General features: G+C 43.6%; 2 protein-coding genes and 1 pseudogene across 2 annotated transcripts; 1 reads left to right on the top strand and 2 right to left on the bottom strand.

Annotated features, from left to right (window-relative positions):
• Nucleotides 1-30,608: 30,608 nt before the first annotated feature.
• Nucleotides 30,609-35,385, bottom strand: LOC141109865 (DNA-directed RNA polymerase III subunit RPC5 pseudogene; annotated as a pseudogene).
• An 8,289-nt stretch (nucleotides 35,386-43,674) lies between these two features.
• On the top strand, nucleotides 43,675-72,845 carry GRWD1 (glutamate rich WD repeat containing 1). Its single transcript, XM_073602757.1, has 7 exons — nucleotides 43,675-43,955; nucleotides 46,556-46,673; nucleotides 50,538-50,694; nucleotides 52,056-52,269; nucleotides 58,363-58,505; nucleotides 67,476-67,673; nucleotides 70,648-72,845. The coding sequence occupies exons 1-7, from the start codon at nucleotides 43,721-43,723 to the stop codon at nucleotides 70,963-70,965; spliced, it is 1,383 nt and encodes a 460-aa protein (XP_073458858.1). The 5' UTR covers nucleotides 43,675-43,720; the 3' UTR covers nucleotides 70,966-72,845.
• An 11,458-nt stretch (nucleotides 72,846-84,303) lies between these two features.
• On the bottom strand, nucleotides 84,304-109,826 carry TSEN34 (tRNA splicing endonuclease subunit 34). Its single transcript, XM_073602758.1, has 6 exons — nucleotides 109,691-109,826; nucleotides 104,521-104,859; nucleotides 97,886-98,151; nucleotides 95,424-95,625; nucleotides 93,455-93,736; nucleotides 84,304-84,757 (listed from the first exon to the last, which is right to left on the bottom strand). The coding sequence occupies exons 2-6, from the start codon at nucleotides 104,570-104,572 to the stop codon at nucleotides 84,570-84,572; spliced, it is 990 nt and encodes a 329-aa protein (XP_073458859.1). The 5' UTR covers nucleotides 104,573-104,859; nucleotides 109,691-109,826; the 3' UTR covers nucleotides 84,304-84,569.
• Between the last annotated feature and the right edge of the window lie 34,353 nt (nucleotides 109,827-144,179).

Here is a 144,179-nt window from a genome sequence, read left to right on the forward strand (position 1 = left end):
CAGGAAATAACCAGAGACTGCGAATGCGACTACAGGAAATGACGAGACTGCGAATGAGACTACAGGAAATGACCAGACTGCGAGTGCGACTACAGGAGATGATAAGGTAGCCAGTTTTAAAATTTAAACTTTCAGCAATGCACAGCTATACAGGGGTGTAAACAACATTTCCAGGAATGGTTTTGCAAAAAAAAAGGGGTCTACAGGCCAGGTATATACAGTAGGCAGAAGGACCTACCTGACCAGTCGGGCTCACCTCCTGCTCTCAGAGGTCCGGGGGCGGAGCTTTCATCGGTAGGGGGCGGAGTTTTCATTGGTAGGGGCGGAGCTTTCGTCGGTAGGGGCGGGGATTTTTGTGGTCCAGAGCGGAGCTCTCAGAAGTGCAGGAGAGACGCTCTATACAGACTACATGAGGAGGGGCAGGGCAGGGTCAGAGTGTCAGTGGAGCTCCCTGCCCCGCCCCTCCCTGCTGACAGAGCCTCTCTCAGCCTAAGCCGAGGTCTGCTTGGGGAGCGGGCTGGCCGCGGCGCTAGGAGCTGTAAAAATCCGGGAGGATGGGGTTTTCGGGCGGTGCGGCGGGCGGCTTTTTTCCGCTGCTGACTGAGCCGCTCATGGGGCCCCTCCTGACGTCAGGCCCTCGGTCGGCGACCGAGTGACCGAATGGTCAGTCCGCCCCTGGGTGTGATCCTTTTGTCTTATAGTTGTGACACCTTACTTTTTAAAGCGGAGTTCCACCCAGAAATGGAACTTCCACTTATCAGATTCTTCCCCCCCTCTGGTGTCACATTTGACACCTTTCAGGGGGGGGAGCAGATACCTGTCTAATCCAGGTATTTGTTCCCACTTCCGACTAAAGATCTACGCTATGTCCGGCTGTGAAGCTGTGAAGCTGCAAGGCTTTACTTCCTGATTCCCTTACTGAAGATGCTGGCGCCTCCACCCGGAGCCGAGGGACGGGTCGGCTTCAGGTGGGGACATAACAGGCACCCTGGACAGGTAAGTGTCCTTATTGTAAAAGTCAGCAGCTGCAGTATTTGTTGCTGCTGAATTTTTTTTTTTTTTTTCAGGCAGAACCTTAAGTAATGTGTGCTAACGTATCCCATGTTTTATAAGTACCAGTGGCAGATATGCATAGGTCAAAAATATGTACTTTTGTTCCAGGTTTTTTGTACTGAAAGTTTATGTGATGAAAAATTTAGCTGACTCACCTAAAATGACCATGAGAATTTTTAGTTGCCAGAAGACAACTTACCACTCTCAATGAGCAAATCTATGGCTGGAAGATGTGCCATCCCCCCATCAATGCCTTCTCGAATCCACTCCAGTCTCACTGACTTGCACGGCTAAATTTTAGTTACTGTGGTAGGTACGTTCTATAGTTGGAACAAAGCCTTGTTTACTAAAAGTTGAAAGGTATTAAACAGTTGTCAAGGTCATTAAAGATATAAAAAAGCTAAAATTTTGAACTACCAACGGTTATGTAATAATCAGGATGATAGATGGTTACACATAGGGATAAGGACAAAGTTGAATATTTATAGACATGTTATTTATGGCAAAGGTGACATTTGTTACTGTAATTATTGTTACTAGTTTTGTGATAAATGTAATAAATACCTAATTATTGTTTCATAAATTCTAATGGGCTCTGAGCGTCATCGTTATTTATTAATCAATAAATCCAAAGGAGTTTTCTATACCTCTCCAAATAACTAAAAATTGGAATGTTAAATGTTCTTGCTGCATCCTTGTGCAGAGCTGGAAAAAATAAAGCTGATGTCATGGGTCCGGCAATCAGATGGAGGTCCTAGCAGTCAGTAATCTGCATTTCAGATGCCTTTGGAAGTTTTGAAAAGACTTTAGGCGCATTGTCCAAAAGCTGACTTTATCACACAATGTATTGTACACTAGCTTTCTTATACTGTATCTAAACCCAAGAAATAAAATGCCTTACTAAGATATTATTTTAAAAAATCTTTATTTTGTTATGGGGTCTATTTTTTAAAAAATTGCTGGACAAATGTCACAAGTACTTGCCCAGCTATAACTAGTTTTTCCAGCATTTTGTCTCATATGCCTATTTCCTATGATCATTAGCAGCAGCTAGAGGCCATAATGCAGTATTTTTCTGATTGAGGCTTTTTGAAAAATACAGCTATACTAGCTAACCCTAGATGGAGCTAATGATCATAGGAAATAATCATATTAGACTAAATACAGGGAAATTGAATGTTTGTGACATTTGTCCAACAATTTTCTTTTTTAAAATAGACTCCTATATTGCAATGATTTTTATAAGGTGCATCCTTTTAAAATTCATTCCATTTGCTTTTCTAGTGTATTGCTGAGAATGGGAGTTAAATGTGTGGTGTGTCAAACCCACGCTACACTTTACTTATCGAATGTGCAAAAAAAAACATAATATGTGCAGTATAAAATAATATTATAACGATGTTTTGTTGCCTGTTAGCAGTAATGTGTGTTCCCACACCCTGCATCTATACAATTAAAACCCAAATTTCACACTGCTGTGCCTACCTACTACCTCTACAAACATAATTGTGCTGATTAGCACAGTGTGTACTCCAAATGTGATAAACACCCTATACGTAATACAAATCAAAAACATATAATACAATACTACTACAATATTCATCAATCCATTGAAATATAAATAAAGTTCTTTGTGTCTAAATAAAGTATTTCTTCTTATCTTCTACCTCTGGTGATCCAATAAGATTATATACACTGTAAATTCCACCACCATTTACTTATGCGCTCACCTTATGTAGTTGACCTGCCCAATGTCAGGTCCAATAACACCTTTCCCACTTAGGGGTTGCTGTATCTTCCACTTGGTTATAATCTCACTTCAATTTTCTCCTCCAATTTCCATTTTAGATACTATGCAACACATCCAGTTTAAATAAGTGCATGACCCCTTAGGCTCGGTTCACACTGGAACTGGCTGCCGATTGCACAGGAACGCTGTGTGTCCCCATTCTCAGTTTATGGATGAATCAGGGCAGAATCTTTGCCTGAATTTGGCCCTGAAACGGAGCTAAAGACGTACAACGTTTCTGTGCAGTGCGCTCCGCAGCCGCCTTGGAGATATGTGAACCGGCTCCATAGAGAGCCAGTCACATTCGCCTGCTTTGCGAATTGGATGCTGGGAAACCTTCATCCAATTCGCATAGGTATGAACCCGGCCTTAAAAGATCATGATTCCGTCCTGTAGAGGACTCATAAAGCAAAAGGGATCCCCATAGTGCAGCAAGCTTCTTAAACCAATTAATTTAAAATATAATGCCCTTACATCACCCATGGAGCCAGGTGACTGACAGCCGAAACAGGAAGTGATGCTGGAGCCACGGCCCCACTGTTTTTATACATTATTTATGTATATACAGTCCTATACCCAGAGGAAGGAAAAAACCTTTATGAAGCATGGTCCAATTTTCTCCAGCGACAGGAAAAAAAATTAATTCCTGATCCTCCAGAAGGCAATCAGATATTCCCTGGATCAACAATCTCTAATGCTATTACCTATAAATGTTAATATCCAGTTATTTTTTTGCATTCAGGTGGGGTTTGTGCATGGTATGGTTGGAGTTTGTGCAACAGGCAACTCCAGAACACAATCCTTGAGATGGTCTTGCCACTTCCTACTCAAAGATCAGGGGAACCAAAGCAACCAAAGTCCCTAGAACACCTGATGGTGCTCCTTGCATGTTGGGCCTCTGTAGTGGCTATGCTGCAAAAAAGTCTTACACATGTGGTATCGCCATACTCAGGAGGAGTAGCAGAATGTGTTTTGGGTGTAGTTGCAAGTATGCATATGCCATTTGAGAGGAATAACCTGCTAATATGACAATTTTTTAAAAAGAAAAAATCTTAATTTTTAAAAGAATTGTGGGAGAAAATTACAACTTCAAAGAACTCACCATGCCTCTTACTAAATACTGTACCTTGGAATAGGGATGAGCCGAACACCCCCCGGTTCGGTTCGCACCAGAACCCGCGAACGGACCGAAAGTTCGCACGAACGTTAGAACCCCATTGACGTCTATGGGACTCGAACGTTCGAAATCAAAAGTGCTCATTTTAAAGGCTAATTTGCATGGTATTGTCCTAAAAAGGGTTTGGGGACCCGGGTCCTACCCCAGGGGACATGTATCAATGCAAAAAAAACTTTTAAAAACGGCCGTTTTTTCGGGAGCAGTGATTTTAATGATGCTTAAAGTAAAAAAAAAAAAGTGAAATATTCCTTTAAATATCGTACCTGGGGGGTGTCTATAGTATGCCTGTAAAGTGACGCGTGTTTCCCATGTTTAGAACAGTCCCTGCACCAAATGTCATTTTTAAAGGAAAAAATCTCATTTAAAACTGCTTGCGGGTTTAATGTCATGTCGGGTCATGGCAATATGGATGAAAATCAGTGAGACAAACGGCATGGGTACCCCCCAGTCCATTACCAGTCCCTTTGGGTCTTGTATGGATATTAAGGGGAACCCCGCACCCAAATTAAAATAAGGAAAGGTGTGGGGCCACCAGGCCCTATATACTCTGAACAGCAGTATACAGGCGGTGCAAACAAGACAGGGACTGTAGGTTTGTTGTTAAGTAGAATCTGTTTGTAATTTTGAACATTTTTAACGTGTTTAGCTCCAGCCAAAAAATCTTTTCTAAGCTTTTTGGAAAACATAGGGAAGGGTTATCACCCCTGTGACATTTGTTTTGCTGTCTTTCCTCCTCTTCAGAAGATTTCACCTCACTTTTTTGTCCCAATGAAAAATGTTTTTTGAAAATTTGGGTTTTTTTGTGGAACAAGGATTGGAAAGCATCAGTGGAAAGGAGAACTTGTTTTCCCATATTAACTCTTACAGGAGAGAATTTCCCTTCCTAGGGGTAGATTTCATCTCACTTCCTGTTGTCTCCTTCCGTTTGCAAGTAGGAGTCGTTTGTAAGTTAGATGTTTGAAAGTAGGGTCCTGCCCTATATACTCAGCAGAAATTTGGGCCTTAGGTGTTGCTGTGGCCACAACACTGTAAGCCCTCACAGGGCCCTGCTGTGAAATATTAGATCAAGAATTGTAATTACATGCCCCTGTTGAACAGCAGCTGAAAAATTAGGCCTTAGGCACTGGTGCTGGTGCCACAACACTGCAACCCCTCACAGACACTCTAGTTGGAACGCAGGAACGAGCCCTGCTGCAAAGTATTGCATCAAAAATTGTAATTACACGCCCCTGTTAGACAGGGGCAGAAAAATTGGGCCCTAGGCACTGGTGCTGGTGCCACAACACTGCAACCCCTCACAGACACTCTAGTTGGAATGCAGGAACGAGCCCTGCTGCAAAGTATTACATCAAAAATTGTAATTACACGCCCCTGTTAAACAGGGGCTGAAAAATTGTGCCTTAGGCACTGGTGGTGGCGCCCAGAACCAAAAATGTTCTTACAAGCTATCAGCGTGATGATTGAGGAGGAAGAGGATAATTACTCAGGGATAGTCACTCAGCATCAGCATAGGCAGTCTTTGAAGGGATCTGAGATTTCAAAAAAAATTATTCGGTTACATCAGCATCAGGTGCTTGGTAGCTGGTGGTGATCCAAGACTCATTCATTTTTATGAAGGTCAGCCGATCGACCGAGTCGGTGGACAGACGCACCCTGTGATCGGTTACCACGCCTCCAGCAGCACTGAATGTGCGTTCCGAAAGAACGCTGGATGCAGGACAGGCCAGTAGCTCAATTGCATACTGTGCAAGCTCTGGCCAGTGATCCATCCTCAAGACCCAGTAACCCAGAGGATTTTCGGTGGGAAAGGTGTCCAAGTCTGATCTTGCCCCTAGGTATTCCTGCACCATGTAAAACAGACGCTGGCGATGGTTGCTGGAACCGATCATACCTTGGGGCTGCGGACCAAAAAATTGTCTGAACGCATCGGTCAGACGGCCACCTTCTCCACCGCTCCTTCTTTGACTGACCGAAGCCTCAGCAACACGTTGTCCAGAAACAGGAGTTTGTAACCTCCCAGTCTCTGGGAACGCGTTGCACAGACCTTTCTGCAAGGCCTCCCGAAGATGTTTCATCCTCTGCTCCCTCTGCGATGGCAAGATAAGGTCCGCAACCTTACCCTTGTAACGTGGATCAAGGAGGGTTGCCAGCCAGTATTGGTCCTTCTCCTTGATACCACGAATACGAGGATCCTTACGCAGGCTTTGCAGGATCAGGGAGGCCATGCAGCGTAGGTTTGCTGAGGCATTCGGTCCGGAGTCCTCTGGGTCACTAAGAACGACATGGTCCGCAGCCACCTCCTCCCAGCCACGTACAAGTCCATGTGTTTCTTGGGACTGATCCCTTAAAGACTGCTGCTGATGCTGAGTGCCAGGCTCCACCTCCATACTGACACAATCTTCCTCCTCCTCCTCTTCCTCCTCGTCCTCTTCCTGTGTGATCGGCGGGCACGCAGGAACACTGTCTGGATAAAGGGGGCCTTGAGAGCTAAGGAAGTCCTCCTCTTCCTGCCTCTGTTCTGCCTCAAGTGCCCTGTCCATTATTCCACGCAGCGTGTGCTCCAACAGGTGGACAAGGGGGACAGTGTCACTGATGCATGCACTGTCACTGCTCACCATCCTCGTGGCCTCCTCGAATGGTGACAGGACAGTGCATGCATCCCTGATCATGGCCCACTGGCGTGGGGAAAAAAAACCAAGCTCCCCTGACCCTGTCCTGGTGCCATAGTCGCACAGGTACTCATTGATGGCCCTCTGCTGCGTGTGCAGCCGCTGCAGCATGGCCAACGTTGAGTTCCACCTGGTGGGCATGTCACAGATTAGGCGGTTCTTGGGCAGGTTAAACTCCTTTTGGAGGTCCGTCAGCCGAGCACTGGCATTATATGACCGGCGGAAATGCACACAGACTTTCCTGGCCTGCCTCAGGACATCCTGTAAGCCCGGGTACCTGCCCAAGAACCGCTGCACCACCAAGTTAAGGACGTGAGCCAAACAGGGCACATGGGTCATTTGTCCCTGTCGGAGGGCAGAGAGGAGGTTGGTGCCATTGTCGCAAACCACCATTCCTGCCTTAAGTTGGCGTGGCGTCAACCACCTCTGAACCTGCCCCTGCAGAGCTGACAGAACCTCTGCCCCAGTGTGGCTCCTGTCCCCCAAGCACACCAGCTCAAGCACCGCATGGCATCTTTTGGCCTGCGTACTTGCGTAGCCCCTTGAACGCCTACGGAGCACCGCTGGTTCCGAGGAAGAGGCCATGGAGGAAGAAGAAGAGGAGGGGGTGGAGGAGAGAGGTGTGTCACAATCAGCATTTTGGAGGCGTGGTGGCGGAACAACCTCCAACACTACTGCACCTTGTCCTGCATCCTTCCCAGCTGCCAGCAGAGTCACCCAATGCGCCGTGAAACTTAGGTAACGTCCCTGTCCATGCCTGCTGGACCATGAGTCAGCGGTAATATGCACCTTACCGCTGACCGCCCTGTCCAGCGAGGCATGGACATTGCCTTCCACATGCCGGTAGAGAGCCGGAATCGCCTTCCGTGAGAAAAAGTGGCGTTTGGGTACCTGCCACTGAGGAACCGCACATTCCACAAACTCACGGAAGGGGGCAGAGTCTACCAACTGAAAAGGCAGCAGTTGAAGTGCTAGCAATTTTGCCAAGCTAGCATTCAACCGCTGGGCATGTGGATGGCTGGGAGCAAACTTCTTTCGGCGGTGCAGCAGCTGGGGCAGGGAAATTTGCCTGGTACAATCTGACGTCGGTGTACCAAAAGCAGATTGCCCACAAGTACTTGGCTGTGACACACCTAATTCTACACCTTCATTCCTCTCACTGTAGGTCTCAGAGAGGACTGAAGGTCTAGTGGGGTTGGAAATCTCAGCTGATGAGGAGCAAGGAGAGATCCTCTTTGTTCTTTGGTGTGGGTCTTTTAGATACGCTTGCCAACGAACTGCATGGCAGGTCAACATATGTCTGGTCAAGCATGTGGTACCCAAGCGGGAGATATTTTGGCCACGCGAGATACGCTTGAGACATATGTTGCAAATAGCAGCGGTGCGATCTGATGCACTCGTCTCAAAAAAGGCCCACACCAAAGAACTTTTTGAATAACGCGCAGAGACTGCAGCGCCCTGCACATGTGGAGCTTTGGGGTGTGATGCAGTCAATGTGCTGCCCTTAGGCTGGCCCCTGGAGGGCATCCTGCCTCGTTGGTGATGTGCTGCCGCCTCCTCCTCCTCCTCCTCCTCCTCCTCCTCCTCCTCCTCCTCCTCCTCCTCTCTCCTATCAGGCACCCACGTTGAGTCAGTGACCTCATCATCCCCTCCCTCCTCATCACTGGAGCAAACCTGGCAGTATGCTGCAGCAGGGGGAGCATGACTGCCAGATTGCTGTCCTTCTTGGGCACCCCCTCTGTCCGCGCTCATGTTACTGCCTTCATCGAGCTCAGTATCGTCATCAGAGCCTTCCAAACGCTGGGCATCCTCCTGGAGCATGTACCCAACACTGTGGTCAAACAGTTCGAGGGAATCCTCATGAGGACATGGTGGAGCTAGGGAAGGAGTCACTGATGACATTGAGCTGAGGGAAGAGGCCGCTGCTTTGCCAGACAAAGCACCCTGGGCATGGGTGAGAGAGGATGAGGAGGATGAGGACGGCTTGGTCATCCACTCGACCAAGTCTTCCGCATGTTGCGGCTCAACATGGCCAGCTGCCGAAAAAAAGGCCAAGCGTGTCCCATGGCCACGTGCTGATGAGGATGCACCGTCTCCACGACCAGCACTAGACACAGAGCCTGCTTGCCCTCTCTTATTGGCTTGTGACTGTCTGCCTCTCCTTCTTGGCCTTCCAGACATACTAATGGCCTGTAGCTGCACTAAGCTGGGATAGAACACCTGTAATTTTCTTCAAGTAGCTTTATATACTGTAACCAGACAAGCCTGCCTGTCAGTAGGAAGATAACAGGAACGGATCTAGCTGAACACTGTGAGCAGGACGCACTGTACTAAATGTAAATAGTCTAGCTGCCTGACCGTGGTACTAATAGGATCAAATAGAACACCTGTAATTTTCTTCAGGTAGCTTTATATACTGTAACCAGACAAGCCTGCCTGTCAGTAGGAAGATAACAGGAACGGATCTAGCTGTACACTGTGAGCAGGACGCACTGTACTAAATGTAAATAGTCTAGCTGCCTGACCGTGGTACTAATAGGATCAAATAGAACACCTGTAATTTTCTTCAGGTAGCTTTATATACTGTAACCAGACAAGCCTGCCTGTCAGTAGGAAGATAACAGGAACGGATCTAGCTGAACACTGTGAGCAGGACACACTGTACTAAATGTAAATAGTCTAGCTGCCTGACCGTGGTACTAATAGGATCAAATAGAACACCTGTAATTTTCTTCAGGTAGCTTTATATACTGTAACCAGACAAGCCTGCCGGTCAGTAGGAATTTAACAGGAACGGATCTAGCTGAACACTGTGAGCAGGACACACTGTACTAAATGTAAATAGTCTAGCTGCCTGACCGTGGTACTAATAGGATCAAATAGAACACCTGTAATTTTCTTCAGGTAGCTTTATATACTGTAACCAGACAAGCCTGCCTGTCAGTAGGAAGATAACAGGAACGGATCTAGCTGAACACTGTGAGCAGGACACACTGTACTAAATGTAAATAGTCTAGCTGCCTGACCGTGGTACTAATAGGATCAAATAGAACACCTGTAATTTTCTTCAGGTAGCTTTATATACTGTAACCAGACAAGCCTGCCGGTCAGTAGGAATTTAACAGGAACGGATCTAGCTGAACACTGTGAGCAGGACACACTGTACTAAATGTAAATAGTCTAGCTGCCTGACCGTGGTACTAATAGGATCAAATAGAACACCTGTAATTTTCTTCAGGTAGCTTTATATACTGTAACCAGACAAGCCTGCCGGTCAGTAGGAATTTAACAGGAACGGATCTAGCTGAACACTGTGAGCAGGACGCACTGCACTAAATGTAAATAGCAGGAACGGATCTAGCTGAACACTGTGAGCAGGACGCACTGCACTAAATGTAAATAGTCTAGAAGATAACAGGAACGGATCTAGCTGAACACTGTGAGCAGGACGCACTGCATTAAATGTAAATAGTCTAGATAGAAGATAACAGGAACGGATCTAGCTAAACTGAATACAGTGTATATATATATATGCAACACCTGGGATGCATATATATACACAATACACTGTAAGTGCAGCTAACTGACTGACTGTTCTGCCTAATCTATCTAACTCAAATCAAATGACACTGTCTCTCTCTCTCTCTATCTCTCAGCACACCGGAACACACACTACACAGGGCCGCCGTGCAGGCGGCCTTATATAGTGTGGGGTGTGTACTAAATGCCCTGAGCCGTAATTGGCCAAAGCCACCCTGGCTTTGGCCAATTACAGCTCTCTCTACTGACAGCGCTGTGATTGGCCAAGCATGCGGGTCATAGTGCATGCTTGGCCAATCATCAGCCAGCAATGCACTGCGATGCCGCAGTGAATTATGGGCCGTGACGCGCCACACGAATTTAGCGCGAACGGCCCATAACGTTCGCAATTCGGCGAACGATCGAACAGCCGATGTTCGAGTCGAACATGGGTTCGACTCGAACACGAAGCTCATCCCTACCTTGGAATATCAATTTTCCAAAAAGGGGTCATTTAGGGAAATGTAGCAGTATAAATTTTGGTCAAAATGTATGAAGAAAATTACTAATTTGCAAAATTTTATAACAGAAACGAAGAAAAATTAATTTTTTTACAAAATGTTCAGTGTTTTTTTATTTATAGTGCAAAAAATAAAAAATCCGGAGGCGATTAAATACCACCAAAAGAAAGCTCTATTTGTGTGAAAAAAAGGACAAAAACTTCATATGGCTACAGTGTTGCATGACTGAGTAATTGTCATTCAAAGTGTGAGAGCGCTGAAAGCTAAAAATTGGCCTGGTTAGGAAGGGGGTATAGGCAAGCGGTTAACAAGTCTTTACAGGCAATGTTGACATGAATCCAGACCTCTCTGGTTTCTAGGATTCTGATGGCTGTGTTGGTTGGTTTTGGCCCCAAAACATATCAAACGTCTGCAAAAAAGAATGCCGTTCTCTCCTGTCAGTAACATGAGTTCATGGTTTACAAGGATGACACTCACTTCATCTAGAAATGGATGATCAAAAAGCACTTGAGATTCTAAATTCCCTACTTGAGGAAAGTGAAGGTCCCTCAGAAATGAAAAATCCTAGTAGGAGAGTTGCTGATTTAAGAATACCCTTTAAAAAGATGCCACCCCTATCTAAGAACAGGTGGCTGAATCTTTTCCTGGAAATGGTTCAATCAGATCTGGACAGTATAGACTGGAGGAAGAAGTGTCCTGACAATTTAACATATGAGGTAAAAGGCAGGCCCTTAGAGAGCTCAGGGAAGCAAAAAATATTATCATTAAAGAACCGATAAAGGAGGCAATGTAGTCTTAATGAATAAACATCTTTATGAAAAAGAGGCTAAGCGCCTATTGAATGACCCCTCAACATATAAGAAACTAGATGTTATGATACAATCAGAGTTCACTAAAGAAGTGATAACTGCTTGTCGACATATCCCAGAACTAATAGCAAAAAAACACCTGGTGCCAACAGCATGGTACAAGGAACCCCTTAGGGTCTTTAATAGACAAGCCAAAGCAAAGAGTATAAAGAGTAAAAATTGTTTTATTTATTAAACATTGATAAACGTATGCATGTAAAACTAGAATTTTGGTGCAGTATTTACAGACATGTCACAAGTATTCAAAAACAAGATCTATCTCTCCCCTTTGGGAGGCACAGTGCCTTGATACATAGGGATAAATGTCCAAAAATGTAATTCCTTGCACTAGATCATATCGGTCCTACCCTACGTGGAGGTGACTATAACAAACTATTACTGCAGATTGAACTAAGATGGATATTTCTCCTCAAGGCCACCACAGCCCCAGGTCTTAATGAGGCCTTCAACTTTAGGCCCTACCTTCCAGGGTTTGAATCTGGAATTTGTGAGCTGGACCTCTAGTTGAAAGACATTGCTAAAAGATTTTACCTATATAGTCTTCTATAGAAATACATCTGAGATTATTGTCCTTTTTGGTTCATTCTATTCTCTCTTATCTGCTATATTAGCAATTTGCACTTTGATATGGATTTGATTTTTGGATATTTGTCTGGTCTCTATGTGCATTCTCTGTCCATTTGTAATATTAAACTCTTTATTTCCTTGTACTAAGCCATGAATGGTCATATATCCCATTTTCCTTTTTTTTTCTGTAATTCCCTTTTATCTCTATTATGTCATATGTCTGCCATGTATGTGTTTGCATTCCACAGTATTGCATGTTCCCCCTTTTCGCTCACATCTCACTCATGACCCAGTGAACTGTCTCTCTCTCTCGACCAATGCACATTCGACATGTTTCCTCTAATACAGTTACAGCAAACCACAAACGCATGGCCACATGCTATATGGTATGTTTGCCTAACTTAGTGTTTCATACATGTATTTCAAAATTGTCTAATTACTACTACTATTTTATTCACTTAGTGCTGCTGGCCCATTATTAGATGGAGCTATGATGTTACACTAGTTAGAGTCCTTGTAGCCAAGCAGATCTCGTGCCCCTTCACTTCTCTGGTGTCCTAATGTATCTTGGAGAGAGATGTCCCTGCCTTTCATGTGTAATTTGATTAGTTCATCTCTTTCAGACATGCTTTGTCTGAAATGTTTACAATGTAAGTTATCCATCTTCTAACTGACAATACCTGTCATGCTAACTATTTGCACAGTAATAATGAAGTTGTAATAATACTTATGTTTGTTACTTTATACTAATTTTGTATACTCTCTTTGTAGAGACTCTATACCCATATGAATTTATAACAAAACCTCTGAAGAAGGACTTTCAATCTGTAAAATGTAAGGTGTTATATGCTGTATTGACTGCCACTAGTCCACTCTGCTATAGGACAGTGACTAGTTCATACAACTGTATTATTCTGGGTACTGGTATTTTGTTCTTATGTCCAATGTACATGTTTTACATGCATACTTTTATCAATGGCCTGTCCATTAAAGAAAAATTGACAATATTAAAAAATCTATGAATCCTCACCACTCAAAAAAGGTTATATTTAAGCAATGACCAATTCGTCATACAGACGGGATACCTCCTCCAATACCAGCAGCCAGCAGTTATCTGTATAGTCTTAGAAAGTTTGGACAAAGGGATGTCACCGGTGGGGGGGGGGGGGGGGGGGTAAATAAGAGGCGGGTCAACCACGGTATAATTGAGCAAAAATATATAAGGCTTTATTAATTAAACACATAATATCAAAAACAAGTTCAACGAGAGTGGCACAATGACCACTTCAGGTGAACCACGTTCCTCCAATGTACCAGTTAATAGATAAAAAGTCACTGTAGAAAATTGACAATATTGTCATTAAAAGACACTAAACTCAGAGAGCCCCCCCAGAGACTCCAATCCTGGAATCCGGTCTCCGGGGAGGGATTAAAAAGTGGTGCTATTATTTGAAATTGTCCTGCATGAAACGTCCAGACGAAGTGAATGAAATGCATCGACGTAGGTGACGCTAGCTCACCCCCGCACTCCACTATGGCTCCCAATCCAGGGATGTAAGGTGTACCCTTACTTTTTGACATCTAGGGACTCAGCGGTGATCTACTTCCGCAATCCCCACTTCGGCTCAGTGGGGATTGCGGAAGTAGATCACTGCTGAGTCCCTAGATGTCAAAAAGTAAGGGTACACCTTACATCCCTGGATTGGGAGCCATAGTTGAGTGCGGGGGTGAGCTAGCGTTTTCGGCTCAGTGGTGATTATCTTACCATTTCAGCTCAGTGGGATTTACCTTTTAATGCAATGGTAAAAATGGTACAGGTCAGTAAACATAGTCAAAAGATAAGCGAAGGATCAGAAGCCAAATTTGATTCAACTTGTTTTTTTTTGTTTTGCTTTTTTTTTTAAAAAAAACATTTTTATAGACTCATATTTTGAATTCAAATTGTTTTGAAGTCAATAGAGAACCATTTTTATGGCCACTTTTGGCCTTTTGGAGGACTTATAGACAACCTGTCACCCAAAAGGAAAGGGGAAAACATTGAAGTGGGGTGAGAATCCTTTTCAAAGTCTTTGAGGACAACATGGAAAATACACAAATGTTTGGGTTTGGGGGATGTCCTAAAGTTGTATGGGGGGTTACAAAACCACTACCATTTTTAGGGACAACATCAGTGTCATTCCTCTAGAAAGAGCATGGACTAAGATAACTGCTGGAAGGGGATTTTTCTCTTACCTTCCTCCTATAGCAGCTAGAGAGGAGCAAGAAGCACGGACAGCCCTCTTGGTACTGGTGGCCGCAGGAAGTGAAAGCTAACTGCCCTTCTTCCAGTCTCCCTCTATCATGTGTGTAGCAAAGTCCCGGACCTCTTTAGGCTTAGTAGTTACCTCCAGAGTTAGAGAGCTGAAATCTTTCACTGAAGAGTGGGTTACAAGGCATGGTGGGTGTAATGCAAGATGAACTGGTGGGTGCAAGACACTTGTTTCTTAAACAGAACTGTGGGAGAGTGGGATATGGCCAGGACACCCTTAGGTAGGTGCAATGTTAATTGGCAGACTCCAAGACTTCTAGCTATACGGGTGAAGGCCTCCAGCCGGACACCACTTCTGTATAGGTAGGACCGCTGTCTCCTACAGCACCAATCTTGTAGCTGTTACTAACGGTAAAAGGTATGCAACTATCTGCAACATTAACAGTTCTCTTTACCCCACACTCACTCACTGTGGGTCTTCAGTCAACGAGCTCCCAGTCTCTCTCACTAGACTTCAGATCCACTAGCCACTGGATCCCCTGAGCTCTTTCACTGTAGCACTCTGTATCTTCCACAAGCGTCACCCCTGCCTTAATGCTGGGTCCCTGGCTTGGCACTCACAGATACTCTTTAAGCTTCACCCCTGCTGAAACGTTAGGTCCCAGGCTTGGCACTCCACAAGGGTCACCTCTCCTGTCCTGTTACATTGACTGAGGCACCCCATTCATTCCTAATCTGTCCTTGCAATGCCCTTGTCTTATCTAATATCACCAGATACCCGCCCACCTAGAGACAGAAGAGAGACGTGCAGCAATTCCAGAATTGAGGCGAAATCAATTGACCTCCTTACAATTGGCCAAGGCAACTATCACTTGGCAAGTAAATTTAATAGCAACCCTGCCTAAACATCAGGGTGCTACATGTGATATGTCCATAACCAAATATAGGAAAAAAGAGAAGCTGCCTCTATTCCCAGGTGGGCACAGGTACTGAGAAGAAGGTCTGAAATGTAAATGCAGAGGGCAGGGGAGCATCTCAGCCCCAGAGTCTCTTTCTCCACTCAAAAGCAGGGACCGACCGAGATTCAAACCATGTATGGGCATGCGGATTGTACCCAAGTTGATTGAACGATCAACTTGGGTACAACCAGCATGTCAGATTTTTCATGGAGTTATTGCCAGCGACTATAGCCACTAGCAATAACCACTGTGTGTTCTCCTGGTTGGGACAGCTCCCCACACCCCTCTGCCAGGAGAACACAATAATTCTCTGAGAGGGATTCCCCCATCAACACTGACTTTGTTGATGGGAAAATCGAGAGATTTTCTTTCTTGCGACCTGTGCTTGCAGGAAAGAAATTCACACCATTTATAACCGGCTTAACATTACACAAACCGAGGTATTTTTTTCTCTCACCGACACTGACACATTTTGTCCTGCCACTAACACTAGCCATGTTTTTTTTTTTGCCACTATCAGCCCAGAGTGTTACAGCACACTAAGGTTGATGTCACATGGGTGACTTTGCCACCAGCAATCCTGCCACTGACAATTTGTCCCATTGACTAGTGTCAGGATGGCTAAGAGGCTGGCTTATTGCCCCTATAGAATTACTCTGAGGCAGTGGTTTGTCGCTTCTATCGCTATTAATCGAGATTGAGCAGCATTTGGTACATTGATGGAGCGACAAATCACTGCCTCAAAGCAGTTCCATAGGGACAAACAGCCAGCTTCTTAGCCATCCTGACTAGGGATGAGCTTCGCGTTCGAGTCGAACCCATGTTCGACTCGAACATCGGCTGTTCGATTGTTCACCGGATTGCGAACGTTATGGGCCGTTTGCGCCAAATTTGTGTGGCGTGTCACGGCCCATAATTCACTGCGGCATCGCAGTGCATTGCTGGCTGATGATTGGCCAAGCATGCACTATGACCTGCATGCTTGGCCAATCACAGCGCCGTCAGTAGAGAGAGCTGTGGCTTTGGCCAATTATGGCTCAGGGGGTTTAGAACACGCCCCACACTATATAAGGCTGCCTGCACGGCGGCCCTGTGTAGTGTGTTCCAGCGTGCTTAGATAGACAGAGAGACAGTGTCATTTCATTTGAGTTAGCTAGATTAGGCAGGACAGTCAGTGAGTTAGCTGCACTTACAGTGTATTGTGTATATATATGCATCCCAGGTGTTGTGTATATATATATATATATATATATATATACACTGTATTCAGTTTAGCTAGATCCGTTCCTGTTATCTTCCTACTGACAGGCAGGCTTGTCTTGTTACAGTATTTACAGCTACCTGAAGAAAATTGCTGGTGTTCAGCTAAAACTACAAGTTAGTGTAGTGCGACCTCTGCACAGTGTTCAGCTAAAACTACAAGTTAGTGTAGTGCGACCTCTGCACAGTGTTCAGCTAAAGCTACAAGTTAGTGTAGTGCGTCCTCCTCACAGTGTTCAGCTAAAACTACAAGTTAGTGTAGTACAAACTCTGCACAGTGTTCAGCTAAAGCTACAAGTTAGTGTAGTGCGTCCTCCTCACAGTGTTCAGCTAAAACTACAATTTAGTGTAGTGCGATCTCTGCACAGTGTTCAGCTAAAGCTACAAGTTAGTGTAGTGCGTCCTCCTCACAGTGTTCAGCTAAAGTTACAAGTTGGTGTAGTGTGTCCTCCTCACACTGTTCAGCTAAAACTACAAGTTAGTGTAGTGCGACCTCTGCACAGTGTTCAGCTAAAGCTACAAGTTAGTGTAGTGCGTCCTCCTCACAGTGTTCAGCTAAAACTACAAGTTAGTGTAGTGCGACCTCTGCACAGTGTTCAGCTAAAACTACAAGTTAGTGTAGTGTGACCTCTGCACAGTGTTCAGCTAAAGCTACAAGTTAGTGTAGTGCGTCCTCCTCACAGTGTTCAGCTAAAACAACAAGTTAGTGTAGTGCGACCTCTGCACAGTGTTCAGCTAAAGCTACAAGTTTGTGTAGTGCGTCCTCCTCACAGTGTTCAGCTAAAGCTACAAGTTGGTGTAGTGTGTCCTCCTCACACTGTTCAGCTAAAACTACAAGTTAGTGTAGTGCGACCTCTGCACAGTATTCAGCTAAAGCTACAAGTTAGTGTAGTGCGTCCTCCTCACAGTGTTCAGCTAAAACTACAAGTTAGTGTAGTGCGACCTCTGCACAGTGTTCAGCTAAAGCTACAAGTAAGTGTAGTGCGTCCTCCTCACAGTGTTCAGCTAAACTACAAGTTAGTGTAGTGCGACCTCTGCACAGTGTTCAGCTAAAGCTACAAGTTAGTGTAGTGTGTCCTCCTCACAGTGTTCAGCTAAAGCTACAAGTTAGTGTAGTGCGTCCTCCTCACAGTGTTCGGCTAAAGCTACAAGTTAGTTTAGTGTGACCTCTGCACAGTGTTCAGCTTAAGCTACAAGTTAAGGTAGTGCGTCCTCCTCACAGTGTTCAGCTAAAGCTACAAGTTAGTTTACTGTGACCTCTGCACTGTGTTCAGCTAAAGCTACAAGTTCAGCTCGAACATCGGCTGTTCGATTGTTCACCGGATTGCGAACGTTATGGGCCGTTTGCGCCAAATTTGTGTGGCGTGTCACGGCCCATAATTCACTGCGGCATCGCAGTGCATTGCTGGCTGATGATTGGCCAAGCATGCACTATGACCTGCATGCTTGGCCAATCACAGCGCCGTCAGTAGAGAGAGCTGTGGCTTTGGCCAATTATGGCTCAGGGGGTTTAGAACACGCCCCACACTATATAAGGCTGCCTGCACGGCGGCCCTGTGTAGTGTGTTCCAGCGTGCTTAGATAGACAGAGAGACAGTGTCATTTCATTTGAGTTAGCTAGATTAGGCAGGACAGTCAGTGAGTTAGCTGCACTTACAGTGTATTGTGTATATATATGCATCCCAGGTGTTGTGTATATATATATATATATATATATATATATATATATATATATATATACACTGTATTCAGTTTAGCTAGATCCGTTCCTGTTATCTTCCTACTGACAGGCAGGCTTGTCTTGTTACAGTATTTACAGCTACCTGAAGAAAATTGCTGGTGTTCAGCTAAAACTACAAGTTAGTGTAGTGCGACCTCTGCACAGTGTTCAGCTAAAACTACAAGTTAGTGTAGTGCGACCTCTGCACAGTGTTCAGCTAAAGCTACAAGTTAGTGTAGTGCGTCCTCCTCACAGTGTTCAGCTAAAACTACAAGTTAGTGTAGTACAAACTCTGCACAGTGTTCAGCTAAAGCTACAAGTTAGTGTAGTGCGTCCTCCTCACAGTGTTCAGCTAAAACTACAATTTAGTGTAGTGCGATCTCTGCACAGTGTTCAGCTAAAGCTACAAGTTAGTGTAGTGCGTCCTCCTCACAGTGTTCAGCTAAAGCTACAAGTTGGTGTAGTGTGTCCTCCTCACACTGTTCAGCTAAAACTACAAGTTAGTGTAGTGCGACCTCTGCACAGTGTTCAGCTAAAGCTACAAGTTAGTGTAGTGCGACCTCTGCACAGTGTTCAGCTAAAGCTACAAGTTAGTGTAGTGTGTCCTCCTCACAGTGTTCAGCTAAAGCTACAAGTCAGTGTAGTGCGTCCTCCTCACAGTGTTCGGCTAAAGCTACAAGTTAGTTTAGTGTGACCTCTGCACAGTGTTCAGCTTAAGCTACAAGTTAAGGTAGTGCGTCCTCCTCACAGTGTTCAGCTAAAGCTACAAGTTAGTTTACTGTGACCTCTGCACAGTGTTCAGCTAAAGCTACAAGTTCAGCTCGAACATCGGCTGTTCGATTGTTCACCGGATTGCGAACGTTATGGGCCGTTTGCGCCAAATTTGTGTGGCGTGTCACGGCCCATAATTCACTGCGGCATCGCAGTGCATTGCTGGCTGATGATTGGCCAAGCATGCACTATGACCTGCATGCTTGGCCAATCACAGCGCCGTCAGTAGAGAGAGCTGTGGCTTTGGCCAATTATGGCTCAGGGGGTTTAGAACACGCCCCACACTATATAAGGCTGCCTGCACGGCGGCCCTGTGTAGTGTGTTCCAGCGTGCTTAGATAGACAGAGAGACAGTGTCATTTCATTTGAGTTAGCTAGATTAGGCAGGACAGTCAGTGAGTTAGCTGCACTTACAGTGTATTGTGTATATATATGCATCCCAGGTGTTGTGTATATATATATATATATATATATATATATATATATATATATATATACACTGTATTCAGTTTAGCTAGATCCGTTCCTGTTATCTTCCTACTGACAGGCAGGCTTGTCTTGTTACAGTATTTACAGCTACCTGAAGAAAATTGCTGGTGTTCAGCTAAAACTACAAGTTAGTGTAGTGCGACCTCTGCACAGTGTTCAGCTAAAGCTACAAGTTAGGGTAGTGCGTCCTCCTCACAGTGTTCAGCTAAAGCTACTAGTTGGCGTAGTGCGTCCTCCTCACAGTGTTCAGCTAAAACTACAAGTTAGTGTAGTGCGACCTCTGCACAGTGTTCAGCTAAAGCTACAAGTTAGTGTAGTGCGTCATCCTCACAGTGTTCAGTTACAACTACAAGTTAGTGTAGTGTGACCTCTGCACAGTGTTCAGCTAAAGCTACATGTTAGTGTAGTGCGTCCTCTGAACAGTGTTCAGCTAAAACTACAAGTTAGTGTAGTGCGACCTCTGCACAGTGTTCAGCTAAAGCTACAAGTTAGTGTAGTGCGTCCTCCTCACAGTGTTCAGCTAAAACTACAAGTTAGTGTAGTGCGACCTCTGCACAGTGTTCAGCTAAAGCTACAAGTTAGTGTAGTACGTCATCCTCACAGTGTTCAGTTACAACTACAAGTTAGTGTAGTGTGACCTCTGCACAGTGTTCAGCTAAAGCTACATGTTAGTGTAGTGCGTCCTCTGAACAGTGTTCAGCTAAAACTACAAGTTAGTGTAGTGCGACCTCTGCACAGTGTTCAGCTAAAGCTACAAGTTAGTGTAGTGCGTCTTCCTCACAGTGTTCAGCTAAAACTACAAGTTAGTGTAGTGCGTCCTCCTCACAGTGTTCAGCTAAAACTACAAGTTAGTGTAGTGCGACCTCTGCACAGTGTTCAGCTAAAGCTACAAGTTAGGGTAGTGCGTCCTCCTCACAGTGTTCAGCTAAAGCTACAAGTTGGTGTAGTGTGACCTCTGCACAGTGTTCAGCTAAAGCTACAAGTTAGTGTAGTGCGTCCTCCTCACAGTGTTCAGCTAAAGCTACAAGTTGGTGTAGTGCGTCCTCCTCACAGTGTTCAGCTAAAACTAAAAGTTAGTGTAGTGCGACCTCTGCACAGTGTTCAGCTAAAGCTACAAGTTAGTGTAGTGCGTCATCCTCACAGTGCTCAGCTAAAACTACAAGTTAGTGTAGTGCGACCTCTGCACAGTGTTCAGCTAAAGCTACAAGTTAGTGTAGTGCGTCCTGTGAACAGTGTTCAGCTAAAGCTACAAGTTAGTGTAGTGCGACCTCTGCACAGTGTTCAGCTAAAGCTACAAGTTAGTGTAGTGCGTTCTCCTCACAGTGTTCAGCTAAAGCTACAAGTTAGTGTAGAGCATCCTCCTCAGTGTTCAGCTAAAACTACAAGTTAGTGTAGTGCAAGCTCTGCACAGTGTTCAGCTAAAGCTACCTGTAGAAGGTTGGTGGTGTTTTCCTGATCCTATCACTACCACAGGCAGTTAAATAAGCTACAAGTTAGTTTTTTGCGAGTTCTGCACAGTGTTCACCTAAAGCTACCTGTCGAAGGTTGGTGGTGTTTTCCTGATCCTATCACTACCGCAGGCAGCTAAATAAGCTACAAGTTAGTTTTTTGCAAGCTCTGCACAGTGTTCAGCTAAAGATACCTGTAGAAGGTTGGTGGTGTTCTCATACAACAGGCAGGCAGTTGATTTTGCTAGCTGTAGTATCAGTATATATATATATATATATATATATATATATATATATATATATATATCCCAGCTTAGTGCAGCTACAGGCCATTAGTATGTCTGGAAGGCCAACAAGGAGAGGCAGACAGTCACAAGAAAATAAAAGAGGGCAAGCAGGCTCTGTGTCTAGAGGCAGCAGTGCTGGTCGTGGAGACGGTGCATCCTCATCAGCACGTGGCCGTGGGACATGCTTGGCCTTTTTTTCGGCAGCTGGCCGTGTTGAGCCGCAACATGCCGAAGACTTGGTCGAGTGGATGACCAAGCCGTCCTCATCCTCCTCATCCTCGCTCACCCATGCTCAGGGTACTTTGTCTGGCAAAGCAGCTGCCAACGCGGCCTCTTCCCTCGGCTCAATGGCATCAGTGACTCCTTCCCTAGCCCCACCATGTCCTCCTGAGGAGTCCCTCGAACTGTTTGACCACAGTGTTCGGTACATGCTCCAGGAGGATGCCCAGCGTTTAGAAGGCTCTGATGATGATACTGAGCTAGATGAAGGCAGTAACGTGAGCACGGACAGAGGGGGTGCCCAAGAAGGACAGTAATCTGGCAGTCATGCTCCCCCTGTTGCAGCATACTGCCAGGTTTGCTCCAGTGATGAGGAGGGAGGGGATGATGAGGTCACAGACTCAACGTGGGTGCCTGATAGGAGAGAGGAGGAGGAGGCACATCACCAACGAGGCAGGATGCCCTCCAGGGGCCAGCCTAAGGGCAGCACACTGACTGCATCACACCCCAAAGCTCCGCATGTGCAGGGTGCTGCTGTCTCTGCATGTTATTCCAAAAGTTCTTTGGTGTGGGCCTTTTTTGAGACGAGTGCATCAGATCGCACCGCTGCTATTTGCAACATATGTCTCAAGCGTATCTCGCGTGGTCAAAACATCTCCCGCTTGGGCACCACATGCTTGACCAGACATATGTTGACCTGCCATGCAGTTGGTTGGCAAGCGTGTCTAAAAGACCCACACCAAAGAACAAAGAGGACCTCTCCTTGCTCCTCATCAGCTGAGATCTCCAACCCCACTATACCTTCAGTCCTCTCTGAGACCTGCACTGAGAAGAATGAAGGTGTAGAATTAGGTGTGTCACAGCCAAGTACTTGTGGGCAATCTGCTTTCGGTACACCGATGTCAGATTGTACCAGGCAAATTCCCCTGCCCCAGCTGCTGCACCGCCGAAAGAAGTTCGCTCGCAGCCATCCACATGCCCAGCGGTTAAATGCTAGCTTGGCAAAATTGCTAGCACTTCAACTGCTGCCTTTTCAGTTGGTAGACTCTGCCCTCTTCCGTGAGTTTGTGGAATGTGCGGTTTCTCAGTGGCAGGTACCCAAACGCCACTTTTTCTCATGGAAGGCGATTCTGGCTCTCTACAGGCATGTGGAAGGCAATGTCTTGGCCTTGCTGGACAGGGCGGTCAGCGGTAAGGTGCATATTACCGCTGACTCATGGTCCAGCAGGCATGGACAGGGATGTTACCTAAGTTTCACCGCACATTGGGTGACTCTGCTGGCAGCTGGGAAGGATGCAGGACAAGGTGCAGTAGTGTTGGAGGTTGTTCCGCCACCACGCCTCCAAAATGCCACTACTAATGATTGTTACACACCGCTCTCCTCCACCCCCTCCTCTTCTTCTTCCTCCATGGCCTCTTCCTGTGCTTTGTCCTTGGAACCAGCGGTGCTCCATAGCCATTCAAGGGGCTACACAAGTATGCAGGCCAAAAGATGCCATGCGGTGCTTGAGCTGGTGTGCTTGCGGGACAGGAGCCACACTGGGGCAGAGGTTCTGTCAGCTCTGCAGGGGCAGGTTCAGAGGTGGTTGACGCCACGCCAGCTTAAGGCAGGAATGGTGGTTTGCAACAATGGCAACAACCTCCTCTCTGCACTCCGACAGGGACAAATGACCCATGTGCCCTGTTTGGATCACGTCCTTAACTTGATGGTGCAGCGGTTCTTGGGCAGGTACCCGGGCTTACAGGATGTCCTGAGTCAGGGCAGGAAAGTCTGTGTGCATTTCCGCCGGTCATATAATGCCAGTGCTCGGCTGGCAGACCTCCAAAAGGAGTTTAACCTGCCCAAGAACCGCCTAATCTGTGACATGCCCACCAGGTGGAACTCAACGTTGGCCATGCTGCAGCGGCTGCACACGCAGCAGAGGGCCATCAATGAGTACCTGTGCGACTATGGCACCAGGACAGGGTCAGGGGAGCTTGTTTTTTTTTCCCCACGCCAGTGGGCCATGATCAGGGATGCATGCACTGTCCTGTCACCATTTGAGGAGGCCACGAGGATGGTGAGCAGTGACAGTGCATGCATCAGTGACACTGTCCCCCTTTTCCACCTGTTGGAGCACACGCTGCGTGGAATAATGGACAGGGCACTTGAGGCAGAACAGAGGCAGGAAGAGGAGGACTTCCTTAGCTCTCAAGGCCCCCTTTATCCAGACAGTGTTTCTGCGTGCCCGCCGATCACACAGGAAGAGGAGGAGGAGGAGGAGGATTATGTCAGTATGGAGGTGGAGCCTGGCACTCAGCATCAGCAGCAGTCTTTAAGGGATCAGTCCCAAGAAACACATGGACTTGTACGTGGCTGGGAGGAGGTGGCTGCGGATCATGTCGTCCTTAGTGACCCAGAGGACTCCGGACCGATTGCCTCAGCAAACCTACACTGCATGGCCTCCCTGATCCTGCAAAGCCTGCGTAAGGATCCTCGTATTTGTGGTATCAAGGAGAAGGACCAATACTGGCTGGCAACCCTCCTTGATCCACGTTACAAGGGTAAGGTTGTGGACCTTATCTTGCCATTGCAGAGGGAGCAGAGGATGAAACATCTTCGGGAGGCCTTGCAGAAAGGTCTGTGCAACGCGTTCCCAGAGACTGGGAGGTTACAAACTCCTGTTTCTGGACAACGTGTTGCTGAGGCTTCGGTTAGTCAAAGAAGGAGCGGTGGAGAAGGTGGCCGTCTGACCGATGCGTTCAGACAATTTTTTAGTCCGCAGCCCCAAGGTATGATCGGTTCCAGCAACCATCGCCAGCGTCTGTTTTACATGGTGCAGGAATACCTAGGGGCTAGATCTGACTTGGACACCTTTCCCACCGAAAATCCTCTGGGTTACTGGGTCTTGAGGATGGATCACTGGCCAGAGCTTGCACAGTATGCAATTGAGCTACTGGCCTGTCCTGCGTCCAGCGTTCTTTCGGAACGCACATTCAGTGCTGCTGGAGGCTTTGTAACCAATCACAGGGTGCATCTGTCCACCGACTCGGTCGATCGACTGACCTTCATAAAAATGAATCAGTCTTGGATCACCACCAGCTACCAAGCACCTGATGCTGATGTAACCGAATAATTTTTTTTGAAATCTCAGATCCCTTCAAAGACTGCCTATGCTGATGCTGAGTGACTATCCTGAGTAATTATCCTCTTCCTCCTCAATGATCACGCTGATAGCTTGTAAGAACATTTTTGGTTCTGGGCGCCGCCACCAGTGCCTAAGGCCCAATTTTTCAGCCCCTGTTTAACAGGGGCGTGTAATTACAATTTTTGATACAATACTTTGCAGCAGGGCTCGTTCCTGCGTTCCAGCTAGAGTATCTGTGAGGGGTTGCAGTGTTGTGGCACCCGCACCAGTGCCCAAGGCCCAATTTTTCAGCCCCTGTCTAACAGGGGTGTGTAATTACAGTTTTTGATGCAATATTTTGCAGCAGGGCTCGTTCCTGCATTCCAACTAGAGTATCTGTGAGGGGTTGCAGTGTTGTGGCACCAGCACCAGTGCCTAAGGCCCAATTTTTCAGCCCCTGTTCAACAGGGGCATGTAATTACAATTCTTGATCTAATATTTCACAGCAGGGCCCGTTTCTGCCCCCACCAAGAGCGAATGAGGACTTACAGTGTTGTGGCACCAGCACCACCACCACCACCAAAGGCCCAATTTTTCTGCCCCTGTTGGGCATGTGATTACAATTCTTGATCTAATATTTCACAGCAGGGCCCTGTGAGGGCTTACAGTGTTGTGGCCACAACAACACCTAAGGCCCAAATTTCTGCTGAGTATATAGGGCAGGCCCCTACTCTCAAACATCCAACTTACAAACGACTCCTACTTGCAAACAGAAGGAGACAACAGGAAGTGAGATGAAATCTACCCCAGGAAGGGAAATTTTCTCCTGTATGAGTTAATATGGGAAAAACATTTCTCCTTGCCACTGATGCTTTATCACCAAACCTTGTTTCACAAAAAAAAACCCAAATTTTCAAAAAACATTTGTCATTGGGACAAAAAGTGAGGTGAAATCTTCTGAAGAGGAGCACAGGCAGCAAAACAAATGTCACAGGGGTGATAACCCTTCCCTATGTTTTCCAAAAAGCTTAAAATAGATTCTACTTAACAACAAACCTACAGTCCCTATCTTGTTTGCACCGCCTGTATACTGCTGTTCAGAGTACAGAGCCTGTATACTGCTGTTTCCTTTTTTAATTTGGGTGCGGGGACCCAAAGGGCCTGGTAATGGACTGGGGGGTACCAATGCCATTTGTCTCACTGATTTTCATCCATATTACCAGGACCCGACATTACATTAAAACCGCAAGCAGTTTTAAATGACTTTTTTCCTTTAAAAATGACATTTTGTGCAGGGACTGTTCTAAGCACGGGAAACACGCGCCACTTTACAGGCAAACTATAGACACCCCCCAGGTACGATATTTAAAGGAATATTTAACTTTTTTTTTTTTTTACTTTAAGCATCATTAAAATCACTGCTCCCGAAAAAACGGTCGTTTTTAAAAGTTTTTTTTGCATTGATACATGTCCCCTGGGGCAGGACCCGGGTCCCCAAACCCTTTTTAGGACAATACCATGCAAATTAGCCTTTAAAACTTTTGATTTCGAATGTTTGAGTCCCATAGACGTCAATGGGGTTCTAACGTTCGTGCAAATTTTCAGTCCGTTCGCAGGTTCTGGTGCGAACCGAACCGGGGGGTGTTCGGCTAATCCCTAATTCTGACACTAGTAATTTTGTAGCTAGTGATCGCTATGAGCTAAGGACTCTTTCACACCAGCCTGCACACTAAGAACCTGTGCCTGCTAGTATACCCTGTGTAGGAGCAGTGCAATTCTTTGTTAAAAGGTAACTTTTTTTTTTTATTTAACTTTATCGAAGTGTCACAAAATGACCCTTCGTTCAAATCCAGGCATTTCAGTGCACTGCATAGAAATGCATACATGCTGCATTTTTACCCTGTGCACACCACTGCACATACACTATATTGTCAAAAGTATTGGGACACCTTTACATGAACTTTAATGGCATCCCAATCTTAGTCCATAGGGTTCAATTTTTAATTGGCTCACCCTTTGCAGCTATAACAGCTTCAACTCTTCTGGGAAGGCTGTATACAAGGTTTAGGAGTGTGTCTATGGGAATGTTTGACCATTTTTCCAGAAGCGCATTTGTGAGGTCAGGCACTGATGTTAGACGAGAAGGCCCCCAACCCCTGAGAAACAACCCCACACCATAATCCCCACTCCACCAAATTATTTGGAACAGTGCCCAAAGCAAAGTAGCGCACTTCCTTTCTTAGGGTGTCTGCATTCTGGATGAAGTAGTAAAGCAGACACCTTTGGACAACATTATTGTCAGTCTGGGGGGGGGGGTTTAGTGTTAGACTATCAGATTTAGATGGACTCGACTACCAAATTTGAAACTCAACTCCAGCTAACAATTATTAGGTTAATACAGCAGTTTTTTTTCAGAGGGCTGCATGCTTATTGTTGGCTCAACCTCATACTCCTCCCCCAATTCCAGGCTTCCTGACTTTTGAAAGTTCCCAGATATGTCAATTAGGGATGAGCTTAGGCCCGTTCTGATACTAGTCTGAACCCAACTGATCTCTCCTACCAGGAAGTTGTCACTACAGACCACCAGTCATAAGTGTCGGAGGCATTCACCACCCCGCAGCCACACATAAAAATGCCCCTTGTATACATCTAGTGCGGTGGGGAACACCTTTGCTGCTTATGATTGGCTGCCTGCAGTTACAGCTTCCTGTCAAGGGGGCTAAGGTGGGTTCAGACTCATATCCAAATGCAAAAAACACTCTGAGAGCTCTGAGGAAGGGGGTTGTCTCCACAAACACATTAGTTTTCCAATCGGATGGTCTATTGATGGGGACACTGCCCATAGCCGAGTATCCGTGTTATATAGGAAACAACAGTGCAACACTATAGAAATTACATTAATACTTCTTATGCCCCGTACACACGGTCGGACTTTGTTCGGACATTCTGACAACAAAATCCTAGGATTTTTTCCGACGGATGTTGGCTCAAACTTGTCTTGCATACACACGGTCACACAAAGTTGTCGGAAAATCCGATCGTTCTGAACGCGGTGACGTAAAACATGTACGTCGGGACTATAAACGGGGCAGTGGCCAATAGCTTTAATCTCTTTATTTATTCTGAGCATGCGTGGCACTTTGTCCGTCGGATTTGTGTACACACGATCGGAATTTCCGACAACGGATTTTGTTGTCGGAAAATTTTATATCCTGCTCTCAAACTTTGTGTGTCGGAAAATCCGATGGAAAATGTGTGATGGAGCCTACACACGGTCGGAATTTCCGACAACAAGGTCCTATCACACATTTTCCGTCGGAAAATCCGGCCGTGTGTACGGGGCATAACAAGTAAAAAAAATATATATATAATACAAAAAGAGCATAACCATGAATTAAAAAATGTATTAGGGTATTGTGCCAGCTGCTTTTAATTGTAATGCCCCGTACACACGGTCGGATTTTCCGACGGGAAATGTGTGATAGGACCTTGTTGTCGGAAATTCCGACAGTGTGTAGGCTCCATCACACATTTTCCATTGGATTTTCTGACACACAAAGTTTGAGAGCAGGATATAAAATTTTCCGACAACAAAATCCGTTGTCAGAAATTCCGATCGTGTGTACACAAATCCGACGGACAAAGTGCCACGCATGCTCAGAATAAAGAGATAAAAGCTATTGGCCACTGCCCCATTTATAGTCCCGACGTACGTGTTTTACATCACTGCGTTTAGAACGATCGGATTTTCCGACAACTTTGTGTGACCGTGTGTATGCAAGACAAGTTTGAGCCAACATCCGTCGGAAAAAATCCTAGGATTTTGTTGTCGGAATGTCCGAACAAAGTCCGACCGTGTGTACGGGGCATTACACTTTTTGGGCTGCTAGCATGGTTTTTCTTTGTTCACATTGGTTATCCATGTTATACGCCTGAAGTTTTTATACATTAGTGAGTATCCATTTATTTTTGGGGATTCCATAAATTGTTTGCTGGTAATGCACAAGGAGTTTGCTACCTTTTGAGTGTGTTTTTTGCAGTTGACTGAAGATTTCCCGATCTATGTACAGCTGCACCTGGGAAAGCATTGCGCAACTAAATACCTTTGGGAGTACCTTGTTTTGAGTGCTGGAATGTTTTTGAAGATTCAGTCATATCCAAAAGCACCTGTGCTCATCCCTGATGGCAATAATCGCAATGGGTTCTCTGCTTGTCTTTATCGGACAGGTCCCTGCAGGTTCCTAGTAGACTGCCATGAATAATAACACAAGTAGCTGAGCACCATAGGTGTCACCAGCCACAATTAGAGGATCACAAAATTACACTAATAAAATGAAATAATGAGTGAGAACAGGGAAAACATTTAACTTTATTCACTGACTTAACAATAACGCACACAGCAAAAGACTACAAGAACGTTAAAAAAAATATTGAGGTTAGAAGTAAAAAGAAAAAAGTCCATACGTCAATATTCCAACAGAGCTGCTTCCTTCCTTGAAACACTGGCCCCTGCAGGCCATGCAGCTAACTGTATCTTGTTTTTTTGGTAATGGTTGCATGATGGTGCTGGAGCAGTACAGCTACATCCCACTGGTTTCAACTGTGAGGATTCTAGAACTATAAGGACTGCACTGTTCTTTAAGATACCACATACTTCTGTAACTCACGCAACAGCCTTTCGGGATTTTGACCAGCTGTGGCTTTGTGAGATCCTCTCCAAAATCCTGGCTCAGCCTTGTATGGATCATATTCCTGCACTGAGAACATGCTTTGGAGAGAAGCTCCAGCATATCTTGCCTATCCTTGTTTTATTTCTCTTCACTGGTCCACAGGACAAATCCCTGAAAAAGAAGCAGTGCTCTGAGGAGGAAAAGGCACCATGGTCTGTTTACAGCAAGAGATTAAAACTGTTTCCTGAGACATTTTGTCTGAGATTTCACTAAAGTGTGTACAGGAGGAAGACTGGCTAAACGCTTAAAGCGTTTGTTACCCCACCCCCAAAAAAAAAAAAAAATTAAAAAAAAGGATCCTGCTCCTTTAAAGCATGTTATATGACACAGTGCTTGTCCTGTTTCATTTGGCTCCCTGTAACACCTAAAAAAACCTGGCTGATCCTGCCTGTTTCTCCCCACCCCTCTGTAAACTGACCACGGTGTATCATGGCTGCTGAGATCAGACACCGTGGTCAGTTTATGTGTCTTAGTCATCAGCAGCCTGCTATCTGCTTTCATTTCTGCTCCTGTGTCCTCCTCCCCCCTTCCCCCTCCCCTCTCCATCTGTGTGTGAGCTGCCCCTCCTGCTGCTCTCATAACACAAACCTGAATACACCATCGGCACTTCCGCCTATTGCAGTGTCCCCCTCTGTGAATGATTTATAAATATAAATGCTGTAAATACCTCATTTAAGAGCCCAGATTGCGATCACATGACCAGCCAGCTCTCTCATCCTCTCCTCCTCCCTTCCAGACTGACATCAGCAGAGGAATCTCAGCCTCGCCTGCTGTATCTCTTAGAGGAGGAAAAGAGAAAGATGGACAGTCATGTGATTGCAATCTCGCCGGTGAAATTAGGTATTTGCAGCATTTATTTTTATAAATCACACACAGAGGGGGATACTACAATAGGAGGCAGTGCTGATGGTTTATACAGGTTAGAGTGGCTTAACAACCACTTTAAGTTCACCCATAGTCAATACATACTGCTACTTAAACGTCGAAGCCACAAACTCGTTCACTTCTTTTGCTATTGAACCTTTATCTCCTTTAAAGACATGACCATTTACTGACTTGCGTGAATTTTCATCCAAATGGATACTAATAACCAAGCCATTGTTCAGATTGTCATATGTTAAGGTGTCCATGCTTTCCTCATCACTTAATGGTTCCTCTTTCATGAGACACAACTGCCATGTGGGAAATCTGCTGGGTTTACTGTTTTTATCTCTGCAATTCCTTCTCCAACCTGCCTTGGTTCTCCTTGGCCTTGACTCTTGCCATGTTCACCACCTGGTCCCCAGAGATATAGAGAGTATATGGAGCTGAAGATGCATTCCTCTTTTTTAGGCATCATACCTTCCATTGACAAATTGAACACTTTCCCAAGCTTGGCTTGTACTCCCTTCAACAGCATTTTCTGCTTCTGAACCACAGCTTCTTCATAAAAGGCAACATGAACTCCCAGCCCTTTTTGACTCTTGGGATAGCCATTTGATCCAGGAATTCCTTCACATCTTCTATGCAAAGCTTTGTCACAGCAGCCATCTCTTTCCTTACCCCCCATCGGTCCTGAGTGAACTCCCATATAAGATAATCTCTTCCCCGACATAGAACCTCTGCTGGAACCATACTGTGCAGGCTTGATGATTCCTTTGGATACAACACTTTTAACAATCCAATTCCCTTGGACCAACAATGCCATCTCTGTATACATTGAAGAACTGTAATGGATTCTATTTCTGCTGCCAGTAAGCCCATGAGATTTGCAAAAGGTTTCACCTTAACAACTTTCATCAGAATTTTGATCTGATCTGCAAGTGGCAGAGTCCTGACTGAGCTATAGCTAAGACATTGCTAGGTGCAACAGTCTTCTCTGTTTCTTCCTTGACACTGGGAGGCATCAGCATTGGAAGGTATTCACTAGGACAGGGGTCTCCAAACTTTCTAAACAAAGGGCCAGTTTACTGGCCTTCAAATCTTAGGGGAGGGGGGAGGGGGCGAGGGGCTGTGGCCATTGGGAGTAAAGAGTTGCAGAGGAAAAAAACAATGCCCCATTGTTGGTGTCAGTGGGAGGAATTGTGCCCCATCATTGGTGTAATTGGGAGAATTGTGCCCCATTGTTGGTGTCAGTGGGAGGAATTGTGCCCCATTGTTGGTGTAATTGGGAGACATTGTGCCCTATTGTTGGTGTCAGTGGGAGGAATTGTGCCCCATTGTTGGTGTAATTGGGAGAAATTGTGGCCCATTGTTGGTGTTAGTGGGAGAAATTGTGCTACATTGTTGGTGTCAGTTGGAGGAATGGTGCCCCATCATTGGTGTAATTGGGAGAAATTGTGCCCCATTGTTGGTGTTAGTAGGAGAAATTGTGCTACATTTTTGGTTTCAGTTGGAGGAATTGTGCCCCATCATTGGTGTAATTGGGAGAATTGTGCCCCATTGTTGGTGTCAGTGGGAGGAATTGTGCCCCATTGTTGGTGTAATTGGGAGACATTGTGCCCTATTGTTGGTGTCAGTGGGAGGAATTGTGCCCCATTGTTGGTGTAATTGGGAGAAATTGTGGCCCATTGTTGGTGTTAGTGGGAGAAATTGTGCTACATTGTTGGTGTCAGTTGGAGGAATGGTGCCCCATCATTGGTGTAATTGGGAGAATTGTGCCCCATTGTTGGTGTCAGTGGGAGGAATTGTGCCCCATTGTTGGTGTAATTGGGAGACATTGTGCCCTATTGTTGGTGTCAGTGGGAGGAATTGTGCCCCATTGTTGGTGTTAGTGGCAGAAATTGTGCTACATTGTTGGTGTCAGTTGGAGGAATGGTGCCCCACCATTGGTGTAATTGGGAGAAATTGTGCCCCATCATTGGTGTCAGTGTGTTCTTTGTTTCTTGTTTTGTGCTGTGTTGGGTTTCTGCAATCTGAGGAGGGCTGCACTGCTTTATTCTTCCAGTCTGGGTTGCTAAGTGGTTTTGATACTTGTAGTCCACATGGCAGGCACCTTCATGATTTTTGAGCACTGAAGTGTCAAGTCCTCAACACACAGCCCTGGCCAATATTTCTGGTACCTTGTTTTTGTCCTTCCTATATTGTACCTGCTCCTCTCCTCAGGTCATACCTCCCAACATTTTGAGATGGGAATGAGGGACACCTACTAGCAAATGTAAGTAGGTGTAGCAATAACTCTCGGTGGAGCTGCTGGTTTAAAGCGGGCCTGTCCTCTTATCTCTTTACACCCCTTAAATTGTTCAATCCCCTTGGCACAGCTGTAGTGCAGTGTTGTAATGATATGAGTATTGACTTTAACCCACAGTATACATTTACATTTATATTTACCTCTACCTGGGTGTCTGTAGCTCCACCTGCAGGAGAAATAACAACACTGCACACAAACTTCAATAATAACCAGAAATAACTTCTTTCTTTGAATAAGTAGTATATTTATATAAAGGGTTATTACAATGACTACACTATCACACCACGTAGTGTAATAGTATAGTAAACAGTTATAACAATTGGTAACGTACACAAATATACCTAACTGTATATATCTATACCAGGTAGCCTCCCCTGCTCTAAACGGTAAAGTCACTATACTTAGTAAATAAATGCAGAGCCCTGCAATAAAAAAGATAGTCTTGACGTCTTCGGTCTTCGCTAGCTAAGAACTTGTAATTGTAAACCACAAGGGGGTTCCTCTTGGGTGTTGCGCAGTGTAAGGTAACACACTAAGGCAGTTATAATCCGGCAGACTGACTAAGTGCTCTCATATGAAGAAGACAAACATCTAGCATCCGCTCTTGAATACTGAAGTCTATGCAGATGTACTGTTTTCCAACTTTACTTGTTCTGTGGGACTATCAGTCCCAGCAACACTCTGTAACAGTTCTAAGTGTGTGTGCAGTATTAAACAAACTTCCGGGTGTTAACCCTCTCACCACACAGGATCCAGGCAGATGGATGTCTCCATTTCAGCAGTTCTCAGCCCGTATGGAGGCACCACCACACCGTCACACTGTTGCGTTCACTAACGACCAGGAGTCCTCGGTTACCTCCCCACGGGTCTCCGGAACGATCACTTCTGCTGCTCCAGCACACTGTGATACGACGGCTGGATCCTTGCAGCTGCTTCGCTCCTTCTCAAAGTAGGCCGCAACCCTGTGGGACACACACACCCACAGAGTCCTGCAGGCAGGCCACGCATCCCAGGAACAAGAGACTGAGATGGCCGCTCCCGGTCCTTTTATAACCACCCACAGTGCAGTTCAGTTCAACACTTGTCCAGAAGCATTGTGGGTAGGTCACGGCTAAAGTTCAGAAGTAAACAATCAATCACTTCCATGTCACTTCACTTAATCATGAAACATAAAAGTATTGTACCTTTTCAATTATCCACAAGATGGCACTATAACAACTTATGTACTGCATAACACACATATGGCTAAAAACAACAGTTGTGAGCGCTACATACTCCCCCTGCTTTAAATCTTTGGTCCCCAAAGATATGTAAGACCTTGTTCCTGCTACACATCTTAGCTTCTAAACGAGTGCACAGGACCGACAGAGGAGCCTCCCACCAATTCTCAGGTGTTGGAAAGCTACTCTGTGTACCCACAACTGTTACCTTAGTATCAGGTACAGGTGTGCCGAGGGGTGAAACAGGGCTCTCATTGTCCAGATTAACTGAGGAGGAACAAGGCTCATCCACATTCCTTTTGCTGGTAACCTTTGTTGTTTCAGAACACTCGCCCAAAGTATCATAGGTTAGTCTCTTGGGTGGGCGAATGTTCCTCTTTCCCCTTTGTTCTTTTGGTGTGTCCTCTATTTCTGGATGGACACTATTTTCTTCTACTTCAGTGGGAGATAAACACTTCTCAGCTCTTTCAGACAATGGCAAAAACTCTGAAGCTTCTGGCCTAAGGGCCTCACTACCCTCTTTGGTTGTTGGTGATGAAACACTCTCTTCAGCTTTGAGTATATTATGGTTCAATAAATTTTTATTGTTTTTCAACAGATATTTAAAACATAAAAAAACAGAGAAAAAGTATAGACAATGCCAGTAGCCTGACATCAGGTCTCCTGGTATACAAATACAATTTATACAAAAGTTAGAATAGTGCAATCGAGTAGATGTGCAAAGGTCACTTTAAATAAAGCTTTATATTAAACCCGTAAACGTGTGTCTATTGACTTGTAGGAGTTATTTACCCTGGTCCTGGGTGTCCCACTGGGAACCTTCTGTACCCAAAGGCTCAGGGAGTCTGGAAAGTTAAACTAGAACAAATAATTGTCAGAAGTAGTTTCTATAACAAGATTCCATAAAATTTAACGTGTAAGGGGTGAAGAAACACCTTATGGGGGAAGGGCAATCTTGTAGGGTGGATTGCATCGAAGGGAGATCATAGGAGACATAGAAAAAGAAGTTAAGAATAAGAGAAAAGCAGGGAAGAAAAAAAAGTATAGGGTAGTTCATAGAAGGATAGGAGGGAGGGGGAGGGGGCAGAGAGACAGCGAACCTCAGTCTATAAATATGACCATAGCCCCAGGCCGTGGTCTTGCGGAAAGGCCATTTTTAGCTCTTAGGTGGAGATCATCCCCACGAGTCTCTGTTTGAGTTTGTCTGAAGTAGAGTAATGCCTCCAGACACTCCAGACAAATGAAAACTTAGCTTGTTTTCCTGGCCTGCATTTCGTTGGCCTTCATTTCTTCCCTTAGCATAATATTGTTTACCTCACTAACCCATTCTATTAGAGAAGGGGGCGTAGTGGTTTTCCAGTGCCTGGGTATGAGTTGCCTTCCCGCACTGATGAAGAACTTCAGTAGACTATTTTTTTGTGACTTGATGGTCCCGGGTAATATGGAGAGGAGGGCAATGGTGGGTGATGGCATTAGAGGTTTGTCGTATACGTCTGTATAGATCTGGAAGATTTGTGTCCAAAATGGGAGAAGCACGTCACATTCCCACCAGATATGGATGTATGTACCTTTCATTGAGTTGCATCTCCAGCATGTATCTGAATTAGACGGGAACATGACCCTGAGGGTTGTTGGAACTCGATACCACCTTGATAAGAGTTTATAATTTTTTTCCTGCGTATAGCTCGAAATGGAGGTCTTATTCGTGAAAAGAAAGGCGTTACTCCACTCTGCCTCAGTTATTTCTTTCCCAACCTCCGCTGACCATTTTGTAGTATAGTTAGGTAGGGCTCCGTGGGTGTGCTCTAGGATTAGTTTGTATATAAGTGATAAGGTGTGTCGTGGAGTCTCAGGGAGTATGCATAGTTGTTCAAACCTAGTCAGGGGCCTATCAGTTTGTTTAGAGTCGTGGATTTTTTTGCAATAAGAATTCAGGTGTCTACGAGTGAGCCATGTCACTCTGGAAGTAACGTCTATTGGGGTAGATGTGAAAGTGCCTAGGATGATGTAGCTTTAAGTATATTAGATGACCACAACCAGCTAATGTCCATCTCTCCCTCCTCACTGTCTGCAGTTGTCAAAGGCCCAGACTGGGACCTAGTTACAGGCCGTTGTGCAACTTCTAATGTAGATGATAACTCCTCCTCGGGGATTATTCTGACTGCATCAGTAAGGGGCAAAAGGTGATTCCGATGCCAAGTCTTAATTGGTCCAGCACTTCCTTCTGGTCTGATTTCAAAGACTGGAAGTCCTGAGAGCTGTTTACAAACAATGTATGGCTGTGACCGCCAGCAATTCGCCAGCTTGTGTTTCCCAGGAATGCCTAAATTCCTTAATAGGACTCAGGTGTCCTTTTATGAAAGTGCGGTAAAATACCGCTTTTCAGTTCTCAGGCATTCTCAGAGGAGATCGCTCTCCTCTGAGTGCCTGTTTATGAAAGTGTGTAGATCGCTTCTCATGTTGAGTTGAGGAGCGATCTACAAACACCGGGAACTCCTGAGAACGGCTCCTCTCACTGTAATCTCGTGTGATGTAGCGGGATTACAGTATGAGGAACCATAAAATACAAAAGTTTAACACAAATCAGCACACATTATTCCCCAACATATTAATAAAATAATAAAGATAAATTCCCCCTACACAATATACATTAACCTAATTATAAAAAAAACATTGTTTTTATCAATATTTAAAGATCATACATGTCCCTATTTAAATGTGAATGGTGTATAGTAAATGAATGTAATGCACATATGTAATGCAGCTATACACCATTCATATAAATGCAAAATACATTTATAATCATTAAAAAAATAATTTTAATAAAAGTATACAAGTATAAATATTTATTAATAAATTAAAATAAAATATATTTCATTATAGATAAACATAAAAATTGATAAACTGGTGCGATGCGAGAACACTGCGAATCCACTGCGGGTTCCCGCATCGCACCGACTCGCATGTCAGTTCACACTGCCATATGCGAATCGCTGGGGAGTGTCAATACATTGTTAAGGACACCCCCAGATCAGCTTGCATATCGCACTGCGAACTGACAGTTCGGACATGAATCGGATCGCATATGTGTGAACACACATGCGATCCGATTCTGGTCCGAACAGAAAAAAGGGTCCTGTGCGTGTTTGCACCGAATGCGGTGCGATATCAGCCATACTATCTGTACAGCTGATATCGCACCGCACAGACATCGCATGTAATGTGAATGGCAGTGTGCTGCAAATAACATGCGATGCCTGTGCGATGTCCGGCATCGCACAAGTGTGAACTGGGCCTAAAAGTTAACACCCCCAAATCAGTTCGCATATCGCAGTGCGATCTGCAAACTCGGACAGTAATCGAATCGCATGGGTGTGAACACCCATGCAATCCGATTCTGCTGTGGACCAAAAAAAGGGTCCTGTAAGAGTTTGGTCCGAGGGCAATGCAAATTTAGCAATACTATCTGTATGGCTGAAATCGCATCGCACAGAGATCGGATGTGATTTTGCACTGCAGTGCGGTGCGAATCACATCCGATCTCGGACACCGCAGCAGTGGGAACTAGCCCTAAATCATATTGCATTTGCACCAAAATGGTACAGGACCCTTTATTTGGTCCGCACTGGAATCGGATCGCATGGGTGTGAACACCCATGCGATCCGATTCCTGCACCATTACATAGTTCGCACTGCGATCTGTGAAATGATCTGGGGGTGTCATTAACTTTACATTGACACCCGCAGTGGTGCGCAGATGTCAATGTAGGTGCGATGTGAAAACCCGCACAGGAATCACGCTGGTTCACGCATCGCACAAGTGTGAACCCAGCCAGAGACGTGAACATCTAAAAAAAAAATATATATATATATATACACTATAAATTCCTATCCTGCTGGTTTTGGGGTGTGTAATGGTGGGGAAGGTGTGCTCTGACTGTTTGGTGAAAGAAAGAAGTCAAAAGACTTCTTTCTTTCTCCAGAATATCAGCCAGTTTCAGGCTTCTCACTCTGATTCTCCACTTCTGAAATGGTGAATCAGAAAGTGAGAATTCTGTCACAGATCGCCAGTGAGGTGTGGAGATCGCACCTTCATAAACTGGCCGTTTCTGTGAATTCTCACTGTGCTGAGATAATCAGCGGAGAACATGTTCTCCGCTGATTATCTCAGTTTCATAAACTGGTAAAGCGCTGAGATCAGCGGTGAGACTCGGGATCGCCGCTGATCTCAGTTTCATAAAAAGACACCTCAGTCACCAGGTTGTAGATCTTGAATCCTCACTTTGAGGTCAAAGTTTATTTTATTTCTACTCCCTCTGCTGTCTGACATAGTCTGAGCCTTCTCATAAGCAATCTTCAGACTCTTCCTCAGCCTGTTTGCATATCCTCGGTGAGAGGTCTCTGAGGTGTGATCCAGAGAAGTTCCGAAAGCCAGGTCCACTGGTAATCTAGCCTCTCGCACAAACATCAGCCAATAAGGTGATTATCCTGTGACATCACTCTTGGTGCTGTTATATGCATGCACTAGAGCGGCAATATGTTACTCCAGTTGGGCTTCTGCTCAGAGGTTAGTGTCCCCAGCATATTAAGAAGCGTTCTATTAAACCTTTCCGGCTTAGGGTCTCCTTGCGGATGATAGGGTGTAGTTTGGACTTTTGAATTCCCAATAGATCCAGCAATCTCCTGATGAGTGTACTCTCAAAGTCCCTTCCTTGATCTGAGTGGATCCTCTGTGGTAAACCGTAATGGACGAAGAACTTCTCCACTAATGTCTTTGCCACTCTGACTGCCTTCTGATCTTTCGTGGAGAAAGCTTGAGCATATCTGGTAAAATGGTCTGTGACTACCAGGATATTTCCTTGCCCACTCAAGTCAGATTCTAAGCACAGGAAATCTATGCAAACTAGATCCATGGGACCTTGGCTTGATAAATGCCCTTTGCGGCAGAGTCTTTCTCTGGATACACCTATGGCAGGAGTGACAGTAACTCTCCACTTTTTTCCTCATGTAAGGCCAGTAGAATCTATCTCTTATTAATTGAAAAGTTCTTTCTGACCCCAAATGTCCATGACAATCGTGTAAAGCGATTAACACTGTCTCTCTGTGCTTCTCTGGTAGAAACAGCTGCCACTTCTCCTCCAGGTCTTCAGAGGGGCCCCTTCGGTAGACCACCCCTTGCAACAACCGCAACCGATCCACTCTTTGTGTAACAACTGAGCTTCTTTTCGGGCACTTCTCAAAAGCAAATCAGGGTGTTTACCCTCCAGAGCTTCCAATACCAAGCTGCAGAGTGGATCTTCTTGTTGATCTTTCCTAAGATCTTTCCTTGATAACTTGGGTAAACCCTCTGCAGCAATCTGGGAGACATTACAGTAATACCTGGGTACTCCTGTGGTAGTCACTCCAATATCTTCAGCTCTGGCTCCACCTTTCTCCTGCTTAACTGCTCCTTCACAAAGGGCTCTTACCCCTTCGGGGGCAAGTTGAGTCCAATCCTCTTGGGAGCTCAGGGGACTGTGGGGTCTTCTTGACAGCGCATCCGCATCTCTGTTGCCTACTCCCGGTCGGTATTTCAGGCTGAAGGAGAATGTTGAGAGAGCAGCCAACCACCTATGGCCTGTGGCATCCAATTTTGTGGTGGTAAGTACGTATGTGAGGGGATTGTTATCTGTTTTAACTACAAATTCGGCACCATACAGATAATCTCTCAGCTTGTCTACCACAACTCACTTCAAGGCCAGAAACTCAAGTTTATGAGTTGGGTAGTTCTTCTCAGCAGGAGACAGGCTCCAGCTCACATAAGCAACAGGCCTCAAATGTCCATTATGATCCTGATAGAGTACTCCGCCCAGCCCAAGTAGCATTCTTGCTGGTATCTTCACAGGCAGGGCTGTCGTGTTCCAAACACTGACTGAGACTCTCCCTCTGCTTCTCTTAAGTGCCTTAGTAGATAACACTTTTGGGAGTACCTCCAGACCCACGTCTTCTTCCTGAGTGTCCGTCTCCAAGACAATGAAAGGCCCAGGTTGTCTCCAACTCAACTTGACAGAGGCTCTCATGCACACCACTTCACCCGGTTGTAGCAGTTCTTCACCTCGGTCCAAACACCAAACTTTCCCCACCCCTTCTGGTGGGGCCTTTTGTTCATGTACTATGTTCTTGTACACTTGGGTTAGCATGGGATGCACCTTCATGGGCGGGACACTTTCCTTCTGTACAAGCGGTGTCAGGAGTCTTCTGACCAGATCAGTATTCGTTCCGATGATAAGGGAACTTTTATGAGTCCCAGGGGGCCGAGGACACACAACCGCCAGGGTGTCGAAAGTCTCCGTCTTGCCGGCCACACTCGGGTCAAAAGGTAAGTTTGATAGGGATATATCCCTCATAAGGAAAGTTCTGGGCACATAGACCCCATATCTCCAATTCTTCCAATTTTTGCAGGGGGAGATGCTTGAGATGCTTCATGTAAAAATCTTTGTATAATAAGGTCACTTGAGCTCCGGTATCCAATAGTGCCTTAGCGTAGATTCCTTCTACCTGGATTGGGATAATCGGAGAGGGTCCCACTAAGTTGCGGGGAAATTCACCCTGAGCATTCGGCTTCTTCTGCCTACTAGAACGCATCCTGACTCCTCACTTCCATGGACGTTTACTCAACTTCATTCCTCCCTTTACTCTCAAAACTTTGGGAAGTTGGGTTTCGTTGGAGTTGACGACAGTTACAGGGTGCCCAGCTGACTCCTTCACTGGGGCCCTCGGATGTTTTCAGCTGGCTTTTGATGTTGTACTGCTGCCCTTGGACTTGGGCACACGTTCCCAAAGTGTCCAACCCCTCCACAGTTGAAACAAAGTCCAGATCGGCTCCTGAAGGTGGAGTCTGATACTCTCTTCAAGTTTTTTGTCCCTTCATTGGGCGGACTTGGGGGTCTTGTGGTCAGCAAAGCCATCATTTCCATGAACTGAGCCACCTGAGTCTTAAGAAGCTCAATCTGGGGATCATCCTCCATTACACTAACTGTTCGGACCCCAACAGTGTGCTTTGGTTCTTGAATGTTCTCCTTTTTCCTTTCTAGAATAGCCTCTTCTTCCCTTACAATCCGAATTAGATCGGGGTACTTCAATATGCCTCCATCTTGGCGAGTTCTTAACTGGAGGGAGATGGGGTCCAAAGGCTGGGCACCCCTTAAGACTTGTTTGGCTCGAATTTCATCCACCTTACAAGGATCTAATCCCTTCTTCAGTAATATCTGGTGAATAACCTTGTCCAGTTGTCTTATATATTCCGACAACTTTTCTCCAGTTTCCTGATAGGTGTGTTCTAATTGGTAAATTAGGTCAGAAACCTTTTCAGTACATCCAAACACATCTTGCAGGATATCTAAGTAGTCCTGGGCTACACAGTTATGTTTGCTGAGCTTTAAATTTCGAATGGCCTCGGAAGCAGGCCCTTTGAGACTCTCAGCAATCCGCTGTTTCTTTTTTGTTTCAGGGATGTCCCACTCATCCAGCACCTGCGTGGTCTGTTCCAACCATTCTTCAAAGGTGTCTTCTCCTTTGGGTACAGGCCGTTGACCCGAGAAAATGCCCAGTTTTCGGTACCCAGTCCCTGAATATGTTGGGTTCCCTTGTTGACATTGGGACACCAAATTTCCCAGGGCTGTGATGAGTTGTGGCTCAATTGCAGCCAGTGATGACTGTGATGGAACCTTGATCTCCACTGAACTCATCTGGGGGGAGGTGGCAGAATTCTGCCCTTCTTCCCTTGGGTGGGTCAGGTAAAATTTGGTCTTGTCAGCGAGTTCAACACTTGTACCCTTGAAATTTTCCAGAACTCCCTTCCTCCACTCCAATAATGCACAGGTGCGGAATGTCTCATGATTGGGTCTTACTGCGACCACCTTGGCTCTTTGTTCTGGGGATAGTGTTTTTACCACTCGGTTAATGTGTTTTTTCTCCCAGATATCTCCCCAGAGTTCCATGGCCATGCTTGCTTCTGAGCGGGTGCCTTTCGCCTCACACCACTGTGCCACAGTGGGGGGATCCATTCTAGGGTTCTTAAGGGGGTGCTTGATTTCAGAGTGACAGTTATCCCGGACAAGCCCCCACTTGTAGCAATAACTCTCGGTGGAGCTGCTGGTTTAAAGCGGGCCTGTCCTCTTATCTCTTTACCCCCCTTAAATTGTTCAATCCCCTTGGCACAGCTGTAGTGCAGTGTTGTAATGATATGAGTATTGACTTTAACCCACAGTATACATTTACATTTATATTTACCTCTACCTGGGTGTCTGTAGCTCCACCTGCAGGAGAAATAACAACACTGCACACAAACTTCAATAATAACCAGAAATAACTTCTTTCTTTGAATAAGTAGTATATTTATATAAAGGGTTATTACAATGACTACACTATCACACCAACGTAGTGTAATAGTATAGTAAATAGTTATAACAATTGGTAACATACACAAATATACCTAACTGTATGTATCTATACCAGGCAGCTCCCCCTGTTTTAAACGGTAAAGTCACAATACTTAGTAAATAAATGCAGAGCCCTGCAATAAAAAAGATAGTCTTGATGTCTTCGGTCTTTGCTAGCTAAGAACTTGTAATTGTAATCCACAAGGGGGTTCCTCTTGGTTGTTGCGCAGTGTAAGGTAACACACTAAGGCAGTTATAATCCGGCAGACTGACTAAGTGCTCTCATATGAAGAAGACAAGCATCTAGCATCCGCTCTTGAATACTGAAGTCTATGCAGATGTACTGTTTTCCAACTTAACTTGTTCTGTGGGACTATCAGTCCCAGCAACACTCTGTAACAGTTCTAAGTGTGTGTGCAGTATTAAACAAACTTCCGGGTGTTAACCCTCTCACCACACGGGATCCAGGCAGATGGATGTCTCCATTTCAGCAGTTCTCAGCCCGTATGGAGGCACCACCACACCGTCACACTGTTGCGTTCACTAACGACCAGGAGTCCTCGGTTACCTCTCCACGGGTCTCCGGAATGATCACTTCTGCTGCTCCAGCACACTGTGATACGACGGCAGGATCCTTGCAGCTGCTTCGCTCCTTCTCAAAGTAACCCTGTGGGACACACACACCCACAGAGTCCTGCTGGCAGGCCACTCGTCCCAGGAACAAGAGACTAAGATGGCCGCTCCCGGTCCTTTTATAACCACCCACAATGCAGTTCAGTTCAACACTTGTCCAGGAGCATTGTGGGTAGGTCACGGCTAAAGTTCCGAAGTAAACAATCAATCACTTCCATATCACTTCACTTAATCATGAAATGTAAAAGTATTGTACCTTTTCAATTATCCACAAGATGGCACTATAACAACTTATGTACTGCATAACACACATATGGCTAAAAACAACAGTTGTCAGCGCTATATAGGCATAGGACACACCCCTGTCATGCCCCCTTAAAGGAGAATTAACAAAAAAAGGTTAATTAAATCCACAAGTGCTTTTTTTTTACCATTAATATTTCTTTATATTGGCTTTTAAAACATACAAATGCAGCAATTTAGAAAATAGATGAAAGGTTTAGTACTGGGAAACACTATTTGAAAGATAAAAAGTGCATTTTATATGCAACTATATAGATCAGACCAAAATGAGGGACAAATGAGGAGGAATGAGGGAGAGAGGGACATTGCTCCAAATCAGGGACAGTTGGGAACTATGTCAGGTTCTGACCTGATTGCTCCTCTCATTCACAGCTTCCCCCCAAACCAAGAACAACCCACAGAACAGAGAGAACTATCAATCATTTTACTCTGTGTAATGCTGCGCTTAGCTCAACCTTTACAGACATTACTGAATTGACTGCGTGTTGATAAAGATTATTGACATAAAAAAAAACTCCGGCGGACGCTGCCCTTAGTTGAAGCTGCAGGAAGTGACGCTTTCCCTTTCTCATCATGTCGGGCACAGGGGAACCCACATGGAGAGATCCCGCACGGGAGGAAGATGAAGACATGGAGGGGACTGAGAGCGAGGAGGAAGAGGAGGATGAGATCATGGAGGAGAACGAGGAAGAAGAGAAAGACACGGGTCCGGAGAGGGTGTACTTACCCGGGATGAAGCCCCTGGAGGAGGGAGAGGAGCTGGTGATGGACCATGATGCCTACATTCTCTATCATCAGGCACAGACAGGTCAGACCATTCATACAATGTCACCGGGGGCTGCCAGGATTAATGCCATAATAGTGACAACATGTGACCCATACATTCAGTGTGATCTTCTGGAGTCCAGTCTCTGATCTCTACAGCTGAGCTCCAGGCATGCCTTGTATACATCGTTCTATTGGTGCACCTTGGATCAATGTAACTATACACGTCATACCTAGCTGATCACCTCTGGAAATCACTAGTAGTCACAGCTATTACATCGATCGTCACTGTGTCCTGTGTCAAGAAGCTGCACAGCAATCACAGGGGGTCGCTCACTTCGCACAGGCACCATTCACAGAACCCATTGTAATTTTCTCAATGAATACAAGGTGTTCTCTGATTGGAGAAGACAGAAAGGTGGGACAGTGACATCATGATCTCCACCTCATCGCTGCAGCAGTTGAGGAAAGTGACAGTTGATCCCAGGAGTGATGTAAAACACGTAGGGTTGGGGAGATCAGCGAACTGGCATTCGCTGGTATTCCTCCCCTCTGTGTAGTGGTAACTCCCCCCACGCCCAGTCCCAGGTCTGCAGGGAGCTTTGGGCCTAGGAAACATGACAAGGACAACAAATGTACTGCTCTGCTGCGCAGGGACTACCAAGAGGCTGCTACCAGGTCAGATTCGGGTACCCTGCACATGCAACTGTCTGAAAACCTGAACAGTGACGTCATCTGACAGAAGGGCATGACAAATATGCTTTGAATCTAGGAGCCAGCTAAAAATGTTGAGAGCCAGTTTTAACTAGCAAAACTTTATTTTAAGTGACAAATCCCTTTCTGTTACAGTATGTAGCCCTGATGTGTATCTTTATACACAAAAACAAACAGGAGGTGCCGATATATGAAGCAGCAAAAAAAAAAAAACTTTATCGCTGCTGTGGGTAAGCAGCAGAGATAAAGTTTTGGGGTTTTTTTGTTTGGTTTTTGTTTTTAGATGTTAACCGCTTCCGGACCACCCCGCCCACATGTACTGCGTACAGTAAATAATACAGTAATCAGTGCATTTTTATAGCACTGATCACTGTATTGGTGTTAGATTTGTCCACAGTGTCGCAGTCCCGCTAAAAAACGCAGATCGCCGCCATTGCCAGTAAAAAATAAATCTATCCCATTTATCCCTAGTTTGTAGACACTATAACTTTTGCGCAGACCAATATTCGTTTTGTTTTGTTTTTTTCAAAATTGTCGGCCTTTTATTTTTTTTTTATAGCGCAAAAAATAAAAAGCGCAGAGGCGATCAAATATCACCAAAAGAAAGCTCTATTTGTGGTTAAAAAAAGGACATCAATTTTATTTGGGTACAGCGTTGCGCTTCCGTGCAATTGTCAGTTAAAGCGTCGCAGTGCCGTATCTCAAAAAATGGCCTGGTTAGGAAGTGGGTAAAACCCTTCTGGAGCTGAAGTGGTTAATTGCTTCAATACCGGCCACTCTCACCTCCTTCCTGCCCAGGCCAGTTTTCAGCTGTCATCGCTGTGACACTTTGCATGACAATGATGCAGTCATGCAAGACTGTACCTATAAGAAATTTTTATAATTTTTGGGGGGGGCACTGATAGGCGGCTCACCTAGCTAACATTGTGCAGAAGCCCTGCTGATAGGATGCTGTTTTTCTTCAGGTGACCATTTTCCACCCAGCTCCCTTGATTTTTTTTTTTTTTTTTTTTTTTTTTAATTCAATCAAAGTTTGTCGAGCAGGTTCACAAACTGCTTGAATATTGTCAGAGTCAGCAGGAATTGGCTGACATTAGAGCCATAAATGGCTAGCTTTAACTGCAGGGTTGAGCAGTACTGAGCACACATCACTCCTTGGGCTATAATGGGTTGCCTGAATTTACAGGACAGTTCAGTACTTCTTAAAGTGGTAATAAAGTATAAATGTCAAACACAGCCAACAGGCAGATTTTAATAACAGAAGAAACCCTAGTGTTCTTATTTGTCATAAATGCCTCTCCTGATCTGTCAGCGGTAATGCATTCTGAGCCACATGTGCAGCTCAGACCACATTTACAGCACCCACTCTGTGTCATAGTTATGTGACTCCCATGCGCTTTCGTAGGAGTGATGTCATCGCGGCTTAGCCATTCATGCGGCTGGAGAAAGGGAACCCATGAGGTAGAACGGAAGAAGATGGAGGTGCTTGGGACCAGCTGGAGGGCTGCTACAACAGATAAGCCTGTCATAATGCGCTAATTTGTGGTGCATACTAGCATATTATGGCATAAACTACCATTTAAAAAAAAAAAAAAAAAAAGCAGTACTCAAGACCCCTTTCACACAGGGCAGCCTCTGATCCAATTAGCAGGGGATCCCCTCACAAATCCCCTGCTGATCAGAGCAGGCAGATGACAGGTCTGTGTCTTCTCAGTTTATGAAGAGCAGACACAGACAGAGCCCACTCTGATCTATGTGGGGCCGGGTGTAAATGGACTCAACTATCTCCGATTCAGTCCACCTACACGAAGGGCAACAGATCCCCTTGCATTTGTTTTAAGCACCCCAGATGGAGGTAGGTGGGTGTAAACAGACACAAGTCCATGGATCTCCCAAGTTTCTCTTCTAATATATTTTTCCTGTTTTCAGGTGCGCCATGTTTAAGTTTTGATGTCATTCTGGATACTTTAGGAGACAGTCGTTCAGACTACCCTCTGACTCTGTTTCTCTGTGCTGGAACGCAATCTGACACCGCTCAAGGCAACAGGTAATGCAATGATTTATTGCTTTTTTTATTCTTGTTTAAAACTTAGAGCCATCTATTTCAACTTTTATGCAGCTGTTTAAAGAGATAATAAATCAATTTGTTTTTAAAAATTGGGTGCTTCTCACAGGATTTACCTGCTCTTGCTATTCTTTTTCAGTTTTTCTCCTCCATGCTTGCTTCTCTGACTGTGTCCAAGCCAAGCTGGCTGACTTCAGGTATGTGCCTGCCATGACATATGAAATCTCACATGAGTTTCCACATTGTGTGCACTCCTGTTTTGAAATAGAATCTTGCATACAAGCACTCCCAGGCAGTGGAAGAGACACAGAACCAAAGCTTGGCAGCTGCTGTCAGTCACCGCTGTAGAGAAGAGGCATGGCTTCGGTTCTCTTTCTTGCTATATGCTGGGAATGGCTGCACAAATGATTGTAGTTCTTAACAGGAGCGCACATGAAGTGGAGACTCGGTTCATACTAATGCAATGTGGGATATGCAGCGAAATCCTGCGTGTTCCCAACACCGCATTGAAATCGCATGGCTACCATGTGATCTGCTGTGGGTGTTAACAACACCCCGAAACAGCTCAAAATTCAGTGCAATTGCCAGAATCGGATCACATGGGTGTTTACACATGCGAAAAAAAAGGGTCCTGTACTATTTTGGTGCAGGTCTGATGCAATTTGAGCCATACAAAATGAATGGCTCAAATCGCACCGCACAGTCATTGCATGTGATGTGCACAGAAATGCGGTATCCCACACAAGTGTGAACCCAGTCTAAAGAAACTCCACAGGTACAGGCAGGCACAGGGGCCAACCGCATAACTGAAGCCATCCCATGTGACCTGGTCACAGAAGAGTCAGCACAGAGGAGAAAATAAAAATAACAAAGAGATGAAGATAAAAATGAATAGCAAGTGCATGTAAGCCCTGCTATAAGCATAAAAGAAAAAATAGCTTTAACAACTTCAAGTCTGGACAATTGCTTAAGGATGCAATACTGTACTCAAATGAAATTTTCATCAGGTAGATAGGTAGAACTATCTTTTGGTGGTATTTATTCACCACTGGATTTTTTATATTTTTGCTATATAAATGAAAAAATACTGAAAATGTTGAATAAACACATTGTTCTTAGTTTCTTTTGTAACATTTTGCAAATCCTTTTTTTTTTTTTCTCATTAATTTAGGCCAAAATGTATCCTGCTACATTTCTCTGGTAAAAAATAACCCAAATCAGTGTATATTATTTACTTTGTGTAAAAGAGATAGAGATATATATATATATATATATATATATATATATATATATAGATAGATAGATAGATAGATAGATAGATAGATAGATAGATAGATAGATAGATAGATAGATAGATAGATAGATAGATAGAGATATATATATATATATAGATAGAGATATATATATATATAGATATAGATAGAGATAGAGATATATATATATATATAGATAGAGATAGAGATATATATATATATATAGATAGAGATAGAGATATATATATATATATATAGATAGAGATATATATATATATATAGATAGAGATATATATATATATAGATAGAGATATATATATATATATATATATATATATATATATATATATATATATATATATATATATATATATATATATATATATATCTCTATCTATCTATTTCAAAAGTATTGGGACACCTGCCTTTACATGAACTTTAATGGCGTCTTAGTCTGTAGGGTTCAATATTGAGTTGGCCCACCCTTTGCAGCTACAACTCTTCTGGGAAGACTGTCCACAAGGTTTAGGAATGTGTCTATGGGAATGTTTGACCATCCTTTCAGGAGCACATTTGTGAGGTCAGGCACTAATGTGGACGAGAAGGCCTGGCTCACAGTCTCCACTCTAATTTAATTTATCCCAAAGGTGTTCTATCGGGTTGAGGTCAGGACTCTGTGCAGGCCAGTCAAGTTCCTCCATCCCAAACTCACTCATCCATGGTTTTATTGACCTTTCTTTGTGTACTGGTCCAAATCATTTGGTGGAGGAGGAATTATGGTGTGGGGTTGGGCTTAGCCCCTTAGTTTTAGTGAAAGTAAGCTGTTTTAGCAGCAAAGGACCAACTCAGTACTGAACCCTACAGACTAAGACTGGAATGCCAATAATGTTCATGTAAAGGCAGGTGTCACAATACGTTTGGTAATATAGTGTATTCCTGATGCACTGACTGCCCATCTAATTTTTTGAGGCCCTAAAAGGCTATCTAGGGGCATAAATTATGCATGTGATAATGATCGGACACAAACTAGTGTGTTGGAGATGAGGGACACTGTAACTGTTGTGGCGGTGATTAGGGATAATATGACTGGTGTGGCAGTGATCAAGGGATACTGGGACTAGTGTGGTGGTGATTATGGACAATATGACTGGTATGGCGGTGATCAGAAACAATATGACTGGTGTGTCAGATCAAGGACACTGTAACTGGGGTGGCGGTGATGATGCACAATATGACTGGAGTGTCATCGATTAGGGACACAAAGCCCCCCCCCTCCTTTTTTTTTTTTTTTTTTTTTTTTTTTTGCACTGACTGTATTATTGTAGTGATCAGCACATAATAAGCAATCAGCAAAACTGTTCAGAGGTTTACTTTTGTTTACTGCTGTGATTGGTCACAGCTATCACATGGCACAGAGTTGCTGTAATCGACCCTGGTACCATATTTGCTGTGACCATTTACAGAGATCACACAGTAGTAAACAAGGCTTCAGTGGTAAATAGCAATCACTGTAACCGTGATTGGTCACCGCAATCACAGACCTTGCATTGTGCATTGGTGCGCAGTCATGTTGGAACAGGAAGGGGCCATCCCCAAACTGTTCCCACAAATTTGGGAGCATTAAATTGTCCAAAATGTCTTGGTATGCTGATGCCTTAAGAGTTCCCTTCACTGGAACTAGGAGGCCAACCCCTGTAAAAACAGCTCCACCCCTCCAACAAATGATTTGAACCAGTGCACAAAGCAAGGTCCATAAAGACATGGATGAGCAAGTTTGGGGTGGAGAAACGTGACTGGCCTGCACAGAGTCCTGACCTCAACCCAATAGAACACCTTTGGGATGAATCAGAGTGGAGACTACGAGCCACAGAGCCTGACCTCCAAAAAATGCGCTTCTGGAAAAATGATCAAACATTTCGATAGACGCACTCCTAAACCTTGTGGACAGCCTTCCCAGAAGAATTTAAGTTGTTATAGCTGCAAAGGGTGTGTCAACTCAATATTGAACCCTACAGACTAAGACTGGGATGCCATTAAAGTTCATGTGCGTGTAAAGGCAGGCGTACCAATACTTTTGGTAATATAGTGTATTATAGCAAGTTAAATGACTTGTGTCTTGCTGCTTTGTTGCAGTCAAATTGTTCTGTGATTTCTTGTATCTCTTGGGGAGTTTGAAGGGATGGCATTCAACAGAATTCCAGCTTCTGCAGTAGCTACTTCAAACTATTGAAAATGGTGTCGCACTGTTCTAATTCTTCATTGAATAGAACAAGCAGATTAGGGACACCATACTTACGGTGCTAGCATTACGGTTCCTAGCAACCTTGACATACTGGGATTTTGGATGTTGGCTTTAAAGTGTATATGTAGCTAAGTTATTTCTGGTTTTGTTTTAGCTAGAGAGTACTGTAAAGTTTTTATCTGCACACTATTTGTCATGGCGTGCAATGTTACCAGGATAAGATGTGATGGAGAAACCAACATTTTACAGTTGTCACCAGAAACTAACACTTCCTTCCTTTTTTTTTTTTTTTTTTTTTTTTTCTTTTTTTTTCCCACACCTGGAGTTTACAATATTATGTATTCATTTTAGGTTATTGGTAATGAAGATGCACAACCTGCATCGAACCAGCAAAGAGAAGGAGGGCTCCGATTCTGAGAGCAGTGAGAGTGAAGATGAAGATGAGGAGAAAAAACCACAACTAGAGCTTGCTATGGTTCCACATTATGGAGGCATTAACCGTGTTCGGGTAAATGTGAAAAGTCTCTTCTGTTTTTAGAAGGTGGTTTGCAGGCCAAAATGATAAAAACTGTAGAAAGGAATGGTCTCATTCCAAAAGACTTGCACCAAGGAATTCGATTTTTCTTTTTCATCTTCAAGTTGTCCTTAAAAATGCTGGAAATTGATTACATTGGGCAGCATAGTCTCTTGTCCTTTCTTTCACTTTATATACAAGGTCTGCAATTCAGTGATGTGAAAGTTGCATCTGTATAATTTTCTTCTTTGATTCAGTCTCGGTTTACACTAGTGCATATGGAATTCCTGTGCACTTCACGTGATGTCTGTGTGGTGCGATTTGAACCCATTCATTTTGTATGGCTCAAATTGCACCAAAATGGTGCAGGGCCCCTTTTTTTTTTTTTCCACCTGCATCGCACTGATGTTCACACCCACGCAGTGCGATTCTGTGATCTGTTTCAGGGTGTCGTTAATCTAACATTGACACCCGCAGCAGATTGTATGGGTTCTGTGTAAATGCTATGCAGTGCAAAGCGATGCGGGGAAATGCAGCTTATCTTATGCATTTCCTGCATCGCATTAGTGTGAACAGGGATTAGTCATTGATGCATTATTCATCTAAGCTCAGCTTGGTTTTACACAATCGCAATGGGACTTTTGCATGAACCAAAGCATTTTCTGGTATAACGGGTAAGGGATAGAACCTCTGTCAGTTTTTTTTTTTTTTTTTTGATGTCTTTGACCTCATTCTGGAATTTTCTCTACTTTCTTTCCAGGTCACAGACCGCTTAACAAATATGGTTGCACATGTATGCAATGAATGTGATTAAAATAATGATATGAAAATAAACATTCTTTCACATAACTGAATAACGTGATACTCAAGTGTTCTGTTTTTCTTAACAAAAAAAAAAGCTTAAGTGTCCAATTCCAGGCAATAAAAGTTGTGCCCCCTCTCTCACAGCTGATGCAGAATGTAATGATCATCTTGTCCAGGAAATGAGCTAACTAACCTAAAGCTACCATAAATATTAACCTTTTGCATAAAACAGCCCATTCAAGTATGGGTCCTCAGTAGATGAAAATGCATTGTGTTGCATACCTGTAAGCCATATCGCTCCCATCTGAAGCCTGTCAAAAAAACTCCCATCTTGTCCTGTTTCCAGGATGCTACAGCTGTTGGATGCTCATCCCTCAGCATTACAAGAGTGAGCTCTGTTCCTATTCATAGCTGCACATGTGAAGTCTTGCGCTCTCTCTCTGTAGCAACAATGCTAAGCTCCACCTTTGAGATTTAAAGTGGTTGAATATCTTACAAATATATTTAGGGCATACTTGATTCAGTAACTGGACAATGTACTCCTTTCACAGGTCACTACGCTGATGGACACCCCTGTAGCTGCTGTTTGGTCAGAGAAAGGTCAGGTGGAAATCTATGATCTGCAGAAGCAGTTGGCAGCCGTATCAGACCCCCAGAACTTGGCTACATTTCTGAAAGAAGAACAAGCCAAGATCAAACCGGTCTACTCGTTCTCTGGTCACATGACAGAAGGTTTCGCTATGGATTGGTCTCTAAAGACAGCAGGTAGGGACAAAAGGAAGGTGACTTCACTAAAGTGCATTACATCCAACTCCGAACATATACAGTGCCTTGAAAAAGTATTCATACCCCTTTGAATTTTCCACATTTTGTCATGTTGCATCCAAAAACATAAATGTATTTTATTTGGATTTTATGTGGTAGACCAACACAAAGTGGCACGTAATTGTGAAGTGGAAGGAAAATGATAAATAGTTTTTTTAACATTTTTTACAAATATTGAAAAGTGTGGCGTGCATTTGTATTCAGCCCCCTTTACTCTGATAACTCTAACTAAAATCTAGTGGAACCAATTGCTTTCAGAAGTCACCTAATTAGTAAATAGAGTCCACCTGTGTGTAAATTATTCTCAGTATAAATACAGCTGTTCTGTGAATCCCTCAGAGGTTTGTTAGAGAACTTTATTGAACAAACAGCATTATGAAGGCCAAGGAACACACCAGACAGGTCAGAGATAAAGATGTGGAGAAGTTTATAGCAGGGTTATGTTACAAAAAAATACCCCAAGCTTTGAACATCTCACAAAGCACTTTTCAGTCAATCATCCAAAAATGGAAAGAGTATGGTACAACTGCAAACCTACCAAGATGTGGCCGTCCACCTAAACTGACAGGCTGGGCAAGGAGAGCATTAATCAGAGAAGCAGCCAAGAGGCCCATGGTAACTCTGGAGGAGCTGAAAAGATTGATGGTTCAGGTGGGAGAATCTGTTCACAGGACAACTATTAGTTGTGCACTCCACAAATCTGGAAGAGTGGCAAGAAGAAAGCCATTGTTGAAAGCAAGCCATAAGAAGTCCCATTTTGCATGAAGCCATGTGGGGGACACAGCAAACATGTGGAAGAAGGTCCTCTGATCAGTTGAGACCAAAATGGACCTATTTGGCCTAAAAGCAAAATGCTATGTGTGGCAGAAAACTAACACTGCACATCACCCTGAACACACCATCCCCACTGTGAAACATGGTGGTGGCAGCATCATGTTGTGGGGATGCTTTTCTTCAGCAGGGACAGGGAAGCTGGTCAGAGTCAATGGGAAGATGGATGGAGCCAAATACAGGGCAATCTTAGAAGAAAACCTACAAAAGACTTGAGACTGGGGCAGAGGTTCTCCTTCCAGCAGGATGACCCCAAGAATACAGACGCTCTCCATCCAATCTGACAGAGCTTGAGCTATTTTGCAAAGAAGAATGGGCAAAAATGTAACTTTCTAGATGTGCAAAGCTGGTAGAGACATCCCCAAAAAGACTTGCAGCTGCAATTGCAGAGAAAGGTGATTCTACAAAGCATTGAGGGGGACTGAATACAAATGCATGTCACATTTTTCACATATTTATTCGTAAAAAATCTTTACAATTTATCATTTTCCTTCCACTTCACAATTATGTGCCACTTTGTGTTGGTCTATCACATAAAGTCCCAATAAAAACACATTTACACTTTTGGTTGTAACATGACAAAATGTGTCAAATTTAAGGTGGTGTGAATACTTTTTCAAGTCACTGTACAAGACTGCTGTTTATCGTGGGGTTTTTTTTGTTTTGTGTTTTACCATTAAGCCTCTTGCATATAGTGCCCGTTGTTGTTGGTCATTCATGGTCATCATTAACAAGCAGAATAGTATTTATCATATTGCTGGTTACTTTTTAAATGCATCCAGAACTAGAAAAGTGTGTCCACACCTGAATATGCTTGTTCATTCACAAATAATAATAATTTAAAGACCATGAGTGAAGGGCAGCAAATTGCGGCCAGTATGAAGTGAAGGCACCTAAAGGTAACCTCACAGACCTGTAGCAGCCTCCCAAACCTTGCCATCCTAAACCATTTTGACAGGCCAAGCTGATCAAAATGAACTTTGCCCCTCCCTAACATGTGGGGATGCTGGATGTGCTGTATAAACTGCATGTAGCTGTGGCTAAATACAGCATACCTGTGTTCCGGGTTCAAGCCAAGACTTCCTGTATCCCACCTGGAGCATATTGACAGATTGTGACATCAGCCCACCTCTCTGACTCAGCCAATCAGAGGAAACATTACAAAAACAAGAGGGGGAGGCGTAAACACCTAGTGCATTACCCCAGTAAAAAATATATTTTAACAAAAGACCTAAAACCAATAAATTGCATACTCAGAGGTAAACAGAATGTAAATAGGAGGATGCCATGAGGTACAAATACTTCAACAACCTTGCGTTGCAAGCACGCTGACACGTTTTGGGGACAGCCCCCCTTCCTCGGAGCTGCGCTGCTTTTAATTGCTAGAATACATCTATTTCTCTGAATGGCTGAGCGCCCCTCACTCTGTGTCCCGGTTATGAGACAAGAAGATGTCAACTAGAATCCAGAAAACAGTGCTGTATGTAGCCTCCGCTACATACAGTTTATACTAGAGGTGCACCGAATGGAAATTTTGGTACCGAACATGGAGGATGCGCTTGGCCGAAAACCGAAACAGTTTTGAAAAAATATTTATATTTTTATATATATAATTGTATTTGACTTTTTAACACTTATATCAATTTAAATGAATATGAATTTATTGTCGACCATTATTGGCACATTTAGCGCAAGAAAAGCTCAACAAAAATGTATCCCTTTAAATTCTATGTATGTCTGCACACTGGTCCGTTGGGCTTCCATTGTGGTGATAAAAATCCAGCTTGGTGCATTTTTGATCAGATCAAAAGCGCACAAAAAAATGCATTGAAGACACATCAAGAATGCATCATTGACATGCACCTGTGTTTACATTTTTTGATGCGGCTTTTGAGTCACACGAACTATGAAAAACACACCATAAGCACAGAATCATAGTAAAATCAGCCCAAAATTGCTGAGAATTTGAGGTGTCATTATCGGCCAAATGCAGATAACAATTTTCAGCCAAAATTTTTCGGCGGCCGAAATTTTGGTGCATCTCTAGTTTATACAGCACATCCAGCAGACTCGCATGTTAGGGAGGGACATAGTTAATTTGGACCAAGCTGGCCCAAACAAACTATGTAAAGTGTATCAAAAGCTGAAGTTCCACTTTAAAGCTGCAGCACATGCTGGTAATGCCAAAAGCTTTCCAAAGCCTTCCTGCCTCCTGTGTATTGAGGCTCAGTGCACACTGCAGTGATGTGAGCACCCTGCGAATCCAGTACGGGTTCCCGCATCGCATGTTTCCCGCCGGCAGTTCGAACTGCTGGGAGTGTCAATACAAAGTTAATGACACCCCCAGATGAGGTTGCATGTCGCAGTGCGAACTGTAAATTTTCGGACGAACCGGATTGCATGGGTGTGAACACCTATGTGATCCAATTCTGGTGCGGACCAAAAAGAGGGTCCTGCATGAGTTTGGTCCGAATGTGATGCAAATTCAGCCATACAATCTGTATGGCTGAATATGCATTGCACAGACATCGCATGTGATTTGTACAGCTGTGCGGTGCGAATCACATGCGATATCTGACATTGCAGCAGTGGGAACCGGCCCTCAGTCAACTGGTAAGGTTGCCCATCAGGCTTGGCTGCAAGAGTCTGAGCTTTGCCTACAAATACAGCTGGCATTCAGGCATGAAAGGATAGTTTGGGAGGTCGCTGCAGATTAAGGGGACACTTAAGGCCACTGCACTTTACACCAAGTAGAATGGAACATACTCCAGACTGTTGTAATCTGTATGCCATGCTCTATGCTGCATAATTTAGACTGCAAAACCTTGTACAGCATGCTATACAATGTTGTGTATGTTACAGAAGACCATTGCTCTCTCCATTATTCTTAAAGTCAGTCTTGACTTGACTATATTTGTGTGCTGTGTATATCACTCTGGACTACTGTGATCTGCATTATGTTAACTACATAACTACAGACTACAATACTGCCAAATGATATAATTCACCAAAACTCAGTACTTTGTGTTTGTTCATTCATACCACACTCACCCCAAAAAATGAATAGATATTTCTTCATGTTCAGTGAACAGGCACACATTTGCTAGTGAGAGTATTAAAACCGTGTGTAGGAACCCTCCGGTGCTGCAGATGGATACAAAAGGATCTCCTGTAGAGGAGGAGTGAATATTGCAGAGAAGAGTAGACAGTGAGGGTGGGAGTATGCCTACTGAGGATGGAAAGCTAAGCAGGTGCAAAAACTCTCCATTGCTTGTCAGGAAACAGAGGGGGCTCTTCTGTTGTTGGACTATACAGGGTATGTGCTGTTTCCATGTGGATGCTGTACTACGAGGGCCAAAATGCATATGCAGGCACCTTTTTTATTGCTATTAGTCTAGAATGTCGCATTGCAGATTGTGTATTAGCAAAAGGTTTATTTTACCTAATTTCATATCTTGTAAACAACCCACAGTCATCCAGTAAATTACCAAAAGTATTGTGATGCCTGCCTTTACAGGCACATGAACTTTAATGGCATCCCAGTCTTAGTCCGTAGGGTTCAATATTGAGTTGGCCTACCCTTTCAGCTATAACAGCTTTAAAGGGGTTGTAAAGGTAAAAATTTTTTCACCTTAATGCATTCTATGCATTAAGGTGAAAAAACTTTTGACAATACCGCCGCCCCCAGCCCCCCCGTTTTACTTACCTGACGCCTCGAATCTTCGCTGCTCGTTCTCGTCATCTCCACTGCAGCTCAGCCTGGTCGCTGATTGGCTGCAGTGGATGGATTGAAAGCAGCGCAGCCATTGGCTCGCGCTGCTGTCAATCACATCCGATGACGCGGTGCGCCGGGGGGCGGGGTCGAGTGATACAGCGAGCGGCTATAGCCGCCGGCTGTATCACGGGAGCACGCCCGCAACACTCACCACCATGCGAGGGAGCTCGCATTAAGGTGGTGAATGCTTGCGGGGAGGAGCTGAAACAGCCGCCGAGGGACCCCAGAAGACCAGGTTCAGGGCCACTCTGTGCAGAACGAGCTGCACAGTGAAGGTAAGTATAACATGTTTGTTATTTTTAAAAAAAAATAATTTTACCTTTACAACCCCTTTAACTCTTCTGGGAAGGCTGTCCACAAGGTTTAGGAGTGTGTCTATGGGAATGTTTGATCATTCTTCCAGAAGATCATTTGTGAGGTCAGCCACTGATGTGGACAAGAAGGCCTGGCTCACAGTCTCCGCTCTAATTCAACCCAAAAGTGTTCTATCGGGTTGAATTCAGGACTCTGTGCAGACCAGTCAAGTTCCTCTACCCCAAACTCGCTCATCCATGTCTTTATGGACCTTGCTTTGTGCACTGATCCAAATCATTTGGTGGAGGGGGGATTATGGTGTGGGTTGTTTTTCAGTGATTGGGTTTGGCCTTTTAGTTCCAGTGAAGGGAACTCTTAAGGCGTCAGCATACCAAGACATTTTGGACAATTTCATGCCCCCAACTTTGTGGGAACAGTTTGGGGATGGCCCCTTCCTGTTCCAACATGACTGCGCACCAGTGCACAAAGCAAGGTCCATAAAGACATGGATGAGCGAGTTTGGGGTAGAGGAACTTGACTGGGCTGCACAGAGTCCTGAATTCAACCCGATAGAACACCTTTGGGATGAATTAGAGCGGAGACTGTGAGCCAGGCCTTCTCGTCTGTGACTGACCTCACATGCGCTTCTGGAAGAATGGTCAAACAATTCCATACACACTCCTAAACCTTGTGGGTAGCCTTCCTAGAAGAGTTGAAGCGGTAATAGCTGCAAAGGGTGGGCCAACTCAATATTGAACCCTATGTACTAAGACTGGGATGCCAGTAAAGTTCGTGTGTGTAAAGGCAGGCGCCGCAATACTTTTGGTAATATAGTGTACCTCCAAGTAGCAGGAAGGGTCAGCTTTGTCTCAGTATCCTCCAGAGCCCACAATGACAGGTAGTTGACCTGGCATCTGGAAGTGTCTCCTAGTTATATTCAGAACCTGTTTACCAGGTATGATAGCATTACAGGTATATATTGGCTACATTATTGTTTTCTCTATACTTTTAGGAGGCTACAGTATATTCCATCAACTGTCCAATTTAGCTTTCTGCCCTTCCTAAGTGCTCAGCACATCTTGGTTTGGTTACCATCTATCTTTCCTTTTGATATGTCCTTTTTCTTTCTTCAGGGAGGTTGATTACTGGTGATTGTAACAAAAACATCCATTTATGGAACCCTAAAGAAGGAGGAACTTGGCTTGTTGACCAAAGACCATTTACTGGCCATACTAAATCGGTGGAAGATCTTCAGTGGTCTCCTAATGAGGACACGGTAAATAAAAACTCTATCGTCATTCAGGTTTTGCACAACTTATGAATCTCTTAAGTCACCCAGGGCTGATCACTTAGATAATTGCTATATAGTGATAACATGTGAGTGGCTGAAATTATCTGCGGGAACCTGCTTTCAATGGAGCTGCCCGCTGCAGCTAATTGCTGGCTTTATCGCAGGGACTCTTTCAGGCCAAAACGCAGGTGTGAACATGGCTTTATAGCAGAACTGCACCCACAAAACGTTTGTTTCCTGGGCCGAAGTTTGAACCCTTTTTGTTGTTATCATTCTCAGGACCATGGTGGGGAAATTCAACCTGATCCTAAACAGTAGCACTTTAAAGTTTTGTCACTGTGAGGTTGATTTACTAAAACTGGAGAGTGCAAAATCTGGTGCAGCTGTGCATGGTAACCAATCAGCTTCTGACTTCAGCTTGTTCATTTAGGCTTTGACAAAAAAACCTGGAAGCTGATTGGTTTCTGTGCACAGCTGCACTAGGTTTTGCACTCTCCAGTTTTAGTAAATCAACCCCTGTGTGTCAGGTGAAGTTTTATTGTATTTTTATACTGAATATACTAATGGGTGAAGGACATACACATGTTTAGAGTGGTCTTTTCTGAGGCTAGGTTCACACTGCTGCAGTGCGAATTTAACGCAATTTTGATCCGATCGCGTTGCAAATTTGCATTGCGAATTCTTTGTGTGTTCTTGCGATTCTACTGCAAATTTTGCAATCTATGGAGCTGAATTCGCATTGCACACGGATCAAACTCGGACAGGACCCTTTTTTTACGCAGGTTAAATTCGCAACGCATTGATGTGAACAGCACTCATGGAAAACAATGTTATTAAAATGACTTGCGAATTTGAGCGATCGCAGCGGCTCAAATTCGCAATAAAATTCGCAGCAGTGTGAACCTAGCCTGAAGCTGGAAACTGTTGTGTGCTTTGGGCATGGAGTCCGCTACAGTGCAGAGTTTGTGGTGTTGGTAATTTTAGGTTTGTGTTAGGTTTATGATGAAATTGTTAGGAATAGTGTTAAGCACTTACTTTAGTGGTTAGGATGAGATGATTTTTTTTTTTTTTGACCGGGGTTATAACCCCTTGCTCTAGGTTTTCTTTTGCTATTTGTGTCCCATTGGGGAGATTTTCCTTCACCACTTCTCCTGCAGTCAAAACAGGAAGTGTTGGGAAATCCCTCCAACCTGAGTGAATCCCTGATTATCATAAGATAACCATCTAGTGTCCCCACTGGAAGATTTACCCTTCTAATACTGTTCTGGGGACAACCTTAAATTTGGGATTTTTTTAAAGTTTTTCAATGAGATTGGTAAAAATGGAAAGTGTAAATCTCCCTAATGAGGACGCAGTTGTGTGTTCTAATACCTCTCTACTCTATCTGAAACGAAAGAAAAAGTTTTGCCTTTAGTTATGTTTCAAGTGCTAAGGGTTCATTTTAGGGAATATTACAGTAATGCCCTGTACATATGATCGGTTTTGCCCTTGGAATAAACTCTGAAGGTTTTTCTGACGGAATTCCGCTCAAGCTGTCTTGCCTACACACAATCACACCAAATTCCAACCGTCCAGAACGCGGTGATGTACAACACGTACGAGGGGATTAGAAAATGGAAATTCAATAGCCAGTAGCTAATAGCTTCTGTCTCGTACTTGCTTCAGAGCATGCGTCGTTTTTGGTCCGTTGGAACAGCATACAACATGTTCTCTATCTAAGTCCGTCTGAATTTTCGACAGAAAAAGTCCGATGGGGCATACACACGATCAGAATATACGATGAAAATCTGACTCTTTCTGTCAGAAATTCCGCTCGTGTACACGGCATAAGGGAATGTTATGTGTTAGAAAAGCACTTCAGTGCAGGGCATATGGTATTTGAGTGTAAGTGGCAGATTTTTAATTTGTTCTTATTACTGGGAATCCTGTGAACTACCAGTTCAGAAATCTGATGTTGATAGGGAAAGTATTGAGAAAGGCCAGTAGTCTTTGTGTGGGTGTTTTTTTTTTTTTTTCTTTTTAGTTTGGCTATCCATAAAAATACTTACCGCCCACTTTATTAGGTGCACCTGTTCAATTGCTTGGTGACCCAAATTGCTGATCAGCCAATCACATGGCAAAAAACTCAATGCATTTACAAATAGATGTGGTGAAGACGACTTGCTGAAGTTCTAACCGAGCATAGGTATGGGAAAGAAAGGGAATTTAAGTGACTTTGAACATGGCATGGTTGTTGGTGCAAGACGGGCTGGTCTGATTATTTCAAAAACTGCCGATCTACTGGGATTTTCATGCACAACCATCTCTAGTATTTACAGAAAATGGTACAAAAAAGAGAGAAAATATCCAGTGGACGGCAATTGTGTGGAGGAAAATGCATTGTTGATGTTAGAGGAGAATGGGCAGACTGGTTCGAGATGATACATGGGCAACAGTAACTCATAACTACTTGTTACAACCAAGGTATGCAGAAAATCATCTCTGAGCACACAACACATAGAACCTTGAAGCAGATGGGCTACAGCAGCAAAAGAACACACCGGGTACCACTCCTGTCAGCTAAGAACAGGAAACTGAGGCTAGAATTCTCACAGGCTCAACAAAATTGAACAATAGAGGATTGTAAAAACATTGCCTGGTCTGATGAGTCTCAATTTCAGGTGTGACATTCAGATGGTAGGGTCAGTATTTAGCGTATACATGAAAGCATGGATCTATCCTGCCTTGTATCAATGGTTCAGGGTGGTGGTGGTGTAATGGTGTGGGGGATATCTTCTTGGCATACTTTGGGCCCCTTAGTACAAATTGAGCATCGTTTGAACGCCACGGCCTACCTGAATATTGTTGCTGACCATGTCCATCCGTCTGAAGACACAAGGGGGTCCAACACGGTATTAGCAAGGTGTACCTAATAAAGTGGCCAGTGAGTGTATATTTAAAAATCAAAAGCTCAGTCAGGGAACTTGGTAGGAAGTATGAGTGTTGCCAACTTGTTTTTTAGTGGATGCGGGCTCCAGGGCTGCAAGCATCTTTGTTTTTCTACTAGTCACTGATCTACAATAAGTAGGTAGTCTGCAAAGTATAGGAATGCTTGAAATGTCCACACTTGTTTTTGGTCAGCAGTTTACCAAGTAGTGCAAGAAAGAGAGAAGTACTAAACCATAGGAACTTGTTCCTTCAAATCCAACATTTCCCAACTGCTAGGACCCAGTGAAGATTAGACCTGATGATAAATACTTCACAGCAGCATGCTTTCCATGTTTTATAAATAAAATAAACTCAGCGCAAAAAATTCAATATTTAAAAATACAAGCAGCTGAACACTGAAGGTAAACATAAAAAACCTCAAAGTACATAGGATAAATAAAGCAGTGCAGCGCTATACCCAGAAGTTCAAATCTTACTAATAAAAGTCCAAAATCCAAAAGTTGATTAGAGAAAAGGTCTCCTCTGTAGTGGTCTAAGTGCTCATGACAGTCCATGCAGTGCTATACATCCGAGATTCCACCACCAGCTAGCCAAACCGCTCAGAAGTTCTCAGTTTAACCATTTAAAGACTAAATCTTTTTTGACACTTGTTGCTTACAAGTAAAAATTCAGTATTTTCTGCTAGAAAATCACTTGGAACCCCCAAACATTATATATATATTTTTTTTAGCAGAGACCCTAGGGAAACGCAATTTTTTTAAAATAAAATTAAAAAAAAAAAAATAAGCAGTAAAGTTAGCCCATTTTTTTTCATCCAAAAGTTTTGGTTACCTGTTTTTGTGTATTTAATATTTAAGATATAGTTATTTTTTTTAAATCTAAATTCTACATACAAGTGAACTGATTGGAGGTTTGTTTTGTTCAATAAATGTTTAAATGTAAAAAATTTTCTGTATCACTTATTACTTAAGGTTGCTTTCACACTGGAGCGGGCAGGCGTTGACGGTAAAACGCTGTTAGTTTTAGCGGCGCTTTACCGTCATTTTAGCGGCGCTATTCGGCTGCTAGCGGGGCGCTTATAACCCAGCTAGTGGCTGAGGAAGGGGTTAAATGCGCCCCTGAAGTGCTGCTGCCGAAACGCTTTGCAGTCGCTTCGGCAGCGGTGCGCATTCATTTCAATGGGCAGGAGTGGTGGAGGAGCGGTATACACCGCTCCAAAGACATCCTGCCAGCGCATCGCCTCAGTGTGAAAGCACTCAGGATATCACACTGATACTGTAGGGAAGCCGTTTTACAGGCACTTTACAGGCGCTATTTTTAGCCCAAAAGCGCCTAAAAAAACGCCCCAGTGTGAAAGGGGTCTAACTGTTAGATTTTATGAGATGAAGGGGGAAAAAAAAAAGAAAAAAAAAAAAAATCGGCCTAATATATCGGCCCAAAAAAATCGGCATCACATATCGGCCATCGGCCACCGCGATTTCTAAATATCGGCATCGGCCAGAGAAAAACCCATATCGGTCGACCTCTACTTCTTAGCCACACAGTGTGCACTATGTACTCTTATTTTTATTGCATGTGAACATGATCATCAATTACTGAGTGCTGCCTTTATATCGTGTGACCATCTGCCCATGCAAGTCTCCATCTTTATCCACTGAGAGTGGTAAATGCGGTTTTGACCCGTCTGTTAGCTCAGGGGTCCATATGCTGAGGTGAGCGGTTTGGCTAGCTGGTGGTGGAATCTCGGATGTATAGCACTGCATGGACTGTCATGAGCACTTAGACCACTACAGAGGAGACCTTTTCTCCAATCAACTTTTGGATTTAAATTTAAAGGGACTTTTATTAGTAAGATTTGAACTTCTGGGTATAGCGCTGCACTGCTTTATTTATCCTATGCTTTCCATGTTACCTTTTACGGCAGAACTGTGAGCCTTTGGTGTAGCTGCTCCTGGCACAAGATAAGGGAAGTATTACACAGGGGTTGGTTTACTGTTTGGATAGCTAGGTGGTGCAGTCAAGTTTTATGGGTGCTTCAACTGTTAGCGTTTAGGGGGTCTCATTTCGAGTTAAGCATTAATGCTTATTAAATCAAGTTAGGTTAAGTGATAAGGTGAGGATTAATTGTTGAGAGAGGGCTAAGCATTATGAACTCATTTTCAGGTTAGGTTAAAGCAGAGTTCTACCTCTAACTTGTTTTCTTCCACCTCCGATCACCCCCCCCCCCCCCCCCTAGATGGCACCTTTTGGGGGGGGGGCGGGTACTGGGTTTTGACAGGTACCTGCTCCCACCACTGGGTGACCTTCTCCCTCCCCCTGGCCATGCGCAGTCAGGAGCGGGCTGTGAAGTCGGAAGGCTTCACTGCCGGTTTCTTTTGCAAAAAAAGGCGGTGGCAGCACCCGAGAGCCGATTGAAAAAGGAGGACACCGCTGGATTCCAGGACAGGTAAGGGTGAGAACACCCATGCAATTAGATTCTAGTGTGGGGAAAAACAAGTCCCTGCACTATTTTTTCTGTTCAAATCTGGCTGAACTCGCATTGCTCAGAGATCGCATGTGATTTGCACCTGCGATGCGGGTGTGAATCACATGTGATCTCTGAGATCTCGCTAGTGTGAACCCAGGCTAAGGGTTCAAAATGAGGAGGATTAAGTGTTAAGTTTAGTGTTTAAGATGCTTTAGAAGCTAAGGGGAGCAATTGGGATTTGATGTTTTTCACTGATCCTGTAAATGTTGAGCTTGGCCCAGCCTCTTTTCTAAAAACTCCTTATTAGAACTTTAAAGGGATGCAGTCACCAGTTTATAGAATTGCATGTAAAAGCACAGATAAATCAAGCATTTTATATGCTTACTTGCTGTGTTTTCCCTTTTCATAAATTAATTATTAATTTGGTTGCAATGTGCCTTTTGAACATGCTAGAATATGACTACTCAAGAAAGCGGTAACTCTTTAGCATAGCTAACTACTTGCCCTCTTCTCTTCTAGGAGTGTAGAATTACTCTCTGCCCCTCTTTTCACCTCCCTATACAAAAATGTCCTAGCTGTTGAGGGAGGAGCAAAGGGAAATTCTGTAGAGCAGTGTTTCTCAACTCTTCTCCATCAAGGCGCCCCAACAGGTCATGTTTTCAGGGTTTCCATTATTTTGCACAGGTGATTTGATCAGTTTCACTGTCTTAGTAATTACCACAGCTGATTCATCTGAGGGAAATCCTGAAAACATGACCTGTTGGGGCGCCTTGAGGACTGGAGTTAAGAAACACTGCTGTAGAGTCTCAATTGAATGATGGCTGTGAGTCTACTGGGGCTGCTGACAGCACATCCAAGATGGCGGCACCCAGTAGAAATCTGGGGGCATTTAAATGTCCACACAAAGGAGGCTTTTGCAGGTACAGTGAATATAAAAGTCCACACACCCCTGCAACCCTGTTAAAATGTCAGGTTTATGTGATGTAAAAAAAATTAGACAAAGATAATTTCAGAACTTTTTCCACCTTTTTAATGTGACCTATAAACTGTACAACTCAGTTGAAAAACAAACTGAAATCCTTTTTTTTTTTTTTTTTTTTTTTTTTTTGGGGGGGCGCATAAAACTAAAAAAACTAAAATGTGGTTGCAGAAGTGTGCACACCCTCTTTTATAACTGGGGATGTAGCTGTGTTCAGAATTAAGCAATCACATTCAGACTCATGTTAAATAGCAGTCGGTACACATCTTCCATCATTTAAGGTGCCTCTGATTAACCCTAAATAAAGTTCAGTTCTAGTAGGTCTTTCCTGACATTTTCTTAGTGGCATCCCACAGCAAAAGCCATAGTCAGCAGAGAGCTTCCAAAGCATCAGAGGGATCTCACTGTTAAAAGGTATCAATCAGGAGAAGGGTACAAAAGAATTTCCAAGGCATTAGATATACCATGGAACACATTAAAGACCGTCATTAAGTGGAGAAAACATGGCACAACAGTGACATTACAAAGAACTGGACGTCCCTCCAAAATTGATGAAAAGATGGGAAGAAAGTCAGGGAGACTGCCAAGAGGCCTACAGCAACATAAAGGAGCTGCAGGAATATCTGGCAAGTACTGGCTGTGTGGTACATGTGACAACAATCTCCCATATTCTTCATATGTCTGGGATATGGGGTAGAGTGGTAAGGTGGAAGCCTTTTTTTAGGAAAAACATCCAAGTCTGGCTACATATTGCAAAAAACACATCTGAAGTCTCCCAAAAGTATGTGGGAAGTTGAAACCAAGGTTGAACTTTTTGACCATAATTCCAAAAGATGTTTGGAGCAAAAACAACACTGCACATCACCAAAAGAACGCCATACCTACCGCGAAGCATGGTGGTAGCAGCATCATGCTTTGGGGCTGTTTTTCTTCAGCTGGAACAGGGGTCTTAGTCAAGGTAGAGGGAATTATTCCAAATACCAGTCAATATTGGCACAAAACCTTCAGGCTTCTGCTAGAAAGCTGAACATGAAGAGGAACTTCATCTTTCAGCATGACAACGACCCAAAGCATACATGCAAATCAACAAAGGAATGGCTTCACCAGAGGGAGATTAAAGTTTTGGAATGGCCCAGCCAGAGCCCAGACCTGAATTCGATTGAAAATCTGTGGAGTGATCTGAAGATGGCTGTGCAAAGAGACGCCCTCACAATCTGATGGATTTGGAGTGTTTTTGCAAAGAAGAGTGGGCAAATATTGCCAAGTAAAGCTGTGTCATGCTGATAGACTCATACTCAAAAAGACGGAGTGCTGTAATAAAATCAAAAGGTGCTTCAACAAAGTATTAGTTTAACCACTTCAGCCCCAGGAGATTTGGCTGCTCAATGACCAGGCCATTTTTTGCGATACAGCACTGCGTTGCTTTAACTGACAATTGCGCGGTAGTGCGCCGCTGTACCCAAACAACATTAACGTCCTTTTTTCCCCACAAATAGAGCTTTTTTTTGGTGGTATTTGATCATCTCTGCGTTTTTTCTTTTATTTTTTGCACTATAAACAAAAGAAGAGCAACAATTTTGAAAAAAAAAAAAACTATCTTTTACTTTTTGCTATAATAAATATCCCAGATTTTTTCCTCAGTTTAGGCCGATATGTATTCTTATACATATTTTTGGTTAAAAAAATCGCAATAAGCATATATTGATTTGCGCAAAAAGTATAGGGTCTACAAAATAGGGGATAGATTTATGGCATTTTTATTTTATTTTTTTTTTAATAATAAAAATCGCTGATCACCGCCATTATCGGGACTGCGATATTGCGGTGGACACTTTTGACACATTTTTGGGACCAGTGACAATTATACAGCAATCACTGCTATAAAAATGCACTTATTACTGTATGAATATCACTGGCAGTGAAGGGGTTAACAACACTAGGGGGCGACCAAGGGGTTAACTGTGTTCCCACACTGTGTTCTAACTGTGGGGGGATGGGACTGACTAGGAGAGATGACAGATTGGTGTTCATAATCAGTATGAACACACGATCAGTCTCTTCTCCTGAGAGAACTGGGATCTGTGTGGTTACACAGATCCCGGTTCTCTCTCTGTCACTAGTGATTGCAGGTGCCTGGCCGAAAGGCAAAGCATCATAAGGTAACGTCGTTTTGCCTAGGGGAGCCAACCTGCCGCAGTAAAATTGCGGGGGGCTGGTCCGGAAGCGGTTAAGGGTGTGCACACTTATGCAACAATATTGTTTTTTATTTTTTTTTTATTTTTCCTTCCCTACACCTAAAAGATTTCAGTTTGTTGTTCAACTGAGTACAGTTTATAGGTCACATGAAAAGTGGAAAAAGTTCTGAAATGATTTATCTTTATATAATTTTTTACATCACAGAAACCTGACATTTTAACGGGGGTGTGGTGTTTTTTTTTGTTTTTTTTTATATCCACTGTATATAACATGCCTAAATACCTGAAATACACATATAGTCTTATTGGAAGGTTTTTCTGAAAGTAAGGGTCTGGCAACAGAGTCTTTTATGTTTATGCTGCAATTTTTTATTTATTTTTGCCAGGTTTTTGCTTCCTGCTCAGTTGACGCATCGATTCGTATTTGGGACACTCGAGCAGCTCCCAATAAGGCATGTATGCTGACGGCTATCCAGGCTCATGATAGTGATGTGAATGTCATCAGCTGGAGCAACAATGAGCCTTTTATTCTCAGTGGAGGAGATGATGGCGTCTTGAAAATCTGGGACTTGCGGCAGTTTCAGGTGGGTATTATTGCTGTTTTATATAATTTCATAATTCCCCTTTTAATAATACATTAAGCAAGGACTTTGCATTTGCAGTTTGATTCTTGGAAATAACTTCCTTAGGCTCTTAGATGTGGGCTACATTATTACAGTTCTCAGAAATCCAGATGACCAAATTTTTCCTTTGCCACATGTATAGTTTTCACAAGGATTTGAGCCCTGGAGGGGGGGTGGCAGAGCTATTGTTGAAACACAACTTCAACCACTTTTTTTTTAAAAACCTTTTTGGATACAGGTGTGAACAGCTAGAACTCCTCTCAGTTTTTATTTGCATTTTATGTCACAGACTCCAACAAAACCCTTTTTTTATTTTTTCAGTAAAATGGGGAAGGGTTGGAACCTCCATTTTTTTTTTTAATTTTTTTTTTTTTTTTCCCCCTGCATATATGCCTTCTGTCCCAGTGACAAGGTTTGTCTGGAGTTTGGCTTTAAAGTGGACCTCCTTGCATAATTGTGTTTATACAGCCACCTATAGTCTCCATCAGAAGCCTAGATGACAGGCTGACAATGTAGAACAGAAGTGTTGCAGGAATATATCCTACCACAATGTTGGACTTTATCGGCATCCGCATGAGACAAACACTGATATAAAAAAAGCAGTGCATGTACAAATATTACGATTTTAGGCCTTTAGAACACTACATCTGGGTCTGGAACACAAATATATCACAAACGGACCAAAATAGTACCACCTGTGTATAGTATCTATACAATGTAGGTCAGGGTGTACAGGTCCAATACAACACGTTTCGCATAATGCATAGCTTCTTCAAGACGATGGCGTATCATGTTCTAATAAGCAAATAAGAAAACCTTGCTAATTGTATGCAAATTATACATAATATACTAAAAATACAGGATAATTATGTATGGCTCACACATATGGTGGGATGTCAACATGCAAAACAGGTCTTGTAGGCAGACATAGGGCTATAGGATCCCCAAAATAGCCCTTGTATATGATGGGATGGTATACAGTTCCCTTACAAAAACAAAGAAATTAATTAGTAAGAGATCTTATCGTTGTGGGTAAGGCCTCTTTCACACTAACGATCCGTATGTCTGTTTTTCATCCTTCCGTTTTCGGATGAAAAACGGACGTACATGAATCTCTATGGAGCGTCGGATGTCAGCGGTGACATGTCCGCTGACATCCGACCCGCTCCGATCCGAAAAGTGTAACGGAGGAAAAACCTACTTTTCCATCCGTTATCGGATCGGGTGACGACGGACACTACGGTCCATTGTCATCCGATCCCCCCATAGGGGAGAGCGGCGCTCTGACAGGTCCGTCGCTGCACAGTGTGCAGCAATGCACCTGTCATCTTCCTGCTCAGCGGGGATCGGCGGAGCGATCCCCGCTGAGCAAGCGGATATTCACGGGGCGGATCATCACTGATCCGCCCCGTGAGAAAGAGCCCTAATGGTTACATAGGTAGATTGAGTATGACATGTGCAGCAATACTTACAGTGCAGTGATAATGTTAGATCCTTATGTAGAACGTCATAAACTGGATTATAGGTCGGGGTACATAGGGGAATAAATCATTCCATTCAAACTGGTCACCTATGATTAATCCTAACGAGCCTATAATCCCAATATGAATAGATAAATTCTAAGTACCAATGAATTAGCAATAATAAAAATTACACATATGTAATTCCACCAGCTGCAGTATCAACTTGCTAAACAGCAAATACAAAAATGAAAAATAAACCGTCACCGCGCTAGGTGTACACAAATAAATTAGTCTTTAACAGTCCTAATAATGTGATATTGAAAGTGCTCGTGCTCAATAAATGATCCGTGTTGCAAGGTGCTCAGACTGGGTGCCCAATATGGATGTACACTTACCCCCATGAATTGACCAACTATCTCTAGTATGGTCGTTCAAGCGTGTGGGGAAACCCCTGGAGAGTTCCATTGCTAGCGTATCTTGCAGTAGCTGACCTCGTATAAGTGGATAGGAATAACAGAAAAGAATCCTCATTGCGCAATGTTGTTGAAAATGTATTGGTAAAAACAATTAAAAATTACTCACATGCGTTGGCACCCGGCGTGTATAGCAGGTGATTTATTTGGGGAAATCGGCCCATAAAATGTAGTATACTGCTGGCCACGGTTTGGCTCGATTCCTGGAGAATAGCATCAGCGGAAGTGTGTTGCGGTGACATGGAAACACTTCGAGGCATTACTGCGACACATGTCCGCCCACGCTATATTCCGGGAATCGAGACAAACCGCGGCCAGCGTTATACTACATTTTGTGGGCTCGATTTCCCCAAATAAATCACCTGCTTTTCTGTTATACCTATCCACTTATATGAGGTCACCTACTGCAAGATACGCCAGCCACAGATCTCTCCAGGGGTCTCCCCACACGCTTGAACGACCATACTAGGGATAGTTGGTCAGCTTATAGGGGTGAGTGTACATCCATGTGGGGCACCCAGTCTGAGCACCTTGCAACACGGATCATTAATTGAGCACTTTCAATATCACATTATTGGGACGGTTAAGGACTCATTTATTTGTGTACACCTAGCACGGTGACTGTTAATTTTTTTATAATGCCAATATACAGAGGGAAAAATTAATTCCAAATAATCAAATCTGCCCCACCGGGCATAGAACTATCAAATGAATACCTTTTTAGTTTTAATGAATTCATATGGCCATAAGTTAGCTGCTAATACTACCCCATGAGAGTAGTAATGGCTAAATATTTTTTAATTTTCTTTTCTGTAGGTGGGATTTTATAAAATTTCTAATTTCATTTTTTTTTTTTTATGCTGGAAGTCTATTAAAAATAGTATTAAAGCTTCTCTTATCTGGTTTGTGTAGTTGTTTTATATATAATGTATGTACAAAAGCTTTCCCATTAAGATTTTTGATGTTACAATGTGAATTTTTTTTTTTTTTTTTATACAGAAAGGAACCAGTGTGGCAAAGTTTAAACAACACACATCGCCTATCACATCAGTGGAGTGGCACCCTACGGACGGTAGTGTATTTGCTGCAGCTGGCGCTGATGACCAGATCACTCAGTGGGATCTTGCTGTTGAACGAGATCAGGATCAGGAAGGCGAAAGTGATGATCCTGCGTTGGCCTCTATTCCACCACAACTGTTATTTGTTCACCAGGGAGAAAAAGACATTAAAGAGATACACTGGCACCCACAGTGCCCAGGCATAATCATCAGCACAGCTCTGTCTGGTTTCAATGTATTTCGCACTATCAGTGTGTGAGGACATTGCTCATTCTAGATGTATGGACATACTATGCCATGGACTTTTGCCCAACATTTAAATCAGAAAATTGGCTCATCTTGTTGTTTTTCTAAGAAATATTACAGGACTGCTGTATTTTATGTATGGGTGATTACTAAAAAAAATGACTTCTCATTTTTAAGGAGCGGTGCTTTCTTTAGGCCATGCAGGAAAACCTCTCAGTTACTCGAGACCCGTCTAAACCTTGAAAAGATTAGTGAGCATAGGTAGTGGCACTGCAGGCTCTCTGCTCGCATGGCTGAAACATTTTTATGGAAGGGTTGATAACCAATAATTTGCAATATATTTTCACTTTGACCAGTGTGCTGGGTATTTTTTAAATTGATGTTTTTACCAGCAAATCAGTTGTGCCATGAAAAAAAAAAATCTAGGCCTGCCACAGGTGTACTGATATCCTGAGCATTTGGTGGAGACTTAGCTGTCCTCAAAAATGATTTCCAGTTACCACCGCCAATGGCTTCTACATGTTTAGGTGGAGCATGCACATACATAGTGACAGGGGCTATAGTATTGCCGGCTTCCTAAAAGATGGCCTGAACAGTTCTATATTTGTGTTTTTCCATGTGTACCAGGCTCATCTATTCCTTCTAGATGCCCAAAACCTTCATGACGGATGTCAGGTGGGAGATCAGTGAACATATGAAGAAAGAAGATTGGACGTCTGCACGCCCATATGATGTAAATAAAAGCTTTTATTTGCATCATATGGGTGTGCAGCCATCCAAACTTCTTTCTTCATATGTACGCTGCAGCAATGCCAGGGCGTGCACCCCATGCATAGCTGGATTGCAGACACCATTATTGCTGGTTCACCTGAAGCAGCAGCATTGTTTTTACTTTGATCAGTGAACATATGTTTGTCAGCCTCCTTGTAGTAGCAGTAAAGTTAAAGTAGTTTGTTTTTTTTTTTTTGTTTTTTTTTTTATGCGTTCTATGCATGAAGGTAAAAAAAAACCTTCTCTGTGCAGCAGCCTCCCCCTCAATACTTACCTGAGTCCCATCGCGATCCAGTGATGTGCATGACAGCCTCAGCTCTCCAGGGACTCTAACTCCTTATTGACTGCCACTGCAGTCACTTAAAGCTAGTGAGCCAATTAGAGGTGGTGGAGCCAAGCCGCGGCTCTGTGTGAATTGACATGCAGAACAGCGGCTGGGGGGTGAGCCTGCTTGGGTGCCCCCACAGAAAGGTGCTTGCTGTTGGGGCACTCAGCAGGAGGGAGGGGCCTGAAGCACATGCGGGGGACAGAGCAGAGTAGGTAAGTATAACATGTTTGTTATTTAAAAAAAAAAAAAAGAATTTAATATTAGTTTAAAAAAAAAGTTAAAAATTTAAGTTTTAAAAAATATATACCCCCAAAAATTTCCAGAATCCCCATACATGCACAAAAAAAATTCAACCGTGCATGTCCGGTGCCCGGGCATACAAAAACGATTACACCACACCCACACATTAGGCACTGCTGTGCATGCCAGAATGAGAGCAGTAATTCTAGAGCCTTCGTTCAAGGTAAATCTAAAGTGATGAGCTGTAAAAAGTCTGGTAAAAAAAAAATTGCTTATAGACAATTTTGGGTACCATAGCTTTTTGCCCTTCCTCAGGTGGGTGGAATTTTGAGCCTTGACATACTTCTGATGCAGCCTCATCTTTCATATTCTACCAAAAAGTTGGGTGTTAAATTGTGTGCACTAAGATTTAATTTGAGTGCATTCTTTGCTGAAAATATAGATTTGTTACACAATAGCACAAATATGTGACAGAAAAATTGCAACTGCCACCACTTTACTCTTCAGGGTCTCTGCTTTCAAAAAATAAATCATGTTTTGAGATTTTAAGTAAATTTTTTTTTTTTTTTTGTGTATTTGTGCTTGCAAAATGGGGAAAAAATGGCTCTGACAGCAAAGGGGTAATATTGAACACTAGGAAAATACAATTTAATTCAGTTGTATGTTCCTTTAGATCAGTGGTCTCCAAACTGTGGCCTAGGGGCCAGATGGGCCCCTTTGCTTGCCTTTATCTGGCCCTTGGGACACTATTCCTCCAACTGCAACTGACACATCAATGGAGCACTATTCCTCTCACTGACACATCAATGGAGCACTATTCCTCTCGCTGACACCATCGATGGGACACTATTCCTTCCATTGATGCCAACCATGAGGCACTATTCCCCCTGCTAAAACCAAAAATGGGGCACTATTCCTTCTACTAAAACTAATGAAAGGGCAGTGTTTACTCCCACTGATGCTGGGACATTTTCTACTCACACTGGCCACCTTAACCACTTCCCTACCCAGCTATTGTCAAATGACGTCCACAGATGGGATCTCCCATCCTGGGGGGACGTCATATGATGGCTTGGGCTTCCTGGCCGCCTAGGGGGTGCGCGTGCGCCTGCTGCGTTGCTCGGGACCCGGTGCGTGTGCCCGGCGGCCGCGATGTCCGCCGGGCACCTGCGATTGCCTGTTAACCGGGCTGGACCGTGGATCTGTGTGTGTAAACACACAGATCCACGTCCTGTCAGTTCAGAGGAGACCGATCTGTGTTCCCAGTACAGCGGAACACTGATCGGTCTCCTCCCCTTGTACGTCCCCGCCCCCTACAGTTAGAATCATTCCCTAGGAAACATATTTAACCCCTAGTGGTTAACCCCTTCACTGCCTGTCACATTTACACAGTAATGAATGCAATTTCATAGCATTGATCGCTGTATAAATGTGAATGGTCCCAAAAATGTGTCAAAAGTGTCCGATGTGTCCGCCATAATGTCACAGTCACAAAAAAAATCGCCGCTATTACTAGTAAAAAAAAAAAAATATTTTTTTTTTAAAATGCCATAAATCTATCCCGTATTTTGTAGACGCTATAACTTTTGCGCAAACCAATCAATATATGCTTATTGCGATTTTTTTTTTTTTTTTTTTTTTTTTTTCCTACCAAAAATATGTAGAAGAATACGTATCGGCCGAAACTGAGGAAAAAAATTTTTTTTTTTTTTTTTTAAATTGGGATATTTATTATAGCAAAAAGTAAAAAATATTGTTTTTTTTCCAAATTGTCGCTCTTTTGTTTATAGCGCAAAAAATAAAAACCGCAGAGGTGATCAAATACCACCAAAAGAAAGCTCTATTTGTGGGGAAAAAAGGACGTCAATTTTTTTTGGGTCGCACGACCGCGCAATTGTCGTTTAAAGTGCGACAGCGCTGAAAACTAAAAATTGGCCTGGGAAGGAAGGGGGTGAAAATTGCCCTGTATTGAACCGGTTAAGGACAGTAAACTGGCCCTTTACTTAAAAAGTTTGGAGACCTCTGCTTTAGATAATTACAATTTTGGGCTTTTGTTTTGTATCTTAGTCTCTACTGGGAGATTCTCTGATAGAAAGTGATGACATATCTCTCCAATGGGGACAGGGACAAAACAGAGTGAAAGGTTTAGAACTTGTGACAGATCAATATTTTTTTTTCTTTCTTGCCTATTGAGAGACACAGAAGACTTTAACCTAGGGCTGCAACTAACAATTATTTTCACAATTGGCCAATTTATTGTATCGATTAACCTTACAAAAAGTGTGGTGTATAATTTAGCAGGGTAGATTTGATTTAAATCACTAGTGAAAAAAGACTTGAATTAAATCGACATTTTTAAAGAGCAACTGTCATCTGTCCCGCAGGATCCATGCCTTCCCTTGTCGCAGAACGGCGATCTGCCTTGTTTACATTGGCCAGTGGTTCTCAACCCTGTCCTCAAGTACGCCCAACAGGCCATGTTTTGGGAATTTCTCTTACAGTATCTCACAAAAGTGAGTACACCCCATCACATTTTTGTAAATATTTTATTATATCGCTTAATGTGACAACACTGAAGAAATGACACTTTGCTACAATGTAAAGTAGTGAGTGTACAGCTTGTATGACAGTGTAAATTTGCTGTCCCCTCAAAATAACTCCACACACAGCCATTAATGTCTAAACCACTGGCAACAAAAGTGAGTACACCCCTAAGTGAAAATGTTCAAATTGGGCCCAAAATGTCAATATTTTGTATGGCCACCATTATTTTCCAGCACTGCCTAAACCCTCTTGGGCATGGAGTTCACCAGAGCTTCACATGTTGCCACTGGAGTCCTCGTCCACTCCTCCATGATGACATCACAGAGCTGGTGGATGTTGGAGACCTTGTGCTCCTCCACCTTCCATTTGAGAATGCCCCACAGATGCTCAATAGGGTTTAGGTCTGGAGACAAGCTTGGCCAGTCCATCACCTTTACCCTCAGCTTCTTTAGCAAGGCAGTGGACGTCTTAGAGGTGTGTTTGGGGTCATTATGTTGGAATAGTGCCCTGCAGCCCAGTCTCCGAAGGGAGGGGATCATTCTCTGCTTCATTATGTCACAGTACATGTTGGCATTCATGGTTCCCTCAATGCTCAATGAACTGTAGCTCCCCAGTGGCGGCAGCACTTGTGCAGCCCCAGACCATGACACTCCCACCACCATGCTTGACTGTAGGCAAGACACGCTTGTCTTTGTACTCCTCACCTGGTTGCCGCCACACGTGCTTGGCATACTTCTGAACCAAATAATTTTTATCTTGGTCTCATCAGACCACAGGACATGGTTCCAGTAATCCATGTCCTTAGTCTGCTTGTCTCTTCAGCAAACTGTTTGCGGACTTTCTTGTGCATCATCTTTAGAAGAGGCTTTCTTCTGGGATGACAGCCATGCAGACCAATTTGATGCAGTGTGCGGCGTATGGTCTGAGCACTGACAGGCTGACCCCCCCCCCCTTTCGACCTCTGCAGCAATGCTGGCAGCACTCGTACGTCTATTACCCAAAGACAATCTCTGGATATGAGCTGAGCATGTGCACTCAACTTCTTTGGTCGGCCATGGTAAGGCCTGTTCTGAGTGGAACCTGTCCTGTTAAACCGCAGTATGGCCACTGTGCTGCAACTCAGATTCAGGGTCTTGGCAAACTTCTTATAGCCTAGGCCATCTTTTTGTAGAGCAACAATTCTTTTTTTTTTTTTCAGATCATCAGAGAGTTCTTTGCCATGAGGTGCCATGTTGAACTTCCAGTGACCAGTATGAGAGAGTGAGAGCGATAACACCAAATTTAACATACCTGCTCCCCATTCACAACTGAGACCAGGGAGGGAAAATGGCTAATTGGGCCCAATTTGGACATTTCCACTTAGGGGTGTACTCACTTTTGTTGCCAGCTGTTTAGACATTAATGGCTGTGTGTTGAGTTATTTTGAGGGGACAGCAAATTTACACTGTTATACAAGCTGTGCACTCACTACTTTACATTGTAGCAAAGTGTAATTCTTCTGTGTTGTCACATGAAAAGATATAATAAAATATTTACAAAAATGTGAGGGTGTACTCACTTGTGAGATACTGTAGATAAAATAGCTGTCCAAAATACCAAGCCATCGACTCTGATTTAAAGCACCTGTGCAAGATAAAGGAAAACCTGCAAACGTGGTATGTTCGGGGTACTTGAGGACAGGGTTGAGAACCACTGACCTAGGCAGATCGCCGTTCTGCCTGTCTCCCGAACGATCGGCCACTGTTGACTCACCAACAGTCCCATTCACTTTAATGGCACAGCTGGTGATGTGACAGTGACACAACAAGGTGAGTGGATGCCTGCTAACAGTTGCTGCCATGGTGGATCTGAAATGACAGGTGCTCTTTAAATTCACGGACTCATTCTTTCTGGTAGTTCAAATCTTTAATATTTGCAAACAATATGAAGGTTTCCCTTTTAGAATAATAAGCTGTCAGGTTAGTAAAATAGCGATATCAGAACCGATTCAATCATACAGTTTGTAGGGTACATAGATTTGCAAAACAAGGGTATAAAGGAATATTGCTGAACTTTTGTTTTATCTCCTGGTTTTTATCTGATTACTGTGAAATTGTGTGAATGCATCAGGGCTGTGCACTTTATCTCAGCTTGCAGAGCTTGGATTCATTGAATGAGTTTACCAAAAATGTAAATATTGCAGAATATACAGCCTCATGCTACATAACTAAGCTCCATTTCATGCTGAATAAACTAAGTTATTGATGCATCTTGAATAGAAAATTATCTTTAGAAATCCAAAGCCATTTTATTAAAATAAATTTGATATAACCACTTACGGACCGCCTGCCATCATGCGTCGGCTCTTTGAAGTGGAATATCGTTGTTATGGCAGCAGCTAACTGCCATAACCCCAGTATGCACTTCTTCAGCGGGTGGTCCGCTTTAAGATAAAAGCGGTCTCAGCGGCAGATTTGCCACAAGGTCATTTTTATCGGTGGCGGGAGAGGACCATGCTCTGGTGCCCTCCGCCACTTACTGGAGCCACTGGCAGCAGCTGAGGCGATCAGATCCTGTCCCCTGCTTAGCATGGAGCTGAGTGAGGGGAAGATGGCAGCCACCCAGCTCCATACCATTGCAGGGCGGAAGTGACTTGAAAACATCACTTCCACCCATAGCTCTTAAAGGGACCTTTTTTTTATTGCATTTTAATGTAAATATGAGATCTGAGGTCTTTTTGACCCCAGATCTCATATTTAAGAGGTCCTGTCATGCTTTCTTTTTTTTTCTTCTTCTATTACAAGGGATGTTTACATTCCTTGTAATAGGAATAAAAGTTACACCATTTTTTTTTTTTGTTTTTGAAGTTTTTTGAGTGTAAAAATAAAGAATAAAATAAATAAGGTAAAAAAAACCCCACCCCATCCCACCGAGCTTGCGTGCAGACGCAAATGCATACGTGAGTAGCACCCGCATATGAAACCGGTGTTCAAACCACACGTGATGTGGTTCGAGGGAGAGCAATAATTCTAGACCTCCTCTGTAACTCAAAACATGCAACCTGTAGAATTTTTTTAAACATTGCTTATGCAGATTTTTAAGGGGTAAAAGTTTATCGCCATTCCACGAGCGGGCGCAATTTTGAAGCATGACATGTTGGGTATCAATTTACTCGGCGTAACATCATCTTTCACAATATAAAAAAAAAATGGGCTTACTTTACTGTTGTCTTATTTTTTAATTCAAAAATGTGTAAGACCGCTGCGCAGATACGGTGTGACAAAGTATTGCAACGACCGCCATTTTATTCTCTAAGGTGTTAGAACCCCCAAACATTATATATATATATATATATATATATATATATATATATATATATATATATATATATATATATATATATATATATATATATATATATATATATATATAAATATAAAATTTTATAAGTAATTTTCTAGCAAAAAAAATGATTTTAACTTGTAAACAACAAGTTTGAAAAATGGGCCTGGTCCTTAAGTGGTTAAATCAAAAAAATTTGATTTTTTTTTTTTTTTAATCATTGATTTTTATCCACACTGTAATTTTAAAGTTTTTAAGTCTAAACTATAAATTGCTGCCAGCCCCTCTATTAGAGCCCGGCATACCACACTATGTGAGTAATTTTTAAAAATGAGCGTTGTAAATACCTATTTAGAGCTATCTTCAGGCCGGTCACGTGACTAGTGGCCGCTTTACAGCTCCGCTACATGGCTTCTGCGGGAGGCGCTGAGATCTACCTCTGACATCAGTCGGGAGATCATGTAGCCTCCCACAGAAGCCCTGTCTCGGAGCTGTAAAGCGGCCGCGAGTCACGTGACCGGCCTGAAGATAGCTCTAAAAAGGTATTTACAATGCTCCTCTTTAGAAATGACTTTCATAGAGTGGTATGCCAAGCTCTAAAAGAGGGGCTGGCAGTGACCATCGTAGGTTTTTAATAAAAGCGACGGGGCGGAGACAGAGACACAGAGAGGGAGCTGACAGGCAAGGAGGAGGGGGAGAGAGAAGAGCACAGCTGCGGGTGACGGAGGGATGCACTCTGACCACGGTGGTCAGGGCTTAGCAGCCCTGATTTTCGTGGTCAGTACAGAGGGGATACAAGATGTTTTTTTTACTTTTTTTTTTTTTTTTGTATTTTCTTTTTTTTTTTTTTTTTTTTTTTACAGTTTAGAGGGGGGCAGATTACACCACACAAGTACTGTGCTGTTTAATCTCCTTTAAGGGACCAGGATCTGTTTTTTTTTTTTTATTTTTTTTGGATTAACAAACACTTTAATATGTAAAGTTTTTTTGTTTTGTTTTGTTTTTTTTTTTTAAAAAAAAGGACATTTTATGCTTAAATATCTTTATGCAGTGGTAAATATAAATAACCAACTATATCTTTAGGGAGCAAAATCTCTAACCCACTCTGAGAATAACAGACAGAAAAGATATACTATTAGAGGTTGAATCTGGTAAATAATATCAGATTAAGATCAAATTTTTTATTTAAAGAAAAAAAAAATTTACACTTTTCAGATAGAACTGTAATATATTATGTATGACAGACTCCCTTGTCATAGGCAGGTGGCTTGATAAAAGCTACTTATGCTGGCCATACAAAAACAATGTCTTCCTTCAAAAAAAAAGTTCATTTTAAGAACGTTTGTTCTATTTTCTAATCGTTAGTGGGGTCAAACCGACGTTCATTCTCGACCACAGTGACCAGAAAATTCGAAGGAGCAGAATAGAAAACTTCTTTGTCAAAGGAATTTTCAGACAGTGTATATGATTTTTGTTCAGAAATTACATTAATTTTAATAACTTGCTTCCCGGTGTATTGTCAAATGACATCTGCAGATGGGATCTCCCATCCTGGGCGGGCCTCATATGATGTCCTCTGCTTCCCGCCGGTATAGGGGGCGCGGAGGAGCTGCCCCCTATACCAGCGGAGCTGACAGGCACCAGCGATCGCTCCTGACAAAGCAGGAATGTGTGTGTAAACATACACGTATCCACGTTTTGTCAGGGGAGAGGAGACAGATCGTGTGTTCCTAGTATATAGGAACACCAATCGGTCTTCTCCCCCAGTCAGTCCCATCCCCCCACAGTTAGAACACACAGTGACAGAATACATTTAACCCCTTGATCGCCCCCTAGTGTTAACCTCTTCCCTGACGGTGACATTTATACAGTAATCAGTGGCTATTTATAGCACTGATCGCTGTATAAATGTCAAATGACAAAAAAGTATCTGATCTGTCCGCCGCAATCCCTATCGCAGATCGCCGCCATTACTAGTAAAAAAAAATAATAATAATAATAAAAATACCAGGTCAATAACCTATTTTGTAGGCACTATAACTTTTGCGCAAACCAATCACCATACGCTTATTGCAATTTTTTTTTCTTTTTTACCAAAAACATGTAGAAGAATACATATCGGCCTATTATAGTAAAAAATAGTGTGTTTTTTTCAAAATTGTTACTTTTTTTATAGCGCAAAAAATAAAAACCGCAGAGGTGATCAAATACCACCAAAAGAAATCTCTATTTGTGGGGAAAAAAAGGACGTCAATTTTGTTTAGGTACAGTGTTATAATTGTCAGTTAAAGCGAAGCAGTGCCGTATCACAAAAAATGGCCCGGTCAGGAAGGGGGTAGATTCTTCAGGTGCTGAAGTGGTTAAAACTGAATGTTTTAAAAGCAAATTAAATTTTCAAACCACATTCTTTCATTCAGCGAATGTACAAAGATTTTTCGTACGAACATTCTAGTCCAAAAATCGATACGTGTATGGGCAGCATAAGGCTCAGTTCACACCTATGCAGTTTGCCTTTGATTCCTTATTGCTGTGCGTTTTGTGTATGCAATTTAGCTTTGATTTGTGTTTTTTATTGTTTGTGTTTTTTTGGCCAATTTATGGGGCAGATTAAAAACCCCAAATCGCAGCAAAAAGGCCCTACATGCTTTTCTGCAGCTTCTCCATTGAAGTTTATTGAACCAAACAAGCAAAAACAGCACTGCTTTGCGTTGAAAAAAGTCCTTGACCCTTTCCAAATACACAGCAGCTGAAAAAAGCATAGACGTGAACGTGTCCCATAGGAAACCATGTTAAATGAACTGTAGTGTGTTTCTGCAAAAAAACACCAAAAAAAAAAAAAGCATAGGTGTGAACCAGGCCTAAGACGTTTAGTAGCAGCAGCTCGCCTTTTTTGTGTCACCTGTCATAATGGGGTTAAAAAAAACTAAACTGAACCCTTTATAGTACAAAAAAGAGCAGATAATAAGGGGTTAATTTATACTATGAAACAGTGAAAGTAAATTAAATAAAATTATATATATATATATATATATATATATATATATATATAAGAGCTATGGGCAGAAGTGACGTTTGATGTCGCTTCTGCCCTCCCATGATATGGAGCCGAGCGGGGACTATCTTCCCCTCAGGCGGCAGCCAGGCATCTACGGAAAAGGACGCAATCGTTTCCACCACTACCAGCGGGTCCAATAAGCAGTGGAGACGACTGGAGCACGGCAGGAGGAGGGTGAACACCTCTCCTGCTCCTGATAAAAGTGATCTTGTGGCGAATCCGCAGCGGAGACCACTTCAATCCTACAGAGAAAAGCACAGCGTTCCCGAAAATACTGGGGCTATGGAAGCTAGCTGCTGCCATAACCCCGGTATTTATCATCAAAGTACCGACGTACGGGTATGTCGTTTTGCGTGAAGTGGTTAAAGTGACTTTATTTTTATTAAACAAACATGTTATACTTACCTGCTCTGTGTAATGGTTTTGCACAGAGCAGCCCAGACTCTGCTCTTCTGGGGTCCCCCACTGATGCTTCTGGCTCCTGCCTTCAGAGTGCCCCAATAGCAAGGTAAAGAAAACTTCTGCCTTTAGAACCACTCACTTCCTGCCCAGGACTACATGTCCCATGAGGCATTGCTCCTCACACATTCACAAGTTCTCAAGCACTTACTGACATGTATGGGTGGTGTACTGAGCTGTATGTGTGCTGCGCTGTGTCTTTTGACATGTATGGATGGTGTACTGAGCTGTAAGTGTACTGCATTGTATTTCCTGATATGTAAACAAATAATGCATTCCGTAAGCAGGCCAACTAGTTGGCTGTCCGATTATGAAAATTTTCAATTAGTTATTGATTAATCGTTGTTTCAGCCTTACTTTAACCTTTGCATTATTCTGCTGCCTATAGGAGGGTTAAACACTGAACTGCAGGCCAGCCCAGGATAACCCCTCTTCTAACAGCATGCCTTAGTTTTTTTGTTAGTGTCCTAAAAGGATGGATGTCAGTACTTTTTTCTTCAAATAGACTCTCTTCTCTCCTTGCTACTGACTTTTACCTCCTATTGCAGTTATCCTATGTGGTGGTCCTCAGCCTGACTTTTGGAATACTGCATCTGAAAGTGACCTTTAGGTGCTGGTATCCACATGGGGCACTTTCCAGGATTCAGATAAGGTAAAAGCTGCTGAGCACCGTCCAGAGCCACTGTCGTTACCTTAGTGCTTGCCCTGTCTGAGAATTTCAATCTGTGATATCACAAGTTTAAATTTTATCTGAGCAGCCTAGAGATGGTGGAATGAGAATCTGGGGCACCCTTTCAGTGTTCATCCTGGGTCATAAAAAGGGAATCCATCTTCTTGAAAAAGCAGTGGCTGAGAGACTCCCATAGCCCGAACTGCATTCGAAAAAATGGAGGAAAATTTCCATTTGGTGAACTGCATTTCTATGATATACTAGTTGAGGCATAAAGCAGAAATTAAGCCAGCAACCTAAGAAGCAGGATGAAAAATTGGCCCTTGGGAAAGAAGATCCTGACAATCTTGCAGTGCACACAGATGGAGATCTGCTAGTTGGTGTGATGACACAGGAAGGTCAGATGTAAATACCAAGGAAAGGGGGACAGGCAAACCCACCTATCAGCTATAAGATTATGACCACTCCACATAACCCTTTGTGGCATGGACTCTTCTAGACCTCTGAAGGTATGCTATAGTGTCTGGCACCAAGCCATCAGTAACATATCCAAGTTAGATAAGTTGTGAGGTGGTGCCTCTATAGATTGGACTTGTTCTTCCAGCACATCAGCATTGACCCTCTGACTGGTCTTTGGCCACGCAGCCCCCTCCGCAACAAGCTTTTTGAGCTACAGCATCTCTTCTATTGGATCAGACTACAGCGGCCAGCCTTTGCTCCCCATGTGCATCAATGTGCCTTGGGCGCCCATGACCCTGGTGCTGGTTTCCCTTCCTTGCACCACTTTTGGTCAGTCCTGACTACTGCAGACCAGGATCGTCCCACAAGAGCTGCAGTTTTGGAGAGGCTGTAACCAAGTTGTCTAGTCAAAGTCTCGCAAATCCTTAAGCTTGCATTTTTCCTGCTTTCAAAACATTAATTTCTGGGACAACATGTCCAATTTCAGTTGTCATTGTAACAAGATAATCCATGTTATTCACTTTACCTGCAAGTGGTCATAATGTTATGGCTGATCAGAATATATTACACACACAGGGGTAGAGTTATTAAAATAGACGCACACAGAATGTGGTGTGATTGTGCATAGTAACCAATCAGCTTCTAACTTTAGCTTGATTACCAGATGACTTTATGACCGGCTTAAGACCCCTTTCACACTTGCGCCGTGGCAGCGCTGGTCATTTAAGTGGCACTATAGCGCTGTTTAAGGCTGCTTTCACACTGGGGCATCGGCGGTAAAGCACGCTTTTAGCAGCGCTTTACTGTTGTTTTTGCAGAGGTTTTCGTCTGCTAGCGGGGCACTTTTAACCCCCGCTAGCAGCCAAAAAAGGGTTGAAACGACCCGTAAAGCGCCCATTCGTTTCAATGGGCAGTCTCAGTGCTTTCACACTGAGATTTCGGGGAGAAGTTTTTTTAGGTGCTTTACACATTTTTTGCCCAAAAGCGCCTGATTAACGCCACAGTGTGAAAGGGGTCTAAGCGGCGCTTTTTGGCCGCTAGCGGGGTGCTTTTAGACCAAAGAAGGGGTTAAAAACTCCCATGATGCGGTGCTTCGCAAGCGCTGGCCATTCATTCCAATGGACAGGGCGTTTTGGGAGCGCTAAATACAGCGCTCCCAAACTGCCCCGAAGATACTGCTTGCAGGACTTTTCGGAAACGTTCCGCAAACGCACCGCTTGAGTGTGAAAAGTCACATTAGAATGAATGGGAGGTGGTTTTCAGGCACTTAGCAGAGGCTATTTCCAGCCTGAAAACCGTCCCTGTGTGAAAGGGGGTTTAAAATCGCAGTCCAGTGTTCACACCACTGCAAATTATTTTTGCCTAAATTTATAGAAATAAAATTGCACTAAACTTGCATTGAAATCACACATGGCGAGCAAAATTTGCATTGAATTCACAGCTCATAAGTGTGATCCGGCACTGACAATAAAAACCCAGAAGCTGATTGGTTGCACACCTGCACCACTTTAGTAAATCTCCCCCACAGTATATCTTCTACTAACATGCCACTCTCACTGAAAGTATATCTGCTGATACATTTTCCTTTATAAGCTCAATTGGAGTTGCACAGAGGTGTACTAAGTGCTCATTACTTACTGCTATCTGCATGAACAAACTTCTTTTCAGTTCTTCTAGATGTTACTCATATTCTCCATGACATTTGGTACCATCACTGTAGGGAACAGTGCAACAAAGTAGAACAAACAAGAGACTGTGTGCTGAAATATTTTACTGCAATCCTGACCATTGTAAAGAAGTGTAAGTCACTAGTCCCTCTTTATTAGCAGAACACAGCAGTACAGTCTTCTTGACATTTGTTCCCAGTCTTCCTGCAGTGATAATGTCTCTTAGTGGGATTTCTTCATCTTGTGGAAAGCAGATGGCGATATAATGTGCATGGAAGCGCATCGGGTCTCCTGCATTAAAACAAATACATTTTCATAACCGAGTCTTAACTGAACACACATAATAAAATTTTTTAGAGGGTGAATGTTGCTGTAACTAGTGAAGAAGGATGCAGTGTAATAAACAATGGGACAGCTCCTATTCAGCTTCATTTCCATCGGAATCTAAAGTGGCGGAACAGCCATGTGCCAGGTTAGAGTTGCCCTACATCAGAGGTCTCAAACTGGCGGCCCTCCAGCTGTTGTGAAACTACAAGTCCCATGAGGCATTGCAAGGCTGACAGTTACAAGCATGACGCCCACAGGTAGAGGCATTATGGGACTTGTAGTTTCGCAACAGCTGGAGGGTCGCCAATTTGAGACCCCTGCCCTACATGCTTACAATAGCCACATGTCGCACTAATCCATAAGAGATATTCTATTTATTTATTTTTTGCAGAGGTACTCAAATTCTGGCTTTTTTTTTAACCACTTCAGCTCCGGGAAGGTTTTACCCCCTTCATGACCAGGCCATTTTTTGCTATTTGGCATTACGCTACTTTAACTGGCGATTGCTCGGTCATGCAACACTGTACGCAAATTAAATTTATATCTTTTTTTTTTCCACACAAATAGATTCTTTCTGTGGTATTTGATCACCACATTCTGTTATAAAACAGTCAATAAAGAAAAAAATAAAATTTCTTCATAAGTTTAGGCCAAAATGTATTCTGCTACATGTCTTTGGTTAAAAAAAAAAAAAAATCCTAATAAGTGTATATTGATTGGTTTGTGTGAAAGTTATAGTGTCTACAAACCATGGTATAGATACTGGAATTTTTTTTTATACTAAAAATGGCAGCGATCAGTGACGTATAGTGGGACTATGATAGTGCGGCAGGCAATCTGACACTTGGCGGGAACGGACCTCCTCAGTGACACTAATACAGTAATCATTGCTAATACTATACACTGTCACTGTACTAATGACACTGGCCAGGAAGGTGTTGACATCAAGGGTTAAAGGGTTAACTGTGTGCCTAACAATGTCAAAATGTATGTAATATGTGCTGCTTTTACTAAGTGATGCGTTTGTTTTTCTCCCTGCTTTGCAGGGGGAAAACAAGCACATTGCTGCTCTCTGTTCAGAGCCCTGTGTTGTTAGTAAACACAGGACTCTGAACTGTCATTCACTAAGCCGATCAGCAGGTCCTAGTCATAAATCAATGGCCAGGACCTGCTGATCGGCTTGTGATGTAGCGAATGACAGCACAGAAGGGGCAGCGGTGGGAGTGCGTGCATGCCCCCTACCAGGAAATGCCGGATCACGTACATGTACGTGATCCGCCGCAGCGGGGCCGCTCTGTTGCAGTAATTCTGCGGTAGGTGGTCCACAAGTGGTTAATCTATTGAGAGTTCCTAAGGTTGGATATCTGCACCAATATTCCCTGTCCAAACTATCAAGTGTATGACAAAGCCAAATGAATGGCACTGTATTCCTCAAATGGATACCTCATAATGTAGATGCAATTAGGAATCATACTACCAGAGAACGATAACTTAAAGAGGAACTCCAGTCATTTTATGAAAGAAAAAAAGTCAGCAGCTACAGTATATTCACCAGCCCAGGGATCCAGTGCCCTCTTCACAGGGGCAGTTTTTCTTGTCCGTCTTCAGATCCTGGGTGCTGGCAGCTTGGCTATGGGAGCCGACTAACTTCAAGCCGTTTACAGCCAGCTCCCCACTGCGCATGGCCAGGTAGGTCTGCCAGATTGATCTCGAGTCTCCTAAGACATGTGACATGTCCCAGGAGGTTGCAGGTGGGCAGGGGTTTTTTTTGCCTAGGTGACAACTGCAGAAGTGAGAGAATTCTGCAGGAATACCTAGATCATAAAACCGGCTTTACTAAATTCCAAATCATTTGGCAAGTTAAAAAAAAAAAAAAAAATCAGGTGTGTATTTCTACTGCGCATTTAACTGTGAGCTCAGAGCTCCACTTTACTTAAGAAATACGCAACTGTTCTCATTTTATTTTTAGATATAAAATGTTAAAAAGAATCAGCTTAAACAAAAATAAGGTCATCAAAGTGCTAATGCATTCTTTAAAAATGGACTGAAGTGTTATTTCTGTATAAAGTATGTAAATGGAGGCAGATACACTATGTGATCATTACATACGTAGGCTCAAATTCCTGCATGGCAGTGCTACAAAGCCTTTGTTTCGTCTCTCTAACACAATACAAGTCTATGAGTCAGCCAGCTAACCTCACATAATACATTCGCTGTGTGACTTACTGGATTCAGCGTCATTCATCCTCCCTACTGTTCCCAACTACAGAGCTCCCTATATTGGTAGATCTATAAAGCTATTTTCAATACAATAATAAAATATGCACGTGCAAGTGTGACAAATCTAAGAATTACAGTATTTACTGAAAATACACTAAACATTCCTTTTAAAGACAGAATGAGATAAAGCAGGTAATAGGGGCACACAGGTACTTGGCAACAGCTGAAAGTCTTTTGATAGTCGTGTCAGATTTAGGCTGGGTTCATATACACTATATTGTCAAAAGTATTGGGATACCTGCCTTTACATGAACTTTAAAGGCATCCCAGTCTTAGTCTGTAGGATTCAATATTGAGTTGGCCCACCCTTTGCAGCTATAACAGCTTCAACTCTACTGGGGAGGCTAGCCACAAGGTTTAGGAGTGTGTCTATGGGAATGTTTGACCATTCTTCCAGAAGTGCATTTGTGAGGTCAGGCACTGATGTTGGACAAGAAGACCTGGCTCGCAGTCTCCGCTTTAATTCCTCTTAAAGATGTTCTATCAGGTTGAGGTCAGGACTCTGTGCAGGCCAGTCTAGTTCCTCCACCCCAAACTTGCGCATCCATGTCTTTATGGAACTTGCTTTGTGCACTGGTGTGCAATGTTGGAACAGGAAGGGGCCATCCCCAAACTGTTCTCACAATGTTGGGAGTATGAAATTGTCCAAAATGTCTTGGTATGCTGACACCTTAAGAATTCCCTTCACTGGGGTGCCAAGCCCAACCCCTGAAAAACAACCCCACACCATAATCCCCCCTCCACCAAATGATTTGGACCAGTGCATAAAGCAAGGTCCATAAAGACATGGGTGAGCGAGTTTGGGGTGGAGGAACTTGACTGGCCTGCAAAGAGTCCTAACCTCAACCCGATAGTCTCCGTTTTAATTCATCCCAAAGATGTTCCAATACTTCTGGTAATATAGTGTTTGTAGGGATCAGAAGATGCCTTATGTAGTACTGATGTAATTTTAAGAGATTTCAAATGACTTCTAATACATATTAAGAATTCAATGTAAGCTAAAACTTTAGTCAAGCTCTACATCATGAATTATGCGATGAACAATTTTCATCTTCCGTATACTTGGCTTTTAAAGGGAACATGTCAGGAAATGAAATAACAGTGGGAGAAGGTCATTACTGAAGTTGTCACTATATATATCTCCCAGCCCACACACTTGTCCTGGGGTAATTAGTCACCTGCAACAACCCCTATTTTACCTGTATTTTTCTAGGGCTAGGGTCAGAAAGTAGCAGCTTGGATGATCACTTTTAAGAGTGCAATTCCCAAACTCCCTGTAAGTCTAAAGGAGTCTGGGCTGTTTACTTAGCAAAGTGATTTTCTTTTTTACTTGATAGGGGTTGTAAAGGTTCATTTTTTTTAAAATAACAAACATGTTATACTTACCTTCGCTGTGCAAGGGATTTGAACAGAGTAACCCGGATATTCCTCTTCTGGGGTCCCCCAGCGGCGCTCCTGGCTCCTCCCCGCATCGCGTGCCCCCTCTGAGACCCACATTTCAAGGGGGCGCCCGTGCAAGCGTGCTCCCGATTCCTACTGCTGCGTCCATTGACACAGACAGTAGGACTCTGCCCCGCCCCAGCCTCCAGTGTCACTGGATTTGATTGACAGCAGCGGGAACCAATGGCTGTGCTGCTATCAATGTTTCCAATGAGGACCTGGAGCTGGAGCTGCTGTAAAAGGTGGGCTCTGGGGGGTTGCTGCACTACGGAAGGTTTTTCACCTTAATGCATAGAATGAGCATAGAAATCATATTTATGCATCCCTGCCAGGTCTAAAACTGAGGACTGAGCGATCAAACACTGCTGATCGCTCAGTTCTCAGTGTTCGGTGAGCAGAGAACTGGTGACTGTCAGGTACCGCCTCTCTGCTCTTTATACAGCACAGTGCTTGTGCTGTGTAATTTGGCCCCTGTAACACCTGAAATACCTGGCTGATCCTACCAGTTTCTGCCCTCCCCTCTGAAAACTGACCACGGTTCATCATGGCTGCTGAGCCCTGACACCATGGTCAGTTCATGTGCCTCTATCATCCACAGCTATCCTGTCCTCCTATGTCCTTCTCCCCTCCTCTCCCTGCCTGTCTGCCCCTGTGTCAGTGCCTGCCCCCTCCGCTTCTGCTGCTCTCATAACTGTTTAAAATGTATATAATCCTGACGGTTCCCTAATAACAGGAGCTCCCATCTCTGTGTTCAATTAAAAAAATGTCTCCTGTATTTCAGAGTGGCTCCCCTCGGTTCAAATGACCGGCCAGTTCTCACTCTCACGTCCCAGCTGACATCCCAGGCAGAGGAGACAGCTGGCCGGTGACGTGATCGTGTGGAACTGCTCTGAAATCCGGTAAATAAGGCATTTTATTTTATAAAACACAGAGACAGGAGCTCCTGTTAAGCAGGGTCTGGCTGAGATTCAAACCATGTGGAAACAGGGTGATTGTACCCAAGTTGATCGTTCAATCAACTTGGGTTCAACCAGCCTGTCGGATTTTTCATGCGATTATTAGCAATAATCACTGTGTGTTCTCCCGGCCAGAATGGCTCTCCGCGCCGCCCCCTCCTTCCCGCCAGGAGAACACAATAGCTACGCAAGTTAGATAACCCTATTAACACTGACTGTTGATGGGGGAACCGAGCGATTTTCTTTTCTGCCACCCCTGGTGGCAGGAAAGAAAAACACTCCATCTATGGCTGGCTTTATTGTAGTGAATGATCTAAAGCCATGCTGACTTTGGTTATCCGATCATGTGCAAACATTTAGCTTCACCTCATTGATTACGCCAACTTTAACCACTTGTGACCGGACCATAGCCGAATGATGGCTACAGTGCGGTCGGCTTATTCTGGGAGGGCGTACAATGACGTACTCCCAGAATCGTGCTTCCCACATGCCCCCTGACCGTCGTGTCCTCCAGACCCGGCGTATCATGGATCAGGGTAAAGGGCCAATGACACGTGGTCGGAGCGATCACTTGTCAACAAACCGGCGCATGTTCAGTTCAGCTCTCTCCTCACACACTGTACACACCGATCGGTACAGCATGAGAGGGAGATTGCAGCAGTACTCAGCCATGCCTCATTCATGCCCATATGTGCCTCATCCATGTCACATCAGTGCTCATCCGTGGTCACTCATGCCACATCCATGCCTCATCCGTGCCAATACAGTGCCTCACAAAAGTGTAATAGGTAGTTAGGAAATTCCATTTGTAATTTTATGTCCCTAGAGCACCTGACGGTGCCCCCTGAATGTTGGGCTTCTGTACGTGGCCAGGCTGTATAAAAGTCTCACATACAGTGGGGATGGAAAGTATTCAGACCCCCTTAAATGTTTCACTCTTTGTTATATTGCAGCCATTTGCTAAAATCATTTAAGTTCATTTTTTTTCCTCAAAGTACACACAGCACCCCATATTGACAAAAAAACACAGAATTGTTGACATTTATGCAGATTTATTAAAAAAGAAAAACTGCAATATCACATGGTCCTAAATATTCAGACCCTTTGCTGTGACACTCATATTTAACTCAGGTGCTGTCCATTTCTTCTGATCATCCTTGAGATGGTTCTACACCTTCATTTGAGTCCAGCTGTGTTTGATTATACTGATTGGACTTGATTAGGAAAGCCGCACACCTGTCTATATAAGACCTTAAGGCTCGGTTCACACATGGGCGGCACGACTTGCAGGTCGCCTCAGCGAGGCGACCTGCAAACGACTGCCGGGGCGACTTGCGAGACGACTTCTGCATAGAAGTCTATGCAAGTCGCCCCAAGTCGCCCCCAAAGTAATACAGGAACCTTTTTCTAAGTCGGAGCGACTTGCGTCGCTCCGATTAGAACGGTTCCATAGCACAGAACGGGAGGCGACTTGTCAGGCGACTAGGTCGCCTGACAAGTCGCCCCAGTGTGAACCGAGCCTACAGCTCACAGTGCATGTCAGAGCAAATGAGAATCATGCGGTCAAAGAAACTGCCTGAAGAGCTCAAAATCAGAATTGTGGCAAGGCACAGATCTGGCCAAGGTTACAAAAAAATTTCTGCTGCACTTAAGGTTCCTAAGAGCACAGTGGCCTCCATAATCTTTTTTTTTTTTTTTTTTTTTTTATAATTCTTTTTATTGAAAATTTCTTTAAGCAGTACAAAACAGGGCCATTGGGGCATACTCTGGTGGCCTCCATAATCCTTAAATGGAAGACGTTTGGGACAACCAGAACCCTTCCTAGAGTTGGCCGTCCGGCCAAACTGAGCTATCGGGGGAGAAGAGCCTTGGTGAGAGAGGTAAAGAAGAACCCAAAGATCACTGTGGCTGAGCTCCAGAGAAGCAGTCGGGAGATGGGAGAAAGTTGTAGAAAGTCAACCATCACTGCAGCCCTCCACCAGTCGGGGCTTTATGGCAGAGTGGCCCGACGGAAGCCTTTCCTCAGTGCAAGACACATGAAAGCCCGCATGGAGTTTGCTAAAAAAACACCTGAAGGACTCCAAGATGGTGAGAAATAAAATTCTCTGGTCTGATGAGACCAAGATAGAACTTTTTGGCCTTAATTCTAAGTGGTATGTGTGGAGAAAATCAGGCACTGCTCATCACCTGTCCAATACAGTCCCAACAGTGAAGCATGGTGGTGGCAAGAGTATGCTGTGGGGGTGTTTTTCAGCTGCAGGGGCAGAACGACTGGTTGCAATCGAGGGAAAGATGGATGCGGCCAAGTACAGGGATATCCTGGACGAAAACCTTCTCCAGAGTGCTCAGGACCTCAGACTGGGCCGAAAGTTTATCTTCCAACAAGACAATGACCCTAAGCACACAGCTAAAATAACGAAGGAGTGGCTTCACAACAACTCTGTGACTGTTCTTGAATAGCCCAGTCAGAGCCCTGACTTAAACCCAATTGAGCATCTCTGGAGAGACCTAAAAATGGCTGTCCACCAACGTTTACCATCCAACCTGACAGAACTGGAGAGGCTCTGCAAGGAGGAATGGCAGAGGATCCCCAAATCCAGGTGTGAAAAACTTGTTGCATCTTTCCCAAAAAGACTCATGGCTGTATTAGATCAAAAGGGTGCTTCTACTAAATATTGAGCAAAGGGTCTGAATACTTAGGACCATGTGATATTTCAGTTTTTCTATTTTAATAAATCTGCAAAAATGTCAACAATTCTGTGTTTTTCTGTCAATATGGGGTGCTGTGTGTACATTAATGAGGAAAAAAAATGAACTTAAATGATTTTAGCAAATGGCTGCAATACAACAAAGAGTGAAAAATTTAAGGGGGTCTGAATACTTTCCGTCCCCACTGTATGTGGTATTGCCTTACTCAGGAGGAGTAGCAGAATGTATTTTAGGGTGTAATTTGTGGTATGCATATGCTACGTGTTAGAAATGGACAACTTTGTGTAATTAAAAAAAACATTTTTTAAATGGATTTTCATTTTCTTTCCACATTTTCCAAAAACTTGTGGAGAAAAATGGCATGTTCAAAAGGCTTGTAATACCACATAGATTATGTGCTGGGGTGTTTGCTTTCAAAACGGGTCATTTTGTGGGTGTTTTCATTGTCCTGGTGCTCCAGGGCATTCAAAAGTGTGATAGGTTCTTAGGAAATTATATGTGTAATTTATGCCCCTAGAACGCCTGGAAGTGCTACTTGCATGTTGAGCCTCTGTATGTGGCCAGGCTGTGTAAAAGTCTCACACATGTGGTATCGCCATACTCAGGAGGAGAAGCAGAATGTGTTTTGGGTGTAGTTGCAAGTATGCATATGTTGTGTGTGAGAAATAACTTTGCAATATGACAATTTTGTGGAAAAAAAATCTTAATTTTGCAAAGAATTGTGGGAAAAAATTACAACTTCAAAAAACTCACCGTGCCTCTTACTAAATACCTTGGAATGTCTGCTTTCCAAAAAGGGGTCATTTAGGGGTTATTTTCACTTCCCTGGCTTATTAGGCCATCAGTATATCAGGTGTGATCAATTTTTAATGATTGCCACCATAGCTTGTAGACTCTTTTTATCTTTTTGTATCTTTTTACCAAAGATACGTAGCAGTACTACTTTTGGCCAAAATTTAAAAAGGAAAACTACTACTTTGCAAAGTTTTATAACCAAAACAATGATAATGCAAAAAAAAAAAAAAAAAAGCTCTATTTGTGTGAAAAAAAGGACAAACAATTCATATGGGTACAGTGTTGCATGACTGAGTAATTGTCATTCAAAATGTAAGAGTGCTAAAAGCTGAAAATTGGCCTGGTTAGCAAGGGAATATAAGTGCCCAGTGGCAAGTGGTTAAAGTGACTTTGCAAAGTGAAAATTCACTTTAGGTAAACATTCTCTACTCCTTTAGTAAATCAACTCCATTGTTTTCTTCCAGCTATGTTCATACCATACCTGGATAAACAAGAAAGTCTCCACCAAACTTGCTGCCACTGGTGAGGTAGTATCCCTTCTGCCAGAGGTCCCTTAAAACCTTGAACCGTAATTCATGCTTCGTCTGCCCAGGGTATGGCCAGTCTAGTGAGGCTTTGCACAGATCAACCTCTTCTATACTGTGCACATTGGTTCTAGCTGTTGGAATTTGCACCATCATGGCTTCCTCAGGGAAAAGGAAAGTATTTTCTAGGTTCTGAAGCTCTTTAATAGGTCCAAGGGAGGAGGATTCCACTGGTTCTTCTGTATAAATCAAAGAAAAAAAGAGCGGTGTCTGTTATCTACAAATTAATGTAGTATACAGTATCTGCATGAGACAATTATATTTGCTGATAAAATAAGCAGGCTTTGCTTCCTGTACCCTTATCAATCCACTAAACTCTGTATGACCGAAAACAATAAATTCTGTGTTGTCCCTAATCATGGCAAACTCCCATAACACTCGGCTGTCAAAGGCCAAGTCATCTTTGTCTGGGCAGTAATTTATATATGGAGCTCAGAGCAGCTGTTGGTATTGACAAATGTATTCATTTTAATGAAAGATTTTCATTTTGTAATGCCGACAGGAATATTTTGTCCCTATTAAGTGTGAATTCATACTTGCAAAAGCACCCTGCCCACGATTACCTGTGAAAACCCCGACGGGGTAATCTGGTGTGGGCTAACTCCCGAGCCAGGCTGTTTGCGTCTATTCAGACACACAGCCTGGCTCAGCCCTGCCCCACTCACATGTTTTGACTGACAGCACCAGGAGCCAATGGATCTCACTGCTCCCAGCCAAGCCAATGAGAGAGGGGAGAAGAGCTGCTGCAGACCTGCACAGTGCTGGATCCAGATCGGGTTCAACTATTTAGAAAGGGAGGGAAGGCAGGGAGATGTGCTGCCATTAAAATGATTTTTTAACTTAATGCAGAGAATGTATTAACCACTTGCTTACCGGGCACTTAAACCCCCCTCCTATCCAGACCAATTTTCAGCTTTCGGCGCTGACGCACTTTGAATGACAATTGCGTGGTCATACAACACTGTACCCAAATGAAATTTTTATCATTTTTTCACCACAAATAGAGCTTTCTTTTGGTGGTATTTGATCACCTCTGCGGTTTTTACTTTTTATTAAAAAAGTGTAAAAAACTGAATTTTTTTTTTAAAAAAAGTTTATTTTTTTATATTTTGTTTTAAAAAATTTTAAACGGGTAATTTTTCTCCTTCATTGATGTACGCTGATGAGGTGGCAGTGATGGGCACTGATAGGCGGCAGTGATGGGCACTGATGGGTGACAGTGATGGGCACTGATGGGTGACAGTGATGGGCAGCACTGGCAGGTGGCACTGATTGGCACTACAGGTGGGCATTGATAGGTGGTACTTGTGGGCACTGTTAGGTGGCACTGTGGGCACTGTTAGGTGGCACTGTGGGCACTATTAGGTGGCACTTTTATTGGGCACTGATGAGGCAGATGTGCCTCTTCCACTTGGGGACCGATGTCCCTCACATCCGATCCGGTGATCGGCTTTTTTTTCTACTCGTGCTGTCAGCGTGAGTAAAAAAAAAAAACGATTACCGATCTTTTGTTTACATCATGTGATCAGCTGTCATTGGCTGACAGCTGATCACATGGTAAGGGGCCGGGACCGGCCCCTTACACAGATCGGTGATCAGCCGAGTCTCAGTGACTCGGTGATCACAACGCGCAGGGCGCGCGCAGGGAGCGTGCACAGGGGAGGACGTCATATGACGTCCTCCCGGGAATGTAGGTCCGCGCTGTAGCCGTCATTCGGCTATAGCGCGGATGCCAAGCGGTTAAGGTAAGAAACCTTTTACCTTTACAACCACTTCAAAAGACCAAAAAGAGACTAGGAGAAGTTTATGATTTGGGATTACATACAATTTAATAAGCATTGATAGGGTGGCCCTTCCAGCACCCACCTTCTTGTTCCCCACGCCGTCTCTTTCTCTTGCTTCTACCCTTCATAATACTCTCTGACAAGCTTTCCAGGGTGCGCCTTTTCTCCTCCAAAGCCAGTCGCCGCTGCTCTTCATAGCTATTCTGCAGAAAGTTCTTGAAGGTCTCAGCCTCTGCCTTTGAAGACTCCTCCTCGTGTACAGGAGTGGAAAGACTTGTGCTATCCTGTTGATAAACAATTATATCCATTTGAGGTTAATTACAAATAAAACATTACATAGAGGTATCAACAATGATCACTGTATCTTTCTTGTTTAATAAAAAAAACAAAACATCAAAATGGCAAATAAAATATATAAAAACACATAACTACATAGAACAAGATCAGCACAAGAAGAGTAAGGCCTCATGCACACAGGATGTTAAAATAACGCTATGAAAACGCCAGTATCTTTGCAGTGATTTTTTACTTTTTTCAGCTTTTTTCAACGTTTTTGCAATAGCGTTTTTTAGCGTTTTTCCGCGTTAGCATTTTTTAGCGGTTTTTTTTTTTTCAAAATTTTTTTTTTTTCCAATGGATCAAAAACATTAAAAAACGTTGGTGAGTGACGTTTTTGAGTGTTTTTGAGCGTTTATCAGCGTTAGAGCGTTTTTACAGCTGAAAAACGTCTCTCAGAACCCACTGGTCCTGGGTTTTTTTTTACAGCTTAAAAACGCCTATGCCATTTGCAGCTCAAAAACGCCTAGGTGGGCATGAAGCCATAGACTAACATAGACAGGCCTTTTTAAGCTGCAAAAAACGCTCAAAAAAGCGGCTGTAAAAACGTCCGTGTGCATGAGGCTAAATTATGCTACACAAGGATGGTGGTATTAAGGAACCCTAAACCTGAGTTAAAGAATATCTAAAACCACAGCTTTTTTGTTAGTTGGGGTGGTGTGGTTAAAGTGATATTAACCACTTGCCTACTGGCCATTTTCACCCCCTTCCTGCCCAGGCCAATTTTCAGCTTTCAGTGCTGTCTACCTTTAAATTACAATTGCGCGGTCATGCAACACTGTACCCATATGACATTTTTATCATTTTTTTTTTTTCACATAAAAAAAGCCTTCTTTTGGAGGTACTTAATTACCACTGAGTTTTTTATTTTTTGCTAAATAAACAAACAAATAAAGACCGATGTGCGCTGATGAGGAGGCACTGATGAGGCTGTACTGATAGGTGACACTGATTGGCAGCACCGATGGGCACTGTTGGGACTGCACTGATAATCAGGACACCGATAATCAGTGCACATGTCCCTTTTAGAGAAGCCAGTTATCAGCTCTCTTGTCCTCTCTTTCCTCATGCTGTCAGCATGAGGAGAGGAGTGCTGATAACTGGCTTCTGTTTACATCTGTGATCAGATGTGGCTGGACACAACTGATCACATGGTAAAGAGCCGATGATTGACTCTTTACCTCAACCTCTGAACACTGCTATTACAGAGCGCTCTGCCCGTGCCCAGCAGTGGGCGCGATCATGGGATGCTGTATTAGAACTAGCCAGCTGCGCTGTATCCGTCGATCGGCTATAGCGCGGTCGCAAGTGGTTAAAGGCTTGACAAAAAAAACATGTTATGCTTACCTGCTCTGTGTAGTTTTGCACAGAGCAGCCTCGATAGTCCTTTTTTTGGGTCCCCCACCGGAGCTTCTGGCCCCTCCCAGCCCCTTACTCCTGCCCCCAGCTTGCTGTGGGGCACCCGAAGCAGGCTCGCTCTCAAGCCACTGCTCTGCATGTCCATTCACAAACAGAGCCGTGGCGCAGGCCCCAACCCCTCTCTTTCTCCACATTGGCTCACTAGCTGTGATTGACAGCAGTGGGAGCCAATGGCTCCCGCTGCTGCCTCAGCCAATGAGTAGTGAAAGTCCCCAGAGAGCCAAGGTTCTCATGCACATCGATGGACTGTGATGGGGCTCAGGTAAGTATTGGGGGGGCTGCTGCACACAGAAGGTTTTTTACCCTACTGCATAGAATGCATTAAGGTAAAAAACCTTCTACCTTTAGAACCACTTTAAGGATTTGAATGCCTGCCAGGTTATTTCTCCCTGTGTCTCTGCTAGGGAGAATGACCCTCAACTGGTCCTGGGGACCTGTGACACAGGGACATAAAGGGGAGGAGGAATGCAACATTTTGAGTTGTCATCACAATAAAAATAGACAAAAAAAATCTTCCAATGGGGCTGTTCCAGTGACAACTGCTAAAATGGGATTTCCCTCACTTTGGAGAGATTTCCTCTCACTTGCTGTTGTGTCTATGGGACAGGGAGTAAAGGTAACTCTCCTCAATGGGACAACAGGGTTTTTTTTTTTTTTACAGTTTGCATCACAACAGAAAGCTTACTACTGAAATAGAAGATAAAAACACTCAAGACATATCACACTGAAGGTAAGTAATGCTTTTTTTGGGGGGGGTAAACTGGAGCTTTATAACGTTACAATACAAACCGGAGGTAAATTACTGGGATCTGCATGTTCCTTTTCTTTGAAGCATCCACGTACAAGTGTTGCTGCCCCGATTTCTACTAGTAGTCTGGTCTCCTCAGGTAGAAGTCCTAGTGGAAGGCCCAGCCGTATATTCTGATGAGGTTTTCTCACCAAAGCTCCTACAAGCTTCCCTACCAGGCCATGTGTCTCTCGTATCTTTCGAGCATCTTCTATATTCCACACAAAGGGATTTCCTTCCAGAAGGTAAATCAGAATCTTAGAGCTCTCTTAAAAGAAAGTAAATAAAAACCACATTAGTAGAAAAGTACATTATGCCATTAGCTTGCAGATGGATTTTTTAATGACTTTACTACCACTTTAAAACATGTTTTTGAATACACCTTGTACACATACACCGAACTGTCTTTATATCAGCTTTATGTGATCCCCTGTACAACAGCACTCAGCTTGAGCTTCCCTCTGCAGCCTATCAGCCAATCACACACTGCAATTCACAGTTCTGTTAAGCCTGGTACACACATACCTGAAAGTCAGCTGGTTCAGTAGGAGAGATCCATGCATCACACATCGTTGTGTTGATGAAGGGATTTGTCTGTTTTTTTTTTTTTTATGCAACTCACTGGTTGAATGAAAAAAGAAAACTGAACATGCATTCCCAGTTTTAGTCTTAACACAAAGTGCTTGCTGAGAGAAAAGAACTAGATGGTTCGAATCATGGCCAGTTCAGCAGGGACCAGAAAGATTCTAACCATGTATGGGCATTGATCGATCAACCAGCCTATTGGACTTTACATGCAATTATTACTAGCGGCTGTTATAGCTGCTAGCTGTAATCACTATGTTCTCCTGGTAGGGGCGGCTTCCCCCGGCCCCCTGTGGGAAGAACTCAATGGCTCCACAGAAAGGGATTCCCCCATCAACACCATGTTGATGGGGGAATCGAGCAGCTGTCTCTCCTGCAACCCCTGGTTGCAGAAAAGAATATTGCTCTGTCTATGGCCAGCTTTAGAGAATGTTAACTTCTCTGCATAGCGCTACTCCTTCCTTATCCAAGACAGCGTAGAGGAGGTGTCCAAGCACTTACTGCACTATTTGACTACAGAGGAAATCCTTTGGCAGGTAAGACATACCTCACCTATATACATTTTATATGTATATTTAGCTGCTTGCCCACAGTTGACGGTTAAAGTACTATTAAACCATCAATGTTGTTTTTAAGCTTTCAAGCACCTACAGGTAAGCCTTAATATAGGTTTACCTGTATGTCAAAGCAGGGCTTTTTTTCTCAGACAATAGGTGCAGGAACTCCCCCTTTCCGAGTCACCCCTTTTCTCCGCCCCTACCCACCTCCCAGTACAGTCCCTTTTAGACAATATAGAACCAAGTATCATTTTGAGGTGCTAAGTAATTTGTATGGAATTTGGTAATGATATCAAGGAAAGCAGCAAAATAAATCCCCTGCAGCCAATAACAATAGATCCCCCTAACAACAATGGACCAACCACAACAAAATTTCCCCGCCAGCAACAATAGACTCCCAGCAGCATCAACAGATCTCTGCACAGCCAGCATTATTAGTCTGTCTGGCTGCCATCAACAATAGACCCCTCCCCCAACAGTAGATCTCTTTCAGCAATAACTGACCCCCCAGCAATATAAGACCCCCCCAGGAACAATAGACTTCCCCAGCAACAATAGACCCCTCTTGCAAAATTAGATCCCCAGCAGTGAGCATCAATACCCTGCAGCACACCCCAGCACCCCTTTCCATTACATACAGTCAGTCCAAGAGGTGCCGGAACTGCGTTCCCCCGCGTTCCAGCTGAAAAAAAGCCCTGTGTAAAAGTGGTTGTACAGGGTGTACAACCACTTTAAGCTGCAACATAGGCAAGGATTTAAAAATAAAGAAGCTGCATACTCATTAATTATTAAGATAAATTTATATAGTGCCAGCAGTTTGCACAGCACTTTGTTAAGTGATTAAATTAGATGCTGAAAGTGCTTAAAAAACTGAAGGTTTAACAACACTTTAAAGTAAAACCTGTCACAAGCATAGACTATTCAAACTGAGCCCAAATTAAAAAACATTGAAACAGAAGTTACCATCAGGAAAACCCGTATATGTGAGCTATTAGATTCACAGACAAAAGTACCCGCAAAATTCTACCTCCCAAAGCAATAATTGCCAGGTAAACCAAAAAGCCCACACTACCTTCAAAAAGACTATGAAATACAGCACTGATTGTAAACCAACCTCCACTCCACATATAATTCAAAAAGAAAGGCTTTATTGCTTATTGTAGATTACTGGGTACACTGACATAAATCATTCCTTTATACCGATGCAGCAAGTTATAAATTGGGAAGTGCTGGTTTATAACACGTATGACCAAAATGAAAACTTATGAAGTGTCAGCTTGTGGAATCCATCAGTTAAAACAGTGTTAAACCTCGAACCAAAAGTTGACTATATTGCCTCTTACAATATCTTAGATGTAATGGCTGAATTTGTCTTCTTTTTTAAAGTGATTCTACAAGCTTAAGGTTAACAATCTCTGCCTGCCCCTCCCCCCATTATACTTGCCTGAGCCTGATCTCGATCCAGCGCTCTGCTCGAGAGGAGCGTCTCTCTCTGTTCCCTCCCTCCTCATAGGCTCAGAGACAGCCATTGACCCACTGCTGTCAATCCCAGCCAGTGAGAAGTGAGTGGGGGGACGGGGCCAGAGCCACGCTCTCTGTGTCTATGGACACACAGAGCCATGTCAGGAGATGGCCCATGGGCACTCAGTGTTGGGAAGGAGCCAGCAGCTGCAGCGGCGGACCCGAAAAGAGGAGTATTTGGGCTGCTCTGTACAAAACCATTGCACAGAGCAGGCAAGTATGACACGTTTCAACATAAAAAATATTTAAAAAAAGAGCCGGTTCACACTGGGATGACTTGTCAGGCGACTTAGCCGCCTGACAAGTCGTGTCCCGTTCTGTACAATGGAACCGTTCTAATAGGAGCAATGCAAGTCGCTCCGTCTTAGAAAAAGGTTCCTGTACTACTTTGGGTGCGACTTGCATAGACTTCTATATAGAAGTCGTTTTGCAAGTCGCCTCTGCAGTCGTGTTCAAGTCGTCTGAGGCAGTCGCGCTGCAAGTCGTGCTGCCTCAGTGTGAACCGACTCTTACTGTTGACATAGATTTATGTAAAACCTTTATCCCAAAAGGAAAAGAAAAAATGTTTGCTTTAACTGTTTTAAAGATGTTAGATGGAGTTCAGCAGTGATTATAAAGTAAAAACTTTTCTTAAATAAAAAAAAATAACAAACATGTCATACTTACCTGCTTTGTGCAGTGGTTTTGCAGAGAGCAGCGCCGATCCTCCTCTTCTCAGGTTCCCTGCCGGCACTCTCAGCCCCTTCCCCTTGCTGAGTGCCCCCATAATAAGTTGCTTGCTGCGGGGGCACTCATGCGTGCTTGCCCCCTGAGCCGGCTCTCTGTGTCCATAAGAGACAGAGAGTGCAACTTAGCCCCACCCCCCGTTTCCACCTCGCTGGCTGCGATTGACAGCAGCGGGAGTCAATGGCTCCTGCATTTCAGCCAATCTCTAGGGAGAGACCTGGGAGAGCCTCTTATCTCGTGAACTTTGCTGAATAGAGATCGGGCTTAGGCAAGTATTAGGGCGACTGACGGAGAGCTGTACACTGAAGGTTTTTTACCTTCATAGAATGCATGAAGGTAAAAAATATTCAGCCTTTACAACCATTTTGATTTGTTTGTCAAGTTTTTTTTTAAATATGCTAGCCTAAAACTACGCTGTCCTCAGACTGAAAATGCTGCTGTCCAATGGTGTCTTTATTTCTCCTCCATCCAGAGTTGGAGACACCCTTAGACCCCATACACACTATTAGATTTTCTGCAGATTTTTGTCTTCAGATTTACCAAAAACATATAATATGAGGTCAAACCTTAAGAGTTTCAATTTGTATGCAATCAGGTAGGCCCTTTCACTACGTGGTTTTGGTAAATCTGAAGACAAAAATCTGCAGAAAATCTAATAGTGTGTATGGGGCTTTAGGGTTTGTTTACACCTGCGTCGCTCTGCAAATAGCGATCCACGGTGGATTGCTTTTTATACAACAGTACAGGCATTCAGGAGTTGAAACTGCCTCCTCCTGAATGCCTGTTTTATATTTTTATTTTTACAGCTAAACAAACCATGTGAATGGGATTACTGCTCCACAATGGTGCAGCCCCATTCACTTCAATGTGTTGCGTTTGGCAGCGGCACTGCCCACAAAATGTGACAGGCAAGATCATTTTTGCCATGTGTACACCTTGTCCAGCTGCCTTTGCACCTTAAGGAGACGGGGCAGTAAAAATGCAGGTCAACTGCCTATTTTTACTGCCCCCAACCACAAATAGAAACTCAGCCTTAGACAGGAAGTGTGTTACTGGCTGGATCACCAGGAAAAAAGCCTAAGGCCCCCTATGCACAGGCTTTCTGATCAGGTCCACTTGTCAGTTTTTGAGGCGCTTCACGCGGGTACATGAGCAGCAGGGTTGCCAACCACCAGTAAATTTACTGACAGTTTAGAAAAATCTGTGATATTTTTTTACAACTGCCAGCAAATATCAGGGGCTGATCATTTCATGCTGTGTTGACTTTAGGTGTAAATCAAGCAAATTACTTTGTTATAGGTATTGTCAATGTTTCCATGTTTATACTGTTTAAATATTCACTGTTTTAGTTTTCAATAGGAGTTCTGTAATTTCTCAGGTTGCCAGTAAAAAATCTGCTCCGCCAGCAAATTTTCCATGTTTTGTCAGTAAAAAATGCTGCGGGAGGTTGGCAACCCTGATGGGCAGGCAGATGTACTATAGACAGATTTGTGTCCTACCTTGTGTCCATCTCAGTCCAGATTAAAAAAAAAAAAAAAAAAAGCGCTGCATTTTTCCAGAACTAAACAAGATGGTTTGGAGGTAGCCCATAGATCTAACATGGGTTCACCACAGTCTACTGTCAAAATGTGGACAAAAACTGCACGGTACGGATGTCACAAAAGTGACATCTTTCCCATTCTGCTCTAATTTAGCAGGAGATCTGTTCACTGATCCTTCACTGAACGGAGCAAGGCACACCCCTGTGAAAGGACCCTAAAAAAGAAAACATATGCAGCCACCACATTTAAGTTGGCGACACGTTCTTTTAAGGCTTATTCACAATAGTGAGCTGTACTAAACGCATGGGTGCTGGTGTGCGATAGGAGACACCGTACTGATCCCAGTGTTTACTTTTTTCTTTTCATAGAACTTTATTAAATTGTCATAGGTGACATTTCAATACAGTTCTAGTTACTGCAGAGACGTTGCAATGCAGTAGTTTACATTTCAACTCATTGGGCGGCACAGTGGTGTGGTGGGCGGCACAGTGGTGTAGTGGGTAGCACTCTCGCCTAGCAGTAAGAAGGGTCGCTGGTTCGAATCCCAACCACAACACTACCTGCCTGGAGTTTGCATGTTCTCCCTGTGCCTGCGTGGGTTTCCTCCGGGTACTCCGGTTTCCTCCCACACTCCAAAAACATGCTGGTAGGTTAATTGGATCCTGTCTAAATTGTCCCTAGTATGTATGAATGTGAGTTAGGGACCTTAGATTGTAAGCTCCTTGGGGGTAGGGACTGATGTGAATGTACAATGTATATGTAAAGCGCTGAGTAAATTGACGGCGCTATATAAGTACCTGAAATAAATAAATTGCACTGAAAAATACTGCATGCAGCATGCTTTTTTTTTTTTTTTTTTTCTTTGGTGCACACCACTGCAACATTGTGGTGTGAAGTTACCGCCTAGAAAACCGTTTCAATGTGTCTGGGCTGCTCAGAAAATGTCTGCCAGCATGGTGCCAACACATGGGTTGTGAACGAGCCTTTATGGCCGGTTCACACCACAGTGCAAGATTTATAGCATCTGCGTTTGAATGCATAAAAGTGTGTAATTGTAACCGATTGATTCAGAGTTCCAATGTGTTTATGTGCCATTTGAGTGTCTTTTTGTTGAACTGTATTATCTTGCTGTGTGTGTGCCTATTTCATATGACATACTTTCCCTCATGGCTGCTGATTGAGTGTAGTGTAGAAAAACAACATGGCACCTGACAGCAGCAGGAAGAGGAAAAACTTTGTTTTGTTAAACTTTATTTGTACTACACAATCACATGTGGACGTGTTGCATTAGAATGCAATGTATAGCAATGTGTTGCACAAACATGAAGCATACATCATTTCAGCACAACGCAAGGCATAGGTGTGCACAACACAAAGTTTCTCCAATGTTATTTCCCTTAACATTGCGTTGTGGTTTGCGATGGGGAAACGCGCTTAACTAACCACAATGGGTCTGGTGTAAAACGGCTCCTAGAGTCACATGTCTTCAGAAAGTGTGTAGAGATGTCGGCCCACACATTTCTCTTAGAGCTGCTTTCCTAACTAGTGGGCAGCACATCCCTATAAGCTGTAGTATTGCCCTATCCATGTAACATTCTGATTTCATGTTTAGCTGAGACAATCAAAATGCTCCGAACCCTCAACACTCTCAGCACTGAGCACCCTTGTCAGTAATGGAGTATAGAATATTGGCTGCCAATGCTTTACCTGGCTTGGCCTCGGAGACCTCACTGTCTGCTTCCTGATCGCATATCTCCATGTGTTGGGTAGGATAGGAACAGCCCTGCCGATAACTCCACCCCTCTGACTCTATGTTGGGTAAGATCAGCCGTGTCGATACCTCCACCCCTCTTCAAGGTGCTGGGTAGGCTCAGCTGTGCCGATAGCTCCGCCCCCTCCAATATGTTGGTTAGGGTTTGCTGTGCCGATAACTCCAACCTTCTGCCTCTATGTTGAGTAGGATCAGCTGTGCCGATAGCTCCGCCTCCCCAATGTGCTGGTTAGGATCTGCTCTCTATCTCACCGATAATCAGTTGACAGATGCCTCTGGAAAGAAACATATATACATAAATATTACCTGAAAATGTTCCTCCTTGGTCTATAGAGTTAAGATTAGTACACACCAGTAGTTTATTTTTAGGAAAAAAAAAGAAATATGACAGCTCCAGTCGGAGCAGCTGTACCAACAATATGATGTTAGTGCAGCGATCTCCCCTGCTGTTCTATTGTGTTCTGACAGGGGGATGGTTTTCCAGCATGCTTCTGTCGGAACAGCTGCCATAAACAGGGGATGACCTAACAGGAATTGTATGCTGATACAAGCTACAGGAAGTGATGTAATCTGAAAATCCATTCCAAGATACAAGACTGACAAGATTCTAAATATCACATGAATGAGTTTCTGAAAGACATAGCAAAGTAATTTGTGGCTGCCCAAGAACAGATCTTTCTCTTCATTTCCGATTGTGGACGAGTACTGGATATTCCATTTGTAGGATTACCTGCCTGGTGTTCCATTACTGTTGTGTGACCTGTTTCAGGTTCGAGTCCTGGAGGTGAGAGGCTAATCTGTGTGGTGGAGGGATCACAGACACCGGATTGAAGATTTGCCTTGTGTGTCACTTGCACTTGAGCCATTAGCAGCTTCCTTTCACTCACCAGTTGGGACTGTTTTATTATATGGACATTTACTTACCCTCATGTTTGTGTGTGTAAACACACAAATCCCTGAGCTGTCAGAGGACAGGAGACATGTTGTTTGTTCCTAGTAAGTAGGAACAGCGATATGTCTCCTCTCTTACTAAGTCCTATCCCCATACAGTTAGAACACACATTTAACCCCTTGATCTCCCCCTAGTGTTAACCCCTTCCCTGCCAGTGACATTTACACGGTAATCAGTGCATTTTTATAGCACTGATTGCTTTATAATTGTCAATGGTCCCAAAAATGTGTCAAAAGTGTCCGATCTGTCGCAAAAAAAAAAAAAAAAAAGTCGCAGATCACCGCCATTACTAGTAAAAAAAAAAATAAATAATAAAAAAATGCCATAAATCTTTCCCATAGTTTGTAGACGCTATAACTTATTGCGTTTTTTTTACCAAAAATATGTAGAATACATATTGGCCTAAACTGATAAAGAAATTTGTTTTTTAAAAATATTTTGGGGATATCATAGCAAAAAGTAAAAAATATTGTTTTTTTTTCAAAATTGTCGCTCTTTTTTTGTTTATAGTGCAAAAAAATAAAAACCGCAGAGGTGATCTAAAAGGAAGCTCTATTTGTGAGAAAAAAAGGACACAAATTTTGATTGGGTATAGCATTGCATGACCGTGCAATTAATAGTTAAAGCGACATAGTGCCAAATTGTAAAAAGTGCTTTGGTCAGGAAGGGGGTAAAATCTTCCAGGGCTGAAGTGGTTAAAAAAGGGTCAGGGACTTTTCCCCTGAGGGAGACGAATGTACAGCAGCCCATTCTAATAAAATGTGAGCCACACAGATGTGAACCTCAACTAAAATGACATTTCAAATAAAACCATGCTGTATCAAACGACTCTGGAATATATGTAATGTTGAAAGAAATCTGCAAAAGGAAAAAGCAGAGCTGATATGAACTTATTTTCTTTAAAGCACGTGCTCAAGGGTTGTTATCTTGATTCTGTCTTCTACATTAAAGTGATTATAAAGTCTCAATTTATTTTCTATGAAAATAACAAACATGTTATACTTACCTCCTCTGTGCAGTGGATTTGCACAGAGCAGCCTGGATCCTCCTCTTCTCGGTGCCGCTTCTGTGCTCCTGACCCTTCCCTCCTGTTAAGTGCCCCCACAGCAAGCAGCTTTCTATGGGGGCATCCAAGTCGAGCTGCAGCTCTGTGTGTCCATTCAGGCACGGAGCTGTGGTTCAGCCCCACCCCCCCTCTCTTCTGATTGGCTAACTGACTTTGACAGCAGCAGGAGCCAATGCTGTGTCTCAGCCAACCAGGAGGGAGAGACCCAGACGGCCGAGACACTCGTGGACATAGCTAAACAGAGATGGGGCTCAGGTAAGTATTAGGGAGGCTGCTGCACACAAAAGGCTTTTTATCTTAATGCATAAAATGCATTAAGATAAAAAGCCTTCTGACTTTACAATCCCTTTAAGGCTCGGTTCACATATACACAAAACATTTTATATGATTACCTTTGATTTGCATTGAAGCTGTTTACAAATATGTGGTGCATCCACAATACACATTTAAAAAGAGTCCTGTACGTTTTCTCAGCACTGCAGTGCAGTTCAGGTGCAAATTCCAGGCTCATTGAGTTCTATGGGAACGCTTCTGAATCGCACGTGTTCAGTTGTGTTTAGGATTTCAGCACGGATTGCTCTCCTACTACAGAAGTTGACACCCTTTATCTACTATGTATTGGCCAGCACTGAAAACAGCTGTGACAAAAATCTGGTTCTGAGCCTTGCAAATTTGCTGTCGAACCAGATCAAAAATGCACGTGACCCGCTGAACAAATGCCTTTTTTTTTTTTTATTTGCAGTGAAAACAGACAAACAATTCACATAGCACATGTGTGAACCCAGCCTTAAAGTGGTTCTAAAGCCTCAAGGTTTCTTACCTTAAAAAAAGGTAAAAAACCTTCTGTGCTGCAGGAGCCCTCCAACCCCCTCCCTTATTCTTACCTGAGCCCGATCTGATCCAGCGATGTGCATGAGAGCAGTGGCTCTTGCTGCTGTTTCCCTCCTCACTGGGCAGATTGATAGCAGCGGCAGCCATTGGCTCTGGCTGCTGTCAATCAAATGCTGTCACAAGGGAGCAGGGGGTGGGCCAAGTCGCCCGGTCTGTGAGCAAGTACGGATGGGTGCCCCATGGAAGGTGGCTTTCCCTGGGGGCACAACCTGAAGATAAAGGGCCTAGAGCATCGGCGGGGGGGCCCCAGTAAAGGAGGATCAGGGCTGCTCTGTGCAAAACGACTGCACATAGCAGGTAAGTGAACATTGTTTGTTATTTTAATTTAAAATAAATAAATAAATGGTTTAACCACTTAAAGACCGCCCACCGCATATATGCTGCGGCAGGGCGGATCTATTGCGCAAAACAACTTACCCTCTACGTCATTTCGTGGTATGCCCGCTGCACAGAGCGGGAACCAATCAGTGGGTCTGGTGGACCCGATGTCTGCTGGCCACCCGCGATCACTCCACAGAAGCAGAACGGGGATCTGCCTATGTAAACAAGGCAGATCCCCATTCTGACAGGGAAGTACACAGAGATCTTCTGTTCCTTGTAAGCAGGAACATGTATCTCTATGTTCTTCCTGTCAGTCCATCCCTCACACAGTTAGAAAACACTCCCAGGGAACACACTTAACCCTTTGATCACCTCTGATGTTAACCCCTTTCCCTGCCACTGTCATTTATACAATAACAGTGCATTTTTTTAGCACTGATCAATGTATTGGTGTCTCTGGTCCCCAAAAAGTGTCAGATGTGTCTGCCGCAATGTCGCAGTCCTGCTAAAAATCGCTGATCGCCGATATTACCAGTAAAAACAATTACAAACAAAAAAAAGCCCATAAATGTATCCCATAGTTTTTAGACGCTATAACTTTTGCACAAACCAATCAATATACGCTTTTTTGGGATTTTATTTACCAAAGACTATAGAAGTAGAAGAATACATATTGGCCTAAACTGATGAAGAAATTAGATTTTTGTTTATTTGTTTTTTTGCATATGTATTATAACAGAAAGTAAAAATATTGTTTGTTTTTCTTTAAAATTGTCGCTCTTTTTTTGTTTATAGCGCAAAAAATTAAAAAACGCAGAGGTGATCAAATACCACCAAAAGAAAGTTCTATTTGTGGGGAAAAAAAAAGGACATCAATATTATTTGGGTACAGCATCACACGACTGCGCAATCGTCAGTGAAAATGACGCAGTACCATATCACAAAAAATGCCCTAGTCATTAAGGGGGTAAAACCTTCAGGGGCTGAAGTTCACCTTTAGCACAAAAATCAAATTCCCTTAGATATTATGCCTAACACAGATGACAATCCTTAAGTAGAACTAAAGACAAAACCTTATTCTTTTTTTTCCCCATTTTGGACAGAGTAAGGGAGGGTTAAAACCCCCTTTTAGGTTTTTTTTTAGCCCTTGGATAGATTTCCCTTTGCTTCCTCTCCAATGGCCAAAACAGGAAATGATAGGGAATCCCTCCAATGTGAGGAAATTCCAGGGTGTCACCACTGTAAGATTTCTTCTCTCTTCCTGTTTGTGTGTCAACCCAAAATTTAGGCTCCATTCACATTTGGCGTTTTGGTACCTTGGGCAGAATTGCTGTGATTCTGCCAGTGATCTCAAATCACACTAAAATCGCAAAATGCATATTCGAGTGCCATTAATTTTCAATGGCACCTAAACGGAGTGTGGTTTTGCCACGATTAATCGTGCAAAATGCAAAGGTTGTCATCCAAAAGAAGCTCCATTTTGAGTGACAAGCTTCACGTGTTACATTTTGCCATGATTTATCATGGCAAAACCATGCCACGTTTTAGGTGTCATTGAAAATGAATGGCACCCGAACACGCATTTTGTGATTGCAGTGCCATTTGAGATTGCGGGCACTATAACAGCGATTCTGCTCGAGATCCCAAAACACCAAATGTGATTGGAGCCTTAGGATTTCCATTTCCTTTCACTTTTGATGATAACTGTACACAGGGCAAATAAAGAAGATGAATCTCCCTTAGAGGGACACAGATAACAATAAAAGCTGACAGGTTTTCCAATCCCTTGCCACTCTAGCCTAAACTAAAAAAAAATAAAGGTTTGCCTTTAGTTACACTTTAATGTGCATCATCATTTTTTGTAAAGTTTACTTACCCCTGTAATCTGGAGCTTTCATTTTTCTGAGTAGTTTTAAAACATGCATTCAAAGCTTCTCTTCCTACTTCCTGTTTCAATACTGCAATGTCATCTGGGAGGGTAGTTCACTGAGCTAACAGGAAACTACAAATCCCATGAATCATTGCATTCTCCATGTGCCTGGATAGGAGGGCTGGCCAGGAACATGAAGAGTCTTACTGGGCTCAGCTCAGCTTTCCCCTCCCCCATGATCTCCACATGGCTGTAACTGGGGAGGGAGAGCGTGAGGAGACGCAGCCGGGCGTCTCAGTGTTTTCACATTATTACTGTTATACAGGATTTATATAGCGCCAACATGAGGGCAGACAGTACAGTTACAATACAATTCAATACAGGAGGAATCAGAGGGCCCTGCTCGTTAGAGTTTACAATCTAATAAAAAGAATGAGAATGAAGAGTTGCAAGAGATAAAAACACTGCAAAGTCCCAGAATATTCATGTCTCTATCAGTGTTTCTCAACCTTCCTTCAGCTAAGGTGCCTTTCCAAATTCTGCACAATCCTGAGGTACCCCATTCTAAAATGAAGAAAACGAAACAAATAGTTTTACATAAAGCAGCAACATCCACACATGTAGGACAGCCAACATTAGAGGTGATTCTTACAAAGCAAATACGCCTTTGCACACTGGTACTGACTAGTATTCCTGTGTTTCTCTTCCCCCTCCATTTCTCTTCCTCACTCAGCTACTATGACCCAGTGCTGACAGAGAGGGGCAAACAAGGAAGTCCTCCTCATCAACCTATGATGTCATCCGTTACACTGTTCGGATCTTCATCACTCTTCACTAGATCAGCCTTGATTGGACTATAACCCACACACCTGTGTGTGTGTATATATATATATATATATATATATATATATATATATTTCACATTTTCCAGGGCCCCCTGGTGTTTGGTTACTCATTCACTGAGTTTATGTACATTTATTGGACACTTTGTATTTCTGATTTGTTGCATTATTTTTCTCCACCACCCCTTTCATTTATGTATTTGCTCTCTGTATCTCTCACTCTCTCTGTCTCTCTCTCTGTATCTCTCACTCCCCCTGTATCTCTCTCAGTATCTCTCTGTCTCTGTATTTCTCTTTGTATCTCTCACTCTAACTGTATCTCCCTCTCTCTGAGTATTTCTCTGAATCTCTCTGTCTCTCTGGGTATCTCTCTTTGTATCTCTGTATAGCTTTCACTGTATCTCTTTTTGTATCTCTCTATCTGAGTATCTCTCTCTCTCTCTTTGTATCTCTCTCTATATATCTTACTGTATCTCTCTGTGTATCTCTATTTCTCGCTTTGTATCTCTCGCTCTCTCTTTGTATGTATCTCTATCTCTCTGTATCACTTGCTCTCACTGTATCTCTCTCTCTCTCTCTCTCTTTCTTTCTATCTCTCTTTATATCTCTCTTTGTATCTCTTGCTCTCACTATATCTGCCTCTCTCTCTGTATCTCTCGCTTCTGCTGTATCTCTCACTCCCACTGTATCTCTCCCTCTCTCTCTCTGTATTTCTCTTTGTATCTCTCTTTGTATCTCTCTTTGTATAGCTCATTGTATCTCTCACTCTCACTGTATCTCCCTCTCTCTCTGTATTTCTCTTTGTATCTCTCACTCTCATTGTATCTCTCTCTCTCTCTCTCTCTCTCTGTAACTCTCGCTGTCACTGTATCGCTCTCATAGACATGCGCACAGGGTGTGCTGGGTGTGCCTGGGCACACCCTAATCACCCCATGCAGTGCTGATTCCCCCTGCTTCCTGTCTCTCCCTGCAGTGATGCCAGCTTTTCTTCTCTCCTCTCAGGAGCAGGGAAGGGGCAAGTAAATATTTCATTAACCATCCCCTTCCCTTTCTGAATAAACACACTGAGTGATCTGTACCAGTCGCACCTGTCTTAATTTTTAACTGGAGCATAGTAAACTTTTACTGCAGGCTGCAGAGAAATGGACTGTCCTCAGTTCCTATTTGTCTCAAAAGTGAGAAATGAGGGCTCTGTTTAGAGGCTGTGATTAACCACTTCAATACCGGCATATTGTCAAATGACGGCCGCAGATGGGATCTCCCATTCTGGGTGGCCGTCATATGACGTCCTGGGCTTCCCGGCCGTCTAGGGGGCGCGCACCCACTGCGTTACTCGGGACCCAGTGTGTGTGCCCGGCAGCCGTGATGTCCACCGGGCACCTGCGATTGCCCGTTAATCGAGCAGGACCATTGATCTGTGAGTGTAAACACACAGATCCACATCCTGTCAGTTGAGAGGAGACCGATCTGTGTTCCCAGTACAGAGGAACACCGATCAGTCTCCTCCCGTTGTGAGTCCCCACCCCCTACAGTTAGAATCACTCCCCTAGGAAACACATTTAACCCCTCGTGTCCCCCTAGTGGTTAACCCCTTCCCTGCCTGTCACATTTATACAGTAATCAATGCAATTTTATAGCATTGATCACTGTATAAATGTGAATGGTCCCAAAAATGTGTCAAAAGTGTCTGATGTGTCCGCCATAATGTCGCGGTCACAAAAAAAATCGCAGATTGCCGCCATTACTAGTATAAAAAAATAAATAAATAAAACTTTTTTAAAAATGCCATAAATCTATCCCATATTTTGTAGACGCTATAACTTTTGCGCAAACCAATCAATATACGCTTATTGTGATTTTTTTACCAAACATATGTAGAAGAATACATATCGGCCTAAACTGAGGAAAAAAAATGTTTTTTTTGTAAAAAATGGGGATATTTATTATAGCAAAAAGTATAAAATATTGTGTTTTTTTCAAAATTGTCGCTCTTCTTTTGTTTATAGCGCAAAAAATAAAAACCGCAGAGGTGATCAAATACCACCAAAAGAAAGCTCTATTTGTGGGGAACAAAGGACGTCAATTTTGTTTGGGTACAGCGTCACACAACCGCGCAATTGTCATTTAAATTGCGACAGCGCTGAAAACTAAAAATTGGTCTGGGAAGGAAGAGGGTGAAAATGCCCTGTATTGAACCGCTTAAAGGGAGATCAGAAAGGTGAATACAGAAATAGTCCATGTGAGAGGAGGAATTATGAGGGGCTGAGTAGAAGGTATAGACTCATGTATTGATATACATGAGGCACCAGATGTCCACCAAGCGTTACAAGACTAAGGAACTCTTGAAACATTTGAGGGTTGCAGCATAGGACAAATGGAACAAGCCCTGAGAGATGTCCAAAAGTGGATTCAGGGCTACACTGAAAAATCCCCCAACAATCCATAAGCTTTCTAGGAGTGTTCAAGCAGCGTTCCAGAAAGCCAAGGTAGTGGGGGATATGGGTAGGGATGAGCCGAACACCCCCCGGTTCGGTTCGCACCAGAACCTGCGAACGGACCGAAGATTCGCACAAACATTAGAACCCCATTGACGTTTATGGGACTCGAACATTCAAAATCAAAAGTGCTGATTTTAAAGGCTAATTTGCATGGTATTGTCCTAAAAAGGGTTTGGGGACCCGGGTCCTGCCCCAGGGGACATATATCAATGCAAAAAAAAGTTTTAAAAACAGCCTTTTTTTTTTGGGAGCAGTGATTTTAATGATGCTTAAAGTAAAAAAAAAAAGTGAAATATTCCTTTAAATATCATACCTGGGGGGTGTCTATAGTATGCCTGTAAATTGGCGCGTGTTTCCCATGCTTAGAACAGTCCCAGCACAAAATGACATTTTTAAAGGAAAAAAAGTCATTTTATACTGCTTGCGGCTTTAATGTCGGGTCCTGGCAATATGGATGAAAATCAGTGTTTGTTGTTAATTAGAATCTCTTTGTAATTTTGAACTGGTACATTTTTAATGTGTTTAGCTCCAGCCAAAAAATCTATTTTAAGCTTTTTGGAAAACATAGGGAAGTGTTACCACCCCTGTGACATTTGTTTTGCTGTCTGTGCTCCTCTTGAGAAGATTTCACCTCACTTTTTGTCCCAATGACAAATGTTTTTTGAAAACTTGTTTTTTTTTGTGAAACAAGGATTGGTGATAAAGCATCAGTGGAAAGGAGAAAAGTTTTTCCCATATTAACTCTTACAGGAGAGAATTTCCCTTCTTAGGGGTAGATTTCATCTCACTTTCTGTTGTCTCCATCCGTTTGCAAATAGGAGTCGTTTGTAAGTTGGATGTTTAAAAGTAGGGGCCTGCCCTATATACTCAGCAGAAATTTGGGCCTTAGGTGTTGTTGTGGCCACAACACTGTAAGCCCTCACAGGGCCCTGCTGTGAAATATTAGATCAAGAATTGTAATTACATGCCCCTGTTGAACAGGGGCAGAAAAATTGGGTCTTTGGTGGCGGTGGTGGTGCGACAACACTGTAAGTCCTCACAGATACTCTTGGTGGGTGCAGAAACGGGCCCTGCTGTGAAATATTAGATCAAGAATTGTAATTACATGCCCCTGTTGAACAGGGGAAGAAAAATTGGGCCTTTGGTGGTGGTGCTGGTGCCACAACACTGTAAGTCCTCACAGATACTCTTGGTGGGCGCAGAAACAAGCCCTGCTGTGAAATATTAGATCAAGAATTCTAATTACATGTCCCTGTTGAACAGGGGCTGAAAAATTGGGCCTTAGGCACTGGTGCTGGTGCCACAACACTGCAACCCCTCACAGATACTCTAGTTGGAGTGCAGGAACTAGCCCTGCTGCAAAGAATTGCATGAAAAATTGTAATTACACGCCCCTGTTGGCTGAAAAATTGGGCCTTAGGCACTGGTGCGGGTGCCACAATACTGCAACCCCTCACAGATATTCTAGTTGGAGCGCAGGAACTAGCCCTGCTGCAAAGAATTGCATGAAAAATCGTAATTACATGCCCCTGTTAAACAGGGGCTGAAAACTTGGGCCTTAGGCACTGGTGCTGGTGCCACAACACTGCAACCCCTCACAGATACTCTAGTTGGAGCGCAGGAACTAGCCCCGCTGCAAAGAATTGCATGAAAAATTGTAATTACATGCCCCTGTTAAACAGGGGCTGAAAAATTGGGCCTTAGGCACTGGTGGCAGGACTGGCGGCGCCCAGAACCAAAAATGTTCTTACAAGCTATCATCATGATCATTGAGGAGGAAGAGGATAATTACTCAGTATAACAGGATAGTCACTCAGCATCAGCATAGGCAGTCTTTGAAGGGATCTTTTTCAAAAAAATTTATTCGGTTACATCAGCATCATGTGCTTGGTAGCTGGTGGTGATCCAAGACTGATTCATTTTTATGAAGATCAGTCAGTCGACCGAGTCGGTGGACAGACGCACTCTGTGATCGGTTACAAAGCCTCCAGCAGCACTGAATGTGCGTTCCGAAAAAACGCTGGATGCAGGACAGGCCAGTAGCTCAATTGCATACTGTGCAAGCTCTGGCCAGTGATCCATCCTCAAGACCCAGTAACCCAGAGGATTTTCGGTGGGAAAGGTGTCCAAGTCAGATCTAGCCCCAAGGTATTCCTGCACCATGTAAAACAGACGCTGGCGATGGTTGCTGGAACCGATCATACCTTGGGGCTGCAGACTAAAAAATTGTCTGAACGCATCGGTCAGACGGCCACCTTCTCCACCACTCCTTCTTTGACTGACCGAAGCCTCAGCAACACGTTGTCCAGAAACAGGAGTTTGTAACCTCCCAGTCTCTGGGAACGCATTGCACAGACCTTTCTGCAAATCCTCCCGAAGATGTTTCATCCTCTGCTCCCTCTGCGACGGCAAGATAAGGTCCGCAACCTTACCCTTGTAACGTGGATCAAGGAGGGTTGCCAGCCAGTATTGTTCCTTCTCCTTGATACCACAAATACGAGGATCCTTCCGCAGGCTTTGCAGGATCAGGGAGGCCATGCAGCGTAGGTTTGATGAGGCATTCGGTCCGGAGTCCTCTGGGTCACTAAGGACGACATGATCCGCAGCCACCTCCTCCCAGCCACGTACAAGTCCATGTGTTTCTTGGGACTGTAAATGATTCATTAAAGACTGCTGCTGATTGCCAGGCTCCACCTCCATACTGACACAATCCTCCTCCTCCTCGTCCTCTTCCTGTGTGATCGGCGGGCACGCAGGAACACTGTCTGGATAAAGGGGGCCTTGAGAGCTAAGGAAGTCCTCCTCTTCCTGCCTCTGTTCTGCCTCAAGTGCCCTGTCCATTATTCCACGCAGCATGTGCTCCAACAGGTGGACAAGGTGGACAGTGTCACTGATGCATGCACTGTCACTGCTCACCATCCTCGTGGCCTCCTCAAATGGTGACAGGACAGTGCATGCATCCCTGATCATGGCCCACTGGAGTGGGGAAAAAAAACAAGCTCCCTTGACCCTGTCCTGGTGCCATAGTCGTACAGGTACTCATTGATGGCCCTCTGCTGTGTGTGCAGCCGCTGCAGCATGGCCAACGTTGAGTTCCACCTGGTGGGCATGTCACAGATTAGGAGGTTCTTGGGCAGGTTAAATTCCTTTTGGAGGTCTGCCAGCCGAGCACTGGCATTATATGAATGCACACAGACTTTCCTGGCCTGCCTCAGGATATCCTGTAAGCCCGGGTACTTGCCCAAGAACTGCTGCACCACCAAGTTAAGGACGTGAGCCAAAGAGGGCACATGGGTCATTTGTCCCTGTCCGAGGGCGGAGAGGAGGTTTGTGCCATTGTTGCAAACCACCATTCCTGCCTTAAGTTGGCGTGACGTCAACCACCTCTGAACCTGCCCCTGCAGAACTGACAGAACCTCTGCCCCAGTGTGGCTCCTGTCCCCCAAGCACACCAGCTCAAGCACCGCATGGCATCTTTTTGCCTGCATACTTGCATAGCCCCTTGAACGCCTACGGAGAACCGCTGGTTCCGAGGACAAAGCACAGGAAGAGGCCATGGAGGAAGAAGAAGAGGAGGGGGTGGAGGAGAGAGGTGTGTCAGAATCATTAGTAGTGGCATTTTGGAGGCGTGGTGGAGGAACAACCTCCAACACTACTGCACCTTGTCCTGCATCCTTCCCAGCTGCCAGCAGAGTCACCCAATGCGCCGTGAAACTTAGGTAACGTCCCTGTCCATGCCTGCTGGATCATGAGTCAGCGGTAATATGCACCTTACCGCTGACCGCCCTGTCCAGCGAGGCATGGACATTGCCTTCCACATGCCGGTAGAGAGCCGGAATCAACTTCCATGAGAAAACGTGGCGTTTGGGTACCTGCCACTGAGGAACTGCACATTCCACAAACTCACGGAAAGGGGCAGAGTCTCCCAACTGAAAAGGTAGCAGTTGAAGTGCTAATAATTTTGCCAAGCTAGCATTCAGCCGCTGGGCATGTGGATGGCTGGGAGCGAACTTCTTTCGGCGGTGCAGCAGCTGGGGCAGGGAAATTTGCCTGGTACAATATGACGTCAGTGTACCGAAAGCAGATTGCCCACAAGTACTTGGCTGTGACACACCTAATTCTACACCTTCATTCCTCTCAGGGCAGGTCTCAGAGAGGACTGAAGGTATAGTGGGGTTGGAGATCTCAGCTGATGAGGAGCAAGGAGAGGTCCTTTTTGTTCTTTGGTGTGGGTCTTTTAGATACGCTTGCCAACGAACTGCATGGCAGGTCAACATATGTCTGGTCAAGCATGTGGTTCCCAAGCGGGAGATGTTTTGGCCACGCGAGATACGCTTGAGACATATGTTGCAAATAGCAGTGGTGCGATCTAATGCACTCGTCTCAAAAAAGGCCCACACCAATGAACTTTTGGAATAACGCGCAGAGACAGCAGCGCCCTGCACGTGCAGAGCTTTGCGGTGTGATGCAATCAATGTGCTACCCTTAGGCTGGCCCCTGGAGGGCATCCTGCCTCGTTGGTGATGTGCCTCCTCCACCTCTCTCCTATCAGGCACCCACGTTGAGTCAGTGACCTCATCATCCCCTCCCTCTTCATCACTGGAGCAAACCTGGCAGTATGCTGCAGCAGGGGGAGCATGACTGCCAGATTGCTGTCCTTCTTGGGCACCCCCTCTGTCCATGCTCACGTTACTGCCTTCATCTAGCTCAGTATCATCATCAGAGCCTTCTAAACGCTGGGCATCCTCCTGGAGCATGTACCCAACACTGTGGTCAAACAGTTCGAGGGACTCCTCAGGAGGACATGGTGGGGCTAGGGAAGGAGTCACTGATGCCATTGAGCCGAGGGAAGAGGCCGCGTTGGCAGCTGCTTTGCCAGACAAAGTACCCTGAGCATGGGTGAGAGAGGATGAGGAGGATGAGGATGGCTTGGTCATCCACTCGACCAAGTCTTCCGCATGTTGCGGCTCAACATGGCTAGCTGCAGAAAAAAAAGTCAAGCGTGTCCCACGGCCACGTGCTGATAAAGATGCACCATCTCCATGACCATCACTGTTGCCTCTAGACACAGAGCCTGCTTCCCCTCTTTTATTGGCTTGTGACTGTCTGCCTCTCCTTGTTGGCCTTCCAGACATGGCCTGCAGTGAGATGTAGCTGCACTAAGCTGGGATATATATATATATATATATATATACTGATACTGCAGCTAGCAAAATCAACTGCCTGCCTGTAGTATGAGAACAGCACCAATCTTCTACAGGTAGCTTTAGATGAACACTGTGCAGAGGTCGCACTACACTAACTTGTAGCTTTAGCTGAACACTGTGCAGAGGACACACTATACCAACGTTAAAATAATGTAGCTGCCTGCGGTAGTGATAGGATCAGGAAAACACCACCAACCTTCTACAGGTAGCTTTAGCTGAACACTGTGCAGAGGTCGCACTAGACTAACGTGTAAATAATGTAGCTGCCTGCGGTAGTGATAGGATCAGGAAAACACCAGCAACCTTCTACAGATAGCTTTAGCTGAACACTGTGAAGAGGACGCACTACACTAACGTTAAAATAATGTAGCTGCCTGCGGTAGTGATGGGATCAGGAAAACACCACCAACCTTCTACAGGTAGCTTTAGCTGAACGCTGTGCAGGGGTCGCACTAGACTAACTTGTAAATAATGTAGCTGCCTGCGGTAGTGATAGGATCAGGAAAACACCAACCTTCTACAGGTAGCTTTAGCTGAACACTGAGCAGAGGTCGCGCTAGACTAACGTGTAAATAATGTAGCTGCCTGCGGTAGTGATAAGATCAGGAAAACACCACCAACCTTCTACAGATAGCTTTAGATGAACACTGTGAAGAGGACGCACTACAATAACGTTAAAATAATGTAGGTGCCTGTGGTAGTGATAGGATCAGGAAAACACCACCAACCTTCTACAGGTAGCTTTAGCTGAACATTGTGCAGAGGTCGCACTACACTAACGTGTAAATAATGTAGCTGCCTGCGGTAGTGATAGGATCAGGAAAACACCACCAACTTTCTACAGGTAGCTTTAGCTGAATACTGTGCAGAGGTCGCACTACACTAACTTGTAGCTTTAGCTGAACACTGTTCAGAGGACGCACTACACTAATTTGTAGCTTTAGCTGAACACTGTGAGGAGGACGCACTACACTAACTTGTAGCTTTAGCTGAACACTGTGCACTACACTAACTTGTAGCTTTAGCTGAACACTGTTCAGAGGATGCACTACACTAACTTGTAGCTATAGCTGAACACTGTGCAGAGGTCGCACTACACTAACTTGTAGCTTTAGCTGAACACTGTGAGGAGGATGCACTACACTAACTTGTAGCTTTAGCTGAACACTGTGAGGAGGACGCACTACACTAACTTGTAGCTTTAGCTGAACACTGTGCAGAGGTCGCACTACACTAACTTGTAGCTTTAGCTGAACACTGTGAGGAGGACGCACTACACTAACTTGTAGCTTTAGATGAACACTGTGAGGAGGACGCACTACACTAACTTGTAGCTTTAGCTGAACACTGTGCAGAGGTCGCACTACACTAACTTGTAGCTTTAGCTGAACACTGTGAGGAGGACGCACTACACTAACTTGTAGATAGAATCTGGTAAATGTATGGATTGAAGACCAAGTTGCGGCCTTGCAGAATTGAACCATGAAGCCTTGGTGATGCACTGCCTACAAGGCACTAACAGCCCTAGAGGAGTGCGTTTTGATTTGAGAGGGTAGAACTACCTCTTTAAACCATAAGCTTGAACGATTACTTGTTGAATCCATTTAGAAATAGTAGATTTCGATGCTGCCTGTCCTCTTTTAGGACCTTCAGGCAACACAAACAAAACATCCCTTTTCTGAATCTGAGCAATCGCCTTTAAGTAGACATTGACTGCTCTCACCACATCAAGAGAATGTAGTGATTTTACTTCCAAAGAACAGGGTTCTGGAAAAAAGAAGGTACAACAATATTCTGGTTTAGATAAAAACCTGATACTACCTTTGGTAAAAAGTTAGGATGAGGATGCAATACTACCTTATCCTTGTGAACAATAAAAATATGGCTCTTTACAAGAAAGAGCAGTCAATACTGATACCCTTCTTACAGCAGATATGGTTACCAGAAAAAATTGTTTCCCTGTCAAAAAAGGACCAAGGGGATATGTTGTATCGGCTACCAAAAAATGCTGTTTTGTAATGCCGACAAAACTAAATTCAAGTCCCAAGGGTTCAGGGGTTACCTAACCGGAGATTAAGCCGTGTTACCCCCTGAATAAAGTTATGAACCAAAGAATGCGAAGCAAGTGGTCGTTGAAATAATACCGATAAGGCCAAGACCTGTCCTTAGAAAGCACTCAAGGCCAGCTTTATTTCTCACACCATCTGCAGAAAAGTCAAGGAATCTACCTTGACTTATTTCCTGGGGTGCAGCTCCTGGTTTCACACCAGGAGACATCTGTTTCTCAGACTCCATAATATATAACCACGAAGGCCGGCTCCCTTGCATTAACCAAGGTAGAAAACTACCGAACCTGACAGCCCACGCTTCAGAGTGGGGGTCTCAATAGCCAAACCATTAAATTTAGCGTTTGTAAAGTAGTATGGAACTCCGGACCATGCAAGAGAAGGTCTGGCCATGAAGGTAGGGTCCATGGGTCCCCTACTGCCATCTCTACAATCTCTGCATACCAAGATTTCCTGGACGCTGCTGGGTCACAAGAATCAATGACTTCCCTTCCTGCTTGATCCTGTGAAGAAGTCTTTGACGCCATCAGAATAGGAGGCAAAGAAGAAAACTAATGCGCAAAACCAAGACGAGCCAAAGCAGCTAAAGATGACTAAGAAGCCGCCACACATACGGCAGTGTTCCCACACAGAAAAACAATAAGGTAAATAGAGATATGTGGCACTAACTCAAAGTGCATAAATGTGATGAAATAAATATAATCCAATTCTTCAAGTAAAGTGCATATGCGTAAAGAACAAAATCACATAAATAAAGTGACTAAACATCCATTAAATTCAGTTAGAAGTGTCATCAGATACATGACAGTGAAAATTCATGAAATATGACATCAAATAAATAAATAAACAAATCCAAATGAAGGTGAATAAATTCAAAAATAGTCTAAAAGTGCATCAAGATAAAAAAAAAAAATCACAAATTAAGAAAAAAAAATTTAAATCGCATGAGATAAAAAAGTCGCATGCAATAACAAAAATCGCATAAAGTGCAAAAAAGTGCAGAAACGCTATAAAAATAGCCACAAGTTGATCCAATTAATGTAATACAGTTCCAACGTGAACAAAGTGAGTCTTCATAAAACAGTTTGTGTAAAAAAATAGATGAAAAAAGTGCAGCCGTATAATAACCGTACTCCGTGGTGTGCCACACATTTCCCCCAGCCTCTCACCTCTAGCAAAGACCCCTAGGGTCAAGATGAGCCTGCAATCAGGAAGTGGATGAAACACCATCAATCGATCAGTCTACTCCGATCGTCACAGGTCTGTCAAATCTCCAAATGGAAGGCCTCAAGTTCGGCAAGATGGGTGGAGGCATGCAATAGAAAGGAGTATACCCATTGTGCAGTATTCAAAACAGGTTTATTCAAAACAACATAGTAACTTACATATACAGCATAAAATGAACAGCACAGATCTGTGCTGTTCATTTTATGCTGTTTATGCTGTATATGTAAGTTACTAATTCTCCCTATTGAGCAAGTGGGGGCACCTCCTCATAAGGAGGCTACAGTATCTTGTAGGCTTCCTCCCCCAAGACCTCTTTTGTCCCTGGGGTTAACCATGAGGATTACCCTTTGAACATGACGGCGGAAGCCGTCGTGACTGCCTTGAGGCTGATGCCTCTGGCACAGAAGAAGGCGCTTTGAATTGAAAATACATTTACTCCTTCAATTAAATGGCAAAAGGAGTATCTTTCTTTTACTAGAAATTATTTGGATATATTAACTAAAATATCCCCAGATAGCTGTTTCACCGCAAAAAGGAAGACTAGCCAGGAGCTTCTTGCATGACGCTTAGCAAAGGGCGCAAGGCCTAAAGGAAAGAATCTGTCATAGCAACTATTGCAAACATAAAGTTGCCTCCTGAACCTGCTGAGCAGGATAACCTTGAACACCTGTTTAAACTGGTCTCTCAACGATTAACCAATTACTGTCAGCGCAGGCTGAGACACTCAACCTGTCAGAGAAAAAAGTTTTTTTGTTTTTTGTTAATAGGAATTTCAACCTTTTATCCGTTGGGTCCTTAAGTATTTGAGTATTGTCTGCTGGACAAGTCAAACTTACTCACAAAGGATATAGTAGCGTTAATGCTGGTATACCCTACTTAGTGAATTTTCTCTACCATAGGATAAAGTGTGAAAACTTTTTAGAAAGGAAAATAATGCTTATCTGGGTGATCCTCCAGATACAAAAAACTTTTCCAACAAAGAATGGACAGGAAAAAGCATGCGCAGCTCTGAGGAGGCTTTAGCAAATCCAAACACTCAGTTAAGGGTACATAAATGTGGAGCAGATCATTCAGCAAGAAATTGTACCATCAATCTTACGATTGTGAAAGCTGACTCTCCCGCATTTGACACCTCAGAAGAGGAGTCATCAGCCTCACCATGGTCTCCTGAGGGAATTCGTCTTCTCCTGCCCCTAGTTCCTCAGTCTGTGGGTCCTAGGAAAATGGAAAAGAACCTGTCTCATCTTGACCACACTGGGATGCGATTATAGTCGCTAAAATTTTTTTTTTTAAAAACCTACCATGGCTGAGGAAAAAAAGAGAGTAAAATGAACAGGGGATGCAGTGTTGAAAGCAGTTGCAAACATTTCATGGCCCCAATGCTCACTCTGACCAACCACCCCCTCTGAGGGGAGGATGCCATTTGTAGAGTAGGCTTTCCAGAGCTTGAGGGAGACCCTTTTAGCTCCTTTTTTGGGGGTGTTTCAACCCCCCCTTCTGAACATAGCCCAATGCACAATGCAGAGGTACTACCAGAAGAAATTGCATCGATTACTTGAGCAATAGTCAGCCACTGCCACTGCTCTTAATGCTCAGCCTGATGCAATAGTAAATGTGTCAATAGGAATGCCTGTGTCACCAAACCTCTTTCATGCCCCTCTTGCATCCCTCCGCAGCTTGCAGCAGTAACACTGGTGCTTTTAAACAACACACTCTCCCGCACTGGACGTTGGAGGATGCCAACGCCGTGCTAAGTCCCGCCCCCTCCATTACCTACGACCCCCTACTCTCTGTTTTTTAAAAAGAGCTTTCCTGCGCGAGCGTGGGCCTCTAATCCTATGGGATCATACATTGAGGGGGAAAAATGGCGAAGAGGGACCCTGGAAGCCGCCGAGTAGGGCGGCGTGCCGTTTTTTGTTTTTTTTTTTCGTTTTTCTCCTGGCGCTTCTTCCTTGCGAAGAGGGGGAGAAAACAGTACAGGTGGGGGGTGTCTGGTGGGGAGGAAAACCCCCCAGACTTACCGGAGGTCTGCTGTTGGCTGGAGGAAAGGAAGCTGCTGTACCGGACACAACGTGAGTTCTCTGAGGAAGCGTGAGAAGGTATGTGCTCTATACAGCCCCCAGTGGTGACACCTAGACATGACAACAGTCACTAAATTAAAGAAGACCTTCAAAATTCAAAAATTTCTTAGAAAACTCCACTTACCTTTACCACCGTAGGGTTTTCTGTGGTAAAACCAACAGACCCAATCTTCACCCTTCACAGTGGGTTCTGTTAAAAAACTTCAGAAGCTGGGGACCCTCAGGAAAACCCACAATCCTGGACCTGTAATAGCACCACCGCCAGTAAAACTTTATGGCCTTAATACCAAAAGTACTGGACCCCAGGGTCCAGCTCTCTAAAAAGAGAAGCGTTTACAGGCAAAACCTCGTTTGTTCGGACACGAGGACCAGGTACCATTCAATTCGGCCAAAAAGACACTTTGAATGGATCCGGTTGCATGGCTAGCCCCAGCAAGGATTGCTCCAGTGGAGCTCAGCACAGCACATCTTTACTCGTGACCAACACCTTAGACACTGGCGAAAAAAACTGAGATATTCCCAGTAGTGGGAGGGGTTATATAGGGAGGCAACTTCCTGTTTACGGTGTGCCAGTGTCCAGCACCTGAAGGTGGACTATAACCCACATAGTAATTACTATGGCTCTGTGTCCCGTGATGTACGATTAAAGAAAATTAACTTTTATATTTAACGGTTATAAAAACTCACAAGATGTAAAAGGGTGTAACGCACATTAGTATAACAGCCACCATAGCAGACATCGTATCATGCAGGAACTGATGGGACAGAAGATAGAGCTGTCAAATCAGGCGAGGAGAGCCCAGGACGCTGAATGGTATCCTGGCTACGCGCTCAGAGCCGACTGCACCTTCTACAGGCCTACTGTAGCTAATGTTCTCTTATATAGCAGTAGGAGAGGAGGGGGGACTGAGTAGGTCAGGGAGGACTATGGATCTCAGCATTACCATACATACTGTATGCATAGCAGTATTCAATCAACCAAAAATGCCTAAAAAAACACTGAATTAATGCTTCTTATTTACATAGCAAACATTGGTAACACCATGAGTACATAAAGGTTAAGAATGTCAATAAATAATACAACATAGAAAAGTAATTGAAGATGTAAAATATAAATAAAAATTTGAATTAAAAAAAAAATACATCATGTGACTTTGTGTATGATGATACTTGCAGAAGTGTTGTATGTATATAAGTGTGGGAGTATGGATATTAATAAAGAAACATATGTTGATATGCCAGCATATTTCCATCATGTTCATACAAACCGAAGATATATTACCAAATGATTAATTGTGTGATAAAGCCAAGTTAACCAGTGTTGGGGGCATAAATGTTAGAAACAAAGCAAAAATATGAATGGGACTTTAAATGAGGTATGTGCAGCAACAAAAAAGCAGTCAGTGTAAAAACAAAATGTTTATTTCTTAGTTATGATTACATAACATGTCAGAAAAATCCATTCATAGGTTTGTGTTCATGTTGACAACATGTAACAAACATTGTATATGGAACTGGCAACAACAACAAATTGATACATTGTATAACAGATAAACTGACAACAGCATCAAGGTAATACATTGTAGAATAAATATGTACTGATGGGAAGTAATCCAGGAGTGTAGGACTAAAGGAGTCACCACCGTGTTTGCATCCACCACACAAGGGAGAAGATCAAATACAGTTACCAGAAGGCAGCATCAATCAGGCATGTGATATCAAAGTGCTGGATAGCCAGTGGTGCAACTCCTCCTCCTCAGCTGAGCCACCTCAGGCAACCTCAACCTGGCATGTGAGAATATGGATCAGGATGACAATGTCCCACATGGTAAAAAACCTCCTTCCACCACAGATCCCTTTGGTAGGTTTATAGTTAACAGCATCCATAAAAAACAAAAGAAAGCCTCTACATAGTGAAAAACTGAGATGTGAGATACCCCAGTTGAAGTCTTTGCAGATGAAATGCATAAGGTTTGATGAGTCCTTTCCATGCCTTTGCGCCTTTTTGGGTTTTATGCTTTTGTGATCACAGAGGAGATTTTTTACTTGATGCAATACATCTTGGAATCTATGTAAAGTCTTTTTATTCTAAATAAAAGCGTAACCATACAAGTTTTCACTATGTGAAGGCTTTCTGTTGTTTTTTTTTATGGATGCTGTTAACCATAAACCTACCAAACGGTTCTGTGGTTTTGACCATCTGGGACCTTGCTATCCTGATCCATATTCTCACATGCCGGGTCGAGGTTGCCTGAGGTGGCTCAGCTGAGGAGGAGGAATTGCACCACTCACTATCCAGACCTTTGATATCACATGCCTGATTGATGCTACCTTCTGGTAAGCGTATTTAATCTTCTCCCCCGGGTAGTGGATGCACACACGGCGGTGACCCCTTTAGTCCTACACTCCTGGATTCTTTCCCATCAATATATACTAATGGATTAATGTTTTAATCACCAATGGGACTATACTACCAATGTTGCTTTACAATTTGCACAGTGCACTTTATTTAGAGACACTATCAATCAGATGATGGTGTTAAAGTTTTTTGTATATGCTAATCAAAATTTATTTTATTTAATAATAATAGAAAATGGAAAATATTATTGTATAAAATAATCTGACAAGGGTGCCTGACAAAAAAAGAGGCAGTAACCAAAGGGAGGAGATTGCTCCTTCTTCTTACATATTAGCTGAATATGAAGTGCTGCTCAAGGCGTCTGTCACGGGAGCTGAGGTGCTGGGACCCAAGGAGTGGAACAGGAGCATAAATCGAACCTCCACAGAAAAAGAATGTCCAGAGGTGATGTGTGTGGGCTCCAATACTATGATTTAAAATGATTGAGTGAAATATATACAGCTAAACCCTCGTAAATGAGAGTGAATGGATGGAACCCACAACCAAGGACAAGCTAGAAATACAATGCAGGAAAAGTTAGAATGATGAAGAACCACCGTGTAAAAATGAATAAATAAATAAATAAATAAAAACAGGGACAAATATATTTAATAATAGACAACGCCCATGGGTAGGTGAAGGTGTGTGCTCAAGGGACTAAATTAGAGTCAGGGATATAAGATCTCCAGAGATTACCCTGAACAAGAAGCCATGATCTAGATAGTATGTGTAGTGTGCACAATGTGTGATGCCATAAGGAATGACTAGAAACAAATGAGTGTCTTATATGCTCCAGGCCCAACCCAGGGTCCCGTCCAGTGTCACGCAGGCTTGAATAGCAGGGGGGGGAGGAGGAAGCGTCCCCACCCAAATGGCTGCAGCCATAGAGAGGGGCTGCAATCACCATCTCCCCATAGTTATCCAGAGTGGAAAACAACATGCCAGCATCAAGACACCTGGCCAGGGTCATGTGCACAGCGCGTGGGTTTGGCGCCGATGCAAATCAAGGCACACCAGCCCAGTCCCCCACACCAACAAAGGTGGGTGGGAGAGGAGAGGGAGGGCAAGCCATGGGCATCGCAGCTCCCAGACAACAGAAGCAGCCCAGCTGATGCAAATCCCCTAGAACTGCATCAACTAACCACACAGCAAATAAACCTATTGGGCATGTGATGAAATCTACATATGAATGGAATAAACCCCATATATAAACTGTATATGAGAAAACAAATCAAAGTAAGGTCCATCATGAGCTAAAAGGAAATGATGATAGTGGTCACAGATGGACATACTGGCCAGGTAATATACCTCCATCCCTAATGATTATAATAAGGGGGGGGAATTTGTTGGACTTTAACCCCTTGCTGACCAGCACGTGACGATATTTGTCAGCACAATGGCACGGCTCGGCAAATGGGTATACAGGTACGTCCCCTTTAAATCACGGCATTGTGGGCGCCCATGCCCACCGCGTACTCCGTGACCGTGCCCGCGGGTCCCGCGGACTCTATGTCCGCCGGGGGCTCGTGATAGTGACACGGAGCGTCAGAATGGGGAGATGCCTATGTAAACAAGGCATTTCCCTGTTCTGCCTAGTGACATGACAGGGAGCTACTGCTCCCTGTCATCGGGGCAGTGATCTCTGTCATGTTCTAGTGAGACAATCCCCCCCACAGTTAGAATCACTCCCTAGGATACACCTAACCCCTTAATCGCCCCCTAGTGTTTAACCCCTTCCCTGCCAGTGTCATTTACACAGTAATCAGTGCATTTTAATAGCACTGATCGCTGTATAAATGACGATGGTCCCAAAATAGTGTCAAAAGTGTCTGATGTGTCCACCATAATGTCGCAGTCATGATAAAAATCGCAGATCGCCATCATTACTACTAAAAAAAATGAATAATAAAAATGCCATAAATCTATCCCCTATTTTGTAGACGCTATAACTTTTGCGCAAACCAATCAATATACACTTATTTTTATTTTTTTAACCCAAATTATGTAGAAGAATACATATCAGCCTAAACTGAGAAAGAAATTTGTTTTTTTATATATTTTTGGGGGATATTTATTATAGCAAAAAGTAAAAAATATTGCTTTTTTTTAAAAATTGACGCACTTTATTGTTTATAACGCAAAAAATAAAAATCGCAGTGGTGATCAAATACCACCAAAAGAAAGCTCTATTTGTGGGGATAAAAGGACTTCAATTTTGTTTGGGTGCAACGTCGCACGTCCACAGAATTGTTAGTTAAAGCGACATAGTGCCGTATCGCAAAAAGTGCTCTGGTCAGGAGTAGGGTGAATCCTTCCAGGGCTGAAGTGATTAAATGAAATTTATGTGAATACATCTCCATCCCTGAGTCAGTAGAAACAAAGAAAAAAAGAAAAAATATGAATGGGACTTAAAAAACTGAATGGGGCATAAATGTTAGCTAGGGTAATAGAATGTCCACAGATAATACCTTTTATGAATATAAACCTGCCCATAAAATGATTTTGTCAGTCATAAATGATGCTCTGAATAGACCTAGAGATGAGTAACTGATCCCTCTGAACTTGAGTCAGGGAAAAAACTGTGGTAAGAGGTTGGATATCTGAAATTAATACGTTTAGGCGTATTCATTTGTTGAAAATGGATTTCATAAATGCAATGTTCCTCCAAGGTGTGGAATCATTTTTTCATGGTATTTAAGCCCTTCAAAATTGGTGGAAAAACCTGCGCTAATGAGCAAGACAAAGTGAGTAAAAATGCTTAAATTTGCAAAGTGCAGCTGCAACAAAATACTTCAAATATCCATAAAGTAAAAAAAAACCATATAAACTAAAATTGTGCGCTAGCATAAATATAACATGTGATGAGGTTTTACGGTTGAAAAGCTCCTTGGGATAATACCCGGAGCTGTAATATGTTTAAATCCCAGTGCAAAGAAATAACAAAACAACAAATTAAAAATTATAAATTATATCATATCTCCATAAAAATTTAATAAAAAAAGGAGTGAGAGTTCAAAACGTGCGATTGGACCCCCAATCGTTTGAAAAACACCACATTCAGTCCATGAAAGACAAGTTAGCAAAAACAGAGTATATGAAGAGTAAAAGCCGTTCCTTTGGTGTGTCACATCAGGGTAGAAAGGTGAAAGATGTAGAAACACTTCCAAGCCACCGATAGTTGCGGGAGAGGAGTAATGGATGTACCCTTACCGCACTTGTTGGACCTCCTCTGTGGCGAGGTCATACGAGCTTGCAGATATAACCCTCTGCAGGGACATATGGATATCGATGTCCGGGTCTTATTTGCAAGCACCACCCACTCAAAGCTGATCTTACTGCTTCTTCATCATACTCAGGTATGTCGGATCATCTCCATCCCACCCTGGCATTTAAGCCCTTCAGATTCAGAGAAGAGGAGAGCGGGTACCAGACCAAGCCACAAGACCCTAACTCATTCCCTCCCAGCAGGGTCACACCACCACTGAGGAAGTTCTTGCAGGGAGGAAATGCACCAGGTCTTGTGGCCTGGTGTAGTAGCTTTCTGAGCTTGCATTTAGCTCTACACCTTAGATAATTGCTATAACCTGGTTTCAATAATAGTTGACCAACGTCTATCTAAACGATCTCCCTGGATGACAGCCACCTGCCAGTTACAGATGAGGAGTCTGGTCTGGGGCACTAAGTTTTTTTGGACAAGATTTGAATTATCTCAGGGCAGTGTTAATTTTGACATCAGATTTCGACTAAAATGCTATTTTGGTTTAGTAGTATTTTAGTCATCTGAATTGCTTTAGTTTTAGTCGTATTTTAGTCAACTAAAATCTCCAGCACATTTAAGTCTACTAAAATCGAATGGGTTTAGTTAAATTGTAATGCATTATTTAAGCATTTCTTTAGAATTTCCAAACTCCCGGAGTAAAAATCAAATAACATAACATTATTTATGGTATTAAATTGGAGTTCCACCCTAAAATGGAACTTCCGCTTTAAGCACTCGTGACCCCCTGACATGCCACATTTGGCATGTCATTTTTTTGGGGGGGGAGCGGGTACCTGCTTTTGAGAGGTACCCAGCTCCCACTTCCTCTCCTGGCGCAGCAGCGCAGAGCGGAAGTTCACCTCTCCCCCTTCCCTCCCTGCAATCTTCTGGGACACGTCACAGGTCCCAGAAGATTTCCCGACCATTCAAGACAGCGCAGCGCGACTTGCGCATGCGCAGTGTGTGCCTGGCTGTGAAGCTGCAAGCTGTCACAGCCGGGCACCCACGCATGTACAATGCCGGCGCCATTGAGAGGAAGGGGAGAGGAGCGAGGCTTCAGGTGGCTGCATCACTGGACCGTGGGACAGGTGAGTGTCTGTTTATTAAAAGTCAGCAGCTACACTTTTTGTAGCTGCTGACTTTTAAATGTGTGGAACTCCGCTTGAAGGTTTTTGTACATGCACTACAAATACAGATTTAGCCAGTGTGATATATAACATCTTTATAATAAAAAACAAGTTTTGTTACAAGAATATTGCTTTTTTGACAAACAGAAGTGCAACTTTAAAATATAATTTTTTTTTAAAAAAGTCAGTGCTTTACATGCTAAAAATCAGAACTGAATCTGTGCAATCAAAATTGGATAGTGTATGGGGGGCTGTGTTAACCAGCAGAAATAACAAAATAGTGGTAATGCACTCACAAGCTTCAGTGTGGAACAGGCATAGCATTAGCTCAATGTGAAGCCGTCAGTAATGGTAATAGTCCAGACTGGAGCCGCTGGGATCATGGAGAGGCAGTGGATGCCGGTGATAAGATCCAGAGAAGCCGTCAGTGGACTACCGCACGAACTTCGGAAGAACTGTCAGACAGAGCTATCGAAAGCCTGGCTGCTAGTAGCCAATCAGGAACTGTTTCAGAGGCAAAACCTTGCCTCCTTCATCAGCCTCTTTCTTCATTAGGTGATAAAGGAGGCATGGTATTTGTTATTATAGAATGATTCATTTTCGAAATTAGTTTTGTATGTTTGGATTTGTTTCGTATATTTGTTATTTTTAAATCGATTCATAATTTGAATTTCGGAAGACTGCTATATTCATTCTATTCTATCCTATTCTATTTTTTCTATTCTGTACTATTCTTTTATTTTCTATTCTGTTTTATTTTATTCTATTCCTTTATTTTCTATTCTATTGTGTGTTATTCTATTTTTCTATTATTTTAGATTCTATTCTGTTCTTTTTGATTCTATTCTATTCTTTTTTTATTTTATATTCTGATTTATTTTATTCTATCCTGTTTTATTTTATTCTATTATATTTGTTTCTACTCTATTATATTCTATTTCTATTCTATTCTATAAAGCAGCCTAAGTAGGAATCATCATCTTTTTTCACTTGTATACCTTACTGTTTTTATTGCAATATGTTTACATTTCAAATTCATTTTCAAATTCAAATTCATTTTCGCATTCAAATTCTAATTTGGATAATTTGATTCCTTATAATTTATTTCGGATTTGTTGAAATTTGTTACTATTGTGATTCAGAAATTTGGATACACCCAAATCTACAAATAACGAACATTTTGTCTGAATTTCAATTCCTAACAAAATTAATCGCACATATCTAGCTGTGAGATCCTTGTCCAGGGTCGTATTCAGGATTGCTGTAGACTGTTGCCTTCGAATCAGATTCTGGGGTTGCTTCAGGATTCCCCAGGGCCGATGTTGTCCCTCTGATTATGGTTTTCTGACCTGCTGGTATGCACTGTAGAGGCGTTTTTCAGTGCCATGAGCTTGGCTTTTTGGAATCCAACACAAGCTAGCTACACACTTATGCTCACTTCTATGGCTTTCCCCCCACACCGTATATAGATATTTATTTATCATTTTGGGATAGTTTGGAGTTATGTTGATACACCAAATAATTGCAAAAATATTTCGTGATTGCTATTCCCCAGTGTGCCACATACCTGTATATAACTGGAAAACAAGGAAACACCTAGAGGTGGGACTTTGAAGGCACTCAATGGTAGTACAGTCAGGGCCCGATTAACATAGGGGCTATTGGAGCTGCAGCTCCAGGCCCCTTACCTTAAGATAGGCCCATTTGCCCAAAAAAACAAAAGTCGATCAACTTCGAGGGTCGTGGCTCAGTGACCATGGGTCACAGAGACTCCAAAGTATCTAAAGATCTACCCCACCACTGGTCAATTTGGGGCTTCTATCATCTTTGGTTCCGGAGTTACGGGGCTCCTTGCGCAGCCTGTCAGAAGCTAGATACAGAGCGGCCAGTTTAAATACAAGCTATCACACTCTGTTTGCAGCAGACTGAGAAGATGAGCTCGCAGTGCCTCTCCTTACTTCTTGTCAGAGGCACTGAGCTCAATGGAGAGCTTGGAGCCTGCAGAGTTTGACAGGCAACACTGCCTGTCAAACTCGTCTATTGATTTCAATGGGGCCACTCGGCAACTGCAAGCCAAATTCGCTCGCAGTAGCAGCATAGTCCAACAATGTAAAACTACCATTCAGCCATGTAAAAAAAAAAAAAAAACAAGGAGGCGGCAGTAGCACCTCATGAATGCCTGTCAGCTGCTACTATACCACTCATTGAAAAGCAATCCACCACAGATCACTTTTCAGAGGGCAGTAAGCATTACCACAAATGTGAAAGAAACTTGAAACACATCATCCATTTCACTCTCCCCACCAACCAGGTCGCTCCCCAGCCACTTTCCATGTTAGCCACCTCCCTCCAACTTATATCACAGGTGACCATTTCCCAACCTGCAGATGATAGACCTTACTCCAAAAGATATCACTCCCACTTGTGTTAACCAGCTAGCTCATACATAGCTTGACTATGGCTGGTCTCTGCTTAATTGGCTTAATTTCCATCCATGTATGGCCCGCTTAACCACTACGCAGTCCCTAAACATCCTTCCACAAACCTTTACATTTTTCCTTCCCAGATTCTTTTATCCTCCTCACCTGTACATAGTGCCCACTGTCATACCCTCCACACTCCTCTCCTATACATACTGCCCACTGTCATACCCTCCACACTTCTCTCCTATACATTATACCCCCTGTCATACCCCCTACAATCCTCTCCTGTACATAGTGCTGTCATACACTTCTCTCCTGTACATAGTGCCCGCTGTCAAACCCTCCACATTCCTCTCCTGTACATACTGCTCACTGTCATACCCTCCACATTCTTCTCCTATACATACTGCCCACTGTTATACCCTCCACACTCCTCTCCTGTACATACTGCCCACTGTCATACCCTCCACATTCTTCTCCTGTACATACTGCGCACTGTCATACCCTCCACGCTCCTCTCCTGTACATACTACCCTCTGTCATACCCCCCCACACTCCTCTCCTGTACATACTGCCCACCGTCTTACCCTCCCCACTAGTCTCCTGTACATACTGCTCACTGTCTTACCCTTCACACTCGTCTCCTGTACATACTGCTCACTGTCATACCCTCCACACTCCTCCCCTGTACATACTGCGCGCTGTCATACCCTCCACGCTCCTCTCCTGTACATACTGCCCTCTGTCATACGACCCCCACACTCCTCTCCTGTACATACTGCCCACCGTCTTACCCTCCCCACTAGTCTCCTGTACATGCTGCTCACTGTCTTACCCTCCACTTTCGTCTCCTGTACATACTGCCCACTGTCATACCCTCCACACTCCTCTCCTGTACATACTCCCCATTGTCATACCCTCCTCTCCTGTACATACTGCCCACTGTCATATCCTCCACACTCTTTTCCTGTACATACTGCTCACTGTCATACCCTCCACACTCCTCTCCTGTACATACTGTCCACTGTCATACCCTCCACATGCCTCTCCTGTACATACTGCCCACTGTCATATCCTCCACACTCATCTCCTGTATATACTGCCCACTGTCATACCCTCCACACTCCTCTCCTGTACAAACTGCTCACTGTCATACCTTCCACACTCCTCTCCTGTACCTACTGCCCAATGTCATACCCTCCAAACTCCTCTCCTGTACATACTGCCCACTGTCATACCCTCCACATTCCTCTCCTGTACATACTACCCTCTGTCATACCCCCCACACTCCTCTCCTGTACATTCTGTCCACTGTCTTACCCTCCACACTCGTCTCCTGTATATTCTGCCCAGTGTCATACCCTCCACACTCTTTTCCTGTACATACTGCTCACTGTCATACCCTCCACATTCCTCTCTTGCACACACTGCTCCCTGTCATACCCTCCACATTCCTCTCCTGTAAATACTGCCCACTGTCATACCCTCCACACTCCTCTCCTGTACATACTGCCAAATGTCATACCCTCCGCACTCCTCTACTGTAAATATTGCCAACTGCGTTTCTCACCACACTCCTATCCTGTACATACTGCCCCCATAATACCTTCCACACTCCTCTCCTGTGCATACTGCCACATCATACCCCCCACACTCCTCTCCTGTACATACTGCCCACTGTCTTACCCTCCTCACTCGTCTCCTGTACAAACTGCTCACTGTCATACCTTCCACACTCCTCTCCTGTACATACTGCCCAATGTCATACCTTCCACACTCCTCTCCTGTACATACTGCCCAATGTCATACCCCCACACTCCACTCCTGTACATACTGGCCACTGTTTTACCCTCCACACTCTTCTCCTGTACATACTGCCCACTTTCATACCCTCCATACTCCTCTCCTGTACATACTGCCCACTGTCTTACCCTCCACACTTGTCTCCTGTACATACTGCCCACTGTCATATCCTCCACACTCCTCTCCTGTACATATTGCCCACTGTCATACCCTCCACACTCCTCTCCTGTACATACTGGCCACTGTCTTACCCTCCACACTCCTCTCGTGTACATACTGCCCACTGTCATATCCTCCACACTCCTCTCCTGTACATACTGCCCACTGTCATACCCTCCACACTCCTCTCCTGTACATACTGCACACTGTCTTACCCTCCACACTTGTCTCCTGTACATACTGCCCACTGTCATATCCTCTACACTCCTCTCCTGTACATATTGCCCACTGTCATACCCTCCACACTCGTCTCCTGTACATACTGCTCACTGTCATACCATCCACACTCCTCTCCTGTGCATACTGCCCACTGTCATACCCTCCACACTCCTCTCCTATACATACTACCCTCTGTCATACCCCCACACTCCTTTCTTGTACTTACTGCCTACTGTCTTACCCTCCACACTCGTTTCCTGTGCTTACTGCCTACTGTCATACCCCCACACTCCTCTCCTGTACTTACTGCCTACTGTCTTACCCTCCACACTTGTTTCCTGTACATACTGCTCAGTATCATACCATCCACACTCCTCTCTTGTACATACTGCCCACTGTCATACCCTCCAAACTCCTCTCCTATACATACTACCCTCTGTCATACCCCCCACACTCCTCTCCTGTACTTACTGCCTACTGTCTTACCCTCCACACTCGTTTCCTGTACATACTGCTCACTGTCATACCCTTCACACTCCTCTCCTGTAAATACTACCAACTGTCATACCCTCCACACTCTTCTCCTGTACACACTGCCAGCTGTTTTTCTCTCCACACTCCTCTCCTGTACATACTGCCCCATAATACCTTCCACACTCCTCTCCTGTACATACTGCCCCATCATACCCTCCACACTCCTCTCCTGTACATACTACCAACTGTCATACCCTCCGCACTCCTCTACTGTACATACTGCTAACTGTGTTTCTCACCACACTCCTATCCTGTACATACTGCCCCCATAATACCTTCCACACTCCTCTCCTGTGCAGACTGCCACATCATACCCCCCACACTCCTCTCCTGTACATACTGCCCACTGTCTTACCCTCCACACTCGTCTCCTGTACAAACTGCTCACTGTCATACCTTCCACACTCCTCTCCTGTACATACTGCCCAATGTCATACCCTCCACACTCCTCTCCTGTACATACTACCCTCTGTTATACCCCCACACTCCACTCCTGTACATACTGGCCACTGTCTTACCCTCCACACTCTTCTCCTGTACATACTGCCCACTGTCATACCCTCCACACTCCTCTCCTGTACATACTGCCCACTGTCTTACCCTCCACACTTGTCTCCTGTACATACTGCCCACTGTCATATCCACCACACTCCTCTCCTGTACATATTGCCCACTGTCATACCCTCCACACTCCTCTCCTGTACATACTGGCCACTGTCTTACCCTCCACACTCCTCTCCTGTACATACTGCCCACTGTCATACCCTCCACACTTGTCTCCTGTACATACTGCCTACTGTCTTACCCTCCACACTCGTTTCCTGTGCTTACTGCCTACTGTCATACCCCCACACTCCTCTCCTGTACTTACTGCCTACTGTATTACCCTCCACACTCGTTTCCTGTACATACTGCTCAGTATCATACCCTCCACACTCTTCTCCTGTACATACTGCCCACTGTCCTACCCTCCACACTCGTTTCCTGTACATACTGCTCACTGTCTTACCCTCCACACTCATCTCCTGTACATACTGCTCAGTATCATACTGTCCACACTCCTCTCCTGTACATACTGCCCATTGTCATACCCTCCACACTCCTCTCCTGTACATACTGCCCACTGTCTTACCCTCCGCACTTGTCTCCTGTACATACTGCCCACTGTCATATCCTCCACACTCCTCTCCTGTACATATTGCCCACTGTCATACCCTCCACACTCCTCTCCTGTACATACTGGCCACTGTCATACCCTCCACACTCCTCTCCTGTACATACTGCTCACTGTCATACCCTTCACACTCCTCTCCTGTAAATACTACCAACTGTCATACCCTCCACACTCTTCTCCTGTACACACTGCCAGCTGTTTTTCTCTCCACACTCCTCTCCTGTACATACTGCCCCATAATACCTTCCACACTCCTCTCCTGTACATACTGCCCCATAATACCCTCCACACTCCTCTCCTGTACATAGTGCCCACTGCCAACCCTCCACACTCCTCTGCTGTGCATACTGCCCACTGTCATACCCTCCACACTCCTTTCATGTACACAGTGCCCACTGTTATACCCTCAACATTCCTCTCCCTCACCTGTACATACTTCCCACTTTTATACCATTCATACTCCTCCCCTATGCCTCTTACCCACTAAAACACTTTTTTTAAATTAGATTGAATATCCTCAATGTTACCAGCTCTAGAATGGGCACACTTTTGTTAGTTCAACTAAAGAAAATCTTCTCAGTCCTCGTATCTGCCCATTATTAGTACTCATTTAATTTTGTGATTACTATTGTGATGTATAGAGGAACATAGGGAATGCTATTCTAAGTACATCACTGGTAAAAAAAAGTGTCCCTGAAAATATTTTTGAAATGTTGGCAACTATCCACTTGGGCACTGCCCAAGGGCCACGGGGTCAGTTGGGGGCCCCATGAGAGGCTCCTGGGATCCTGTGATTATAAAGCAGTAGTAAACTTCATTACTACTTTTTAGAAGCCCTGAGGTAAGTCATTCCATAATGTACAAATATGCACAGCATATTAGCACATTAGGGTACATTTACCTTTCAGACTGAGCCCTCCAGCTCTGCGCTGTGATCCATCCGGCGGGTCCCGGGCGCTTCCATCTTCACCCGGCCTTCCTTCCGGGTTCTGTGCCTTCGGTCACTTGCCTTGGCCAGGCTGCGTTGCTGTCACTCCCACACATGCTCATGCGCATCCTCTCTCTCTCTTAACCCCCCCTCTCTCTCTCATCCTCTATACCTTACCCCTCACCCCTCTCGCTCTCATCCTCCCTCTCTATTTAATTTAATTTGTTATAACAAAAAATTGTTTGCATTTTTATTTATTTATTTAAATTTTTTATAAGAAGCCCCACCAAAATCCTCAGCACCAGGCCCATGATGTTCCAAATCCAGCCCTGAGTACAGTAGAGTAATTATAAAATCAATTTATTGATAGAACAATGATTAAAATGGATTTTTCCATTTTAATCATTTTTCTATCAATAAATTGATTTTATAATTACTCTACTGTACTCAGGGCTGGATTAATTACTCTACTGTACTACCATTGAGTACCTTCAATGTCCCACCTCTAGGGGTTTCCTCGTTTTCCATACACCTAATAATGGGTACATTTTTATATACAGAATGTTACAGTTGCTAATACCAAGTAAGCTCCGACCATATAGAGCCCTGATTTTTACAAGTAAAAGTTGTACAATTGCACTTTGTATAACGTAGCACACCCATACATGTGTTGAAAACTATAACTATGGTATAGCTTTTCTGTATAAAAAGATCTAAAACATAAATCAACAGGGAAGAACATTTATATCCATAGAGCTACAAAATGAATCTGGATTGTAATGGATTTTAGCAGCAAGTGTCATTTTTCAAATCATGTTTCCTTCAAAGACATCATTCAAGGTATAATTGTACATATGTGGTACATCTGTGTAAAAGATAGTTGGGACAAATTGTCTGCAAAGCAGATTAGATTGAGTAAGTGGGATAGAATTGCTCTGAAACAAAGACATGCTAGCTAGGGGTTTATACTTCCCAGATAGACTTCTTTAGTAGAAAGATGAGTTTGAAACTGCGTGATCGTGAAATATCAATTTTAGTTGAAATTGGCATAAGTGTTTATGAACAGCTTTATTTACACTAAATGGTTCTTAGCCTTAGCCTGGGTTCACACTATTGGGAACACAGTCATCGCATGTGATTTGCACCGCATCGCTGATGCGATGTCTGTGCAATGCGAATTCAGCCATACAGTTGTATGGCTGGACTTGCATTGGATTTGCTTGAAAAAGGTGCAGGAACCTTTTTTTCCAGCACTGGAATTGGATCGCATGGGTGTTCAGATCCAGGCGATCTGATTCCTGTCTAAATTCACAGTTCGCACTGCGATCTGCAAACCAATCTGGGGGTGTCATTAACTTTGTTTTGACACCCGCAGTGGTTCGCAGAGGGCAGTGTGAACATGCCTTCGGGAAGATGCAATGCTGGAATCGCACTGGAATTGCGCTGGTTTCCGCATCACGGGGCTTAAAGTGATTGTTACACACTATACACATACTTCATCCTTTGACTGCAATGTGATCCTATAATGCCTTATCACTCCGTAGTAAAACATGGAAGGGATTGTAACATACAATATTTTTATAAGCTGATTTTAAAAGTTTGTTAACTAGAAATTTAACTGTTTCTTGATAAATGCTTAATATTTATTTCCCAATGATTTAACATGGCAAATAAATGTTCTGTGCTGTTTCCATGGTGACAGAGGATTCAGCACATGTTGCTATGGTGAGAGACAATTTAGCACCGTTACTATAGCAAAGTAGGTGTTGGCATCATTCCCAGGGCAATGACCAGGGGCTTTGCTTTCATGGCAGCAAAGAGAATGGCCTATGCTGCCATAGTGACAGAGAGATTGACCTTAAAAAATATCATTTTTTTCAAGGACCAAATTAATAGATCAGGGTGAACTTTGAACTCAGCAGAGCACCACTAGTAAATACTGAGAACAACACAAAAACACAATTAAAAGACAATTTTAGAGTAAAACCCTGATTCAAAGTATGGTTAAAATAAAATGTATTGGATAAAAAGTTACCTGTATTGCAGCACACATCTAAAACATATTTATTTATAAATGGAAAATAAAGAAAATAAAGAAAAAACAATGAAAACAATATCAAGTCTATAATTGTTTTCATTTTTTATTTTATTTGATTTATTTTACATTTATTATAAGGAATCATTGGTGGATATACAGTTTGAACAATTTTCTCTGTATATATGGAGTGTTTGATGTGTATTTTGATGCATGTTTAAAGCATATTAAGGTATTTAAAGTGGTTGTAAAGCCTAAACATTTTTTACCTGAATGCATTCCTTGCATTAAAGTGATTGTAAAGTCTCCTTTAAAAAATAAAATAAAAAATAACAAACATGTTATACTTACCTCCTCTGTGCAGTTGGTTTTGATCTGATCCTCCTCTTCTCAGGTCCCTCTTTGCTGCTCCTGGCCCCTCCCTCCTATCTTGCCCCCTCAGCCAGCAGCTTTCTATGGGGGCACTGGAGCCCAGTCACAGCAACCTGTGTCCATTCAGACACGGAGCCCCCACCCGGCTCTGCCCCCTCTCTCCCCTGATTGGCTGACTGACTTTGATTGACAGCCGCAGGAGCCAATGGCGCTGCTGTTGTGTCCAATCGCCCCAATACCCAGTGTCTTTGTGCTAGCTTTGACACGCACCCCAGTTATGCTTTTTATGTAGACTGTGCTACACCACAGTAACAGGTACTCAGATTCTATTATTTTGCCCAATAGGGATTACTTTGCATTAAGAACTCTCTCTGCCCTTTACCAGCATGTGGAATGCCAATAGGCAGCAAGAGGCAGATGAAAAATATAAGGAGGGGTTGGCAGAGGCATATCTAGTGAAAATGGCGCCTATGGCAAGCACTGAAACTGCTCCCCTGTCAAAACATTTGAAACCCGATCTTTCAGATAACCTTAACAAAAAAAATAGCTAACAAAACTACAAGTTAAACTCTTTAATCTTCCAATTAACAAATTATGGATTGGCACTACATAAAAATTACAACTGCACCTTCCTTGTTTTCACTGATGCAAACTGGTCTATGATGTGCTCAAAGTCAGTTTTTTCTGTTTCTTCTCTTTTTACACTCAGCAGAGCAAGATCACAGAGTCTGTCTTGACCCATGGAGGCTCTCAAATACAAAAGTATTAGTTTTAACTTGCTAAATGATCTCTCACAGCTGGCAATGGAAACTGCAATAGTTAGCATTATCTGAATAGCAATGCGAAGACTGGAGAAGACACTCTCATCTCCATATTGAACAATAAATTCGAGAAGATCTTTAGGTCTTGATATTTTCATGTTGGCCTGACTTAATAGCAACATTCTGCAATCCAAAATTTCTTCATATAGCTGCTGTCCATCAACATGAGAGCTGTAGAATTCGCCCAAATGTTCACACTTCTTTTTTTAGGTCGTTATTGTAGGCGCCGTAACACAGTCCCTCGACATCGAGAAGGAACCCAAACTTGGCGTCAGTGTCATGCAAACGGGTGAACCTTTCATCCATTTCTCTGTGAAGATGGTCGAGTGTTCCCTTCATGACTCTTTCCTTCTCCTCCTTGGCTGATAACCCAGCATCTCTTGAGTTCTCACCAGGCATTCATTTCTTTCGTCTTTGACTTAAGAAGCACAGGCACATCGTTTTTGAGTTTTTCCCAGCGCTTTGTTAAACGAGAGAAAAACACATAAAGAGCTTCGATGGTGCCAAAAAACATGGCCATCATTGTATCCTGCTTGGCTGCATGTACACCCACCAAATTGAGAGAGTGATTGTTGCAATTCACAAACACTGCCAGGTTGTTTTTCTCACTTATTCTTTGATGAACACCACTTTTGTGTCAAGCCATCACAGCAGCGTTGTCATAGCACTGTGACTGACAATCTTGTATCTCCATTCCATCCTTCTCTAGCTGTTTCAAGATGTCTTCAACCAAGCTCTCAGCATCCTTCTGGCTTATCTGTATACATCCAAGGAAGGACTCTCTAACATGGACAGTTCTGCTCTCAAAATCAACTTCCATGTACCTCACTACTTGTGACATCTGCTCATGGTGTGCCTGATCAGGAGTCGAGTCAAACATGAGACCATAGTACTTGGCCTTACAAATGCTTCTCAGTAAACTCTGGCGAACAGTAGATGCCAGCATGTGAATGAATTCATTCTGAACACCTAGGAAAAGATAAGTCGTGGATCCAGGATGACTTTCCACATGACTGAGGTGTTCTTTCATGACAGGGTCAAAGATGGCCAGTAGTTTCAGTAGGCCGAGGAAATTTCCCACATTGGAGTCATAATCCAGCTGAAATGACTCCCTATGTCCTCGCAAAGCCAGGTTCTAAGTCGCAAGGAATTTAATGCACTGAAGGATTCTCCTCAAGATATCACGCCACTTCTGCTTTTCCTTCTCAACCTGTGACTGAAGTTCCACGTCAATTACTCCTCTGTTTTCAGCTAAATTTCTTTCCATTTCTTACCACTGTGTAAAGCACTCCCGATGATTCTTAGCATTTTCATGAACACTAATCCTTTCCTTTCTATTGGAGGAATCGACTTTCCTGCTCCAATGAGGACTGATATATTGAAGGGGAATTGGGACTTTGGATGAAGCACCCTAGGGTGCCTCCATCCCGGCCCTGTATACAGAAAGAAGAGGGAAGTTGGGACTTTAAATGAAGCAGTGGGATGGTGGAGGTGAATAACAATAAAATATGTTTATTTGATGGCATAAGTCTAGAGACATAAAAGCGTAGTTCATTTCAATACATACAAGAAAACGTGCACAAAGGCTAAGCTTGGTAAATGGAAAAATACATGCATAACAACACATGATCAAAGTACTAGATGTATATATAAATGGCGTGCACGTGCCAATGATAACATGCCCAGTTACCAGCATATGCATCCACATGGTGTAGATGTGTCCAACCAAATAATATAAAAACATCCTAAAATATAATAGTAGTAAAAATATAATCGTAGTAAATAGATATCTATCAGTCCGTATGGGGTGTAACTGTGGCATCGAGTAAAGCTCTACGCGTTTCATGGGTATTCCCACTCGTCAGGAGCAGATGCGACAGACATTTCTGTGGAATATAAATATAAAAAAGATTTGTAGAACCATACTTCTAGAGATGAAAAACTTTCAAAAATTATTATATATGTATGTAGATGGTAAACCAGCAACACTCACCAACCCGGACATAAAATGCAACGCGGGGTAGCCGGCCCAGGGCCGGTCGAGAACACAACCTCGCCACGGGAGCTGAGGCGGCATAGCACAGGGATGTAACATCAGACAGTCCAAAAGCGTGCAAAATTAAAGTAAGAGCTCCATAGGCAGAGGAAGTGGTGTATGCTATCCTGAAGCAAGAGTATCTGGGAACAAAATATTGGGTATTTGTATAAATATGATTTTGATAATAACATATTGTATATATTCGTGGTGATACTTGTGAATGAACCCAGTGCAACTCCACCAAGGAAGGAAACAAGAGGCACCGATGGTGCCAAAGAATGTACCAGCATGTGTGTAAAGTAATAGATAAGTATATAGATCCATAACGGTGTAGAAACCTATAAGGTTATAAAGTGAAAAAGATAAACGAGTGGTAAACTGAACAAGTGATCCACCAAAGAAGTAAAAAAAAAAAGAAAAAGGAAAAAGGGTTCAAGCCAAGAAAAGGACCTAACCTGATGCCGCAACATGGCACAAACAGCAGATCGATGTCGCCGGTGTGCAATAACCCCCAGAGGGAGCCCGGTCCTGGGGCAGCTCACTCCACCGGGGAATGTGGATATATGCCGCCAACGCCACGCCGGTGAACCAATGGAGGGAAGGGGATCGCACCTGAACTGAGTATCCACTCAGCAACAGGTGCGAAAACTCCCCAATGCAGGGACACAGGATGGTAAGGCCGCGCGCTGGCGCACTGACGTAAAAAATGACGTCGCACGTACGGCGCGGCTGCCGTCACACATATAGCGTGACAAGCGTGGCGCCGATGCGTAAAGGGGTACCCACCCAGTCCTCCCGAACATAGTGGGTGTAGAGGGAGGAGAGGGGGGGTCCACTAAGCGCATCGCAGCTCCCGCGACAAAGAGAGACCCCAGCCAAACCCAAGCGCCGGCCGATCCACGCATGGCAGATGTCTGACCAGGCAGAAGGAGTGCGCTGGACATCTGGATGGAGACAGTCCATGTGGGTACATTAAGCTAGTGCAGGGAATGCTACATATAAAGAATGCCATGTGCAGAGCATACAAGTATGAATATAGACAAACAGTATAAATTGATATTGGTAACAGTATAATAAACCTTAATGAAGATACCCTATAAATGAAGGAAAGCCTCACACAGGGATGGTAGGGGAGCACTGCCATCCCATTTGTTCAACTGCTTCCATCCCAATATATATATGTATTGAAGGGGAATTGGGACTTTGGATGAAGCACCCTAGGGTGCCTCCATCCCGGTACTGTATACAGAAAGAAGAGGGAAGTTGGGACTTTAAATGAAGCAG

The sequence above is a fragment of the Aquarana catesbeiana genome, linkage group LG10, assembly GCF_042186555.1.
Source record: "Aquarana catesbeiana isolate 2022-GZ linkage group LG10, ASM4218655v1, whole genome shotgun sequence".
NCBI lineage: Eukaryota > Metazoa > Chordata > Amphibia > Anura > Ranidae > Aquarana > Aquarana catesbeiana.

Coding starts and splice junctions, on each gene's coding strand:
- GRWD1 (XM_073602757.1), top strand. CDS start 43,721: ATGTCGGGCACAGGGGAACCCACATGGAGAGATCCCGCACGGGAGGAA. Junction 43,956..46,555: donor CTATCATCAGGCACAGACAG/GTCAGACCATTC, acceptor TCCTGTTTTCAG/GTGCGCCATGTTTAAGTTTT. Junction 67,674..70,647: donor GGGACTTGCGGCAGTTTCAG/GTGGGTATTATT, acceptor TTTTTTATACAG/AAAGGAACCAGTGTGGCAAA.
- TSEN34 (XM_073602758.1), bottom strand. CDS start 104,572: ATGGAGATATGCGATCAGGAAGCAGACAGTGAGGTCTCCGAGGCCAAG. Junction 98,152..104,520: donor GGTCTCCGAGGCCAAGCCAG/GTAAAGCATTGG, acceptor CTTTCTTTTAAG/AGAGCTCTAAGATTCTGATT. Junction 84,758..93,454: donor AGACTTTCTTGTTTATCCAG/GTATGGTATGAA, acceptor GTTTTAATGCAG/GAGACCCGATGCGCTTCCAT.